The sequence below is a fragment of the Neovison vison genome, chromosome 1, assembly GCF_020171115.1.
Source record: "Neovison vison isolate M4711 chromosome 1, ASM_NN_V1, whole genome shotgun sequence".
Taxonomy (NCBI): Eukaryota; Metazoa; Chordata; class Mammalia; order Carnivora; family Mustelidae; genus Neogale; species Neogale vison.
In genome coordinates, this window is record NC_058091.1 from 149088344 (window position 1) to 149189899 (window position 101556).

The 101556-nt window shown below is 46.8% G+C and overlaps 2 protein-coding genes and 5 non-coding genes across 11 annotated transcripts; 2 read left to right on the forward strand and 5 right to left on the reverse strand.

The window, feature by feature from the left end:
- Positions 1-19497: 19497 nt before the first annotated feature.
- On the reverse strand, positions 19498-34370 carry ZSCAN12 (zinc finger and SCAN domain containing 12). 2 transcript variants are annotated; one of them, XM_044261225.1, is made up of 4 exons: positions 33378-34370; positions 30096-30243; positions 27228-28353; positions 19498-20670 (listed from the first exon to the last, which is right to left on the reverse strand). In XM_044261225.1, exons 1-4 carry the CDS (start codon positions 33783-33785, stop codon positions 20541-20543), a joined length of 1812 nt encoding a protein of 603 aa, XP_044117160.1. In that variant the 5' UTR covers positions 33786-34370; the 3' UTR covers positions 19498-20540. The 2 variants fall into 2 exon arrangements, with proteins under 2 accessions (XP_044117160.1, XP_044117152.1); XM_044261217.1 differs by lacking the exon at positions 19498-20670 and having other exon boundaries at positions 24752-28353.
- A 7807-nt stretch (positions 34371-42177) lies between these two features.
- ZSCAN23 (zinc finger and SCAN domain containing 23) lies at positions 42178-53494 on the reverse strand. Of its 4 annotated transcripts, XM_044261262.1 has the most exons (5): positions 51682-52149; positions 48614-49130; positions 48250-48394; positions 47242-47912; positions 42178-42404 (listed from the first exon to the last, which is right to left on the reverse strand). In XM_044261262.1, the coding sequence occupies exons 2-4, from the start codon at positions 49040-49042 to the stop codon at positions 47254-47256; spliced, it is 1233 nt and encodes a 410-aa protein (XP_044117197.1). In that variant the 5' UTR covers positions 49043-49130; positions 51682-52149; the 3' UTR covers positions 42178-42404; positions 47242-47253. The 4 variants fall into 4 exon arrangements, with proteins under 4 accessions (XP_044117197.1, XP_044117199.1, XP_044117198.1 ...); XM_044261264.1 differs by lacking the exons at positions 42178-42404; positions 51682-52149 and adding an exon at positions 53433-53494 and having other exon boundaries at positions 45949-47912; XM_044261263.1 differs by lacking the exon at positions 42178-42404 and having other exon boundaries at positions 45949-47912; positions 51815-52149.
- A 17411-nt stretch (positions 53495-70905) lies between these two features.
- On the reverse strand, positions 70906-70979 carry TRNAT-UGU. The gene has a single exon. It is a non-coding gene; the product is annotated as a tRNA-Thr (tRNA).
- A 4312-nt stretch (positions 70980-75291) lies between these two features.
- Positions 75292-75364, reverse strand: TRNAM-CAU. The gene has a single exon. It is a non-coding gene; the product is annotated as a tRNA-Met (tRNA).
- Positions 75365-76537: 1173 nt separating this feature from the next.
- Positions 76538-76619, forward strand: TRNAL-AAG. Its single transcript has one exon. It is a non-coding gene; the product is annotated as a tRNA-Leu (tRNA).
- A 2728-nt stretch (positions 76620-79347) lies between these two features.
- On the forward strand, positions 79348-79420 carry TRNAM-CAU. Its single transcript has one exon. It is a non-coding gene; the product is annotated as a tRNA-Met (tRNA).
- A 14659-nt stretch (positions 79421-94079) lies between these two features.
- On the reverse strand, positions 94080-94153 carry TRNAT-CGU. Its single transcript has one exon. It is a non-coding gene; the product is annotated as a tRNA-Thr (tRNA).
- Positions 94154-101556: the final 7403 nt, after the last annotated feature.

Below are 101556 nucleotides of genomic sequence, written 5' to 3' on the forward strand. Positions count from 1 at the left end.
CTGATCGAGCCCAGACATAATACAAAGATAGACAAGTGAAACTTGGTTTGGAAAGAATTGGTTCTCTGTTCATTTCACACGTAACCGTGGAGGCCTCTAAGTGGTAGCCCATGGGTCTGGTGGGGACGGCAGCAGATAAGCAGAGTGATACAGCTCGAGACGGGGAGAAGTGCCAAGAAGAAAATGACAGAATCTGTCAAGCCAGCTGGAATACCCCACAGATTACAGGACTATTGCAAATGAGACTAGAAATCCTCTAAACCCTGGCTCTGTTACTAGAATAGCATGAATCACCCCCAAGGATGAGGCTGTATATCCGGAACGTGTGTGCAGCTTAAGGCAGTCAGACAAGAGGAGTTCCCCCTTATCAAGGTAAGGTCAGCACTTATGTGCTGTTCAGGCCTTCAACCATCTGAATGAGGGCCATCCACAGTAGGGAAAAGAGTCTGCTTTATGCATATACCAGCTCAGATGTTAGTGTCCTCCCCAAACGTCCTCAGTCATGCCCAGAACAATGCGTGACCACATGTCTGGGCACCCTGTGCTCAGGTCATGTTGACCCATAAAACTGACCATTACGATACTGAGTATTCACTACAGAATTAGAACTTAACCATGCTCCTTCCCACTCCCCTCTTTTGATTTCCAGTTATTCCAACTGATAGTTAAGAACCTAGGAAATAATGTTTATGCCTCCCCTCCCCTGCTTCCAGATCAGGACAGAGAAGGGCGGGTCCGAAGCTGAGAGACAGAGATCAATGACGGGCTCGGTATTGTTCGCTCAGCACCAGGCAAGCCTGACGAATGGATGATTCTAAAGCTGGGTTGATTCTACTCGCTCTCTCTCATTAACACCAATTCCCTCCTGCTAGAGACCACTGTGTGCACATTCCCATCTCCGGAAGTAAACTTTTCTTTCCTATTGCTAAACTCTGTGTTTACAACCTTTCGGTCAGCAAATCTTAGTGTTAAGTCACACACTAAGGAACCAAAGATGAGCAGTTTGCTCCCTTTCGAAGAGCAGAACTGAACTCTCCCCTAAGATGTTCCGTCCATGTCTGTCCTCATTCTGTGAGTCTGCCCGACAGCCCATGTCCACACGCAGGAGCCGCACAGACCAGCGTCCAAGAGCAGCTGCTGTGGGCCTGTGGTCCACCCAGAACGTGGGACTGGGCGAGCACGGTGCGCAGCCTGTCCAAGGCCGCCTGCCATGCCCCTGGCCTGTGTGGCGACTGTCGTGGGGCAGTCTCCTCTCCTGCAGAGCGGGGCTCGCTCAGCCGCGGTGCCACACCGGCTCCTCTGCAGCAGGGGGTTCTAGCACGGGCGCTGCTGACACATGGCTTCGTTGGGTGCCGTCCTGTAGGACACAGGACACAGGGAGCAAACATATCTGCGTATTCCTGCTTGCTGTTTACACAGATTTAAAAACTGCCAGGGCGCCTGGGCAGCCCAGTCGGCTAAGCAGTCAACTCGATTGTGGCTCAGGTCACAATCCCAGGGTTGTGAGATTCGCCCCACGCTGGGCTCCACTCAGTGTGGCGTCTGACTGAGATTCCATCCCCCTCCGCCCCTCCCCATTTACATGCTCTTTTTCTTTCAAATAAATAAATCTTTAAAACGTTTTTTAAGATATTGCTTCAATCTAAAAAGGGCTAATCTAAAAAATCTGTCAGCCTTTCTTTTAAAAAAATCTGGTGCCACACCGGGGGCTGTTAAGGCCACAGTGCCCTTTCTGAAGATGGTGGCCACACAGAACAGTAGGAATTCCTGGGATCTGGGAGCACGTGTTCTTGACTATGTAGCGGGTGAGAGATACAGCGAGGGTCTTCCTGCTCCTGCACCTGTACCGCACTTGCTAAGCTACAGCCTACACGGGGCACATGCGACCTGCTGATGAACGTTCACAGCCTGTCTCCAAAGGCAGGACGCAGCCAGGTGCCCCATGACGTCACCGGAAGTAAAAGTCTGTCTCCTGGGGCTGAGTAGATGACCACTTAAAAATGAAAGTCAGCGTCCATCTAGGCTTACGAGTGTGGGGCCGATCCTTCCCGCCCGGCACCCCAGCCGCACCTTGGGGAAGGCAGGCAGGCTCCCCGTGCTCTGGCCGCCGCTGCGGTGGACTGGACCACACTGCTCCTGTGCTCCCTGAGCTGCCAGCGAGTCACAGTGTCCTCCCCTGGCAGCTGTAGCCCTTCGCCTGTCTTGGTATTTCTGTTGGACAGAAACGTGTCTAAATTCATCTGACGGAATCTGAGAAAAGTCTGCAACGAGGAAAGGAAAGGTAGAGCAGCCCAGGGAGTGCGGGTGCCCGGGAGGCGACCCGGCTGCGGCGGGAACGGCGTGCATGCCCGTTGCGGGCCGTTGTGGCGGGCAAGCGTCTGGTGCACTTCTGCCCAGAGTTGCTGCCTGCGAGCCGACGCCTTCTAAACTCCAGACACAGGCCCTCTGTCAGAGATACGGTTTGCAAATCTCTTTCCCTATCTGTAGCGTGGCTTTCAATCCTTAAGTCTTTCACAGAGCAACACTTTTAAATTTTGATCAAGACCAAATTATTAATTTTTCCTTTAATCAACCACGGTTTTGATATCAATTCTAAGAATCTTAGCCTAAATCTAGGTCCTGATGATTTCCCAGCTTTTCTTTTAAACATTTTATAGTTTTAGGTCTTATGTTGTAGTCCATGATTCATTTTGAGCTGATTTTTGTATGAGGAGTGAAATTTAAGCTATTTTTATTTTATTTTGCCTATGGATGCCCAACTGTGCCAGCACCATTTTCTGAAAAGACTATCCTTCCTCCCCTAAACTGTTTCTGCACCTTTGTGAAGAATCTGTTGGGCATTTTTGTGTGGATCTGCTTCTGGGTTCTCCAGTCTGAACCCTATGTCTACACCACGTTCTCTTGAGCACTGTAGATAGACCGCAGCCCTAACATCAGCCAAAGTGATTCTTCCCACTTGATTCTTTTTCAAGCTTTAGTTTGTCCTAGGTCCCTTGCCTTTCCATATAAATCTTAGAATAAGTTTATATCTACAAAAAATTTCTGGTGAGATTTTGAGAGGATCTGTATTAAACCAAAAATCAGTGTAGAGAGAACTGATATTTTTTACTGTGTTGAGTCTTCTAATCCATGAACACTGTGTGCCTCCATTGATTCAAATCTTTGCTTTCTCTCACCGGGATATGGGCAACTCAGTTCTGAACTGAATTACACCAATAACCAGAATGAGCATGGAATCAGATTCTTTCTAAGTGCCTACAAAGAAGAACCCAAATGGCTAACACTTTCATTGTGGCCTTGTGGCACCTGGAGTAGAGAAACAAGCTGAGTTAACTGGGATTTCTAACTTAAAGAACTGTGAAATAATAAATTTATGTTGTTTTAAACCACTGGGAGTTTGTGGTAATCTGTTAAGGTGGCAACAGAAAATAAAATACAAGTAACATTATAGGCATCACCTGGGAAATTATTAAAAATTAAAACCCAGACCTGCAGAAATCTGAACACACATTTAACATGATACCCAAGTGAATTGATTACACTCATTTTTGAAAATCACTGGTAATACTTTGCCTGCTGGGGAAGTGGAACAAAGAAATTGAAAAAGAACACGTGTTTGCATGGGTTCCAAAGAAAGACAAATAAAGCCACAAATTTTAATGACCAGAAGAAAAAAAAGGAAAGAAAAAGAACACCACATAAGGGGTGTGGGCCAAAGATCCCGAATCTATTTTGCATGGATTTCTGGGTGCGGTGTAAGAAAGTGGTCCGGTTTCATTCTTCTGCACGTGGCTCTCCAGTTTTCCCTTGACTGTTGACAAGACTTTTTCCATTGGACATTCTTTCCTGCGCTGTCAAAGATTAACTGACCATAGAGTTGTGGCTTCATTTTTGGGTTTTTTGTTCTGGTCCATTGAGCTATGTGTCTCTTTTCGTGCCAGTACCATACTGTTTTGATGATCACAGCTTTGTAATAGAGCTTGAAGTCCAGAACTTGATGTCTCCAGCTTTGTTTTTCTTTTTTCACGGTTGCTATGGCTTTCAGGGTCTTCTGTGACTCCATACGAATTTTAGGTTTGTTGTAGCTCTGTGAGAAATGCTGCTGGTATTTTGACAAAGATTGCATTGGGACCTGCCAATGTTTTTAAGAGACATCTCTATCTACCACTAACAGTTCAAGGACCACTGGATATGCTTTATTATGTGGAAGGAGTTTCTAGTTCCTAAATGAGCACTAAAAGGGGCTATAAGCCAATCTAATCAAAGGATGAATCTGGAAGTTTGGGTTATGTCAGAAAGTAGTGAGCCAAAGCTAGATCTGACTTAGATGGCCTTTAGGTAAACATGTAAAAAACCAGCCACTGGTAAAGGTTGGGTGCTGCTAGACATCTAATGGGAAGGAAAGCAGATGAAGAGACAAGTACTAAAATTTATTGAATATCCTCTATGTGGCAGGCACCGTGCTGGGCTTATATATATGGCGCTTATATTGATGATCTAGTTCCTACAAATGACTGATCTGGGGATTATAATCTGTTTACAAATGAGGGAATTCAAGTTCAGAATAGCTCAGTGGCATATGTAAGAAAAAAGGAAGAAACTATATGAAGTTTTTTATTTAAATGTAGGTCTCCAACTCCAAAATTCATATGGCTTTCTCTACTTCAGGGGAAATAATGGAAGGGAAGAAAGCAGCTGTGGTACGCAGAGAGGACTATCATTTAGGAATAACTAGATACAGGAGTAAAGAGGGAAAGGGGGTGGAAAAGGCAGATGGGTGCTAATGAGCAAGACGGCCGTCCTTCAGATGGCAAAAACAGGGCAAGAGGTAAAAGGTGGTCATTGTGAGTGCTGGTCTCCTATACCTATATATGCATGTATTTTGAGGGAAACGGAATTTTAATAAATTTTTTTAAAGATTTTATTTATTTATTTGTCAGAGAGAGAGGGAGAGAGAGCGAGCACAGGCAGACAGAGAGGAAGGCAGAGGCAGAGGGAGAAGCAGGCTCCCTGCTGAGCAACGAGCCCGATGTGGGACTTGATCCCAGGACGCTGGGATCATGACCTGAGCCGAAGGCAGCTCCTTAACCAACTGAGCCACCCAGGCGTCCCTTTAATAAATATTTTTACTTATTATTTATTAATCTGGGAAGGGGGGAAGCTTGAGTAGAGGGGAACGGCAGAGGGAGAGGGAGAAGCAGACTCCCCACTGAGCAGGAAGCCTGACACAGGGCTCAATCCCTGAGACCATGACCTGAGCCCACAGAAGACACTTAACTGAACCACCCAGGTGCCCCAAGGGAAATAGAATTTTTTAAATTGAATTTAATTGAATTGAATAGAATTTTTAAATTTTTTTTAATTTAATTAAAATAATTTTTTGAATTTATTTATTTGACAGAGACACAAGCGAGAGAGGGAACACAAGCAGGAGAAGGGGGAGAGGGAGAAGCAGGCTTCCCGCAGAGCAGGGAGCCCGATGTAGGGCTCCATCCCAGGACCCTGGGACCATAACAAAAGTGGAAGGCAGACACTTTGCAACTGAGCCACCACGCGCCCCAGGAAATAGAATTAAAAAAAAAAAAAAAAGTTATGCACACAAAATTTTATCACCATAAAACTGAAAGGCAACAAATGAATCTAAAAAGAAAATTCATAAAAGGCGCTCCAAAGTTTGAGATATATATGCATATAAGGTCAGACTTTTACAGATACCCTGAACAACCTAGATATGTCTTTTGCCCTAAAAGCCACCTTTTACAGGAGGTTTTACCCATACAGAGAAAGTAAAACATTGATATCCAGGCCCCCAAATAAATACAATTTTGGAGGTAGTAAATTTTAAATGACATTAATAAGTGACTGAGTCTTGGGCTAAATTATACTTCCTTATGTGAATGTGTTCAATTCAGTAGGTATGTGTTATTTTAAGCTCTCAAATTATTTACTGGAGACCTCAGAGTAACTGGATTTAATCCTGTGAATAGAAAAGATTATGCCCCAGCAATAATCCTGTATAATTACTGCTTTCTTCCATCTCTAAAAGATGTGTTCTTTTAAGTGATTAAGGACAATATGTATGTAGAATTCTTTGGCTAATAACACAGTAACAAAGTGAAAGAGCATTAAAACTGAGTTGCTAAAATGTCAGGAAATAGAAATCGTTAATCCCATTTGTCTCATTCCATGTCCAACAGCAAGGATCTCATAGCTTAAATCCAACTAAGTCCCAACAACTCACACAAAAGCAAAACACCAACCAGCAAATATACCCAACAAACAAAAACCTCCAAGCGAATCATGTACACCACAGCGTTCTCAATGAGGTCGTAAACACTTCCTTTTCCTTTTCAGTTCACATTTTAATTTCTACCTGCATCATTCCCAGGAACGGAGTGCTGCATTTTTCTTTCTAGCTCTATATTCACTGAAAAAGTCAATGTAACCTAAAGTCATCTGGCCACTGAGGTCAGTGGTGCTGAAACCGGATGCCAGGCATCAAAGAGCCTTACAAAACAGCCGCAGAGCCCACCGGTGAGAACCAGAAAGACGACATTAGCACTTTCCGTGCCTGTCAGCCACGGGGTCGCTTGCTCTCCGTAGCAGTGTCAGATCCGCAGCTCCCGAAGCCTTCATCTCCGGGGCCCAGCGCAGCGCCCTACAGAGAAGCATCTACGCACAGCTTAGCTAATGACACAAAAAGGTTCCCCGTCTTTGTCACGAGATTCTGGCAAGAGCGCCACTCTTCATCCACCCCTTCGTCCGTCCGTCCGTCCGTCCGTCCAGAAGCAAGGAGCTCCTGCTCCGTGCCAGGCCAGCTTTAAGCCCCTCGGGTGCCGCAGACAACAGCCAACACACATCGTTAACCCCGCGGGCACCGCTGTGGGCAACCTGCAACGGTCCCAGTTCAACAACACAGACACGAACGTCTGCCCTGGCGGAGCCGCCACTACTGCACGGCGGAAGCTGGGGATGAGACCAACGGACGGAAACGAAGTGGACGTAGAGCACGTGGGGCGGCGAGAGCTGTAGGCGGTTCAGACAGGCCTCCCTGAGCTGACCCGAGTGCCCTCGGAGAAGCCGGCCCTGCCCTGCGCCAACAGAAAGGACCCGCGACGGAGGCCCCCCGCCCCGACCCCCGGCCCCTCGCCCCTCGCCCCCTGCCCAGAACATCCCCTGCGCGTCCGCCCCCCCCCCCCACCCGCCAGTCTTCCCAGCCCTACCGGCCGTGCAGGGCCGCCGAGAGGAACTGGCGCATGCCCCGCCCCCGCCGCGGGGGCTGCCGGGACTTCCCCGGCCGGATGCACTTCCGGGGCCGCTCTAGGATCGCAGGAAGGTCCTCAAACTCGGTGGCTGCTGTAAACCCGTGGAAGGAAGCGGCCGGCTGGGCCCGGCCGGCAACGAGCTCACGTTCAGCTAGCCGGCCCTCTCTCCCCTGCTCCGCACCCCTCTCTCCCCTGCTCCGCACCCCTTCCGCCCGGCGGGCCGCCCACCAGTCTTAGTTGTGGTTACGCGCGCGGAGTCACCCTCCATTAGTCTGTAAAATTCAGACACTTCCCTTACAGGGTTGTTGCCGGCTTGCCCAGACCTGTCATACATGGGCCTGGCGTAAGTGAGGGCTTTTTGGGTATTTGCTGATAAATAGTGCCGTACCCCTACTGGCCTGATACTCATCTGTCCTGCCTTTGACCACCGGCCAGCCTGGTCTTTGTTTCTAACCGCAGGGCCCAGATGAAGTCGAAGGAGGGAAGTTACGGGGTAAATGTGGGTAGACTAGTTTCCCTAAAACAGCACTGAAAGAGTATTCTGAGTACAGAGAGTTCGTGTCCGACCTCAGAAAGCAGCACCAGGGCAGGAGATCTCTGAAGAAACTAACCCGTTCCGTCGGGCATCTAGGACTGAAATAATCAGTGTCCCGTGCTGTGCTCAGAAAAACACTAGGGTCGTCCCTCAGCAATCCAAAGACAGTTTGGGGGTCTAGGAAATCGGTACTTCCAGATGCACCTGTTAGGGCTGGCACTAAGTCACACAGGCAGCCGCTGCAATGGGACTATCTCTGCTGCCAGTGAACAAGATCCAAGGGAAGGCTCTTGCTTGTAGGTAGTATGGCTGGGCTGAACTGTTGATTCTTTTTTCTCCTCCTCTCCTGCATCTTCTCCTTTCTCCTCCTGATGAGGGTGATCTGTGTGCCAAGGGAGCGGGCCAATCCAGCAGGGAAATCCCAGTCCTGGCCACGGGGCCATTCTGGGTTTCTGCCCCTGCCCCGCCAGCTGTGGGCACAAGAGTGGCACAGATCCGGAAGTCAAAGCATATAAACTACCCCCTTGGCTTGTGCTGGGGGCTCAGACCTTGAGAGATGACTCTCCTCTGAGCCCGCTGGCATTAAATAAACCTCCTATCCTCAAGGTCTCAGTGCACCTTGGTTCTTGTCAGGATCCAGTCCAGGTTCTGAAACACGCCCTCTTTCTGTTGTTAACATACCTTACTGAGAAAACAAACTCCCAACATAAAAACCTTCATTCAATAATGGTGGGGACATGAATCAGAGGATGACCGTTTCTGTCCTTTATTTCCTGGTCAAGAGAATGCAGCCTAAGGAATCAGGTAATACCTTTAAAAAGCTCAAAATATACTACAATTTCAACCAAGAAAATGTATATTTCCTACTTCCATTTCTTGCCACTTTCCTTCAACAAGAGTCTCTCAACTTGAGCACTATTGACGCTATGGGCTGCATAACTTGGTTGTGAGGCAGCCCTGTGCATTGTAGGATTACAGCATTCCCGACCTCTACTCACTAGCTTCCAGCAGCTCCTTCCTTTCCAATCTGCCCCTGCAACCTCCTTGCCAGCTATGAAACCACAAGTCTCTTTGAAAGATCCCCCCGGGGCTCCAAGCACCCCGGAATGGACCCCTTCTCAGGAGGAGACCCCCGGACCCAAAAACCAAGCCGAGTCCACTGGTCAGATGCAAACAGCACGAGGTTTATTTAGTAGACACAGGTACCTGCGGGCGGTCAAGTCTTAGGAGGACTCGCGCGCCAGCCCTTAGTTCAGGGCCTTTTTATGGGGTTTGGGGAAGCGAAAACATACGTACAGAAGCAAAAGCACGGTTACAAAGTTTTCATTGGCTGGTTTGAATGTAAAGGCATACTTGGTGTTTGTAGATTGGCTAGTTCAAATGTAAAGGCATACTTGGCGTGCGGGAATACCCCTGATTGGTTCGCTCAGCATCCTTCATTTACATAGTGAGAAGTTACTTTCATTGGTCGTTAACAAAAGGGAAACAGACGGTATTGGCTAGATTTCAATCCTTCATTAGCATGTAGACTGACCATGGACATTGGCCAGATCCCAATCCCTTATTTGCATGTAGATTGACCGTCGGCATTGGTCAGACTACAAACCCTTATTTGCATGTAGGCTGACCTTCGGCATTGGTCAGACTACAAACCCTTATTTGCATGTAGGCTGACCTTCGGCATTGGTCAGACTACAAACCCTTTTTTGCATGTAGACTGACCTTTCAACATTCCTTGTAGTATCTTACCACTTTTTACAACATGAGAGGATTGTTTAAGGGAGTGGGAGAAGGGGGTGTTGGCTAAGCAGAGAGAAGGGGGAAGGAGGGGGAAAGGGAGGGAGAAAACCCTTTTCATCTTGACATGGTCAAACGTTTCCTGGGGGACAAAGTCACCCTGGTTGAGAAGCACTGATTTAAACCAAGCCTACTTGAGATATCTGAAAATATTTTGAAGACCTTGTTCATATAGTCTTTTCCCATTTGCATCTCATGGCAACTCCTAGCCCCCAACCAGTCCAAATCGCCCTTTTCCCCGACCTTTCAAAATCTCATAGTCCACATAAAATCTAAGTTACCACAGTGCCTGGGTGGCTCAGTTGGTTGGGTCCCCAACCTGGTTTCAGCTGGAGTCATGATCTCGCGTCCTTGGATCAAGGGCCATGCGGTTCCAAGTCAGCTTTTCCCTCTCCTTCCAGCCCCAGCCCCCATCCGGTGCACACACACTCGTGCTCTCTCTCAAATAAATAAATGAATGAGTAATCGTTAAGAATTAAAAAGACTTTGGGGTGTCTGGATGGCTCAGTCCTTTAAGCATCTGCCTTGGGCTCAGGTCATGATCTTGGGGTCTTGGGCTCAAGCCCTGCATTAGGCTCCCTGCTCAGCAAGGAGTCTGCTTCTGCACCCCTCCCGTCCTTCTGCACCCCTCCCCTGGCTTGTGCGCATGCATACTCTCTCTAAAAAAAAAAAACCTTTTTAAAAAAGGAATTTAAAAGGCCTTTTAAAAAATTCTAAGTCGCCCCATCTTTAGCATTTAGTCGAATGACATATCACACCCCTGTACATCTTCTGTTATGCCTGACAGCATTGCCCATGCATTACTATCCTTTCCTCCAAACAAGGGAAGACTCTTATGAGGAGACATCATTATTCTATTTTGTAGGGTAGAAACAGTAGAAAGAAACAACTAAATAAAATGTCAGGGCTCCAGGTCATGGATTTCCTTCACATCTACAGATCAGTGGAGAAAACTGTCTCATGAAGGGATGTATGGAGAGAGGGACAGTTGGTCATTGCTACCTGATGGCAGTAGCTCCATAGGTATTCTTGAGGTTTAAAGTTCTCTCTTCCCAAGTAGTAAGTGCCCTGGAGGGTAGAAGGTCAAGTTTTTCTACTTGGCTTTTTGCCTTTAACAAATGCCTGACCCAGCACAATGCACCTATCAAAGTTGATTGACAAAACAGCACCCCTTTGAGATGGATACACCAGAAGGAAGCTGAGCGACAACATGTAAAGACTGAGGGTTCAAAACCACTAAAGGGACAAGTTTGGAGGGCTTTGGGAGATTATCTGCTACAACATTCTCTCAATTACTTTGAATATGGCCTATACAAATGATAACTTTACAAATGATAGTTACACATACAAATACAGAATACTGAAACAAAAGTATCATGAAACAGTATTCTCATTATGATTGAATTCTGGTATTTTCTGTTCTAAATGCTTCCATTTCATTTTTTGGAATACCTACTGATAGAGGATAATGACAGCTGCTTCCACCTGTGTCACCAAACATCCTCCAAAAATGATGTAGAACAAGAAAAACAAAACTACACAAAACAGAAAGTGCCTAAACTTTAAATTACCTGGAATACAAAGTGAGAAAACAGCAGAAACCCGCATGGCAAGCCTTTGTGGTAGGAAATGGACAGTCTGAGAAAGTCATAGAAGAGAGAAATGGCCCTAAAAACTGCTCTAAAATCACCACCAGATGGATGATTGTATCCTAAGTGTGAAATGATTGTATCCTAAGTGTATCCTAAGTGTGAAAATTGGGAAAAATACACTGGGAGATGAGAACACTAACTACAGCAAGGGGCTTTAAAAGGTATGTAATTCAAAGTGGCAGTCTTCAAAAGACATACTTTTGCAGGGAGAGGAGTAAAGGGGAAAAAAAAATCACTTTTTGGGAAACAGGTACCGTAAAGGATACAGAGTGAAAAAGGAAAAATTTCAGATTCCTTCAAGATATGTACACACGAAGAATCCAAAACCAGTAATCACAGAGTCCACATTAAATAATGCACTAAAGAAACAAGATTTTGTTACTTGGACAGAAGGGACCATTGATAAAGGAATCCAGTACCCACTCTAAGTTTAGGAAATAGGAGAAAACATGGAAAAGCCTAGGAAAAGGCGCTACATGGAAACAGAAAATCAGAACCAACGCACCTCAACTAGTAAGAATCACCTAGCCCACTCCTCCAAAAATTCTTGAAGAAAAAGAAAAATGAAACAGCACTGCAAAGTAAACTGAACACCTCAAACAAGCATCGGGGATATAAAAAACACCCTGAATCAGAAACTCAAAAATTAAAAGCAAAGATGGATCAAAAAACTAGAAGGAAATGAAAAGAGGGCTGATTGAACTCAGGAAAGAAATGGAAGAGTCACCTCAGAAACAAACGCTATATCAAAAGACCCCTAGGGAAGAAAACCCCAAGGGTGAATTGTAAACCGTAAACAGTGCACTGCGGCAGGAAAACAAAGAGAATGAAAGTAAAAGGAAAGAAGAAAGAGGAAAGTATCGGGAAGGAGTGACTGAAATGGAAGCTGGGCCAATGAAGTCCCTGAAAAATAAAACAATGAAACAAAATTAGTATTAAAACCCATAATCCAAGAAAACTTCACATTGAAGCACTGAAAACAAGACCTGAATATGCAAAGAGCTCACAGGATACCTGGGAAGATTATCCTGGGACAGGAAACACTCTGTGTGTGTGTGTGTGTATTGAATTCAATGAAGAAAGGTATGACCCAGGACCCCCGCGTGGCTCAGCCAATTAAATGTCTGCTTTTGGCTCAGGTGATGATCCCCAGATCCTGGGACCGAGTCCCACATCAGCCTCCCTGCTCAGCGAGGAGCCTGCTTCTCCCTCTGCTCATACTCTGACAATTAAATAAATAAAATCTTTTAAAAAAATGTGTGACCCAAGGGGTGCCTGGGTGTCTCAGTCCATTAAGTGTCCGACCCTATCTCAGCTCATGTCTTGATCTCAGGGTCCTGAGTTCAATCCCTGAGGCTGGATCCTTGCTGGGCGTGAAACTTAATTAAAAATTTTTTAAAAATTATTTATTTGACAAAGAGAGATCACAAGTAGGCAGAGAGGCAGGCAGAGAGAGGGACGAAGCAGGCTCCCTGCTGAGCAGAGAGCCCCATGTGGGTTTCAATGCCAGGACCCTGAGATCATTACCTGATCCAAAGGCAGCGGCTTAACCAGGAGGTTTAAGCACCTAGGAGAACCCCCCACAAAAATGTTTTTTAAAGTACAACTCAGGAATTTAATTTTCAGCTCGGCTGTCCTTCAAGTATCAAGATTAGACAAATAGTTTGAGATCTAGAAGAACTTAGGGATTTCTGAATCCATGAGTCTTTCTGGAGGAATCACCTGGAAACAGGCTTTATTCAACCTTAAGACTTGGAATACTCCAAAATAATCAAGAATATTTAATATATTTTACTGTAGATCTAAAACTAAAACAAAAGGAGCATCAAGGGTAGAAGTAAGCATGCATAAACACTGTATATTGTGACGAAGTAGAAATAATACATCTATAAAATGGGAGGAAGGAGACGTGCCTGGCTGGCTCAGTCAGAAGAGCATGAGACTTTTTTTTTTTTAAGATTTTATTTCTTTGACAGACAGAGATCACAAGCTCATGACCTGAGCCAAAGGCAGAGGCTTAAACCCACTGAGCCACCCAGGCGCCCCAAGCATGAGACTCTTTATCTTGGTGTATTGAGTTCAAGCTCCACACCAGGCACAGAGAGTCTAGGGGGAAAAAACCTTTAGAAAAAATGGGAGAAAGGAGAATATGCTCACTGACTGTTGTACAGGCAATGGACTGGAGGTGAAGGAAACAAAAACTGACAAAATCAAAAGTAAAAAGGCTGGAAAAAAAATAGATGACTAAGGGCATTAAAATATTATAAATATAAATGTTATCATTGTAATAAAACTGCATATCTTTCTAAATACTAAGAATATTTCTAAAGAGCAAAATATCCCACAGGGAATCCCACAAAATAATCCCTCAAGAAATAAATATAGCAAACATGACATAATAAACATTAAAAAATAAATAGACAGTTGGGATTAAAATATGTCAAATCATATAAAAAATGTGAATGAACCTAATACCTAATAAAAGATTTTTTTAGTTAAGCTACAAATTAAGACCTGTTTATATGTGTACCCTATTCACTGAATGCTGCTGAGATAAGTTCAAATAAATCTAAATAAATGAGAGAAATATACCACAGTCATGTATTAGAATATTCAGTAATATTAGGATGTCAGTTCTCCCCAAATTGATTTATATATTCAATGGAATCCAAAGTAAAATCCCAGAATTTTTGGGAGAAATTGACAAGCTGTTTCCAAAATTCATATGGAAATGGAAATGACCTACAATAGGCAAAACAACTTTGAAAAGGTTGAAGGGCTGATACACCCTATTTCAAGGATTACTGTAAAGATATTAATAATCAAAAGAGAAAGATACTTGAGTAAAGGTACACAAATAGATCATTTGAACAGAACACAAAGTCCAGAAATAGACTCATATGAATATGAATGTTTCAGCAAACATTTGAAGGCAATTCGTGGAGGAAAAAAAACTAAAAATTACACAGCATCTATAAAAGCAATTATAAAACATTTGTGACCTTGGCATAGGCAAAAATTTCTCAGCCATATCACCAACATGACCATTAAAAAAAAAAAGATAACATTGTAATTCATGAATATTTAAAATTCTATCTTCAAAGTACACTATTAAGAAAGTGAAGACAGCCCACAGACTGGAAGAAATATTCACACATCATTGCACTGATAAAGGACTGGCATAGAAAACAAACAGCCCAAGGAAAAAAATGGGCAAAGTCTTGAACAGATAATTCAGCAAAAGGTTTTGTAGGAATGACAAATAATCCCCCCAAAAGATGCTCAATATCATTAGTCATTAGGAAATGCAAATAAAAATTACAGTAACACACCTATTAGTTTGTCTACAATGAAACACTGACCTTACCAAATGTTGGCAGGAATGCATAGTGAAGGAAAGCTCATACACTGCTGGTAGGGATGTTTAAGAGAATAAATATTACAGAATAATCGGAGTCTCTTAGAAGTCGAAAATAGTGTTAGCAGGTAGAGCCAACCATCCCACTCTTAGGTATTTACTGAGGAGAAATGAAAGCATATGTCTATACGAAGACTTGTACACAAATGTCCATACCAACTTCATTTTTTAAAAAAGATTTTATTTATTTAATTGACACACACAGACAGAGACACAGTGAGAGAGGAACACAAACAGTGGGAGTGAGAGAGGGAGAAGCTCGCTTCCTGATGAGCAGGGAGCCCGATGCGGGGGCTCGATCCTGGGACCCTGGAATCATGACCTGAGCCAAAGGCAGACGCTTAACAACTGAGCCACCCAGGCGCCCCACCAACTTAATTTTTAAGAGACCCCAAATGAAAAGAACCCAAATGTCTATCATAGGTAAATGTACAAATGTGTATATCCAGTTTCTTGAACACTCAACAAGAATATGAAGGGATTACTGATACCTGCAAAGACATGCATGAATCTCCAAATAATTGTGCGGAATGAAAGAAGCCAGACCAAAAAAGGATGGAACATACTGTATTCCATTCATATCCAATTCTAAAAAATGCAAACTAAGTCTACAGCAACAGGAAGCCCAGCAGAGGTTGCCTGGAGATGACAGTGGTGTGGACGGAGGAATTTCCGCGGCACACACATGAACATTTTGGGGGATCGATATGTTCGTTGTATTGATGGTGGTGATTATTTCACAGGTGTGCACATGTTAAAACATGTACAACTGTATCCTTCTGCAGTTTACTGCATATCAATTTCCTTCGGTAAAACTGTTTATTTTATTTTATTTTTTTTAACGATTTTATTTATGTATTTGACAGAGAGAAATCACAAGTAGATGGAGAGGCAGGCAGAGAGAGAGGGAAGCAGGCTCCCCGCCGAGCAGAGAGCCGGTTGATCCCAGGACCCCGAGACCACGACCCGAGCCGAAGGCAGCGGCTCAACCCACTGAGCCACCCAGGCGCCCCGGGAAAACTGTTTAAAAATTGTAGCTGATTATATTACAGATTCAAGGCAAATAAATTTAAAAATCTAGATGAAATGGGCAATTTTCTAGGCAAACAATATATTACTAAAATTGACCCCGATTATAAACAGAAAGCCTAAACAGACTGGTTTTGTAGAAGAAACAGAAAAAGTTACCACGGAACTATCATAGGAAAGCACCCAGCCCAGATGGTTTCACATCAGAATTCAACCTTCAAAGACCAGCTAATTCCAGTACCCTATTAATTGTTCTAGAATATTAAAAATGAACAAAAATGTAATTGCTTTCATGATGCAATTAAAATGTTGAAACCTAAAACCTGGAAAATATAGTACAAAAAAATAAAAAGAAAGAAAGTTACGGACCAATTTCATACAAACATTGAAGAAAAATGTATGAAACAAAATATGAGCAGTTAAGCTCATTACCATATTAAGAACAGAACATGCCCTGTCTAAGCAGGACTTGTTGCAGGAATGTAAGGTTGGTTCGATACTAGAAAATCCTTCCATATAAATACAAGATAGTAATAAAGTTAAGGAAAAAACCCTGTGATTTCTACAGATGCTCTAAAGGCCTTTTACAGAATGCAGTCATTCTTCCTTTTTGTTAAGATTTTGAGAGCGTGAGCGAGAGAGCCCAAGTTGGGGGGTGTAGAGGGGGAGGGAGCCGACTCCCCGATGAGTACGGAGCCTGACATAGGCTCAATCCCAGGACCCCAGGAACATGACCTGAGCAGAAGGCAAATGCTGAACTGACTGAGCCACGCCGGTGCCCTGAATGCAGCCTATCTTCTTCTTTTTTTAAGAAAGATAATTTTTTAAAAAGATTTTTATTTATTAGAAAGAGTAAGCAAAAGAGCATGAGCAATGGGGAGAGGCTGAAGGAGAGGGAGAAGCAGACTCCCCGCTGAGCAGGGAGCCCAATGTGGGACTTGATCCCAGGACTTTGGGATCATGACCTGAGCCGAAAGCAGATTCTTTTTTTTTTTTTTTTTTTTTAAGATTTTATTTATTTATTTATTTGACAGACAGAGATCACAAGCAGGCAGAGAGGCAGGCAGAGAGAGAGGAAGAGAAACAGGCTCCCCGCTGAGCAGAGAGCCCGATGCGGGGCTTGATCCCAGGACCCTGGGATCATGACCCGAGCCGAAGGCAGAGGCTTTAACCCACTGAGCCACCCAGGCGCCCCCCGAAAGCAGATTCTTTTTTTATTTTTTTATTTTTTTTTTAAGATTTTATTTATTTATTTGACAGAGAGAAATCACAAGTAGATGGAGAGGCAGGCAGAGAGAGAGAGAGAGAGGGAAGCAGGCTCCCTGCTGAGCAGAGAGCCCAATGCGGGACTCGATCCCAGGACCCTGAGATCATGACCTGAGCCGAAGGCAGCGGCTTAACCCACTGAGCCACCCAGGCACCCCCCGAAAGCAGATTCTTAACTGACTGAGCCACCCAGGCACCTCTGAAGTCCATCTTCTAACACCTATTTTTATTTTTTTTTCCTTTGAGAGAGAAAGAGAGCACACAGGGCAGGGGAGGGGCAGAGAGAAGGATGGAGAGAATCTTCAGCTGGCTCCACATCCGCACTGAGCTTGACAGGGGACTCCATCTCATCACCCTGAGATCATGACCTAGGCCGAATCAAGATGCTTAACTGGCTGAGTCACCCAGGCACCCCAGCAATACTGACTCAGAAAAACTTAGGAAAAAAACTTAGGAATAATCACTGCAAAGTTTTAAAATCTGTGTTTCCTATATTCAGTGACCTACCATAAATTATGAAAGCCTCATTCTCTCTCACAGAGAATGGGCTGTAAGAACAACTTGCTGAAGAGTTTCTCAAGATTCTTTTCACCTGTTTTAGAACTAAAAAGAATAAACAAGTTACTTAAAGTCTTAGCCTTCACATTATATTATGTATTATCTGTAAGGGAAAATATCTCCATCATTATCTATCAATAGGCTGTATGTTAATTATCTTTCACTATCTTAAGAAAAACAATCAAACCAAAGCTGGAAAATCTATATTCTCCGAAGGACACTTACATGACCTTATGCTGGAGAATACAGAGGCAGTCTCAAATTTAGGAAAGTGTCCAACAAATGAATGATGAGGTTTCTTTCATTATATGTACTAAAACTTCATAAATGTGATTTTTGTGTCCTAATACAGACAAGCCTATTTAGCTCATAAAGAAAATAAAATGTAACCGCAGACAATAATCTACTCTTGTTGAATGAATTAAAGCTATGAGAACAGGCCTGGGGGAAACATGTATGCAAGTCATCCAGGGGACAGAATCACAAGCCCTGGGGTGCAGGGAAGCAACTTATTTCAAAAGTCCTGGGTGCTTACATCTATAGACTCCTCTAGAAAGAAGAACTGCTGGCCTTTCCTTTCCTTGGCCTGAGGTCTTCATTCAGTGTTTTTATTGGCTAAAGTGGGCAATCAAGAATACCCGTTCCCCATAAATCCTGCCCATTCACACTATTTAATTTCCCAGCACTGTGGAGAGATTCTGTTGTGGAGACTTGGGTCTCCATCCACTCAACTTCCCACGATCCTCTCGTTTATAAGAACGTCCGTGATAGCGATGCAAGTATGTTTACCGAGGTCCAACCATGTCTGTACTCATCGCACTGTCTGGGTTTCCCGTAGTGTGAACTCTCCAAGGCTGAACACAGCCAGTGATTCCATGCAAAGCATTTCCACATTCATCACGTTTCTACGATTCCTCTCCTGTGCGGATTCTCTGGTGCACAGTCATCCTGACTTGTGGGTAAAGGCGCTCCTCCATACTCCACGTGAGGTTCTGTAAGGTGTCGAAGCCTTCTGCACGAATGCTTCCTCGTGGTCAGTACATCTCTGCAGTCTCTCGTTCATGTGATCCTCTGATGTACAATGAGGCTTTCCAACATTCCTTACACTGAGCACTCTTCCATGTGGTGGGTCTCTGGTGGGAAAAGAGGAACCCACTCTAAACCAAAGCCTTTCCAAACTTGTTCTCAAAGAGATTCTCTTTGGTCTCTGGACTCCCTAAAGCTGAATAAGGACTCACCAGGGACTAAAACTTTTCCTGCGCTTACTGCATAGGTGCTGCATTTCTATAGAGACCCCACCGCATGATTTAGCATCTTCATAATTTTTTTGTGTTGGAGACAAGTCTTTATTTTCATTCCCAGTAACACCATCTAAAAAAAAAATGCAAAAAATTCAGATGTCGGTCATCTCTCTGCTAAGGTGAGACTTAAGATGAAGAATAGTGATAAAAATAAAACCCAGTTTTACCTAAAGTGCATGCCATTACTGAGCATCTGAACTGTCATCTCAATCTGGCCAAGTGCCCAAAAAGGCACCCAAGTTTCCAGTTTGAGGGAAGAAGAGACAGCTGGGGGAAAAGTTTGGAAAAACATGGAGGATTTTCTCACAAAATGAGACAATGAATCAGGAAGGTATAATCAAAAAAGTTAAGAGGAGAGAAGCTTGAATCCAGAGATGAAAAATGGAGTATCATGAAATCAAGAGAAATTTTAATTTGCCAGTGCAAGTTAAAAGGATCATTTAGGGGCGCCTGGGTGGCTTAGTGGGTTAAGCCTCTGCCTTCGGCTCAGGTCCTGATCTCAGGGTCCTGGGATCAAGCCCGGAATCAGAGTATCTGCTCAGTGGGGAGCCTGCTTTACCCCCTCTCTCTGCCTGCTTCTGATCTCTGTCAAATAAATAAGTAAAATCTAAAGAAAGAAAAAAGGATCATTTATACTGAGTGATATGTACCTAGGAAAGTACTACAGACAAGCAAATGCTCCACAAGTAAATATTTATTGAGTCAATCAATGAACAGTGGTCTACGATAAGTTAACATCAAGCAACAGCTAGAACAGTTTCAAAATACAGTTTTGAAATGGAAAAACTAAAGTGGAGAAAATAACTTTTTCAATAATGTCAGGACTAAAATATAGGAAGAAAGCTGCACTTTGAAGTTAAAGGAGTTGAACAGGTCTAAGTAAACCAAACAAAACTCCTCACAGATATGGCTGAGAGCTTCTACCTCAAGAATCAGGCAAATAATGAGAAGGAGATGGGTAGAGACAAGTCTTCAAGGGAAAGGACGTTACTGAGAGTTCTAAAGCGCTTCCTTTCAAGGGTCTTGCAGATACCTTTTCTCATCGGCTCTCCATTCCAAAAGGCGATAATGCTCAAACTATGACGGGGCTTAAAAGGCTGCACTTAAAACCCTGGATTCCATTGCACTATCTGTGCTATAAGCACTTACTGTGCTGTTCTATAGACTGGGCCCTAAAGGCAACGGGATTAAGCTGGTCTTGGAAAACTGGATTTGAAGTCGCCAAACAACAACCCAATACAGAAGAACTTCCCAGAGGTGCACACAAACACCAAGGGGAATTAAAGCTCATGAGGGAGGTGCTGGGTTTGGGCTGCAGAGACATGTGGTGGATCCCAAGTTTGGTTTTACTTTCTCTGCTATTCCAGAAAACTTTCACTACTCAAGCCGTAACATCCATGATTATGCCAACCCTTCCCACCTGACGGTTTTCCTCCACGCTGTCTCCAACTTTTCTAGCATAAGTGATACCGCTTCTCCACATTCTGGGTACTATCCCTGCCTGAATCTAAAGCTTCCCAGCGAGGTGTCAGGACCGGCTTCAGCGCCTGCTCCTTGGTCTACTTGGTGGTCTCAGCAACCGTGGGTAAAGCTCTCTGTCTTCTGACAGCCCTGGGAGGCCCAGGTAACTATCTCCTGACAGTAGCAACTTAAAGTCTGAAGGACTGTCTGCGACTTCTTTGCCAGAGTGGTCCCAGGCACGGCCCTCTGCCTCTGCCATCAGTCACCACCAGGGACCTTCCCGCAGGAGGACCGCCATTCTGGAATGAGCGCACTCAGGAGAAGATTCACACCAGCCTGAGGTCCACACCGGTTTTTCAGAAGAATTTCCTTGTAGCTAGTCTTCTTCCTGGGGCACAAAATAACACTGTTAACAGAAACTCCTTGACTCAAGAACTCACTAGCCAGACAAGGCACTGAAAGAAAAAGGAACTTCGTCAGGAAACTAAATAAGGTAAGGAAGTGGGAGGAAATTTGCAAATTCTTAATTAGCACCGTGTGCTAATTAATCTTTTTCTTCCTAAATGTTTGTTAATAAAACTTGAAAGACCGTGACCCTGTTCTCTTGGGTTCTCCCCTTCAGAGAATCCCGAACGGACGGCAGAGAAAATAACATCAGAAATGAGAAAGTCCTACCAGCTCATGTTTATTTAAAGTTCTACGCCTTGACTCGTGTCAGCGGGTACTGCCAGAAGCCCGCGAAGCTGAACGACCCCGCGGCAGATGAAAGTCACTTGCTACCACCAGTAAGTGGCCTCTGACCTTCCGCAGCGTCGCCCCCCGGACCGCAGGCAGGTCAGGACGCAGACGCTGCCCCGACCAGCCCCATCTTCCGTTTACAAGACCGGGACCCCAGACTCTCGTCTTCCCAAGAGCCCAGGTAGCCCAATACAAGCCAAGCCTCGGAAGCCGTCCCTGACTCCCGCTGCAACTCCCGGAGCTCGGGTCCCGCCTTCCCACACCGTCCCGCCGAGGCCCGGGGGGCCGAAGCGGAGGCCGGGCCCCGCCCCCGCACAGGTGCGCGCCGAGTCTCGCGGGCTCGCGCTTCCGGGCCGGCAGCAGCCCCGCCGCGGCGCCGTTCGGTCTCCTCTAGGAATCTGGAGGCTTTCTCCTCTCGGTGGTCGCCTGGCTGCGTCCCAGCCCCGCACAGTCTCCCGCGGCGCCCGCAGGGGAGCGGGGCCCAGGCTCCCAGGCCAAAGAGCGCGAACCTGGGCTGCGCTGAGATAAGGCCGGGGGCGCGGTCTGTCCCCGAGGGAGGGGAGTTCCCGCAGACCCCGGCGGCGCCCCACGCAAAGGTCCTGGGGGCACTGCACGCGATCCCAGTGACCTGCGGCTGTGGCGCCCACGGGGCTGCACACAAGCGCGAAGCGCGGTGTAGACAACCCATCTACCCCACGGAACGCCCAGTCGGTGGCTCCTACTGTCACCACTTACCCTGTGGGGAAACCGAGACCCCATGGGGTAAATCACTCGCCCGAATTCAGTTTGACTACAGAAAACTCAACGTTTTTTAGAGGGTGTGAAGTGATGAGATCACTGGAGTAGGCACAAGCGAGGCACTAGATCAAAAAGTCAAGTCCGCGTATCGGGCCCAAGAGGGATCAGTAAGATCTAACCGTAATCCACAGATGACAAATAACGGCCACTTAGAGGTCCTTCTGGGGATACCCAGGACCAGGCTATCTGGGCTAAGCTGATCTGTGGAAAAAACATGTATCCCCCAAAGATCATCTTCAGCTGAGCTGGGTGAAAGCTTCGGGAGCCTTGACCGATGGGCTTTCAGACCTGGAAGTGTGAGCGAGGAGTCCGTGGTTTCCACGAATCAAGGGAAAACCGCTGGCCCTCCACGATGGTCTTAACAATGTGAGCCACGGAGCTACTCAACTGAGTTTACTTATTATGAATGGCTTTGACACAATCAAATTATATGTATAAAATAAAACCTACATACAACACATTTCTAAAGAATATAGTCATACATATATTCTCTCTCTATATAAAATACTATACATATATAAAAATGTGCAAGGACTCCTTACCAATTACACCCAAAAACCTCTGGCATGAGAGAAGACCCAAAGAAATTCCAGTAAAATGAACTGCTAGGGGCGCCTGGGTGGCTCAGTGGGTTGAGCCTCTGCCTTCCCCTCCAGTCATGATCTCAGGGTCCTGGGATCGAGTCCCGAATCGGGATCTCTGCTGGGTGGGGAGCCTGCTTCCCCCACCCCACCCCCTGCTGCCTGCCTCTCTGCCTACTTGTGATCTGTCAAATAAATGAATAAAATCTTAAAAAAAAAAAAAAACTGCTAGAGGGATTGTGATATGAGAACTATTGTGTATGAGAACTTTTAAATGTGAAAGGATGGAAGTTGAGAATATTTAACTAAAGGTTATCAGATGATTATCCCTAAGCTGAATAGGACAATTTGTTGCCCAAATAAATTCTGGGCTCGTGGATTCAGGACAGGCACCTGAAAGAACTATTTTATATAATTATGTTTCCTTTAATCCTAGCCATGGTATTACCTACAAATAGAAAACCCTCATCAAGAATAGATCCATATCGGTTACTGGACAGATCTATAAAGGGACATTACAGATCTATACAGATCTATAGATCTATAATGGGACATTATATACATCTTTATGATCTGTATTACTGAAGACTGCCAAAAATCCCATATTCTGTCAGAATGGAGGGTGATCCTTTCCTATCAAGAGCCCATTTTCAGTGGAATGTCTCCTGTGGACACCCTCCCTGTGTCGGCAACAAGCATTAGGGCTCATGTTCCACTGACCAAACCTCATCCACAATCTGGCGAGCACAAAGGGTGGTGATATTATTACCGTGGGTGCTTGGACCTAGGATTCTGGGGTTTCTGAAGTATCTTTTAAAAAAGAGTGACAGGAGTAGAAAAGTTTCCACAGACATCAATTACCACTGCAACACAGGGCTCCTTTAACTGAAACAAAGTGTGGGCTCTAGAACTGGGATGCTTGGGTCCAAAGCTGGGCCCCACCATATACCAACTTTGTGATCTCAGGCAGCTTCAATGCTAAAAATAAAATAAAGCACAGTAAGGCCTGGCCCTTAGTAAACTGTATATGTTACATATTTTTAACAAATTTTCTTCTCGACTCCCAAAGATGGCCAATAAGGGCTTTGAGCGTGAGAACTCTGTAATAACTAACCTAGGGGAGAGAACAAGAGGCTACTTCCGTTCAGAGACAGTCGTGTGGACCTGCTCTCCACTGCTGGCCTCACCCCACAACTGACATTTCTCAGTTCAGAGCCTGCTCAATCCCATTCTCTTTCCTCAGTAGCTTTATCTCACCCTGAAAATTCCAGCAACCTCTTCATATACCTGGGGTTTTTGGGGGGGCTGGCTTTCTTCCCTTTGCAGTCCCTGTTATATCCCCTGCAACCCGTTTGTCAGGTTACTCTTCATTCAAAGCCCCCTTCACTTTTTATTGCTTTAAGGAATTTGATTCTCCCCCAACCTCTCCAGCTTTTTGTCTTAAACACTCGGTATCTTGTTCACCTTGAATCAATGAGAAAAGCAGGTCGATCTCACTCTCATCCTTAATATTATTTCTAAGTCACTGCTTTGTGCCTCAACCTGGCTGTTCCGTCACTACTCTTGACTGACATCATTTCTACCTTGGACTTGCTTCCATTTCACATTTTCCCTTTCTATCCTACTGTCTGTTATTGCTGATGGTTTCAAAAATCCACAAAGGTTAGCTGCTTCAGAGGACCCTGATTTCCTAGATCCTGTTCCTGTTAGACCGTATCTACCTTTTATCCGTAAAGACGCACTCTGGGCTTCATCACTTCGTCATTCTCTGTTCGCCACACTCTCCCATTCTGTGTCTGACCTGTCCAGTCCTCCACTTGCCCCCCGGGCCTTCTACTTCCATGTTGCCAATTCGGGGGCAGTTATACTGTTTCCCCCTAATCCTGGATAGTTTGACCCCTTTGATGCCTACCTGGAAATGCCACGCCACCCCACCCCTTCTTGGTGCTACAACGATATTTAAGTACAAGGAACAACCCAAACAAACCCCCCACCTTTATGAGTTATGAACTGCATGCTAGGTAACAGGCATATCCCGATGTTCTGGGTCTCTGTCTATGGCTCCTTTGTATTAGGCAATTAAAGACGTTAGAGGCAAATGGACGAATGCGTCTGCGCTGAGAACATGTTAAGCAGAAGATGTAAGTAAGAGCGCTGTGAACAGAAAGCCAAGTTAAAATAAGAATCATGGGGGTGCCTGGGTGGCTCAGTGGGTTAAGCCTCTGCCTTCTGCTCAGGTCATGATCTCAGGGTCCTGGGATTCAGCCCCACATCAGGGTCTCTGTTTAGTGGGGAACCTGCTTCCCCCCCACACCGCCTGCCTCTCTGCCTACTTTTGATCTCTGTAAAATAAATAAAATCTTTTAAAAATAAAAAAATAAAAAAGAACCATGTTCCCATGAGCAGTGGGCTTCGAAAGGCTCAAAGGGACTCCTAGGAGTGACGTCAGTTTGGCCACCATGTCTGAATTCCGATCCGGTGACGAGACATGCTCATACAGGTTCTCGTCACTAAGCACCGAGGAGCGTGCGGGCGTGAGAGATGCGAGGCCGGCCGAGCTGGGAAGGGGAACACACACAGCTCGGAGTTCTCAGGCTCACTCGGGGCAACAAACTGTGTCCTGGATGTAAAGAAGCGTTAGTTCCCAACCCCAGCTGCCTCAGTGTCTCATGTGCGCAGCTCCCAGGCTGGTCTTAGGGAAAAAACACCTAAATAAGAAGCCCTCAACTTGTGACTGAGTTTTCAAATGTTCACGGGCTTTGCTCTGTTGTGAACTCAGAATGTTCTCCCATGGTCACGTAAATTCCAATCCCAAACCAAATCTGACACGTGTCATAATATGCCCATTATGGTACTAACACGATTGTTATTTTTATGGGAAAACGTGCTCACACTTACAGCTCAGAAGGGACATCACAAGTATTTCTCCAGGGACTCTTCTGGTTCCAAACCAGTGATAATACTCTTGTGTTCTGGACAGGGCGACAGACGGAGAGGCCAGAGACGGGGGCCGTGGGGAAAGGCGGCAGAGTGCATTACAGGAGCCGGGAGGAGATGGGATGGAGGCTCGGGGCTAGGTACAGCAGCAGTTAGGAGTGGTTAAAGGAGGGTAATTATCCGTTTCTCCCCTCCCCCTTGCCTCACCGCTTCAGACCACTCAGCGGCTAGCGGTGAGGGGTGAGAGGACCCTGGAGTTGTGTAGGGCGAGGTGGGCGGGGTGAGAGGTTGATCTCAGAAGCTGCAGAGTCGGCCATGCCAAGGTAGCAAGGGAAGGAAATCAAAGGACAGCTCAGTGAAGGTCAAAAATCCTCTGTAAAGAAGACAAACAGACCAGGAGCCACGTGCACCTCTCTGTGGCTGCCGGCTACCCCCAGTAAGGGCCACAGGCCGTTGTCCGGGACGGAACTGCTCACCCAGCAGAACAGGAGCAAAGCCAAACAGTCATCGGCTCATCTGTTCTCAGGAGTCCCAAGAGACAGTCACTAACTTTGGCTCTTTGATATGCTCCAGAAGGTATGCAAACCAAGAAACTGTAAACCAGTTCTGCAGAGCAGTTGTTGGGGAACTGAGAACATGAGAACTACGTAACTGCGGGAAAGAGAGGTTAGAGGCAAAGAGAACCCTAGCGCCCTCCCTAACTAACCGCGAAGCCTTGTGCTCAGACGACCCCAGGAGCCTTCGAATGTAGGTCAGTCTCCTATTTCGACACCCTTAAATTTGAAGAGGTGGAAAGGCCAGCCTGAAGCCCTTACGGCGGGATGGTGGTCAGGTCCCCTGCGCTCTCTATGGTCCTGCTGGCACCTGTCCACTGTCGGGCTTCCCTTATGCTCTGAACCAGCAGCGGTGCCTGCTTACGGGCAAGTGTTCCCATGTCCACGCTCCACAGACAACCATGAAGGCAGCTGGGATTCAATGCAGTGAGGCAGAAGGTCTGTGAGTGGGACTCGGGCGTTCTCCTCAGTGAAGTGAGGGATCCCTAGAGCAATGGACAGGACTTGAGGTCAGAGACCTGCACTTCAGTGGCTGGGCTTTCCCTTGTGACACTGTAGCTACATCACCGTCTCTGCACGCAAGAGTGTCCTCACCTTTCCAATGACCAATAATTTTAGAGATACTTTAGGAATGAAGTCAAAGAGGCATTCTTGCCCTCCCAGTCTGTCCCCAAGTTCCGTTGCCAACGTACCGCCAACAACTGCCCAACTGAACAGACCCCGTACCTCAGGTCGACTCGCGTGCTTCCAAATCACGAGCGCTCTTGCCTCTGCCTATATTTCCTTCACTCTAAATGCTTTCCATTTTGCCCTCCAATTCTGCCCATCCAATCCTTAGCGTCAGTAAGATCTTTCCTGACCCCCCGAGGCACCGGCGGTCCGTCCTCTCGGATGGACAGCACTTACTGTGTGCCACGAGCCACTTCCAAGACACAGGACCTGTGTCATTTCTCCTGTCCTGCTGCGGTCTCACCTAACCTCACATGCAGATCTTAGCTATCCCCAACTAAACCGTCAGCTTCGGAGAAGAGGAATGTGGTGTTCTGCTTCTTGATCTCCACAGCACCTGACAGAATGGGCGGCACACAGGGACTCCGTTATCAATATCTGAGGCTTCCTTATAGCAACAGTGACTGGCATTTTGCCCTAAACGATTTCAAAGCCTGCACTCTGGGACACAGCCGCCCTGCAGTCATCATACAGGAACAGGTTTTTCTCCTCTGTGGGTAGTCTGATGTTGAGTAAGAGCTGAGGTCTGCCTGAACGACTCCCCACACTCTTTACCTGTACAAGGACCACCTCTAGCATGGGTTCTCTGGTGTTTACTAAGATCTGACCTCTGTCTGAAGGCTTTGCCACATTCATCACATTGGTAGGGTTTCTCCCCAGTGTGGATTCTCTGGTGCTGGATGAGGCTGGTGATTCCTCGGAAGGCGTTCCCACACTCGTCGCACTTGTAGGGCCTCTCCCCAGTGTGGATTCTCTGATGTTCCGTGAGGACGGATCTTTGCGTGAAAGCCTTCCCACACTCATCACATTTATAAGGTCTCTCCCCAGTGTGAATTCGCTGATGTTCTACAAGACTCGTCCTCTGAATAAAGGCTTTTCCACACACATCACACTTGTAAGGTTTTTCCCCAGTGTGGATCCTCTGGTGCTGAACAAGGCCGCTCTGGCTGAAGGATTTCCCACATTCCTTACACGGATGGCACTTTTCCTTGTGGTGGATCTCCTGGTGGGAAACCAGGGAGGAGTTATACACAAAGGCTTTTCCACACTCGCTGCACTCATAGGGCTTCGCCCCAGTGTGAACTCCTTGATGCTGAGTAAGAATCGAACGCCGACTGAAACTCTTACTGCACTGAGTACAATGGTACGGTTTGTCTCTCGTGTGGATCTTGAGATGGTGAAAGAGGCCGGCTTTCTGGCTGAAGGCTTTGCCGCACTCATTACAGTGGTAGTGCTTCTCTCCTGTGTGAAGTCTCTGATGCTGGTTAAGAGCTGACCACCGGCCAAAGGCTTTGTCACACTCAGTACACTTGTACGGCTTCTCTCCAGTGTGGATTATTTTGTGCCGGATAAGCACAGTTCTCCCACGGAACGTTTTTCCACATTCCTCGCACTTGTAAGGCCTGTCTCCAGTATGGACCCTCTGATGTTCTACGAGGCGCGAGTGCTGACTGAAGGCTTTCCCACACTCCTCGCACTCATGAGATTTTCCTTCCGGACAGAGCCTCTGCTGTTCATCCAGACGGACTCTGTTTCCTTCACCGGTAGGTTGTTCACCATCCCTGGAGTGTCCAGAAGACTCTTCTGGTTTTGCCTCAGGATCGTCAGCTTCTCTGCACTGAGCAGGCCAGAACACTTCACGTTTAAATGCAGACATGTTCTCATGTGGTTCCATTTCTTCAGAAATTTCTTGCTTTAAATTCCCGTACTCATTCCCAATCTCAACACCTGAAACTGCAATGGATCACCGAGTCAACGAGTTTCCAACATAAGATTCGTCGGTGAAAAACACCAAGAACCTAGAGTTTCTGCAGGACTATGAAATGGCCTAAGAACACAGGACAGACAAAATATGTAAAACTCCAAAAATTGTTATGGAAAAGACCAGTAACCCAATAGAAACTGGACAAAGGAAAAACTGTCTCCAGAAAAATTAATACAGTAGTTCTTAAATGTAAGATGCTCCACCTCAAAATAAGGGAAAAGCAAATTCAAACAATACAGAGACACACTTTTCACCCATCATCCTGCCATGTTCATGAATGTCCCACGTTGCCAGTGGGTGTAAACTGACCCAGGCCTGACAGAGGCAATCTGACAGCATCCATCACAATGACAGATGTACTTAACCTTTGGCTTAGTAATTCCACAAACAGGAATTTATCCTGCAGTTCACCACACACCATCTGTTAGAATAAAACACTGGGAACAACTTAGGGGGGTAGGTAAGTTAACTGTGTGGTTCATGCATACATTTTATTACTAAGTTGCTGTTAAGAAATAAAAAATGCAAGCTTTTTTTTTTTAAAAAAAGATTTTATTTATTTATTTAAGAGAGAGACAATGAGAGAGAACATGAGCGAGGAGAAAGTCAGAGGGAGAGGCAGACTCCTCATGGAGCTGGGAGCCTGATATGGGACTCGATCCCAGGACTCCAGGATCATGACCTGAGCCGAAGGCAGTCGTCCAACCAACTGAGCCACCCAGGCGCCCCCAAAAATGCAAGCTTTTACAATCTTAGTGATAAAGAGAAGAAAAGGTATTTGTTTGAATATGAAAACATATATATCTCTAGGGAAGGACACACAAGAACTTAAAACACTGATACCCTATTTCAGGGCTGGAAGACCAGACGGCCGAGGAAACGAAGTGGAATGAAAACTTTCACTAAATAATTTAAAAATTTTTGTCTTTGAACTAGATGAACTTTTACCTACTTTAAAAAACTAAATGGAAAAGAATATAGGGGTGCCTGGGTGGCTCAGTCATTAAGCATCTGCCTTTGGCTCAAGTCATGATCTCAAGGTCATGGGATGGAGCCCCAAATCGGGCTCTGCTCCATGGGAAGCTGCTTCTCCCTCTCCCACTCCCCCTGCTTGTGTTCTCTCTCTCGCTGTGTCTCTCTCTCTCTCTCTCTCTCTGACAAATAAATAAATAAATAAAACCTTTAAAAAAGAAAAAAAAGGAAAAGAATAAATATAAATGAAGTAGAGACAAGGAAGTTATGGAGTCTTTCATCCATTCACCAACTTTTAATATTCTGCCACATCTGCTTTATTGTTCCTCTCTTTGTAAGCGTACACAAATAGACACTTTTTCCTGAACCATCTGAAAAATGCGGTCACCATGGGGCAGAGGCTGGTTTATGAAGGAGGAGGGAAACAGCCAAAGTGAAGACAGTAGAACCGTCTGACAGGATAAAGGCTAGAAAGAGCAAGACTAGTACCATGGAAAACAACTACCAGAAAGACTAAATTAAGTGATCGCAAATAAAACAGTGCGAGAATTCTAAAAATATTTAAATATAAAGAGAAGAGAAGACCTGAAGAGCGAGAAACTGAAGTGGCTGAGAGTGTGCACCCGTGACCGAGACTCCGTGACCCTGACCATCAGGAACAGTGCGGAGTACTAGGGCGGCCTGCTGGCCCGTGCTGGCCCGTCCTCCGCTTCCCCCCAGACGGCTCTGTCTGCCTTACCTGGCTCCTCCAGCGGGGCTTCAGGTTCTGGAGACTCACACTTGAGCTCTGCCATCAGGGGTGGGAGGGACACGCCGGGCTCCTGTTCTGTTGCCAGCCGGGCCGTCTCCTCCAAGGGCTGGCCTTGTTCCTCGGTGTGGACTGGGACCTGCGGCAAGAGAAACAGCTCACACAGTCTGTGAACAGCAAATCAGAGTACACGATCCACGGCGGGGACGTCCAGCTCTCTGACACCTCAACTTTCTCCCAGACACCAGCCTGCCGTAACCCTCCCCACGGCGCCTCCTCTGGGAAACCTTCCCTGCTCCTGTTCTTCACAGCTAAACGCGGCTGGTTGAGGAACTGTTTATGCCTGGAGAAAGGCAGAAGGAAACGAAGGAGTGACAGAGGGTGGAGGAGAAGGAGAAATCTCTTCCCCGTAGGCTCCGGAAGCTGTTCCCTACAGCCAACCTTCCCCAGGCCCCACTCCACCTCCTTCCAGGACAGGACCTTATTTTCTCCTTGCCCAAGGTCATGGTCACATGAGAGGCCACCCACCATTCATTTCATCACTCCCCGTACCCCCCACTTAAAGGTAGGAAGCCTTTTTCTCTTCAAGGTGCGTAGGTCTCCACTCTTGCCTTCAACCCCATCCCTTACTGCACCCGACCCCTGCTCTGGCAACCAACTCATTTATTTAGCAGTTTAAGCCATCCTGTAGTTTCTGTGCCTGCAGGGAATCATTCCCCTTGTATTGGAAAATACCACGTTTCCCCAGCAGGGTGTGAAATGCTGGGATCTGGGACCACTCTTGTTCCTAAGTCTGTGTCTTAGTGCAGGAGAACTCCGGGAGCGGGGGCTGGTTACCTGGACTACATGGCACCAGGTACACAAAGCACATTGCAGGGGGCATTGCCACAGTAGGCCCTCGAACTGCTCCCCAATCCTCCACAGTGGCTACACTCTGTAAATAAGAAATCACCCCACACTGCCTCTATTCTGACAGTTTCATTGTGCAACCTCTGCCCCCAGAATAAGAGCCAAAATCAGAAGGATGCTGAGATGGACAGAAAAAGATGTTTCAACTTCAAATGTGGAGGGAGAAAAAAGCCAGTACAGTGGTCTGTGTCTTCCATCTGTGGATCTCTGGCAAGGCTCAGAAATCGAGTTTAAATTCTGTTAGCTGCCCCCAGCATGCTTCGAGGGAAGGGGTTGGCTTGCAAAACAAACTCAACATGTTTCATTTTGTTCTGTTTTTTAATCAGGGGAAAGCACAAACTCAACCCGTTTAAAACCACATTACTTCTGCCTGCACTCAAGAATCCCTTCTTTCTTTGGGTTCTCTTCCTGTCTCCTTGGCCACTCCTCCATTTCCACTGCCCTAATGACCTCCTTTCATCTCAAAGCCTTAAATATCATCCATAACCTGACAAGTTCCAGTTTTGCATCTCTAGCACGGATCCCTCCATCGAATCCCAGCTTGTTATACTCAGTTGCTTGCTCAACTTTTCCAGGTGGATTCTAATAGGAATCTCAAAATCGACACACATCCAAAAACCTAGTAACCCTCAATCCCTGTCCTGACCCAAAACCTTCCTCGCTCCCAGCCTTTACCATCTTTGTGAATGATGAATCTATGAGTCATAAAGTTCAGAACAAAAACCTTAGCTGAACCCTGAACTTTCATATCCCACATCCTACAGAAAAACAAATCATGTCAAGTGCCACCTCCGGAACAGGCAGGATCCAACCGCATCTCACCACTTCCACAGCTACTGCCCTAGTCCAAGCCACCAGCACCTGTTTCCTGGAACCTGTTTCCTGTCTCCCTGCTTCTGCATTTGACCTCTTGGCCTTCCGTACCGCCCCCCCACCAGGCACCATGTACAACTCTTCCAACAGAGTGGCTGGAGTGATTATTTTTTACAATTTAGGTCAGGTTAAACCTCTCTTCTGTTCAACTCTCCGGTGACTCAGCACCCCGTTTATTGTCTGCCTCCTTATTAGACTAGACTCCAGCTGGGAGACAACAGCAGCTTCTGTGCTTTGTTCATGGCTATGTTTCCAGCGCCCAGAATGGTGCCTGGTACAGAAACCCATATTAGTAAATGTCTCCCGAACAAATGAGCTTTCCCCAATCCACCTTCCCCTACCCCCCTTGAACTCTGTTAGGAGCCCCTGGATCCCGCCAGTCTCTCAAGCTGGAAGTCCCCAGTGCTCAGCCTGGAAGAGATGGCTCCCTGCAGAGTTTTCCCTTCATCCTTCCTTTTTCATCCACGCATCTGTCATCATTCCCAACGGATACTTACCTGAGACATGCTTCACCCTTTGCAGTCTCACCGTCACAACTCTCTTTGAAACTCGTGTCTTCCTGCCACACGTTCCTCCCCTCCAGTGCTTCATGCCCCCAGTGCTGGGCTACCCTTCTTGTTTTTCCATCTTATAGCCTTCCTACCAAAACTTCCCAGCCTTGCCTCTACTGAGGCAAGGGTCAGATAATTCTTTGTTGTATGATGCTGTCCTATACGGGTAATGTCCCTGGCCCATCAGCCACTAGATGTTGGTAGCACCTCGCCCCATCTGACAACCAAAAATGTCCCAAGACATTGCCCGATGCCTCTAGGGCACAAAACTGCCACTGGTTGAGAACCAGTATCAGTATTGAAACAAAACAGAACAGAACAAGATCCTACATACTTTGGTTACATCCTCGGGTTAGAGAAGCTCATTTAGACTCAAAGAGAAAACGTTAGAAGCTTGTGTCCTACAGAATAAAATCTAAATTCCAGGGGTGGTATTCAAGGTCCTGGACTCTGTTTTCAATCCCTATTCACAACTCACCTGTCCAACCCACCCTGTGCTTTCTACTACTCCCAGTAACTCCCACCCCTGCCCGGCCCCTCCCTCCTAACCTTCCACTCTGCTCATACCTCCCACTCCTCCAAGGTGGTGGCTTTGATTTCTCCTTCGTTTAATCCTTTAATGGAGAAAGGGCAGTGGACACACGGTTGTGCAAGAGAGTGATGTCCCTTTGAAGACACTGCTGCCCACTCCCTTACCATGACCTAACATTTCCTCTTAGAATCTTCTAATGTTTTTGAGCAGCATTTCATCAAACAGAACTCTGTAGGCCTAGTATAGAAGTACATGATCCGTCCCCAAAGAAGCTACAAATAAGTTAGGACTACATTAACCAAGTTTCCATGAGGCTAAGGCCTGATACACCCATGTGTCAAGAACACACGGGCCTAGAAATCCATAATTCATTTTTTCTCAATCACAAAACAGATCTCTTTTTCTCACCTGTTCTCCTGGCTCGTCCAGCTCCCTCTCCAGGTCCTCCAGCGCGGCCACCGCCTGCTCCCCGCTCTCCGGCTGCTGCTCCCGCACCCAGGCCTGCAGCTCCTCGGGCAGGATGGTCAGGAACTGCTCCAGTACCAGCAGCTCCACGATCTGCTCCTTGCTGTGCGTCTCGGGCCGCAGCCACTGGCGGCAGAGCTCCCGCAGCCGGCTCAGCGCCTCGCGGGGCCCAGAGGTCTCCTGGTAGCAGAACTGCCGGAAGTACTGTCGGAAGACCTCCCTGCTGTGGGTGCTGTTCTTCTGCACGATCTGATGCTGTCTAGGGGTGTCCTTCTCCTCCTCCTCAATCTTTACTTCCAAAGGGTCATCCTGGTCCTCGTGGGCCTGGAGAGCCCGAGTAGATGCCATCATAGCTGTGCAAAAGCTTTGTCAGTGCTGCAAGCAAGGCTCCCCGTCAAGATCTCCCTGGGTGGCCCTGAGGGAGAAGCCGCCGCTTCTAACACAGGCTACACCACAGGCAAAGATGGCAAATTCCAAGACTTTACTTCCGTGCTTTGCAAGCCACCTCCAGGTTAATTCACGCTACTCCGGGAAATACTCCGATTACAAGAGCTAAGAACGGACCAATCTAAAGACACTGAGTAAAAGGTACGAAGCGGCCCGAGGATTTTACAAACCGACGGCGCGGCCCGGCAGCAAAGCCCCGCATGGAGTCCTAGAGCGAAGGGCAACGGGAATACACCCACACCTGGAGCAAACGGATCGTCTCAAGGCGTCGGGACGCCCTGGCTCGGTCGCCTCTCCTGCAGAGGCCGCAGCCCCCAGCCCCTGGGGTCGCGCGCTGTCTCCGCGCCTTCCCCCGCGGCACGGCTCTCCAAGGGCACAGGGCCGCACGCTCGCTCCCCCGCTGCCCGCGGAGGCCGGCATAAGGGTCCCTCCGGAGGTACGAAAGGCCGGAGCCTGCAGGCCGCCCTCAGCCTGAGCCGCCGACAGCGCCCCACAAAGGCCGGAAGCGAGCGGGCTGGGCGCGCGCGCACTTCCGCCGCGGCTGCAGGGAAGGGCGGACGCCGGCCGGGCAGTTCCCGCGCGGCTCCGCTAGGTCGCGAGAGTTAGGCGGGTACGCGGGCGCGCACTTCCGCCGCCGCAGGGAGGGGGCGGGCACTGCGGCGGAAGTCAGACGGGCGAGCTGGCGGGTGCGGTGGGTCTCTGTCCCCAGCTCCTGCCTGCCCCCCCGCTGTGGGCGAGGCCTGGCAACACCTGCAGTAGGTGCCACTTTGCCCGGTACGTCTCTTTACAAGTAATTAGCGTCAAGTTGCCGGTGTTCTGTTGGGGGTTTTGCATCTCTGCTCGGGGCACACACTGGCCGGTGGTTTTCCTTTCTGAAACGCCTTCGGGTAATGTTGGCCCCACGACGCGCGGCTTCCGCGGAAGGCTGACGTTGAAGGGGTCAGCCAGCACCGGAAAAACGGGCCAAGGGGAAGCAGTCCGCCTCGGTCACAGGTGCAAGGCAGCCACAGGAAAGAGCATCCAAGCACAGAGCACGCAAGACGCAGGGGAGGCCGAGGGACGGCATTCCTCACCGTCTGCACGGGGGAAACTCGGGGATGTGGGGATACGGAACAGACAGCAAAGGTAAACATGGATCTCTGGAAAACTCCTTTCTCATACTTTTTGTCCAAGCTCATTGAGAACACTTGACCATTTTTTTTTTTTAAGATTTTATTTGTATATTTGACAGACAGAGATCACAAGTAGAGAGGCAGGCAGAGAGAGAGGGAGGGAAGCAGGCTCCCCGCTGAGCGGAGAGCCCGATGCGGGACTCAATCCCAGGACCCCGAGATCATGACCTGAGCCGAAGGCAGCGGCCTAACCCACTGAGCCACCCAGACGCCCGACACTTGGCCATTTTATACGCCAGGTAACTCCAACATTTTAAAAAAAGATTGTTTCTCGTGATATTTTTTTTCCTCGTGATATTTTGATAAACCTTCTAAGTACTTCTAAAATCAAGAGGAAAAAAAAGACTTTGAGATCCAGGACTCAAGAAAGACATGGTGAAACTGTAATGTCAGATCGCTGTTACTTTGTGTATAAAAAATAAACCTATATATACACTTCATTAGCTTATAATAATGTTGGGTGTATTTAGGGAGGTTGAAAAGGAAGCAAGGAAGGAGGGAAAAAAAAATTGAACGATTATTTAGGAAAAGAAAATCCAAAAAGAACTTTATGTATACCCCAGACTTTAAATCTGGGTGGACAAGGGTGTTTTGGAAAATTAAAGACGGCTACAAATTCTTTAGCACTTTTCCCATTGCAAGGTGGGGGTCTATGTGATTTCCCCTGGAGTCTGAGTGGATTTGATGACTCCTCTGATAAAATATAGCAAAAGTGATGCTGTTTGAGTTTTCCAGCCTGAGCCTTTAAAGCATTAGCTTTCACTTTTTGTTTTTTGGAACAATTGCTCTTGGAGCCCTGAGCCATCACAGAAACAGGCTGACTGCCCTGCTGGGAAGATCACATAAGGAGGCCCTGAGCCCACCCCTCTAGCCAAGGCACTGGGCATGGCAGGGCAGCTGTCTTGGGATTTTCTAGGCAAATCCAGAAGATGCCATATGAAATGGAAGAACCTTTTAGCTGAGTCCTCCCCAGATTCCTGGCAGAAAACATCATGGGATGGTTATTCTAAGCCTTCATTTTTGGGTAACTTTTTATGCATCAATGTATGTTACTATAACAATTTGGTTATGCTTGTCCCTGAAGATACTAAATTTCCTTAGATTAGATGGTATAGTCAACAAGGAACTTTAAATTTGTAATTGATTTCTTGACTTCTAACCAGAAAATGGTGTTGAGGACACGCTACATTTTTTTTTAGAAGTTGAGTTTATAAGGGAACTATGAGAGGCAGAGATACCCCAGTGACTGAATTCTGAAAATGTCTCTTCAAGCCAAGTGGGGGTCGACTTTGACCTCCCCAAAAGGACAAGAAACTGGTGGGTTAGCAGTGAAATTCTGCGGTGGCCACCTTGCCAGGGCATGAGTGTCTCCGCCAGGACTGCCTCTCAGCCCCCCACCAAACGTGGAGAGGAGACAAAGGCTGTTTATAGACCCAATGCAGAGGCAATGAGAGGTGTAAGGCAAGTCAGGATTGGGGGGGTGGCTCTGGGCAACTCAAATACTTTGACAAATAGTTCTACAAAATGTTACTTAAAAGATAAAATGCCTAATGCTCCTGAGTTCTGCAGGTTCACAACCAGGTGTTTTTTGTTTGTTTTTTTTTTTAAACAAACCAATTTGTATCTAACTGATTAACTACTGAATACATTGGATCCTTGAACAATAAAGGGCTTGAATTTTGCAAGTCACTTATACATGGACATTTTCCCATACACTACAGTTCCATAAATGTATTTTCTCTTCTAAGATTTTATTTATCTGAGAGACAAGAGATGGAGCGAGCGAGTGGCAGGGAGCAGAGAGGGACAAGCAGACTCCACACTGAGCACGGCCCTTCCCAGGGCTGGTTCCTAGGACCCTGAGATCATGACCTGGGCTGAAATCAAGAGTTGGACATTTAACTGACTGATCCACAGGGGCCCTCTGTAAATGTATTTTCTTATGATTTTCTTTACATTTTCTTGGGGCCTCTTGCTGGCTCATTGAGTACGTGACTCTTGATCTCAGGGTAGTTGAGTTTGAGCCCAACATTGGGGGAAGAGATTACTTTTTAAAATATCCTAAAAATATATTTTCTATACAGTATATGATGCATGTAACATATGGAATATGTGTTAATCAACTGTTATCAGTAAGTGTCTGGTCAACAGTAGGCTGTCAGTGGTTAAGTCAAGTTATACTCGGATTTTTGACTGTGAAGGGGGTCAGTGCCCCAACACCCATGTTGTTCAAGGGTCAATGGTACAATACTCAAAAGTATGAAAAGATCATAGTGTTTACAGTGGTTGCAATGCTTGGGGCACCTGAGTGGCTCAGTTAGGTTAAAAGGTAGAACAAAAGGTCAAGGGAAAGGTAGACAAAAATTTTAGTGATTAGGTTCATTTGGACAAACACAAGAAGACATTTCCCGTCTTTTTCCCCGGTGGAATCTCCTCACCTTTCTCCTGAACAGAGGGCAGCTCCCAAGGTTCAGAATTGAACTGACCCATTCTGCCTGGAGCTGGACCCCTGTGAGTCCTGGACCCCTGGAGCAGCAGAGGTGCTGCTGCCAGATAAGCTGTCTGCTCCTGGGGCCCTTCCTGTCCCTATAGCAAGACTAGGACCCATGGACAATGAAATAAATTTGACCAGCGTGATATATGCTGAAAGGTCTAGAACTTCAACCCCAGTATTAATGGGGAACATAGAACAGTTGGGCAGAAAGCAGAGTTTCCCTTGACCTGCAAGGGCAGGAAATAAAAAAGGACAGGGAAGGGGATACAACTCTGGCCAGTACATCTTGGCCATTTCCCTCACTACACTCGAGAGGAGATCTCAACTCTCTTCTCTCTCTCTAGAGAGAACACCTGCCTTCTGAGGACAGATCATTTCTTCCTCATCTCACCTTTCCTCAGGAATATTCAGCTTCCTCCTCCCTGTACTCTAGGCTGCTCCCGCATCCGGGCCTGCAGCTCCTCGGGCAGGATGGTCAGGAACTGCTCGGGCACCAGCAGCTCCACGATCTGCTCCTTGCTGTGCGTCTTGGGCTGCAGCCATAGACGACAGAGAGCCTAGAGTTGGACTTCTGAGGCCCAAGGGAATCCTCCCAGCAGAACTGCCTTAAGTTTTTTCTGAAGAACTCCGGTCAGAAGCACCATTTTTGTGCAGGCTAGATTCTGTAACTAGTTGACATTCCTTCTGTTCTGCAGCCCAAAAGGGCTGGACTGAATCCATTCCTGGGCACAATGGCAGGGAGAGCTTAAGGCTCATGATAATAAGTAACACATCACTGTTAACAGAGATCAATTCCAAACTAAGAACATATTTAGTCAGAGTGAATCGCTGTGGTCAGGCCAATGATTTGAAGGTAAAGATGCTCTGTAAAAGAGAAAACAAACACAAAATGTCATTAGGATAATATAAAATTAAGGAAAAGATAATTCAGTTACTTTAGGATTAAAGAACAATAATAGTAGCTTTTAGATCTAGAAACTTCAGTGACATATTCAGATAATGTGAAATAGATAATGAAGAAAAACAATGCAAACAGCTTTGCCTGCTTAAATTGCATGTCACAGATCAAGTCAGTTTTATTTACAAATCAACTTCTCTGTGCCAAGAATTGTGCTAGATACTTTCAAAGGTGTTTTTAATTTCAGAAAAGAACAGTCTGTGGGTCAGTGTGCCCCACGTTTGAGTCAGGGATCCCAAGTCATTAACCAAGGTCCGCTTTGTATGCAAATCCAGTGAGTACTTTTCAGTCCTTTGCTTACCAGATGCCCCTGCAGCATCTAACAATGCTAGCCACTCCCAGTCTTTTTTTTTAATTAATTAATTAATTAATTTGACAGAGAGAGATAGATAGAAAGATAGATAGATCACAAGCAGGCAGAGAGGCAGGCAGAGAGAGAGGAAGGTAAGCAGGCTCCCCGCTGAGCAGAGAGCCCGATGCGGGACTCGATCCCAGGACCCTGAGATCACGACCTGAGCTGAAGGCAGCGGCTTAACCCACTGAGCCACCCAGGTGCCCGCCACTCCCCGTCTTAATAAGAGCTACAATCTTCTGGGTCTTTCCCATGAGTTGGTTTTTGTAAAGTGCTTAGACCAATGCCTGATGCTCAGGTGGTATTATATGAGGCCTTGTCAAATAGCTCATTCTTAAGTCTACTTTATGGCTCTTCTTCAGTTTGCCAAGAAATGTCTAGATACTCTAAGCTGAGACCCAGCCTTCTCATTCCACATTCATTCTGTGCAACCTTGTCCATTCAGTAGCATCTGAGAACTGAGATGTTGTCACCCAAGAACTCCTAAATCTGATTCTCTTATCCAAATTTTAGCTTGGAACTGCAGACCATTACATAGTCCAGTGGTGTATTGGATCCTTCCACTTATATGTCTTAAAAGCATCTCAACACTACTAAAAATTAACTCATTTCCCCCTCACAATCAATGCCTCCTCCAAAATTTCCTGGTTTTTTTTTTAAAAACCCATTTCTTTTTAAAATGGCACATTTATGGGGCACTTGGCTCAGTCAGTTAAGCATCCAAATTCTGATCTCAGCTCAGGTATTGATTTCAGGGTTGTGAGTTCAAGCCCTGCACTGGGCCCATGGAGCCTTCTTAAAAACAAAAAACAAAAACTGCACATTCGTTTATTTAATCATCTAATCCAAAAACCTATCCCTGACTATATTTTATTTTTTGAAAAGATTTTTTAAAAATATTTTATTTATTTGACAGAGAGATCACAAGTAGGCAGAGAAGCAGGCAGAGAGAGAGGAAGGTAAGCAGGCTCCCTGTTGAGCAGAGAGCCCAATTCGGGGCTTGATCCCAGAACCCTGAGATCATGACCTGAGCCGAAGGCAGCGGCTTAACCCACTGAGCAACCCAGGTGCCCCTGGAAAAATTTTCTTTATCTGAGAGATAGCAGGGGAGGAGCAGAGGGAGAGTGACAAGCGACTGCGCACTGAGCGCAGAGCTCTTCTCAGGCTGGACCCCACAACCCCGAGATCATGACTTCAGCGGAAATGAAGCATCAGATGCTCCAAGGCTCAATCCACTGAGCCAACCAGGGGACTTGCCTTGACTATGTATTTTTTTTAAAGTTTGTAGTACTTACTGTATGTCATGCCCCGTACTCAGCACTTTTTTAATCTTTAGCCATCAAGCCTAGTTCAGTCTGCCTTTCCCACAAAATTCCATCACTCCTGCTCATTTCCACAGCCACCACGTTACTCTCACCAACGTGTAATACTGGTTCTTTCTGACAACTGCGGCTCTCCTCCGTCTTGCGTCACTCTTGCCCCCTTCCCATGCATTGACCATTTTTTCAGAAGTCTAGGCGGATCACACGGACGCCGCCGTTCCCTGGGTGCCGGCCTGTCCCACCCGGCTCCGGACGCGGGCGAGCAGAGCCGGGAGAGCCGAAGCCGCGCCGCCGGCGTCTTCCGCGAGGCAGCGAGCACACCACCGTTTTCTGTGCGAGCTGTCACGCTGAAAACCGAGACGCACACCGCCCTTAATGTCCAAGCTCCCTGGAACACCCCCGGAATGACGGACTCGCCCACGTCCCCTCCGTCGCGGTGTCCTGCGGCCCCGGGGCCCCTTCCCTCCTCGCTCTGTCTCCTGCCGCCGCCAACTCGCCACCCCACCGCCACAGGCGCGCCCCTTCCGGCCGGCCTCCCCCCACGCCAAGCCCGAGGCCCCGGCGCACACGGCCCCAGTGGGTGCTTGCCGGAGAAGCCAGGGAAACGCACCCGGCGCTTGTGCGGACCGCGTTACCGCACTTCAGAGGGAAACACCTCAAGGCCGCGGCCGCGACCCTAGGAGGCCCGCGCGGGGACCAGACCACCTGCCGGCCTCAAGGCCGCGTCCATGCGGCGGGCCTCCCCGCGGCTACACCGCACCCGCTGACCCCCGCTCGGCGCGGCGCTTGTGCCCGCGAGCGCCGGATTCCGGGGACCCAGCGAGGAAGCGGCACGGAGCGCGGCGGGGAAGCCTCGCTTCGGAGCAAACACGAGGCACCGGCCGACGCCCGCGACCGCGGCTCAAAAGTGCGTCACGCTGTCCGGGCGCGCCTCCACAGGCAGCCCGCCGCCTCTCTAGGAAGCCTGGAAGACCCGTCATCTCGGTGGTGGGTCGGCTCGTACCTCCCGCAGGCGGCCGCGAGCGCCGCAGCCTGTGAGCGGCTTCGGCAGGCAGGTCCTCCTGGAGCCCCGGCCACTCTGTCTGGGCCCCTAGCTCCCTGTCCCACCGAGGACACCTGTCCGCTGTCACAGAATGCCGCGCAGCCCTCTGCTTCCTAGGACCCTGGTCGTCCCGGGTCCCAGCCCGCAGGCTCCCTGCAGATCCCCCTCGCGCAGATCCTGCTGTGCGCGGGGCCCCCGGGTCAGAGGCAATAACCAGCACCACCCTGAGCAAAGCGGCACGCGGGCTTGCTCTCCACTGTTTCAGGTCCCGTCCTTCTGTGGAAGGGAACCACTCGCACTCCTGCGCGGGACCAGCAGAAAGCTCCGGGAATGCGGCGACGTGGCCGCGGTTCCACAGCCAGTGAAGTAGCTCGATCAGTAAGAGCTACCGGCACGGGATCTGGTCCTCGTCCATCCTACTTGCTGAAGATGACTCACACTCTGCCTTATTCCCCTAAGATTCTCCTCTAGTGCCCTATACGCCCACTCTTGCTCCAGTTTTCCAAGTGAGCATCCCACACTAGTCCATCAGTCCCGATACACGGAGCCGCTCCGTAAGCTTCTGATAGGTCATTCATCTTGTCTGGTAAACCACGATCTCAACAGGTTCACATTCGGTAACTATCTTAACTGTTTCGTGGTTTGGGGGGATCCTTTTAGGAGTAGTGTGGTTTTGGTAGACAACCCACCCTTGCTGAGCTAATCCAATAGACAGGTTAACAGGAATGATTTCAAACCAGGCAGGTGGTGCCTACACTAAATCTCCCACAGCCTCCTTCATAGATGTCCTCCCTTAGTTTTCATGAGAACATTGTATTCTTTCTTATTCTATCTGGTCTTCTCTCTCCTCGGCTGTAAAAGTCCTAAGTGGAAGACCACCCATCCTGCGATGCCTCTAGTCTGGGTGTAATTATTAATGCCAGTCTCTTTTATTCTCAAGTGTCCCAGATTGGGCAATAAATTATATATAGTTACCTTTTATCTGAGAACCACGGACAAGCTGGCTAAAATGCAGATTCCCAGGTTCTGCCCTCAGAAACATTCAGCCAGTCTGGGTAGTGCCCAGGAAGCTGTGGAGTTCAAACAGCACAGGTGATTCTGACATGGTATATATTCAGAAACAGTGGCTTCATCATAGAGCGGAGACGTTCGCATGGAAAACTGGGTGCGGGTCCACAGAAACCTAAAAACAAAAATCAGTAATGTATACACTGTGCTCTTCTCCTTCTTCTTTTGATGTAAAGCACTGAAATGGGTTTGGAATAAAGAGCAGTGGGTCTGTTTCCACTGCTAGGACACATGGACCAAATGAAAGACAGAGGGATCTCTAGTAATAGCTATTATAAAGATAAAGCACATGTCTTGGTAACTGTCTCTGCATCTTTTTATTTTTCCTTCTCTTTGGTCACCATTTCTTTGTCTAAACCAGTCTTAACATATAATTTTGCCTGAGTCCTTTTTATTTTCTCACACTTTGTTTGTCCCTTTTCTCTTTCCCTCTCATTTTGTTGCTGCTCTGTTTGCAGATGCCTAAAATGTGTCCCAGCCCCCAAATCTAAGTGTCTATGAAACTACATATAATTAACAATGATCTTTGGTTCATTGTTTTTTTAAAAATTCAATACCGTTGAAAAATGGGTCACTACAAGTGTTTAACCACTTTGGGCTTTGCTTTTCTCATGTACATATGAAATGGGTAAACTCAAAATTTCTTCCTAAAGCTAACACTCTTACTCTGTGTTAAAAAGCCCCTATAGCACAACAAAATACTTTCAATGATCCCTTACCAAACAAAGACCAAATCCAAAGGAAAAGTGTCCAAGGACTTCTCAATCTGGCCCCCACTCCTGCACTTCCTTGTAGGAGTTCCACGACCTATCAAGCTGGAAACTCATGGCTCTTGAGCATATCTTAGTTGGGACTTCCTCATCCTGTTCCCTCTGCTAAAACACTTTCCTCTATCCTCCAACTCCTTCTACAAGTAATCTACTTTTCTCTCAACTTCTAACCCAACACTTAACCAATGACACACATGTATACTGGTATAGATTCTATATTGTAAAATTGCTCCTGAGAAAGTACTTAGTATTTTATATTTTTACTTCAGAATCACTTTTTTAAAAGATCTTATTTATCAGAAAAAGCGAGCAAGCATGAGTAGGGGTAGGGGTAGTTGGAGAGGGAGAGCAGGAAGCTGAGCAGGAAGCCCAGCACGGGGCTCACCATAGGATCCTAGGATCATGGCCTGAGCTGAAGGCAGATGTTTAACTGACTGAGCCACCCAGGCACCCGGACTTTAGATATACCTTTATTTTTAAAATATCCCCAGAGAGTGTTTCCCCTCTCTGACTCTCCCGACTGTCATGCTCTCTCTCTCTTTCATTCTCTTTCAAATAAATAAATATTTTAAAAAATGTTTTAAATAAATAAATAAAATATCCTCAGAGATAATTTTTATGTTATAGGAAAAATATAAAATAATCTTCTACTATATTTTTATGAATCATATTTCAATTATAATTATTGATATATTATCAATTATATTTATTATATTATTTTTATATATTAAGTTAATTTATTATATTTATTATAATATAATAAAATTATATTTTTAAAGAAAAAGTATTGTCAGATAAAGATAATAGGAGTCATTTCCAAATACAAAATGTGGACAGAGACTTGGTTCTCCTTCAGTCCTGACCTTCAAATAAAAATTACAGTGAAAGACAGTCTTCAGGGCTCTTACATACAGATCTAGACAGGTTTTGGTTCCAAAATTCTCAGCCATTTCTTGACAGGTAGCGTCCAATCTCCTAACTGTGCTCAGGGGTTGTTGGACTATCCCTCAAGAACCAATAAGGCCTTTTAATTGGATTTGAATCAGTATTTCTTACACCTTGCCCGGCCATAAATGGACTACTCTTTCAGACCAGACTTTCAAAGGCACAGGCAGGGATGGTTTCTGGTTTCCAGAGCACCTGAAAGGAGCTCAATTCCAGAGACTTTATGGGTGGGTTAAGAGGAGGCAGGGTAGAAACAGCAAAGAGAGAAGTGAGCATAATGTAGGAATGTGAAAGAGAAACAACTGAGGAAGAAACAGCCCACAGGCCACAGGCCGGTGCAACAGCACTGCTCAACCCAAGACAGCTGCTCGTCCCCCGTGAGAGAATTAGCTGAAGCGAAGCAGAACCGTTAGTATCACAGAACAAGTAGTCAGCCTGGTAAACTGGAGGTCGTTTAATCACGTGAACCATCACTGCAATCTAAGTGGCATATGTCTCTACAGCATATATAACATCTTCTGTTCCTTGGCATTTCATCAGTTGCTGAGAAAATTTAGAATTTCTGAGAAGCTGTGAACAAAACAAAACAAAAAAAGACAAGCACAAAACAAACATCCCATCTTCAGCTGCAGGTGTGAAACCAGTCCATTAGAAATACATCCTTTAAAATCCTGATCTGTTTGTATTTTAAATCTTCCAAGCGCCAACATAACAGAATTATCCAAGCATGCTGCTTCGGCACGTGCAGAGGCGTCCGAGACACTTATGGGCTCAGGTTATAACAGCATATGTATTATATTACTATGTGGAATACATATTTACTGGAAAAGTTGATTTTATTTCAAACTCAAGTCTACTATATTTTCCTTAACTTCACTTGAAAATCCGTATGTATTTCTTTTGGAAATAATTTAACCTCAAGACAATACACTCTTGAGAAAATTTAAGAGTTTTGATAAGACCTACAATTAGCCACAAATGGTAATGGAAACGGTTTGAAATGTTATGACTAAGGATGTGTAATAGAGCCAAATACACAAGACTGAAAACCACCCCCAGCACTTCTGCATTGCTCTGGGAAAGAATGAGGCGCAAGTCTAGTTGCCCAAACCCTGTTTCCTAGCTCATGCGGAGGTTATTATTTTAAACAGAATTTGGCTTGAACCACGCTTGGAAGAAGAATGAAACAATTTATGACCTTCTCAAGTACTGACTGTGCACCTACAGGAGTGTTCAAGACTGTGGAGCACCACCAAATTAAACACCGTCCGCCCGTAAACAGAACGAGGAAGCTCTGTTACTCTAAAGACCCCACTGTTTCAGGAGCACAGCCAAGTGCAGAAGAGTGTAAGCACTATGCCATCTTTCTGTGTAACACAGGAAATGAGGCGACATGTATTCACGTTTTCTTGTATTTCCATAAAGAAACACTGAAGATACATGAAATAGAAAAATGGCTACCTCTAAGGGAAAAGATAGACTCCCTTTTTAATGTTGTTATGATACTTGAATCAGATGAAGAGTGAGTTCTTTTTCTTGAGAAGTCTCTCTAAGTAAATTAAAATTTAAAGGTTAATAATAACCGGGTGCCTGGCTCGCTCTGTTGGTGGAGCATACAACTCTTGATCTTGGGGTTGTGAGTTCGAGCCCCACATTGGGTGGAGAGACTGCTTAAAAATAAAATGAGATGCCCCAAATGAGGGATAAGTGGTGAGTCTTTCCTGCAACTCCACTGTAAATTGAACAGAGAAGCTATGCATTATTTATTTTTATTTTTTTACATATATTCTTTTTTTTTTAGATTTTATTTATTTATTTGACAGAGATCACAAGTAGGCAGAGCAGCAGGCAGATAAGGAAGGGGAAGCAGGCTCCCTGCTAAGCAGAGAGCCTGATATGGGGCTTGATCCCAGAACCCTGGGATCATGACCTGAGCCGAAGGCAGAGGCTTTAACCCACTGAGCCACCCAGGTGCTCCGAGCTGCACATAGACGGGAGGCCCTGTTGAGCTAAAAAGCAAAACCTCAGGGCCTTCTAAATCTTCTAAGTTCCATATGCTAATAATTTCTATTTGGAGATAAACTGCTTGCAGTGGCTTAGCAGAAAGAGAAGTTGGAATTAGAAGACAGGGTTCTAGCTCCAGCTCCATTAACTAGCTGTCCGTGGGATCTTACAGCTACTTCCCAAAGCCTCCGTTTCTGCATCAGTTACAGAAGGAGACGGAGAAGTGATCCTTAACGTCCCTTACAGGATTTCTACTATTGTGTACTCAGGTCCAGATTGTCAACACCAGACATTTTCCATTTCTGTGTATGCTGGGCTTAGTATAAAGCAAATACTCAATTACTGTTAAGGGAAAGAAACTTTTTTTATGCATGACCTTGGCGGTAATCAACAGGTAATGCCGAGAAGCAAGGCACTTACAAAAGCAACATGAAGACTGATCATACTTTTCTACTTTTGTGTTTGAAAATTTCCATAATGAAGGGTTAAAGAAAGAAATCAAGAACTGAAAATGCTTTTAAGTCACAGGAGAAGTGCAGAGAGGCCCATGTTTTCATAACAAAGATTGGAAATGAGATATCTGATTTTTAGCTACGTTTCTTGGCCTGGACAAATTTAAAATCTTGAGCAGTATCTACCGCATCTAGCCACTGAGCTACAGTAGCTTGCTTCAATTCCTCAGATCCAAACTGGAGGCTGAGTTACTGGAACCCTGCAGAGTTCTCCGGTAGGGAAAAGCCTTTGTGTATTTATGGAAGAATTCATCTGCCCCCTGTTGTAGGTCAAAAAGCAAATTATCATAGCTTACGAAAACAGAAGAGAGTCAAATTGTTTACATTACAGGTTTTACTGCAATTATTTTTAAATTAATTTTTAAATACTCAGTGAGCTCAGCTTTAACATAATTTTGTGTTTAGGCAGTGTATGATTTTTTAAAACTTTTTTAAAAGTTTCTTAAAACTGGGGTGAAGAAGTTTCCCTGAAAGACACGTAGAAAACTTTTTGCACAGGTGTGTGTGAGGCTGGAGACGACGTGGATAAAGTCAACACAAGATTCAGTATCGCACAGCGGGGATGCCGAACCCCCAGAGAACTTGACAGACGAACTTGATACTATGCTTCTCTCAGCATAAAAACATGGACAATTTCACTGGCTCTCCTTGGAGCTTCCTCCTCAAGAGGATTAGACTAGTTTTTCCCATTACCTTGCTCGGGGACAAAGTAAGAACCTACCGTGCGACCGAGCTAGTGGCCCGACGGCAGGACGCGCGGCGCCACCTGCTCCAAGGGGCCGGCCGGCCCGAGCGCGGGGTGGACCTTGCGATGCTGAACGAGGTTGCAGTGGTAAATGAAATTCTTGCCGCACTCCTCACACTCGTAAGGCCTCTCCCCCGTGTGAATTCTCTGATGCTTAATGAGGACAGAGCGTCGGCTAAAGCTCTTGCTGCACTGGCCGCACTGGAAGGGCCTCTCCCCCGTGTGGCTCCGGAGGTGATGGAAGAGCCCGGCGTTCTGGCTGAAGGCCTTCCCGCAGATGCCGCACTGGTAGCGCTTCTCCCCGGTGTGGAGCCTCTGGTGCTGGAACAGGCCCGAGCGCTGGCCGAAGGCGCGCCCACACTCCTCGCACTCGTAGGGCTTCTCCCCCGTGTGCGTCCTCTGGTGCTCGATAAGGATGGAATTCTGGGTGAAGCTCTTCCCACATTCACCACAGACGTAGGGTCTCTCCACGGAAGAGCTTGGCCGCTGCCTCTCCGGCCTGCCGTCCCGCTCCCAGGGGTCTCTGCACTCAGGCATCTCAACAGCATCACCGTTCCGTTTCTCTGGGGCTTCCACAAGAGGCCTCGTCTCTGAAGAAAGCTCCCTCGCTGGGCCTAACTCCGCGTTCCAAGTCCCGGCCTCCCCACCTGAAACAGCAAGGGGAGCATGAGGGTGTCAGATGTCCAAAGGGGAAGGGGGAAGCCAGCCGGGAGGGGGGTGGGAGGGGACGAACAGGCGCGGCTTCTGTTCACTTCTCCTTTGCCCTTGGGGAGAAGACGGGCTGAACTGCAACTGTGCGGTCAGCTGTCCGCCTGGCCCGGGGGGCCACAGTCTTCCTGAGGGAAGACTACCTTGCTTGGCACGGTCTCCCCAGGACCAACCGCAGCACCTCGTGCCCAGCAGACGCGGAACAGATGTGCTGAACGTGGGTGGGGGGCACTCAGGGAGTGAGGGAGGCCTCCTGAGAAAAAGCCCGATCCTCACCGATCTGAACCGGGCGCAGCTCGCGTGCACGGCACTGATGCAGCTCTTCCGCGGGCTGGAGCCGGCCACCGGGCAACTCCTGGGCTGCTCCCTGAGCTGCTTTCTCCTTTGCAAACTCTCCCTGTTCACAAGCATAGCTTGGGACCTGGCGGAAATTAAGGATGGTTAGGAATCAAATGTGAGAGGCACCTTGTAAGGGAGCCTCCCCAGGGCCGCCGTATGGGAAAAGGCGGCCCAAGAAACTGGCAACGAGGAAGAGGCAGAGAGATGGAGAGCCCACAATGGACCACATCAGGCACAAAAAGTCCTCCTCCCCTACCTCTTGCTGCACGAAAACCCCACGCTTGCTCCTGCAGGTACACACCTCTGCGCTCCCATCTTCCACCGGCTCTCCTGGCTCGTCCAGCTCCCTCTCCAGGTCCTCCAGTGCGGTCACCGCCTGCTCCCCGCTCTCTGGGCAGTGCTCCCGCACCCAGGCCTGCAGCTCCTCGGGCAGGATGGTCAGGAACTGCTCCAGCACCAGCAGCTCCACGATCTGCTCCTTGCTGTGCGTCTCAGGCCGCAGCCACTGATGGCAGAGTTCCCGGAGTCTTCGAAGAGCCTCACGGGGCCCAGGGGTCTCCTGGTAGCAGAACTGCCGGAAGCGTCTCCGAAAGATCTCTCTGGTGTGAGGGTTCTCTCTCAGCAGGCCAGATTCCTGCCCACGGCCACAATCCCCCTCTTTCTCTTCTACCTTTACTCTCTGAAGTCCTTCCTGCATCTCTGAAGTCTGAAGGACCAAGGCTGTGGCCATCTTAGGCTTAACTCTTCAGAAAGAGTCTATTCTCGATGATTCCTCTTTTGAGCTTTTCTTCTGGAAATCCCAAAATCTAAAAAAATAACTGCAGAGAAAAAAATACTAAAATGTTAAAAATCTTCTCTGCTGGGACACCTGGGTGGCTCAGTTGGTTGGACGACTGCCTTCGGCTCAGGTCATGATCCTGGAGTCCCGGGATCGAGTCCCGCATCGGGCTCTCAGCTCCACGGGGAGTCTGCTTCTCTCTCTGACCTTCTCCTTGCTCATGCTCTCTCTCTCTCAAATAAATAAATAAATATTAAAAAAAAAATCTTCTCTGCTGGCTGACACAGAAATACCTGTAACAAAAGCAGTCACTGTCACATTTTTATTGAGACTCAGAACACGCATACTCATGTACATATGAATGTATGTTTGTGCATGAGATACACACCTACACAAGTAACTGAAATAATAATTTCACAAAACATATGTATCTTGAACTATGTGACACACACTATTATTTTTAAAATCTTGCCTTTTTTTAAACCCCAAAACAAAAAACCCTGGTCATAGCCTACCATAAGAACTTCATGATTCACATACGAATCATGACCTATAGCTTTAAAAAGTTTCTAAATTTAAGTAAAAGAATTATAATTCACTGTAAATGTAACCCAACACTATTCTTGGGTATTGGCATGCACTGCAAAATAAAAACTAGGAACAGTGTATTTAAGTTCTGAACACAGCTCACACTACAACTACGAGAAAAGTTAAATCCATATTGCCACTATTAGTTCTGCTTCTCAAGGACGGAAGAACCACTGGGGTGGGGAAGCATCCTTGTGGATGCAAACATAACCCCCTCCACAAATCTCTACCACTCTGGCTTCACTGACCTCTCTAGTCACCACTCCAGGAAGAGTCGAGAGGGTTCCCCCCTCCAAAGACAAGGATCCCTGAGCTCTTATTCCCCCTCCCCCACTTTCCTTGGTGCTGACTCACTGTCACTTTGAGATCCACATTATCTTCTTTCAAAACTTCTCACAGGCCACTCACTCATCTGGCGGTATTCATTCTGATACTGCTCTTGGCCCTGGACAGGGCCCCAACAGAACAAAGTTCCCACCTCGATGGAACGCACATTCTAAGCACAGTACCGACAGCAGCTGACACTTCTCTTGCTTTCAAGGTACCAGGTTTTGTACTAGATGTTTCACGTGCATCAACTCACAGATTCCTCGAAACAAACGTAAGGGTTTGTTACTACCCACATATGGACAGATGAGAAAACGGAGGCCCAAAGAGCTGGAGTCACTTGCCCAAGGTCTCACACACAGGAAACAGTGAAGCTGCCTTTCCAAAAATCTACTTCAGAATTCACAGGCTCAACCACCACCCCACTGTCTCTCCTGTACGTGGACAGGAAGAAGGGAAAAGGATGAAGGAAGGAGCCGGCAGGCACAGACAATAATGAAATAGATGTTAAACAGCATAATATAGTATATATTATAGTGTGTGTGTGTATTTAGTATAATTATTATGCCATAATTAATTACGGTATAATTATAGTATAATTATAGTATAATTATATATTATATATAATTTTGTATAATTATACTATAATTATTATATTATATATTTATATTAAATATTATATATAATATACGTACATATTATAGTATGTCATAATTGTATGATATTATACTCATATGCTTACATTATATATTATATTATAATTTATATATATTATATTATAATATTATCATGTAAGTATATCATATAATTATGATATTATACTATAATATATAATATATACAAATATATTAATAATATTATTTATATATTATATAATACTATACTATAATATGTAATATATTATATATTAATTATAATATATTAAAAATATATTTTAAAGATTTTATTTATTTATTTGAGGGACAGTAAGAGAGAGCATGAGAGAGGAGAAGCAGACTTCGCAGAGCTGGGAGCCCAATGTGGGACTCGATCCCGAGAATCCAGGAACATGACCTGAGCCGAAGGCAGTGGCTTAACCCACTGAGCCACCCAGGCGCCCTTCCACTCTGGTTTTAAGTCAAAGATTTTCTATTCACAGAAAATTAATCTGAAGCTTTGTGCTCTGCTCATAGAAAATCATTCTGCTATACGGGGTTTCAAATCTTTACTCAGTCTCACTACAATCAATCCCCTCTATTCTCTGTATAGCCTAGGCTCCCTTTTGCTTTCCTCTCCTGCTCTTGCTTCTGTCTGGTGGCCTAAAATCCCATGGCCTCACACCAGCACGTAGCTCCTCTTTGAACCCAGTGCCTCTAAAATGCTTCCCAAGTGTTTTACAACTCTGCCCTCCCGGTCACAAACAGTTCTCAAGCTCTTTTAGGTTCACCACCCCACTGTAAGGTCTTCCTCGACTTACACTGGGTTATGGCCTCATGAACCCATCACAAGTGGAAAACAACACACACTGAAAGTGCACTGAATGTGCCTCACCCACCAAACATCATAGATTAGCCTCACCTACCTTAAATATGCTCAGAGCACTTGTGCTATGCTCCAGTAGGGCAAACGTGTCTTTATCATAATGTATCCCCACATTCTCCTCTAGTGTCACCATCTAAGGCCCCCCAACAACTTACCGGACACATCCCCACATTCCCAAGCCTGGCTCAAGGCTAGTCACATCTCCAGCTTCAACTGTGGGGCCCCGCTCTTGTGTTCCTCTATTTCACATGCAAAAACTGCCAGTTCCACTTGGGCTTTTCTTCTCACCATTCTTTCATCAGGCTCTCCTCATCCATGTTCCACGCCCGTGGTCTTGCCTTCAGCACTCACACAAACCCCAACCAGTCTCTGCACCTTGATTCGACTCTCACGTCCTCTGAGGTCTTCCTCATCCATTCCATCACCCTCTTCCTCCTTCCAGCTCTTAGATCACGAGCCCCATCTTTTACCTCAGTCACAATCTATCCTGAGGTTACTTCTCATATTTAAAAAAAAAAAAAAATCCAAAACGTACAGGGTAAAGAATTCCTTCATCAGGGCACCTGGGTGGCTCGGTGGGTTAAAGCCGCTGCCTTCGGCTCAGGTCATGATCTCAGGGTACTAGGATCCAGCCCCATATCGGGCTCTCTGCTCAGCAGGGAGCCTGCTTCTTCCTCTCTCTCTCTGCCTGCCTCTCTGCCTACGTGTGATCTCTGCCTGTCAAATAAATAAATAAAATCTTAAAAAAAAAAAATTCCTTCATCAGAAGTAGACATTGTTAAAGATAGAATGGACCCTTTCAGACTTTCTCTGTCCATCTTTAATCTCAGGCACAAGAGTGTGTGCGCATCACACACATGCGCAAAACACAGCTCTTACCCTCCCTATTCATCTGCAGTACGTAGAAGGTAGCCCCAGGCAGCAGATCTAGTTGGGAATGCTGACTTACTAGCAGTGTGATCTTGGGCGAGTTACCTGATTTTTCTGACCCTCAATCTCGTTAACAAAACGAGGACAGCTACTCTGCAAAGTTGTCAAGGGTAATAAATGAGACAACGTATATAAACTGGTTTTGCATGAAGCCTGGCATTTAATAAGCTTGCAACTTAACCACCTTCTCAAGAGATAATGTGCAATTTTGGGTTTAAGGTGGCTAAATGAAACGCTGCTACCTCCCCTCGGCGCCAGGAGGGTCGTGTTTTCTGCGGCCCAAAGCACAGGGTGGGTAAGCGGGCGGGGAAACACGCACCGCACGGGTGAACACACAACTAAGACAGAGGACACACACCCGTTCAGGTCTGTTCTTCTCCCATCTTAAACCCTAACTGAAGCCCAGGACGACTGAGGTCCGAAAGGTGGAGGATGAGACTCCAGTGCGAGAAGAACCCTCCTGGGATGTGGCTGTAAGGCTGACGCAGGGCCCGCGCGGCCCACGGACCCCGGGGTCAGGCAGCCCGGAGGCGTCCTACGACGGCAGCGACCCTGGGACGGTCCTGACCGCCTCCTCTCTCGACGTTAGAAAAGGGGGAAGGAGGGGAGCTCCCGGGACAGCGGCGCCTGCCTCCGAGTCATGACCAGGGGCTAAGTTGGTACTTGGAAAGTGCCTTCCACGATGCCCGCCCGAACCTAACAACGGCTACTTAAGCATTTGCTAAAAAGGGAAAATCGAGACCAGGCACGAGCCCCCGCCGTCGGCGGAGCGGACTACGAGAGGCCGCGGCGCACTGGAACGCGACTCCGGCTCCTCGCTCACGGCCCCCAGCAGCGGCCGCCGGACGCGAGGAGACATCCGCGGAGGCCGGCAGGGTGACGGGGCGGGTCCGGGCCGCCTCCCCCACCCAGGCCGGGCGCCGCGCACACACCGGCCCCTTTGACGGCCCCGGCGGAGCCGGACTCCGTAGCTCACCCGGCATCCGTGGGAGGAGGAGGCCGCACCCCCTCCGAGTCCTTGACAACCGCCGCTGGGGACAGCCGGGCTACAAAGGCCGGAAGTGCGTCACGCGACCGCCTCCCGGGAAAAGCGCTTCCGGCAGCGTTCCTTCTAGCACGCCCGGAGGTCTCACGCCTCTGTGATCGCCTCGCGAATCTCCTCCCCAGGGGAGTGAGGCGCGGCGAGGCGTGTGTCTCCCAGGCGGGCAAGTGCAGGAACGGCCAACTTCGAGTTTTGCACGTATTAACTCATTCATTCTAAATAGCAACGCGTAAGTTCGGCGCAATGATCCCCATGGAACAAATGAGGAAACTGACGTGCGTTCCTTCCGCCTTTCTTAGTGTCATTCCTGCAAAGAAACAGTTTTTGCGCATTTATTCAAGATATTTCAGGCTCCTTTTAGCTTTTCCTGCTCTAGACCTAGAACCCACCATTGTTCCATGAAGCTCGGGTTCCTTTCAGCGGAGACAGTGTACAGAAACCAACGGATCCTCTCACTGGCACCAGGATACAGCTTTGTTCTAGGCTCTATCCGCAATTATATTTTCTTCGGAATTGTATAGATCGTCTCCAATTCAAATACAATTTCAGTTTGTTTTCCCGAAAACCTGGTTCCTAACAGCTCCATATATATTCACCCAATTTGCTCTGTCTTGCAATGTAAACAAAATAGTTTCAAATTCACAGTGCCCGTGTCACTAGAACAGGATACCTGCTGTGTGGAGTTCAGAATTTCTTTGCTTGTTTATTGGTTCTTGAAATATATCCCATTGGGGGAGTTCAGTCAGAGTACTGTATACATACATTAATTTGAATTCTTTTCTCTTTATACTTATGTTATAAGCTTGATACACAGGATCATTTGTTTCTGTTTGTTTTTCTATTTCAGGGTTTGTTTTCCTTTCATCCCTTTTCATTTCCTTTATGAACATGCAAAACACTTAGTTCAAAATCTAAATGATATAAAAGGATATATTCAGAGTTCTGTTTCCATCCCTAACTCCTTTACTCTATATACAGTTAGTTGACCCTGGAACACCATGGGTTTGAACTGTGCAGGTTCACTTACACACAGATTTTTTCATTAAATATAGTACAGTTCTATAAATGTATTTTCCCTATGACTTCCTTTTTTAAAGATTTTATTTAATTGATTAATTTGTTTATTTTTAAAAAATATTTTATTTATTTATTTGACAGACAGAGATGACAACTTGGCAGAGAGACAGAATGGGGAGGGGAAGTAGACTCCCCATTGAGCAGAGAACCTGATGCGGGGCTCAATCCCAGGACCCTGGGATCATGACCTGAGCGGAAGGCAGAAGCTAAACCCACTGAGCCACCCAGGCCCCCTCCTTATAATTTCCTTAACATTTATTTTCTCTAGCTTACTGTACTATAAGAATACAGTATATACATGTAACATACAAAGTGTCTATAAATCTACTAATTATGTTATTGGTAAGACTTCCAGTTAAGAGTAACCTGTTGGGGTGCCTGGGTGGCTCAGTGGGTTAAAGCCTCTGCCTCCGGCTCAGGTCATGATCCCAGGGTTCTGGGATCAAGCCCTGCATTGGGCTCTCTGCTCAGTGGGGAGCCTGCTCCCCGCCATCTCTCTCTGCTTGCCTCTCTGCCTACTTGTGATCTCTGCCTGTCAAATAAATAAATAAAATCTTAAAAAAAAAAAGAAGTATCATGTTTAAAGAGTAACCTGTTAGTAGTTCAGTTTGGAGGCATCGATAGTTATACACGGATTTTTGACTGCGTGGGGGTCAGTACTCCAACCCCTGCATTGTTCAAGGGTCAACTGTATATCCACGCCCCTTTTTCATTAGTTTTAATTTACCCTGTCTTTCCTTTCTCTTTTCCGTCTTTCCTTTCTTCTCTACTCTCTTTTCTCACAAATTTAAGCATTTGCCTTCTTTATTGCTATGAATTATCATATTATATACATTCTTTGGCACCTTGCTTTATCACTTACTAAAATAACCTGGAAATTATCTGCTCATTGAATTATGCTTCTATCTATCTATCTATCTATCTACTTATTGCTTACTTGCAATGGCATAGTACTCCATCATGTGGCCATACCAGAATTTTCCCAACCAGTCTGTAAGAAATGGGTCTTTGGATTGTTTCCAGTATTTTGTTTTAACAAATAATGCTACATTGAATAATGAAGAAAGAGGAGGGAAGAGAGAAAGGAAAGTACCTTTGCAAGCATTGTTTTATTTTACACTCGCAACAGCAAAGTGTGAAAATGCCTGTTTTCACACAGCCTCCCCAACTCTACGTTTTTGGGCTTTTGAACGTTGTCGATAGGTGAGGCGATTAGGTATTTCTTAAGCAACCACAACCCCAGTGCTGAAATCTCTGTTAAAAATGGATTCATGTATACTTCAAAAACTGTAAAATACTGGTGGAAGAAATTGAAGATGGCACAAACAGATGCAAAGATATTCCATGCTTGTGAATTGGAAGAACCGATGTTGTTAAAATGTCCATACTACCCAATGCAATCTACTGATTCAATACAATCTCTATCGAAATACCAACAACATTTTTTCACAAAATTAGAATAAATAAAACTAAAATTTGTATGGAACCACAACAGACCTTGAATAGCCAAAGCAATCTTGAAAAGAACAAAGCTGGAGGTATCCGACAGATCTCAAGGTATCCTACAAACGTCTAGTAATCAAAATGGTATGGTCCTGGCACAAAGATGGACACACAGATCAATGGAACAGAATACACAACCCAGAAATAAACCCACACATATGTGGTCAACTAATCTTTGAGGAAGGAGGCAAGAATATCCAATGGGGGAAAGAGTCTCTTCAATGAACGGTGCTGGGAAACCTGAGCAGCTACATGCATGAAACTGGACCGCATTCTCACACCACACACAAAAATGAACTAATGGGTTAAAGACCTAAATTTGAGACTCAATACCACAAAACTCCTAGGAGAAAACATAGGCAATAATTTCTTGACATTGGACCAAGCAAAATTTTTCTAGATATACCTCCTCAGGCAAGGGAAACAAAAGCAAAATTAAACTACCAAGACTACACCAAAATAAACAGCTTTTGCACAGCAAAGGAAAACATCAACAAAAAGCAAGACAAAATACTAAATGGGAGAAGATATTTGCAAGTGACATATTCAATAAGGGGCTAATATCCAAAATATATAAAGAATTTATACAGCTCAGCACCAAAGAGCCCCCAAATAATACAATTCCAAAAAGGGCAGAAGACAGGAATAGACATTTTTCCACAGAAGACATACCCATGGCCAACAGACACATGAAAAGATGCTCAACATCACTGATCATCAGGAAAATGCATATCAAAACCACAATATCATGTCACACCTGTCAGAATGGCCAAGACCAAAAAGAAAGAAGTAAGAAGTGTTGGTGAGGATGCAGGGAAGAGGAACTCTCCGTGCATTGTCAGTAGGAATGTAAATTGGTGTCACCACTGTGGGAAACAGCATGAAGTTCCTCAAAAAATTAATAGAATTACCTTAGGACCCAGTTTTCCACACTTGGATATCTTCCCAAAGAAAACAAAAACATTAATTCAGAAAGATACATGCACTGTTATGTTTATTGTAGCATTATTTACAACAGCCAAGATATGGAAGCAGCCTGTGTTCACCCATAGATATTTAAAAAATGGATCCACAGTGTCACATGTTATCAAGGATTATGGAACAATGAGAACTTCCATACATTCTTGATGAGAGTGTAAATTGGTAATATTATTTTGGGGAAACTCTTTGGCATATCCCCAAAGCTAAAGACATGCATATTCTACGACTGGGAGTTTTACTTTCAGAGATAGCCACCAGAAATGAATATATATTTGCATCTAAAGACATGTGCATACAGCATTTTCATAGCTCTAAAGTGGAAACAAACCAAATGACCATTAACAGTAGGATAGATTCAAAAACTTAAGTTTAGGGATGACTGGTTGGCTCAGTCGGTTAAGCATCTGCCTTTAGCTTAGGTCATGATCCCTGGGTCCTCAGATCAAGTCACCCATTGGGCTCTTTGCTCAGTGGGGAGTCTGCTTCTCCCTCTGCCTGCCATTCCCCCTGCTGTGTGCAGGCTCTCTCTCCCAAATAAATAAATGAAATCTTTTTTAAAAGATTAGGAAAGTCTTTTAAGATTTAAAAAATCTTTAGGGGTGCCTGGGTGGCTCAGTGGGTTAAGCCTCTGCCTTCGGCTCAGGTCATGATCTCAGAGTCTAAGATCGAGCCCCACACTGGGCTCTCTGCTCCGTGGGGAGCCTGCTTCCTCCTCTCTCTGCCTGCCTCTCTGCCTACTTGTGATCTCTGTCTGTCAAATAAATAAATAAAATCTTAAAAAAAAAGATTTAAAGAATCTTTAAACATCTTTAAATCTTTTTTAAAAAATCACAAATAAATAAAATCTTTTTAAGAAGATTTTTTAAAAATCTTTAAAAAACTGAAAATAATTAAGTTTATTCATACAATGGAATACTATGCAACAATCAAAATGGACTACAGCTACAAGCCACAGTGATAAATTTCACAAACATAATCGCGAAAGAAGGCAGACACAAAAAGACACATGCTTCGTGACTTCATTTACATAAAGTTCAAACTGGGAAAACGAATATCTGGTGTTGGAAGCCACAACAGGAAGGAGGAACGGAGCACAAGTGGGTCTTCCGAGAAATGGGTGGTCAGGTGGGATTCATCCCTGGGCTACAAGGATGGTTCAACATTCGTAAATCAATCAATGTGATACAACAAATTAATATGAGAAGAGAGAAGAACCACATGGTCCTCTCAATTGATGCAGAAAAAGCATTTGACAAAATCCAACATCCGTTCCTGATTAAAACGCTTCAAAGGATAGGGATAGAGGGAACATTCCTGAACCTCATCAAATCTATGAAAGACCCACAGCAAATATCATCCTCAATGGGAAAAAGCTTGCAGCCTTCCCATTGAGATCAGGAACAAGACAAGGATGCCCACTTTCACCACTCTTGTTCCACATAGTATTAGAAGTCCTAGCAACAGCAATCAGACAACAGAGAGAAATAAAAGGTATCCAAATTGGTAATGAAGAAGTTAAACTCTCTCTCTTCGCAGATGACATGATTCTTTATATGGAAAACCCAAAAGACTCCACCCCCAAACTACTAGAACTCATACAGCAATTCAGCAGCGTGGCAGGATACAAAGTCAATGTGCAGAAATCAGTGTCTTTCTTATACACTAACAATGAAAATACAGAAAGGGAAATTAGAGAATCGATTCCATTTACTATAGCACCAAGAACCATAAGATACCTGGGAATAAACCTAACTAAAGAGGTAAAGGATCTATACTTGAGGAACTATAGAACACTCATGAAAGAAATTGAAGAAGACACAAAAAGATGGAAGACCATTCCATGCTCTTGGATCGGAAGAATAAACATTGTTAAAATGTCTATACTGCCTAGAGCAATCTATACTTTTAATGCCATTCCGATCAAAATTCCACCGGCATTCTTCAAAGAGCTGGAGCAAATAATCCTAAAATTTGTATGGAATCAGAAGAGACCCTGAATCGCTAAGGAAATGTTGAAAAACAAAAATAAAGCTGGGTGCATCACGTTACCTGATTTCAAGCTTTATTACAAGGCTGTGATCACCAAGACAGCATGGTACTGGCATAAAAACAGACACATAGACCAGTGGAACAGAGTAGAGAGCCCAGATATGGACCCTCAACTCTATGGTCAATTAATCTTCGACAAAACAGGAAAAAATATACAGTGGAAAAAAGACAGTCTCTTCAATAAATGGTGCTGGGAAAACTGGACAGCTATATGTAGAAGAATGAAACTCGACCATTCTCTTACACCGTACACAAAGATCAACTCAAAATGGATAAAAGACCTCAACGTGAGACAGGAATCTATCAGAATCTTAGAGCAGAACATAGGCAGTAATCTCTTTGATATCAGCCACAGCAACTTCTTTCAAGATACGTCTCCAAAGGCAAAGGAAACAAAAGCGAAAATAAACTTCTGGGACTTCATCAAAATCAAAAGCTTCTGCACAGCAAAGGAAACAGTCAAAAAAACAAAGAGGCAACCCACGGAATGGGAGAAGATATTTGCAAATGACAGTACGGACAAAAGGTTGATATCCAGGATCTATAATGAACTCCTCAAACTCAACCCACACGAAACAGACAAACACATCAAAAAATGGGCAGAAGATATGAACAGACACTTCTCCAATCAAGACATACAAATGGCTATCAGACACATGAAAAAATGCTTATCATCATTAGCCCTCAGGGAGATTCAAATTAAAACCACATTGAGATATCACCTTACACCAGTTAGAATGGCCAAAATTAACAAAACAGGAAACAACATGTGTTGGAGAGGATGTGGAGAAAGGGGAACCCTCTTACACTGTTGGTGGGAATGCAAGTTGGTGCAGCCTCTTTGGAGAACAGTGTGGAGATTCCTCAAGAAATTAAAAATAGAGCTTCCCTACGACCCTGCAATTGCACTCCTGGGTATTTACCCCAAAGATACAGATGTCCTGAAAAGAAGGGCCATCTGTACCCCATTGTTTATAGCAGCAATGGCCACAGTCGCCAAACTATGGAAAGAACCAAGATGCCCTTCAACGGATGAATAGATAAGGAAGATGTGGTCCATATACACTATGGAGTATTATGCCTCCATCAGAAAGGACGAATATCCAACTTTTGTAGCAACATGGACGGGACTGGAAGAGATTATGCTGAGTGAAATCAGTCAAGCAGAGAGAGTCAGTTATCATATGGTTTCACTCATTTGTGGAGCATAACCAATAGCATGGAGGACAAGGGGCGTTAGAGAGGAGTAGGGAATTTGGGTAAATTGGAAGGGGAGGTGAACCATGAGAGACTATGGACTTTGAAAAACAGTCTGAGGGGTTTGAAGTGGCGGGGGGGTGGGAGGTTGGGGTACCAGGTGGTGGGTATTATAGAGGGCACGGCTTGCATGGAGCACTGGGTGTGGTGAAAAAATAATGAATACTGTTTTTCTGAAAATAAATAAATTGGGAAAAAAACCTGAAAATAATTAAGTTTATTCATACAATGGAATACTATGCAACAATCAAAATGGACTACAGCTACAAGCCACAGTGATAAATTTCACAAACATAATCACGAAAGAAGGCAGACACAAAAAGACACATGCTTCGTGACTTCATTTACATAAAGTTCAAACTGGGAAAACGAATATCTGGTGTTGGAAGCCACAACAGGAAGGAGGAACGGAGCACAAGTGGGTCTTCCGAGAAACGGGTGGTGTTCTACTTCCTGACTCTGCTGCTGGCTACGTGGGTGGTTTCACTTTATGAATTTCATTTACTTTTGTACCTATAACTTGTGTATTTTCAAATATAGGTATATTTCAATAAAAAGTTTTTTGCCTATGTTTTTTAAATTCAAACCATTTTACAGTTGAAGAAACCAAGGTTCAGGGAAATGAAGTATGTTATTGAGGTCAGCGGAGCCAGGACCTAAATCCAAGTTTCCTGATCAGGTAGCTTCCTTAGCTCTGAAGGATCATTTAGCCAGGAATCCTTGCATGTGGGTCTTTTAGGGGCCATTTCTTTTGTTGTAAGTTTAACACAGTGCTCATTAGACAAAAATATAGTTATTAGTAATACTTAGATACATATGTATAATAGTCTTCTTACTCACCTATCCCACAAATGCTTCTCAAGAAATAGGGGTGGAGATAGATGTAGATATATATATTTATATATCTATTATATATAATATTTATATATATTATATATATATAATATATAATCGGGCTCCTTGCTCGGTGGGAAGCCTGCTTCTCTCTCTCTCTCACTCCCCTGCTTGTGTTCCTTCTCTCACTGTCTCACTCTCTGCCAAATAAATAAATAAAATCTTTAAAATATATCTAATATATATCTAATATATATTATATATATAAATAAATTTATATAATAAATAAATATAATATAATATACATTATATATATTTATTATATATAATATATATAAGATATACTTTAAAGATTTTATTTATATATTTATATAATATTTATTTATATATATTTAAAGATTTTAATTAATTAATTAAAGATTTAATTTAATTTAATAATTTAAATATATATTTTAAAGATTTTATTTATTTATTTGGCAGAGAGTGAGACAGTGATAGAAGGAACACAAGCAGGGGAGTGAGAGAGAGAGAGAAGCAGGCTTCCCACTGAGCAGAGAGCCCAATGCAGGACTCCATCCCAGGACCCCGTGATCATGACCTGAGCCAAAGGCAGATGCTTAACTGACTAAGCCACCCAGGCATCCGAGAGGATAATATATTTCAAAGTCAAAAGAGACCTAAAATTATTATACAAGCCCTCAGGTCATTATATAGAAATATGATGGAGTGTTTTATTTAAATACAGGTGATTGATAAAATAGATCAGAAAAATTTGAAATACATTATCTAAAATTTTGTTCTCTCTTTCCCTCTCTATATAAGTATGTATGTGTGTGTGTTTATGTATATATATTTTTTAATCTTTTCAAATACACAATGTAAATAAGTAAAAATAATCCTCAAATTAGAGAGTTAGGAATCTAGAGGAACTTTTTTCTTTAAAAAATATCCTCTTGGGGCACCTGGGTGGCTCAGTGGGTTGGGCCTCTGCCTTCAGCTCAGGTCAGGATCTCAGGGTCCTGGGATCGAGCCCTGCATTGGGCTCTCTGCTCAGCAGCGAGCCTGCTTCCCCCTCTCTCTGCTTCCTCTCTATCTACTTGTGATCTCTGTCTGTCAAATAAATAAATATTCTTTTAAAAAAATAAAATTAAAAATGAAAAATATCCTCTAAGGGCACTTGATTGGCTCAGTTGGTAAAGCATCTGCCTTTGGCTCAGGTCATGATCTTGGAGTCCTGGAATCAAGCCTCGCCTTGGGCTCTCGGCTCAGTGGGGAGTCTGCTTCTCCCTTTCCCTCTGCCTCTCCCCATGCTTCTGCTCTCTCTTTATGTCAAATAATAAAACAATTTTTTAAACAAATTAATTAAAGAAAAGTCCTTTCAGCAGACAAGTTTCAAATATATTTTTTTCCTAAACCAAAGCACTGTGTGATCAGTTAGTGGACATTATTGGTTATGCCGCTTGCCGCGGGGCGGTGAACAGTGTATTCTCCGAGCAACTATGCAGCTAAGGTGCATCTGATCTCAACTGGGTCAATCAGATGCTTCCACAGAGAGTTTGAATCTTGGAAAAATGAGGTAAAAATATGAGGTTGGGGGAGGGACTGTCAGAGAAGATGCCTTCCTGATTAGCATCCCAGGTGACAGCACTAAAAGATATGTCCTACATGGTCTCTTTCCGGAGTGGGATCTTGGCTATAGCTTGTTTCCCTTCACGTCTGCTTGTTTGTGAAATCTGGTTCTTCACCTCTCACATCGATTCGTGAACTACAGTTCTTCCAATATCTGTTTAAATTCTCAGTATTATTTTTTTTGAAGATTTTATTTGAGAGACAGAGTGAGAGGGAGAGAGCACATGAGTGGGGGAGGGGCAGAGAGAGCAGCAGACTCCCCACTGAGCAGGGAGCCCGATGTGGACTCGATTCCAGACCCTGGGATCATGACCTGAACCGAAAGCAGACACTTAACTGACTGAGCCACCCAGGCTCCCCCAGAATTGTTTTCTTTGTTTACAACAAAAGACCTTGACTAATACAGAAAATGGTACCAGAAAGTGGGTTGAAATTTTCTGAAGATCTCTTATTAGTCAAGGCACTGATGAGGAAAGAGTGGGACTCTGAGAATTGGAATGAGGAGAAATGTGGCATCCAGGGTGTTCATGGTTCCCCACTGCACAGCCTCCCATTCTAGCCAAGGAGCATTTCTTTTGTCTAATAAAGCTGCCTTGCTTGACAATGCTGCACCTATCAAGAAGATGAAAATATCAGCTACAGACTGGGAGCAAATATTTGTAAAAGATATATCTGATAAAGGACCATTATTCAAAATACATAAAGAACTCTTAAAATTCAACAATAAACAACCTGATTTTAAAACAGGCCATAAACAATGAATCTTGGAACACTGCACCAAAAACAAACGATGTATTTTATGATGAACAACATAACACAATAAAAATAAATAAATAAAACAGGCCAAAGACCTTAGCTCACTAAAGAATAAATACAGGAGTCAAGTAAGCACATATAAAGACAGTCCACATAATATGTTGCTATGGACTAAATGTTTTATCTCTCTCCCCTTCACCAAATTCATACATTAAAACCTAGTTCCCAGTGAGATGGTGTTAGGAGGTGGGGGCCTTTGGGAGGCCTTACATCATGAAGGTGGGCCTTTTCATATGGGATTGGTGCTCTTAACAATAAAAGAGAACACCCAGACCCTACAGACCTCCCTTGTACCTTGGGTGGTTACAGCTAGAAGGTGCTACCTGTTAACCACAAAGTGGTTCCTTACCAGACACCACATCTGCCTATGCCATGATCTCGGACTTCCCAGTCTTGGGCATTTTGTTTTAGCAGCCCAAGTGGGCTAAGACATACATCATCACGAAAATGCAAATTAGAACAACGATGAGATTCCACTTCCTGACCATTAGAATGGCCAAAATTCAGAACAAGGACACCAAATGCTGGCAAGGATGTGCTGCGGTAGGACCTCTCATTCATTGCTGATGGGAACACAAAATTGTTCAGCCACCTTGGAAGGCAGTCTGGAAGTTTCTTACGAAACTAAACATACTCCTACCATAAGATCCAACAATTACCCTTCTTCCTTTAAAGACCTTATAAACTAGGGACGCCTGGGTGGCTCAGTTGGTTAAGCAGCTGCCTTCAGCTCAGGTCATGATCCCAGCATCCTGGGATCAAGTCCCACATCAGGCTCCTTGCTCTGCGGGGAGCCTGCTTCTCCCTCTGACTCTGACTTCCAGTCTGTCTGCCTGTGCTCGCTCTCCCTCTGAAAAAAAAAATCTTTAAAGACCTTATAAACTATTCATGGAAGCAAGATATTTCATAAGAGGAAATGTATATTAAAGAAAATTAACATACCCACAATTCTCAAGACATAGTATATGTCCTTAATATTTAAAGTCAGCATATTTTGGTTGATTCAATTACAGTCATTTATGCATTCGCTCAATAAATTAACATAACTTTTATGCCTACTAAGCACAAGGCACAATATTAGGCACTGCAGGGCAGGAAAACTAACCAGATCCTCTATTCCAAGAAGATGATACACCGGTATCTCTCTACATGCACACAAATAACTAAGAATCACTAAAAATGTGCTAAGTGCCATCCTAGATGTACAGGTAAAGGGTGAAGAGAATTTGGAGGTGGAAGAAATCACCTGTAAGCAGGAAGCAAGAAGGTGATGGTATCATGAAGGTGAGTGTTACTGAACTACGTCTCAAATATCAGATACGGATTTCAGGTTAAATATGACACATAAAACAAAGGCATTTGTCTACCACAATGGCAGTAAAAGAATTTTTCAAAGGTATGGTCTCACAAAGGAAAAGAGGTTGGGAAGGAAAAATGACAACAGAAAAGCAATGTCAAGTATTTTGGAAGCTGGAAAGGAAACAGGAATTCAGAGGGAAATCACCCATCAGCAAGCTCCCCGCGTCCACAAAACCACCAACCAGCACTGCGGTATCTCACTGTGAAATGAGTGGACCAGAACAACCAAACACCTGAGGAAAGCTTTTAACTCTAAGAGACAGACAAAAGCAAATATGAATAACTCAAATATAAGAGACAATGGAAGGAGAAGAACACCTCACGTAACATTAAAGAGATATTGTAACCTTGAAACACAAACAATTACTAGGAAATTGGGGGTATATTTAGAGAACATAAAATAGTAGTTGAAAATTATATGATATAAAGGAAAGATTAAATAAAAGTTTTGAAAGGTTGTGGGAAATTCTTAGAAAGTAGAACAAAAATATAGATATAGAAAAAGAATAAAATAGATTTAAAAAATTAACATATCAGATCAGGAGACCTGTCAGGTTTTAGAGGACTTGACTAATAACACTAGTGTTCTCTTCATGAATTCAAAACAAAATGAAAAATGGACATAGATGCCAGAGAGATGATCAAAATGTGTTTGCATTATTGTTGTTAGAGCTGCTTGAAGATCACGGTCTATGTCATGCAATCCAATCATCTTGCTTTTTCTTCACCCCTGAGAGCACTTACCCCATCAGTTACTGGCACAAATGGATGACCTGCCCACCCCCATCCCCGACACACACACACACACACACACACAGAACCACATGATGACTCTGTGCCCACAGGTCAAGCATCTGGCGAGGCGGAGCAGGATGAATCCTGAAGACAGGTTACATTCAACCAGAGACAAAGTGGCTGAGTCAAGCATGCTCAGCTCCGTTTGCAGCTAACCAATCTTAATTTAACACTGTATGTGTTTTTATAAGACTTTTTTATTTTTTAGAGATAAAGGCACCCCTAATGCCATATATTAATTGTACTTCAATTAAAAAAATATAAAATAGGAGTGCCTGGGTGGCACAGTCAGTAAAGCGGCTGATTTCAGCCCGATCATGATCTCAGGGTCCTGGGTCGTGGGGCTCCCACTCAATAGGAGGCCTCCCTCTCAGCAGGAAGTCTCCTTGTCTCCCTCTCCCTCTACCCCTCCCCCTGCTCCTTCTCTTAAATAAATAAATAAATCTTCTAAAAAATAAATTTAAAAAATTTAAAAAACAATATTATAGGTTATACTTCAATTTTTTAAAAGATTTTATTTATTTATTTGACAGACAGAGATCACAAGTAGGCAGAGAGGCCGACAGAGAGAGGGGAAAGCAGGCTCCCTGCTGAGCAGAGAGCCTGATTCGGGGCTCGATCCCAGGACCCTAAGATCATGACTCGAGCTGAAGGCAGAGGCTTATCCCACTGAGCCACCCAGGTGCCCCTACTTCAATTTCTTTAATTAAAAATTTCAAGTCTACCAATCTGATAAATTCCTTTTTCTTTCTCAAAACTATGAAGGAGAGAGTTGAGATAAACTGGAAACATTCCCACATACATTTCCTGCCTGGTGAATGCACTGGAACTTCTTCCACTGTATTAAAAGCAGAGCTTAGAAAATAAGTGTTCTTCCTCCCTCATCAACATTCAGATCTGAATGGTAGAGTTCTACCTAGAAGGAATGTGAAAATATAGAGGAAGAGATCAGCCAATGAATTTATCTTTAAAAATTCCCAAACTAAAAGACGTGAATGTCTAGCTATCCAAGCATAGCGAAAAAAAAAAAAAAAAAAGACCCACATGTGGTTGCATTGTTCATGAAATTCAGATAAATCAGGACAAGATGATCCCAAAGACTTCCAGAGGGGGAAATGTGTGTATGAAGTACAATAAGGAAGAAATGGTCCTGAACTTATTCACAGCAGCTGTGGAAGTAAGAAGGTGAGGAGGAATGGAAGGTGATCTTAGTGTCCCTAAGTGATGGCAAAGGGCATCCGAGAGGTACGTGTGTATTCTTTGATGGACGGATGCACGCAGTATCATCACTGCAGCAGAGGGTACATGCAGGGGGGTAGTGGAAAGCCAGGATGTAAAGATAACCTGAGTAACATGGACGATCTCGAATACAAGGTTAAGGAGTCTGAGCAAATGAAGATGCTTTCAGAAGGGCCGTGAGGTGATGGGGGCAGGACTCAGAGCATTTACTGCAGCCATGGGATGAGGGATCAAAGAGGAGGAGACTGGAAGCTGGGGGTTGGCTGGCAATTTGCAGGAGAGTCCAGGGAGAGAGGCTGAGAACGTCAGCTGGGAAATCAGGAGACAGGTGTGCGTGAGGTGCCGAGAGAATGGAAATTCAGTGAACCGAAAGGGGCATGTACATGCAAATTGATAGGAATATGTGATTCAACCAAAAAAGGTCTCCTGAGAAAGGTAAATGTGAAGCTTGGCTTGTGGGTCCCTCCTCACCAGAGGATGGATTCCTGCTTCCCCAAGAGAACTCTAGGTCCACTTGACCAACTTCCCCGTTACAAAATGTCACGTAAATGCCTGAATTCATTGTTAGGATGGTTTGTTGTTGCTGTTTAAGCACCAAGGACAGGGACAGAGACAGACACTGAGGCAGAGGCAGTGGCAAAGGAACACTCCTCCAAAAAGAGAGAACATAATAAGCTACATTTGCCAGAAAGCTCATGTATCTGAGTTGAGATGGAGAAGAGTAAAACGAGACCCCACAGCAACTCCCCCCAATCCTCAGTGCTTCAGCTTCTTGGTCATTGTTCATAACGTTTGATCTTCCCATTTGTCTTCAGAGTATCGCCCTTTAGAGAACCGGTCTTTAGTGACTTGACCTTTTCTCTTTCCTCTGTCTCCGAGGTAGCAGGAACTTTCGGACATAATTCTGAAATTAAAGTCAACAAATGACAGCTCTTGGTCTGGCACAATGAGAAGTCACTTAGCTCATGGAGTCATCTCACCCTGCCTGATCTTGTTCGGAATCCGGAAACTTCATTTTCTGTCTCGGAACCAAACAAAACTGAACCACCCCAGTGCCATCTAGGCTGGGGTGCATAGAAAGAGATACCAGCAGAACACACCTCTTCTCGTCTGAACTCGTATCGAGCAGGTGTCATTAGCTATAGACATTTAGTTGGGAGAAAGTTTGCAAAAGGGTTGGATTCCAAAAGTCTGAGGGGGGAAGCAGGTACAGTTTGGCTGGGGGTCCAGTAAGAGCCACTAAGGGTCTTGAGACGGCAGGTAGGATGAATGTACTTCTGTAGAAATAGGTTCCAAGTCTGAGTCAAAGGCAGACAAAACCAGTTCTCACCCACTATGCCAGTGGTCCCGGAGGGGCTGTCATTGGCAAATGAACCTCCCTGGAGAAACAGTGTCCATCTCTCACTTGAAGTTCCAGTTATGATGACAGATGACATCAGTCCTTCCACCCATTAGTCCCATCTTTTTTTTTTTAAACATTTTATGTATTTATTTGACAGAGAGAGATCGCAAGCAGGCAGAGAGGCAGGCAGAGAGAGGAGGAAGCAGGCTCCCCACTGAGCAGAGAACCCAATGTGGGGCTCGATCCCAGGACCCTGAGATCATGACCTGAGCCGAAGGCAGAGGCTTAACCCACTGAGCCACCCAGGCGCCCCTCATTAATCCCATCTTAACAGCAAGGGAGAGTAGGATTTACCCCAACAGTTTTCAGAAACCAAACAAATACTCCATTGGTGATGATGATAGGTTAATATATGTAGATTTAAAATAATTTAAAAAGTGCTTTGAAAGTAGGATGCCTGTGTGGCTCAGTCAGCTGGGCGTCTCCCAGGCTTCTGGAATCAAGTCCCGCATCGGGTTCCTTGCTAGGCAGAAGCCTGTCTTTCCCTCTGTCCGCCGCTCCCCCTACGTGTGCTGTCTCTGACAAATACATAAAATCTTAAAAAAAAAAAAAAAGAGCTTTAAAGTCCAAAGCCTTACTAACTCTGTGACAATGCCTTTATCTCCACACTTTCTGCACACAGCTGCCGCTTCAGGTGGCACTTAGCTAATTAGATGCTGTCGTGAGGAAGCGGTCACTCAGAGCTGGGTCGTGCAATTCTCCCTCTCCTGCCTGTTATGGACTGAATTGTGTTCCCCCTTTCAACCCCTGTGTTGAAGCCCTTTACCCTTAACGTGACTATATTTTGTGATCGGACTTTTAAGGAATTAAGGTTAAATGAGGCCCTAAGGTCAGTGCCCTTACTTAGTAAGACTGGTGTGCTTGTAGGAAGAGAAGGAGACACCAGAGCTGCCCCACCGTCTCTCTGTCCTTGAAAGGCCACGTGTAGACACAGCAGGAAGGCGGAGGCCTGCAAGGCAGAGGAAAGGCCTCGCCAGGAAACCAGCTCTGAACGCACCTTTATCTTAGACCTCTGGCCTCCAGAACTGTAAGAAGATGAACTTGTTGTGTAAGCCACCTGGTTTGTGACATTCTGTTACAGCAGCCCTGGCTGACTGATACACTGTGTTTCTATCAAAAGGATCAGGGGACGAGGAGAGGATGTCCCAGGCAAAAGCAGAGAGAGCCCAGGAGATAGAGAAGAACAGTTCAGTTTGTTCATTTGGCCTGTTCATTCTTCATGGAGAACTTTTTCCATAGATTTCCAAAGATTCATTTTACATTTTCCTCTTCCAGGATTCAAACATGAGTTGGGTGTTCTCTGGGCAAGTACTTTCTCATGGAAAACAAAGTTATCTCAGGCCCCCAAACCCATAAGACTAAGGTTTGAGATCAGTCTAAGTTGCTTAATTTTGTTTGGCTCTGTGGCCAAAGCCTTCATTCTTGACCCTAGTAAAAACAAAAGACAGGTATCATAAGAAAGGCATGGTTCTACAATCAGACAGACAGGCTTGCGTTTGACATTGAGCTCTGACCTTACTCTCTGTCTGATTACATTACTGAGCCTGTTTCCTCATCTTCAAAGAGCTGATTATTAGACATATTTGACAGGGTTGATTAAGTGAGAGTGTATCTGCAAACACCTGGGATATTGTAGACTTCCAACAATTCTAATTTGATGATAGGAAGGTCACAGATGTTTCTGAATCAGTACAAAAGTGCAAAGGGCAATTGTTGACCTCACTTTTTGTTCAGCTATGTCTGTAATGGGGAGTTCTGCAAAGGTAATTTACTTGCTTCAAAATCACTTAGAGTACTTGCTAAAAGTATGCATTTCTGGGTCCTTCAGCAAACCAGAATTAAAACTTCTGGGGATGAGTCCCAAGACACTGTATTTTAACAAGCTCCCTAGGTGATTTAAATGCACACCCAACTTAGGAATCACTGCATTATAGGATCATTCTATGCTTTTAATTGCAGAATTAAAATTCAGTTTCCAGTGGGGCTAACTTATTTAGTTCCTTGGGGACTAAAACTCTTCCTTGAAGACTGAAGACCTATAAGAAACTATACACTACTATTTCATAATTTAGTAGTATTTGGAAAACCATATATAAATCACAACATGCTGGATTCTCTCAAATCACTAATTAATTATATGGGAATTCAGAAAAAGGCTTTCAGCGTTGGGAACATTTTTCTTGGTCTTCCTGCATCCCTCCCCCAAAAAGAGAGGACAGGGAGGAGCTTCAGCAAAGTTACCACAAAGGAAGTTACTGATTTCTGGATTTCTCAGCTCTCGATCCACAGGAAGTCCCTTTCCTTTCTGTTTCCCTCTCTGTCAGTTATCATAAAGAAACACACCCCTTTTCCTTCAAAGTGAGAGTTTTGCAGTCACAACCGCTTCGGAGGGATTGGATCAGAATTTATATAAGGAGCAGAAGGGGTTAGTGGGGGGAAGCAGCTTTGGGAGAAGAGGAAAAGCCTAGGCCCCACTGGGAGTCGAACCCAGGATCTCCTGTTTACAAGACAGGCGCTTTAACCAGCTAAGCCATGGAGCCCACACACGGGCCCGCGGTAGTGCGGGTCTGTCCTTGCTGTTCGATGAAGTACGGTCGCTGCAGCGCGCACGGAGCCGGTTCCCGCGAGAAAGCGCACGAACCCCCAAACGTCGTTTCGTTCCTTGAGCAGGAGCCCCATTGGTGCCACTTGCGTGCTGGGGCTCCCGGCACGTCACTCAGCCAAGAATAACCCTCAGGGACAGCTAAGGCCACGCACTTTCCGCCCCCGGCTGGGACGAAGTCCTCCCGGAGCTCCCCGCGCTGGGGCTGCGCCCGGCCCTCCGAACGCGGACGCGGCTCTCCCATGCCCGAAGCTCCGGGCTCTCAAAAGGGGGCTTCGTGCAAGACTCTGGGGCCGCGGGATTGGGGCGCACTTCCGCCCCGCAAGCAGTGACTCGGCCGGGGGTCGGGGGCAGAGAAGAGGGTGCGGGGTGCGGACCTCCGCGGAGTGAGTCACGCCGCAGTGTCACACCCGCAGTGGAGGGCTGGGGACGGGGGATGAGGCGGAGGGGGCCCGGCACGCCCACCGCAGGGGGTTTCCTGGGTCCAGATACGACCCTCTTAGGGAGGGGAGCCATATCGTCCCTGCGGACCACTGCCCTGGCCCACTCGGGCTTCACATCGAGGGCAGCGCGCCATCAGCTCCCGGACGTGACGCCTTCTCCCCTCTAACACCATCCTCTGAGGTCGCTGCCCTCCTGGGTGGCCCGCACCCCTTCCCCGAGGCCGCACCCCACGCCGTGACCCGAATCACCTCCACCAGGTCGTACCCGAGGCGCAAAGAGCGGGGCTTGCGGGGGGCACCTGATCGCGCCTTTCGCCGGCGGGAGGGGCCTGGGACTCGGGGGGTCTGAGGGGCCACAGGTGGCGCGCGGAGGGGCCGGGGCCGCCGGGCCGGACTGGCCATGGGAGGAGACCCCCGGGACCCGCCCAGACCGCGCTGTGGGCTCGGGGCTGCCGGGACCTGTCCTCTCCTCCCGGGAGGACGCGAAGACCCTCGCCAAATTCAAACGGATCCCCGCCCTAAGCTGTGGGACCGTGTCCCTCCGTCTCTCTCACACATACGTCCGCACGCACAACGGGGACTCCAGCCGCGCTCCAGCTCGCGTGGGGAGGACGCGGGGAGGGGTGGCGTCCCCTCGGACGGGCTCCTGCAGAGCGGGACACGGCTCCCGGCCCTCCACCAGCCCGCAGCCAACCGCACACCGGAGACTCGACTGAGCGCGCCCGAACCGGAGCGCAGCCACCCCGCGGACACTCAGACGGTTCCGTGCAGACACAGTGACTCTGAACGAACCGCACGGAACTGAGAAACAAAGTTGGAGGACGTCCCTACTCGACCGCAGATTTACCAAAAAGTGCAGTAATAAAGGCAGTGAGGTGGTGGTTTAAAACAAGCAAACAAACAAACAAAGACCGCTCAGTGGAGCCGAATAGAGCGCCCAGAGAGAGACCCGCACAGTGAACTGGCCGCTGAGCGAAGGCGGGGCACGAAGCCGACTCTCGGACGCCCGGTGCCCAACCGCTGGGTGTGCGCTCGCCGAAACCAAAGAGCAAAGAACCTAGACACAGATCTGATACCGCTGCCTTAAAAAAAAAAAAAAAAAAAAAAAAAAAAAAAAAAGATTTTATTTCTCTGACAAAAAGAGAGAGAGAGAGAGAGAGAAAGCACAAGGAGTGGGAGAGAGAAGCAGACTCCCCGATGAGCAGGAAGCCTGCGGGGCTCGATCCGGGGACCCCAGGTTCATGACCTGAGCTGAAGGAAGACACTTAACTGAGCCACCCAGGCGCACCTACTCCTGCCTATTTAAAAAAAGATTTTTATTCATTTGACCGAGAGAGAGCATGCCATTGCCAAGAACGCACAGCAGGGGGAGTAGCGGAGGCAGAAGCAGACTCTGGGCTGAGCTGAGAGCCCCATGTGGGACTGAATCCCAGGGCCCTGCGATCATGACCTGAGCTGAAGGCAGATGCTTAACTGGCTGAACCACTCCGGCACCCTAGATCATACATACACCCTGTACAAAATTACACTCAAAATGGATCCTAGATCTATATTAAAATGTAAAACCATAAAATCACAGAAAGTAACACAGAGGAAAACATAGGTGACTTTGGGTTTAGTGGTAACTTCTTAGACACAACACCAAAAACACAATTCATGGCAGGAAAACCTGATAATTGGAGTTCAGGAGAATTTAGAATTTCTGTTCTGCAAGACACAAATAAGAAAATGAGAAGACACGCCACAGACTGGGAGAACATACTTGCAAAAGACATATCTGAGAAAGGATTGCTACCCAACATATGCAAAGAGCTCTTAAAATTCAACAATGAGAAAGGAAACAGCTCGATTTATGTGTATTTTTTCCCATCATGAGAACGGTACTCTTTAATCCCTACCCCTGCTTTACCCCACCCTCCAACTTCCCCTCTGGTAACCATCAGTTTGTTCCCTAAAGTTAATAGTTCTGGGTTTCTCTGTCTCTCCGTTTTCTCTGTTTTTTCCCCTCTACTCATTTGTTTCCTAAATTCCCCATATGAGGAAAGTCTTACGGTACTCACGGGTCTGTGGCTGCCTGACTGCTGTCGCTTGGCCTGGTGCCCTCTAGCTGCACCCCTGCTGCAGGCTGCACCCCTGCTGCAGGCTGCTCCTCCTCTCACCGCTGGCTCACAGCCCCACTTAGGCAGAGACCCACCTTCCTGCTCGCCTCACCGGTCAGTGCACACTGGGCTGCTCCCATGATTTGGCTCTGGTTGGTAATGCTGCAAGTGTTTTTGTATTTCTTGGGTAAATACCCAGTAGTGTGATTCCTGGATCATAGGATAGTTGTATTTTTAGATTTCTGAGGAACCCCCGCAGTGTTCCACAATGACCGCACAAATCTGCGTTCCCACCAGCAGTGCACGAGGGGTCCACTTTCTGCACATCCTCGCCAGCACATGTTCTTTCTCGAGCTGTTGACGTTATCCGTACTTACAGGGCTCGGTGACCTCTCATGGTAGTTTGGACTTACATTTCCCCGATGACGAGTGATGTTGTGCATCTTGTCATGTGTCTGTTGGCCACGTGTCTGTCACCTTCGGAGCAATGTCTGTTCGTGTCTTCTGCCCGCTTTTGACCTGGGTTATCTGTCTCTGGAGTTCTGTTGTATCAGCTCTGTATATATCTTGGATACTAACCCTTTATCAGATGTGTCATTTGCAAATATCTTCTCCCATTCGGTTGGTTGACTCTAGTCTGAGGGGACGATTCCCAGGCCTTGAAATTCAGCTAAAATGTTGTTGGCCTGGCTGAACTGTGAACAGCCAAAGGGGATTCGGAAAGTCCATTCTGCAATGACTTAGGACGGTGACTCCTTCTCCCCCTTCAAGTGCATCGGTCTGAAGGGGGAAAGTCTACAACGGTTATCCTGGCCCTGCCCCCCCCCCCGTCGCATTCTGGGGAGCAGAGACCTTGCGACTTTCACAGATCTCTAAGTGGACAGGAATTGTGCCCAGAATGGCTTCTACACAGAGCCTAACTCATGCCTGCTTGGGGGGATGTAGAAGCAGGGTTGGGGCTGAACGGAGCTGAGATGTGGGGGGATTGGGGTGGCGTGAGCCTTGTTTCACGTGGGGGAGGCGTAGGTCTTTGGGAAGCAGGGGGCAGATGACGTTGGCTGTGATAGAGTCTCCCGCCCCTTCACCCCTCCCTGAGAGCTCCGTTTCCGGTCACCACAGCCTGGGAGTAGCTGTCTGGCACCGCAAAGGGGAGCTTGAGGATGTGGCTGAGGCAAGGCCCTGGAGACGGGAAGAGTGTCCCGGCTTCCCCAGGTGGGCGCAGAGTAATCACAGGGTCCCTGGAAGAAGGTGGGAGGAGGGTCCCAGTCAGAGAAGATGTGACAACAGGAGCAGAGGTGTGAGCAACAGGGTCCTGTCAGGAGCCAAGGACCATGGGCAGCCTCTAGAAGCTCCTGGAAAAGGCAAGAAGGAAGCCTCCCCGGGGGCCTTTGGAAGGCAAGCAGCTCTGTCACCTCTCGGTTTGAGCCCCAGAGGGCCCATGCCCGCCTTCTGACCTCGCGGTCTGTAAGGTCATACACTGATGCTCTTTAAAGGGAGGAAGGCTGTGGTCAGTCTGTAGGGCAGCGGAGAGGCAGTCAATCCAGACTTCGATGCCAGTGTGCACGGCGACCTCAGCACTGAAAACTCCTGTGGCTCCTGCTCCCCCAGGAAACCCTTGAAAGGGCCTGAAAGCTCTGGGAGGACCCCGGCCGGCCGGCGTGGTTCTAACCTGCCCCACAGCAGGTGCGCCTCCGCGACAAAAGTCTCGTGCCTTCTCTGAGGCTCGAACTCAGGACCTTCAGATTATGAGACTGACGCGCTGCCTACTGCGCTAAGAAGGCACTGGCTCCAGTGGTCCCCAGCAGAACCCTTCCCGCCAGCCCGCTCCCGCTGACGCGCCACCTCTGCAAGGTCCCGCTTTTGTCCCAAGCCGCGCGCCCGAAGGAAGCGTGGGTGCCGGGCTCCCTGGGTGCCTGCTACCCGAGCCCCGAGCCCTAATGGGATCCCGATCCTTCCCGGAGCTTATCCTCCATGACACCAGCAGGGGAGGGGGGCGTCCCACGGCGCCGGCCACCCCGCGCTCGGCTCGGGCGCCTTGCGCACCGCTCAGCGTCGCACGCGCGCGGGGTCCCGGGCCTGAGCCGCCTGCGCGCCGACCTCCAGGCCGCGACAAGGACCCGCGCCGCCCGCACTGCCCCCGACCAGCCGCATCCCCGGCCGCAGCACCCGGAGTCCCGCAGCGCGCGTCCCGGCGGGAACGGGGGGCCGGGGACGGTGCGACCCCCGAGGAGCGGGAAGAACACACCCGGGCCGACGTCGTCCCCTCCAGGATCGCAGTGCGAATGTCCCACGGGCCATTCATTACTCCGGGGAGGACGGCGGCTCCGGCCTCTCGCCAGGAGACGGTGCGTCCTTTGACGAGCTCCGTCCTCCATAAAATGGGTTAGCAGCTCGGCCCGGCACGAACGGCTCCGCGAATTCTCCCATACGAACATTGATAAAACGCTTTACTGGGAAATGCTCTAAACCCCTTACGGGAACGGACGAAATCAATCTGCCACTTTTCTTCAGGGAAGTTTTTTTCTCATGTCACTTTGTAGATGGGGAAAGCGAGAGCCAGCCAGTCTCAGGGACTGGCCTAGGCCCGCAACCGTCGGGGGGGACGGCTGGGACGCGGTGGGTGGGGCTGGGGACACTCCCCGGGGGCCTGTCCTGTGTCCGGCGGGACCGCACGGCCCACCCGGAAAGTCTGCAGGTTGCTTCCCCCGCGACTTCGCCGGGTGCGAGCGCAGGGACGCCCTCCAGGGCTGGACACGCCCTCGGTTTTGTACCCGCGGGCCTGGAGCCCCGATTCGGGGCTTTGCGGGGCCCCGGGGCGAAAGTCCCACCCGTGCCGTTTGCGGGGGTCTCTCCGCAGTGAATCCGAGAAACACTGGAGAAAAAGAACTGGGGAGTCAGGGGAGCTCTTCTGTAGACTTAAAGTATCCAGAAGAATGCCTCAAGGGCAAGTGTGTGGTAGCGTGGCCGAGCGGTCTAAGGCGCTGGATTAAGGCTCCAGTCTCTTCGGGGGCGTGGGTTCGAGTCCCACCGCTGCCAACCTTTATGTTGCGAGTTAGGTTCTACAGAAATGAGTAAACCCTTCATAAAGTTCACAATTAACAAAAAAGTGACAGCACATACACCTATAAATGTAACTAATTCCACCTTGTTCCGCACCAACACCCCATTTTGGCTTCACCAGCCACATTTAACTATATAAATGGTGTTACAATAAGTTATATCAGCATTTCAGAAAGGCGCAATATTAGAGAACTTCTTAAAAGCACAGTTGCTCAGTCAAATCACATTTGTGATGGTAATTTCGGTGAGTCTTGGCTTAGTCTTCCCTAAATATTACTAATTTATCTTCCTGCAGCTCCTGGGAAGCAACTGTTTCCTTGACGCCCTGACCAACATTGTACTAACGACAATTAATTGCCATTTATCTCCAGCTAAGCTCCAGATAGTGCCATAAGTTCCTTACCTGTATTAAGTCATAGAATATTCTCAATATTACATAAGGAAGTTTATGTTATTATTCCTGTTTCACAGAGAAGGAGACTAAGGTTAGGACCAAGTAATCCATGGCCTGTAGCTGTAGGAATCAGGTTGTTGATACCTGCCATAGACTGAAAAAAGCTCCCCCCCCCCAGATATCTCTGTTCTAATTCCGGAAATCTGTAACTATTACCTTATATGCCAAATACTGGAGGAGTCTTGGCCGAAGAGATTCAGTTAAGGATCTTGAGATGGGGAATTTATCCTGTATGATTCAGGCGGACCGGAAATGTCATCACAAGTGTCCTTGTGCCCTTTGTGCAAGAGAGAAGGGGAAAGGTACGTTGATACAGATGCAGAGACAAGCCAGGGACACTGGCAGCCACTAGAATCTGGAAAAAGCAAGGACACATTCTCCCCCACAGGCTCAATAGCCAATATGACCTTGTCAACACCTTGATTTCTCCCCAGTAATACTGACTTTTGGACTTCTGGCCTCTCAAACTATGAGGGAGGAAATACGGATTCTGCCACTTTGAGCCACAGGGCTTGTGGTAATTTGCTACAATAGCCATAGGAAAGAACTCAACCTTGTTTGCTAATATGCAACATTCCTGCAAACAGTGGTTTTTGTTTGTTTTTTTGGCCAGTCTGATAGAGAAAAGGTAGGATCCTACTGTAATTTCACTTTTGAATTTTTCTTGAGAGTAAAGTTAATGATCTTTTCACACTTTATAGTACTCTCATAAATATTCCTCTTTCTTCTTTACAACACGGGGCTTGAACTCAGAGCCTTGAGATCAATACCTGGGCTAAGGCCAAGAGCTAAGAACTTAACCAACTGAGTCAGGTAGGAGGCCCTGGTTCTCCTTCTTCATGAACTCAGTATTTATATCTTTAAGTTTTTCCCGCAAGTTGGAATTTTTCTTGCTGAGGTTTCTTTACTTATACTAAGAAAATTAACTCTTCATAACACAACTTACACATTTCCCCCATTTTTTCATTTGACTTTTTCACCTTGCTTATGTATTTTTCTTTTTTTTTAAGATTTTATTTATTTATTTGACAGAGAAAGATCACAAGTAGAGGGAGAGGCAGGCAGAGAGAGAGAGAGAAGCAGACCCCCTGCTGAGCAGAGAGCCCGATGCCGGACTCGATTCCAGGACCCTGAGATCATGACCCGAGCAGAAGGCAGCGGCTTAACCCACTGAGTCACCCAGGCTCCCGCTTATGTATTTTTCTAGAGGATGAGGGTATATCTAAGCAGAATATTGTCTAAATATAGTGGGTATGTCACTTTAATTGTCTCTGAATTTTTTTTCAAAAATTAGTTTTATACACCAAAGTTATAAAAATATCTGTCTCAGGAATGTTAGTAATTTGTGGTTTTATCCCTTCTTTTAAAATTTGTATCTATTTCAAATGTATTTTATTGTTGCAGGTGATATGTAGGGCGTGGTTTTCCTAGACAGCTACTCAGCACCATATTCTGAACACCTCATCTACATTTGTCTACTTCAGTGACAGCCTTTCTCATATTCTCATGGATATATTTATCCCCCCCACACACTTGGACTCGCTTTTCTATACCTGTTACTGTCATTGTTCCATCAGTCCGGAAAATTCGCGGAACCGTTGGTGTCAAGTGCTCAGCCTCCGCAGTGCCGGGCCGAGCTGCTAACCCATTTTACGGAGGACGGAGCTCGTCAAAGGACGCACCATCTCTGGCGAGAGCCCAGAGCCGCCGTCCTCCCTGAGTAATGAATGGCCCGTGGGACATTCGCACTGCGATCCTGGAGGGGACGACGTGGTTCGCCTTACCGGGCGGCCGCCCTCGGCCCGGGTGCGTTCTTCCCGCTCCTCGGGGGTCGCACCGTCCCCGGCCCCCCGTTCCCGCCGGGACGCGCGCTGCGGGACTCCGGGTGCTGCGGCCGGGGATGCGGCTGGTCGGGGGCAGTGCGGGCGGCGCGGGTCCTTGTCGCGGCCTGGAGGTCGGCGCGCAGGCGGCTCAGGCCCGGGACCCCGCGCGCGTGCGACGCTGAGCCGAGCGCGGGGTGGCCGGCGCCGTGGGACGCCCCCCTCCCCTGCTGGTGTCATGGAGGATAAGCTCCGGGAAGGATCGGGATCCCATTAGGGCTCGGGGCTCGGGTAGCAGGCACCCAGGGAGCCCGGCACCCACGCTTCCTTCGGGCGCGCGGCTTGGGACAAAAGCGGGACCTTGCAGAGGTGGCGCGTCAGCGGGAGCGGGCTGGCGGGAAGGGTTCTGCTGGGGACCACTGGAGCCAGTGCCTTCTTAGCGCAGTAGGCAGCGCGTCAGTCTCATAATCTGAAGGTCCTGAGTTCGAGCCTCAGAGAAGGCACGAGACTTTTGTCGCGGAGGCGCACCTGCTGTGGGGCAGGTTAGAACCACGCCGGCCGGCCGGGGTCCTCCCAGAGCTTTCAGGCCCTTTCAAGGGTTTCCTGGCCGTGCACACTGGCATCGAAGTCTGGATTGACTGCCTCTCCGCTGCCCTACAGACTGACCACAGCCTTCCTCCCTTTAAAGAGCATCAGTGTATGACCTTACAGACCGCGAGGTCAGAAGGCGGGCATGGGCCCTCTGGGGCTCAAACCGAGAGGTGACAGAGCTGCTTGCCTTCCAAAGGCCCCCGGGGAGGCTTCCTTCTTGCCTTTTCCAGGAGCTTCTAGAGGCTGCCCATGGTCCTTGGCTCCTGACAGGACCCTGTTGCTCACACCTCTGCTCCTGTTGTCACATCTTCTCTGACTGGGACCCTCCTCCCACCTTCTTCCAGGGACCCTGTGATTACTCTGCGCCCACCTGGGGAAGCCGGGACACTCTTCCCGTCTCCAGGGCCTTGCCTCAGCCACATCCTCAAGCTCCCCTTTGCGGTGCCAGACAGCTACTCCCAGGCTGTGGTGACCGGAAACGGAGCTCTCAGGGAGGGGTGAAGGGGCGGGAGACTCTATCACAGCCAACGTCATCTGCCCCCTGCTTCCCAAAGACCTACGCCTCCCCCACGTGAAACAAGGCTCACGCCACCCCAATCCCCCCACATCTCAGCTCCGTTCAGCCCCAACCCTGCTTCTACATCCCCCCAAGCAGGCATGAGTTAGGCTCTGTGTAGAAGCCATTCTGGGCACAATTCCTGTCCACTTAGAGATCTGTGAAAGTCGCAAGGTCTCTGCTCCCCAGAATGCGACGGGGGGGGGGGGGGCAGGGCCAGGATAACCGTTGTAGACTTTCCCCCTTCAGACCGATGCACTTGAAGGGGGAGAAGGAGTCACCGTCCTAAGTCATTGCAGAATGGACTTTCCGAATCCCCTTTGGCTGTTCACAGTTCAGCCAGGCCAACAACATTTTAGCTGAATTTCAAGGCCTGGGAATCGTCCCCTCAGACTAGAGTCAACCAACCGAATGGGAGAAGATATTTGCAAATGACACATCTGATAAAGGGTTAGTATCCAAGATATATACAGAGCTGATACAACAGAACTCCAGAGACAGATAACCCAGGTCAAAAGCGGGCAGAAGACACGAACAGACATTGCTCCGAAGGTGACAGACACGTGGCCAACAGACACATGACAAGATGCACAACATCACTCGTCATCGGGGAAATGTAAGTCCAAACTACCATGAGAGGTCACCGAGCCCTGTAAGTACGGATAACGTCAACAGCTCGAGAAAGAACATGTGCTGGCGAGGATGTGCAGAAAGTGGACCCCTCGTGCACTGCTGGTGGGAACGCAGATTTGTGCGGTCATTGTGGAACACTGCGGGGGTTCCTCAGAAATCTAAAAATACAACTATCCTATGATCCAGGAATCACACTACTGGGTATTTACCCAAGAAATACAAAAACACTTGCAGCATTACCAACCAGAGCCAAATCATGGGAGCAGCCCAGTGTGCACTGACCGGTGAGGCGAGCAGGAAGGTGGGTCTCTGCCTAAGTGGGGCTGTGAGCCAGCGGTGAGCCAGGGGTGCAGCTAGAGGGCACCAGGCCAAGCGACAGCAGTCAGGCAGCCACAGACCCGTGAGTACCGTAAGACTTTCCTCATATGGGGAATTTAGGAAACAAATGAGTAGAGGGGAAAAAACAGAGAAAACGGAGAGACAGAGAAACCCAGAACTATTAACTTTAGGGAACAAACTTATGTTTACCAGAGGGGAGGTTGGAGGGTGGGGTAAAGCGGGGGTAGGGATTAAAGAGTACCGTTCTCATGATGGGAAAAAATACACATAAATTGAGCTGTTTCCTTTCTCATTGTTGAGTTTTAAGAGCTCTTTGCATATGTTGGGTAACAGTGCTTTCTCAGATATGTCCTTTGGAAATATGTTCTCCCAGTCTGTGGTGTGTCTTCTCATTTTCTTCCTCTGTCTTGCAACACAGAAATTCTAAATTCTCCTGAACTCCAGCTTATCAGGCTTTCCTGCCATGAATTGTGTTTTTGGTGTTGTGTCTAAGAAGTTACCACTAAACCCAAAGTCACCTATGTTTTCCTCTGTGTTACTTTCCAGAATGTTATGGTTTCATATTTTAATATAGGTCTAGGATCCATTTTGAGTGTAGTTTTGTACAGGGCTAGGGTCTGTGTCTAGATTCTTTGCCTGTCTGTTTTTTTCTTTTGCACGTGGAGATCCATTGGTTCCAGGAACACTTGTTGAAGGACTGTGTCTGCTTCATGACCCGCCTTTGCTCAGCAATCCATTGACTGTGTGGGTCTCTCTCTGGGCTCTCTTCTGCTCCATTGATCTGTTTATCTATCTTTCTTTTTTTTAAACCAACACCACACTGTCTTTATTACTGTCACTGTAGGGTAAATCTGCGCTCAGATAGTGACAGTCCTCTGACTTTGTTCTTCAGTTTTGTGCTGTTTATTCTGAGTCATTTGTGTCTACATATAAGCTTTAGAATCAATTTGTGAATATTTGTGAAATAACTTTCTGTAATTCTGATTGGGTTGCACTGAATCTATAGATCAAGCTGGGAGGAACTGACATCTTGATACCATTCAGGCTTTTTATCCATTTATATGAAATATCTATTTATTTAGATCTTTTCTTTCTTATATCAGAGTTTTATAATTTACCTCATCTATCCCGTACATATTTTGTTGGGTTTATACATAAGATTTCTCTCTTTTTTTCACTGGTGATATAAATGATTGTGGTTTTTTTTAAAGATTTTATTTATTTATTTGACAGACAGAGATCACAAGCAGGCAGAGGCATGCAGAGGCATGCAGAGAGAGAGAGGAGGAAGCAGGCCCCCTGCCGAGCAGAGAGCCTGATGCGGGGCTCGACCCCAGGACTCTGAGATCATGACCTGAGCCGAAGGCAGTGGCTTAACCCACTGAGCCACCCAGGTGCCCCTAAATGATTGTGTTTTTAACTTCAAATTCCACTTGTTCATTGCTGGTATATAAGACACAATTGACTTTTGTATATTAACTTTGTATCCTTTATCCTTTCCATAGTTTGATTATTAGTTTCATGAGTTTTTCTTTTTGGCACTTTGGGATTTCTCTGTAGATAATCATATCAGGTATGAACAAAGACAGTTTTATTTCTTGCCCCCATCTGTATACCTTTTATTTCCTTTACTATCTTATGGCAGTAGCTAGGATTTCCAGGACGATGTTGAGTAAGAGCAGTGAGAGTTGGCACCCTTGCCTTGTTCCTAATATGAGCAGGAAAGCATCTTAGATCTTAGTTCCTCGTCAATAATGTTAGTAGTAGGTTTCTTGTAGATGCTCTTTATTAAGCTGAGGAATTCCCCTCTATTCCTAGTTTGCTAAGAGCTTTTTATTATGAATGAGTATTGGGTTTTGTCAAACGCTTTCTCTGCATCTATTAAGATGATCATGTGATTCTTGTCTTTAGCCTGTTGGTCTGATGGATTGCCTTAATTGATTTTTCATAATTGAACCAGCCTTGCACACCAGGAATGAATCCCAATTGGTTGGGTGTATAATTCTTTTTACACATTGCTGGATTCAATTGGCTAATATTTTGTTGAGGATTTTTACATACATGGTCATGAAAGATATTGGGTTTTTAAATTTTTTACTGGCTACAAATGACCTCAAAAAAATTTTTTTTTGAAGAAGACCTTATTGCACCTTAACTTTTGAAGGATAACTTCACTGGGCACATAATTAGGGTAGTTCTTTTCTATTAACACTTTCAATATTTCGCTCCACTTATGCTGGGTGTTCTCTGAGCTTCCTGGAAATGTGGTTTGCTTCTAGCATTAGTTTGGGAAATTCTCAATAATATTGCTTCTAAATATTTCCTCTGTTCCCTTTTCTCTTTCATCTCCTTATTTCCCATTAAGCATATGTTATACCTTTTGTGATTTCCCCATATTTATTGGGTATTCTGTTCTTTTTCATTCACTTTTTTTCCTCTTTGAATTTCAGTTTTGGAAGCTTCTATTAACATTTTCTCAAGATTGTTGATTCCTTTCTCATTTGTAAACAGAATTATAATGATGCAACAATAAAGGTCAGTCAGCCACCAATTTTCTTAATACTCCTCCTGTTCTATGCCAAAACCTTGGTTTTTCAAAAGGTCTCATTATCAGGATCTGGTACACAATGTGAATGCCCTCCTCAGATCTAAAGCTCTTCGGTTGAATTTTTCCATATGACAACTTTGTTCAATTGATCAAATATGAAGGATTAGTAAAAAAAAAAAAAAAAAGTTCCAGAGCAAGTTTCTTTTTTTTTTTTAAAGATTTTATTTATTTATTTGACAGAGAGAGATTACAAGTAGACAGAGAGGCAGGCAGAGAGAGAGGGAAGCAGGCTTCCTGCTGAGCAGAGAGCCCCATGTGGGACTCAATCCCAGGACCCTGAGACCATGACCTGAGCCGAAGGCAGCGGCTTAACCCATTGAGCCACCCAGGCGCCCCCAGAGCAAGTTTCTTAGGTCCTTATATCATACTCTCAGACAGAGCTACAGGAGTATGTAACTTATGGGGGGAGTGATCCTCAGAAGGCGGGACAGGAAACAGCAAAACAAAGATGTAGCCTTAAGTCTGCCTTAGCCTGACCCTTGGAAAAGGGGTTCTTGAGTATACATAACAAAGCAGAGTGGTCACTGAGTTAAGGGGTCTGGAGATTTCTGCCTGTCCCTCCCATTCCTTAGTTATTGGTGTGGCTGATAATAGAGTGCTCATCTCTTCTATGGGATGTCTCTAAATAGTCAAGGTCAAGTCAGTGGAGAAGGTCACATGGATAAACCATTGGGAGGATGGGTGTGGAGTCCTGAAAAAAAAAACAAAACCCGGAAAGAGGGAAGACGTTCTCGACCCGCAAGAACGACACGTAGCCTGGTCTCTTGTTAATGTTGCTTTCCCTTTATTCTCATACCACACTTGCTTATATGCAGTAGGGCACCCTATCAGAAGACAGATATTCTCAACACATCCAATACAGACCTGCTGCTAGGCTTCCCCTTATTAGTCTATCCAATGTCTTCTTTTACTCCCCCACATGGGCCGCCGCGGATATTGACTTGTTTACGTGGAGGTTTGTTTTGGCACCTGGCCAGGCCCATCTTGTAATGGCGGGGACTTCCTTGGCCACAGGCGGTCCCCAACATCTCCCCCTTTTTTGTTTTATGGCAGGGATCGTGCCTGTCTTAGGTTGTCAACAGTAGAAGACATCCTTATCCGTCATTAGACATGAGATAGCAAAGATCTCTGTCCTGTCTTAGGTTGGCATGTCTCTCTGCTGACCTTACCCGTCCTTGACTACCGATCCAGTATGCTTAACTATATTTGGGGGGATGTTCCAGCTTCGATCGCCAGCAGAGCTTGTACTAGGGCTCGCTTTTGCTCCTGATGTTGTCGTCTTCACTGACATACTTTCTTAGTGAGAAGTAACATGCCAATGAGGAAAAGGACAAGCAGACCAATCGTTCCAGCCCATTGTTTAGTAAAGTTAGAAACATTGCCGAGCGCATTTAGTATGTCTGGAAATGATGCGGGCCGTACACAAGTACTATTAACCTTAGTGATCTCAGCAAGAAGGCTCCGTGTAAAATTTTGAAAGTCTTCAGACCAGGTGCCTTGTAAATATCAGGAGAGCAGTCGGGAGGAATTGCTAATCTGACTAAGGTTAGAGAATTTTACAGGGGTAACACAGAGCGCAGAAAAAGGAACAATACAACCAACACTCAGTATTTCAGCTAAGCCTAGGGTTTGATTGGTGGTAAAGAACAGGGGGAAGATAAAGGAAGAATTAGTTAAAGGTAAAGGATAGGGCCAAGCTTTCAGAATAGCCCATAATTCACGCATCGCCGTCGGGGGAATTAGGAATATCAGAATCCCCCACGACAGTAGGAAGATCACGGCTTCCTCTGTCCTCATCTTCGTTCTCAGGGGCTTTCTGGACCAATCTCTCTGGAATCCAAATCGGCACTTCTTTGTCCTGTGGGAAAACACAAATGGAACCTCTGCTCCAGATTAATACAGGATCCGGGCCTTTCCATTGTCCCGTAAGGATATCCTTCCAAAGAACTAAGGGCTTGGGAGAAGAATCCATATGGGCTGAATGTCTTGCAGCTGCTGCTTAACCGTTTTTATCAAGCGTCAAAAAATTTAAATAAATAGAATTGTATTTAGTTTGTCTTTAGGGGACCGGAACGTGTCCCCTATCCCCCCTTTTTGTTTTAAAAGAGTTTGTTTGATGGTTAAGTGGGCACATTCCATGATGGCTTGTCCTTGAGGATTGTAGGGAATGCCATGATTTAGGGTAATGTTTAGTTGAGTAAGGAAACCGTGGAATACTTGTGAGGTGTATGCAGGTCCATTGTCTGTTTTTATTTGTTGAGGTTTACCCCAAGCGGCGAAGGCTTGAAGGCAGTGGGAAATAACCTCTTTGGATTTTTCCCTAGCATGGATAGAGGCGATTATGACACCAGAACACGTGTCCACGGAAACATGCACATATTTTAGTTTGCCAAATTCAGGGATGTGAGTAACATCCATCTGCCATATATGGTTGGGTAACAGGCCTCGTGGGTTGACTCCTAAGGAGGGGGATGGCAAGAGGTAACACAGTTTTTGCAAGAGACTACAATGTCCCTAGCTTGAGCTTTAGTTATGTTGAATTTAAGCCTGAGAGTAAGAGCATTAACATGAAATAGCTTGTGAAATTGTTTTGCTTGTTGAATATTTTCCATTAAAGTGAAGATAAATTGCTCTTTGGTTAACATGTCTGCACTGCAATTGCCTTCCGTCAAGGGGCCGGGGAGAGCCGTATGTGCCCTGATATGCCCTATCTAAAAGGGTACCTTTCTGTCCCATATAATGTGTTGGAGATTCTTTAAAGTTTCTGTAATGGTGGATTTGGTGCTGATGTGACCTACGTTTTCCAGGATGGAGACAGCTTGGACAACATATTTGCTGTCTGATAACAAGTTAAAGGGTGTATCATGAAACAACTGAAAGGCTTTAATGACTACAGATAGCTCTGTAATTTGAGGGGAGGAGCTTTGAAATAAAAAGGTCCAAGTGTTATCTTGGGTAACCACATCGCCCACCCCATTTTTAGAACCATCAGTAAAAACGAGTTTCGCATTATCCAGAGGTGATTGACGTGTAACCCTTGGATAAATTAATGGGTGAGTAAGACTAAATTGCAGCCATGGGTTTGCTGGATAATGATTGTCAAATTTTGCAGTTGAGATAGTCATAGTAATGGCCCAATCATCATCGCATGCTGCTAAGCAAGTTAACTGCTCTTGTGTATAGGGAGTTAGGATGACGTCAGGTTGTTTGCCAAATGCAGTGATGCTAAGTTTTAGTCCTTTCAATATGATTTTAGCTACGGCATTGGGATACCATGGCAGAACTTTTCCTGGAGAGTAAGCTAAATTGACCCAGGAGATGGGACCTTCCTGCCAAAAAACAGCAGTGGGTGTGTGCTCTACTGCAAGAACACAATAATATAGGGTTTCAGAGTAATTAATTCTATCAACTTGGGCAGTCTCAAGTCTATTGTGAATCAATTTAACAGCTTCTCGAGCTTGTTCAGATAAAATACGGGGGGAGGTCAAGTCAGAGTCTGCTTTCAATGTCTCCAACAGGGGCTGTAGTTCCTGATTACTGAGTTTTAGGTATGGCCTGACCCAGTTAATATCTCCCAGGAGTTTTTGAAAATCATTTAATGTCTTTAATGAATCAGTTCGCAAAGTGATTTTCAAGGGCTTGACCTTTGTACTGTCAAGCTTGGTACCCAAGTATTCCTTGATAACTGTTTTTTGAATTTTTCCTGGGGCTATATTCAAGTCAAACTGTTTGAAACATTTGAAAAGGGAAGTAAGGGCTTTTTCAAGCTGTTCTTCCTGTTTATGGCAAAGTAGTATATCATCCATATAGTGGTATACCAAAACGGAAGGATAGAGCTCCTTGACCTTTTGCAAGGCCTGATCAACATAAAGTTGACACATTGTGGGGCTGTTAGCCATACCCTGAGGAAGAACTGTCCATTCAAATCGCTGATCGGGACCAGAATGATTAATAGTGGGTACGGTAAATGCAAATGGGGGGGTATCATTGGGGTGTAATGGTATAGAAAAAAAGCAATCTTTGATATCTATAACAATTGAAGGCCATCTCGAGGGGAGGGCAGATACCAAGGGTAACCCTAATTGGACTGGTCCCATGATAACCATTTGGGCATTGATTGCTCTCAAATCATGCAATAACCGCCATTTACCTGATTTTTTCTTAATGACAAAGATAGGAGTATTCCATGGTGAAGTGGGAGGCTTTATATGTCCTGTGACAGGTTGTTCATACACTAATGTGTGGGCTGCTTCGTATTTTTCTTTGGGCAGGGGCCACTGAGAAACCCACACAGGCCTGTCATTGTGCCATTGAATTTTCAAAGGCTCAGTGGCCCCTATGAAAAACCCAACCCAGGTCCACCAATCCCAGAGGTATAATTACTTAGGGGTACTGAATTTGTAATACCCTGATTTTTCCTCCCTAATCCTCCAACACCTGAATATCCAGCTTTAGTCATGAGGTTTCGAGCTTTCTCACTGTAAAAGGCTTCAGTAGTCAATTTTAGGTCCATTTGAGTGAGAATGTCTCTTCCCCAGAGAGATATAGGGATCTTAAGTACATATGGCTGAACCAGGCCGCTATGACCTTCATCATCCTTCCATGGTAATGTAGCAGCACTACACATAGGACTTTGGGCAACCCCTAGGCCTCTAAGGGTTTGATCAGCCCTTTGTAGGGGCCAATCTTTTGGCCAATCAACTTCATTAGTGATACTACGATCAGCCCCGGTATCCAGAAGGCCCATAAATTTTTTATTTCTGATCCACAGAGAATAAAGAGGTCTATCCTCCATTCCAAGTGTTAGACATGCGGGGGGCGGGCCAGTGGAGCCCAAACCCCTCTGTCCACGGGATTTTTCTGTGTTGGGGAATAGTTTATGACAGCTTGGTAACACTATAATTTGTGCTATTTTATCACCTGGACTGACAACTGTAATGCCACGAGGGGAAGACACTAATATTTTGACTATTCCTGTATAATCAGCATCAATTACTCCGGGGTGTACTATTAATCCAGCAAGGGCTGTGGAGCTACGCCCTAATAATAGGCCCACGGTGTTCACAGGAAGTGGGCCCTTAAAATCCGATTCCACCACCTGGGTTCCCATCTCAGGGGTTAGTACGAGTCTGGTGGTGGCGCGGATGTCCAATCCGGCGCTTCCTTTTGTAGCCCGTCTTAGTTTGTTGGCGGGTAATGCGTGCGGGCTACCTGTTGAAGCACCCCATACATTTGAGGGCCCTGGGGTGATGGGCCTCATTTCCCGTTTTTTGAATTCCTTGGGGGTAGTGGATTACCTTGAATATCTTTTACTGAGCGACATTCATTCGCCCAGTGTGTACCCTTGCTACACCTAGGACATATGCCTGGTTGCTTTGCTCTTGGAAGACCCTTGCTGTCAGGACATTCTCGCTTAAAGTGCCCCCGAGCTCCACATTTGTAGCATCCCCCAGAATTTCCTTTGGCGCCCTTACGTTGGGGTAGCTGAATGCCCTGAAGGCCTTGAGTAATGGCTGAAGCAAGTACTTGTCCTTGAATAACACTGTCATTAATATCCCTGCATACCTTGATGTATGTGCTTAAATCTTTAGCTTTCCATGGCCTAATGGCCTCTTTACACCATTTATTGGCTTGCTCATAGGCCAGTGGTTTAATTAGAGGCATGGCTGTGCCAACATCCCCAAATATTCTCCCAGCTATTTGCATCAATCTTGCAACAAAATCGGCATATGCTTCATCTGGTCCTTGTATCACCTTAGATAGTTGACCCTGCAAGTCCCCACTGCCCTGGAGGGTCTTCCATGCTTTAGTAGCGGCAGCTGCAATCTGCATGTATATGGCAGGGCTGTATTGCAGTTGGTTATGTTTACCAGCGTATGGCCCCATGCCCATAAGCATATCCAGATTCCATTGTGGATTGCCTGACGCGGCATTACGCCGTGCAACATCCTGGGAATACTCTTGCCATGCTGTCTTCCAGACCAAATACTGCCCTCCAGAGAGGGCTGCCCTTGCTAAATTCCCCCAATCTTCGGGGATTAAATTCATGCCTGCTATGGACTCCACTAGAGAAATAGTAAATGCTGCCTGAGGGCCATACTGCATGACCGCTTCCTTTAATTGTTTAACTAATTTAAAGTCCAAGGGCTGGTGATATCGTTGATGATTTTGGTCCTCTAGAACTGGGAACATCGAGCTGCTATTGGCCCCCCTCCATGCGGTCTTCCAATCCTCATTGGCAGAGGGATGACATTTACATGTCATCTCCTCCGCCAGGGGACTGTAGGGAGGCGGAGCATTAGGGGTCACTGCTGAACAGGGAGGGCCTAGTTTTAATTTGAACTTCCGCTCTAGCTTCTCCCCCGACATTTCTTCTTTCCGAAGCACGAAATGAGCGTTCTTCTTTCACTTCCTCGAGTCCTGAATAGCTGAGTCACATCTCGGCTTACGTCCTTCCAGGCACCCTCTGACTAGAGTCCATATAACTAACGTTCCCCGCGGCAATGGTTTGTTCTTATCCCTCTTCTTAAAATCCTCGCCTAAATGGTCCCATTGGGGGATATTTAGCAAGCCCTTGTCCAGAAACCAAGGCGCCACGGTCTCAACTGTATTCAAGAATATCCTAGCAGTTTTCATTTTTAACGGCGTGCCATTGGCCTTTAGAAGGTCCTTTAGGGCACCCTCTAACCTCGACTTTGACAGTTCAGATCCCATAATTAGAATTCCAACCTAATGGTTGTTCAGCGTATACTTGCCGCTAAATCCCGGCTCTAAGGCCACCCCGCTTCCTATTGCGGTCTTGTAAAATCCCGGCTCTATGGCCGCCCCGCTTCTTACTGCGGTCTTGTACAAGATTCCCACCACTTTGATCGTGGTCCCTTCCCCGCTTACCCGCGTTTTTTCTCCTTGCAAGGTTTTTCTATTTTTCTTAATATTTCCCGGTTTCGGCACCAATTGTCGTTTCCGACCTGCAAGAACGACACGTAGCCTGGTATCCTGTTAATGTTGCTTCTCTTTTATTCTCATACCACACTTGCTTATATGCAGTAGGGCACCCTATCAGAAGACAGATATTCTCAAGACATCCAATACAGACCTGCTGCTAGGCTTCCCCTTATTAGTCTATCCAATGTCTGCTTTTCCACCCCCACATGGGCCGCCGCGGATATTGACTTGTTTACGTGGAGGTCTGTTTTGGCACCTGGCCAGGCCCATCTTGTAATGGCGGGGACTTCCTTGGCCACAGGCGGTCCCCAACACTGTATGACTGTAAGACAACTAGGTAAGTGGAAGATACTCTGGAAGTGGAAGATACTCTGAAACTTTAAAGTGAAGTGTGAATGTCCCATGGATTATCTATTAATTTAGGAGACATTATAGATTTTATTTCTTTGCTAGTATAAACCATTCATTTTGTTTCAGTGCTTTGTATCAGTTTCCTAGAGCTGCCGTAACAAATTAGTACAAACTGGGTGACGTAAAACAACAGAAAATTGTTCTCTCATTGTTCTGGAGGTCAGAGTTTAAAATAACGCTGTGGGCAGGGCCATGCTTGCTCTTAAGGTTCTAGGGAAAAACACTTCTGTGCCTCTTCCAGCCTCTGAGGGTTCTGACAATCCTTGGTGCTCCTTTGTGGTCAAATAACAGACATCTCCGCCTCTGTCTTCACGCGGCCTTCTTCCTGGCGTGTCTGAGTCGCTGAGTCCAAAACTCCTTTCTGTCCTCTTCCAAAGACACCAGTCCCTGGATTATGGCCCACCCTAATCTGTTCTGACCTCATCATGACTTGATTACATCTACAAAAGCTCTATCTCCAAATAAGGTCACATTCGCAGGTACTAGGGGTTAGGACTTCAACCTATATTTTGGGGAACACAATTCAACCCACAACGTGCTTGGAACCTTGGTCTATAAATTTAGGACAATACCTTAGAGGGCAATGGCAGTAACAACAACAACAACAGTAATAATAATAGGCAGCATGATATAGTAGATCTTACAGACTGCTCATTTATGTCCCAGACACCCTTGTAAAATATGTTGTGCGCCCCTGTAAACTATCAGGCACACCTAATGCAATTTCTGTCTCTCGTTTGACGACAGTGATGCCCATTGAGCTGAAGCAATTTGCCAGAAGTCCCCTGGCTGTCCGGTGGAGCTGCTGAGGTTGAACACAGACCGTGTGATCCAGGTCAATGATGTCCTAATCAAAACGAACAGAGGTGAGGTCCGGGCATAGCTGGGGAACACTTTGCTGATTGTTCAGTCCTGCTGTGTATGGTCCTTAGAGTAATACAGTAGCCACTTCATGACTATGTCTTATTAAAATATTAAAAAAACAATTTTGAAACATTTGCCCATGATATTCTCCAAGAGACAGGATAACGTTCTCTGATGACCCTGCCCCATCCTACATTCTCCCTTTATTATCTTCTTGCTTAACTTTCTCCATAGACTTCATCAGTATCTCATATACTTATGATTTTGCATATTCATTTCTTTATTTTCTGTATCACGCTAGGGGAATGTACGATCCAGGACAGCAATGATTTCTGTTAGCTGGGTTCACTGCTGTATTTCCTGCTCTTGGAAATATGCCTGGGCGTTTACCAGAGCTGCAGATAGGGGATGGGGTGAAGTGCGTAAAGGTGGACAAAAGGTATAAACTTCCAGTTATGAGATAAATATTTCCTGGGGATGCCACATACACCACGGTGACCACACTTAACAGTACTGTTTTATATATTTGAGAGTAGCTAAGAGGGTAAATCTCAAAAGTTCTCATCACAAGTGGAAAAAACCTTGCAACTAACAGAAAGGAGGGGAGGGGGAAAAAAGGAAGAAAGCAAGCAAGCCCACCATATAAAAGATCAGTGGTGAGTGTTGCTGGATTAATGGATGAAAGGATGGGAGACAAGAAAGCACTGAGGTTCTATAAATCCCCAGGGCTGAAACTAAGCCACCCTGGTAACTAGCAGAATTCTCCAACCTAAAACAGTGTGGAGGTTCCTCAAGACATTGAAAATAGAGCTACCCTATGACCCACCAATTGCACTACTGGATATTTACCCCAAAGATACAAATATACTGGGTGCCTGGGTGGCTCAGTGGGCTAAGCCGCTGCCTTTGGCTCAGGTCATGATCTCAGGGTCCTGGGATTGAGTCCCTCATCAGGCTCTCTGCTTCCCTCTCTCTCTCTGCCTGCCTCTCTGTCTACTTGTGATCTCTCTCTGTCAAATAAATAAATAAAATCTTTTGTAAAAAAAAAAAAAGATACAAATATACTGATCAGAAGGGGGCACCTGTACCCCAATATTCACAGCAGCAATGTCCACAAGAGCCAAACTCTGGAAGGAGACCAGATGTCCTTTAACAGACGAATGGATAAGGAAGGTGTGGGTCATACAATGGAACATTCCTCAGCCATCAGAGAGGACGAATCCCCACCCTTTGCATGGACATGGATGGAACTGGAGGGGATTATGCTGAGTGAAATAAGTCAAGCAGAAAAAGACAAGTATCACATGGTTTCACTCATACGTGGAATGTAAGGAATAGCGCAGAGGATCACAGGGGAAGGGTGGGAAAACGGAGTGGGAAGAAATCAGAGAGAGAGACAATCCATGAGAGACTCTGGATTGCAGGGACCAAACTGTGGGTTACAGAGGGGAGTGGGTTGGGGTAGGGGGTAACCAGGTGATGGGTATTCAGGAGGGCATGTGTGATGAACACTGGGTGTTATACGCAAATGGTGACTCGTTGAACACTACATCAAAAACTAAGGATGTACTATATGTTGGCCTACTCAACATAATGAAAAAAAATTAAGTAAAAAAAAAAAAATTCTCCGACCTGCTCTTTTCCCACAGCAACTTTGTCATCTCACTGGGACTGTGTCCAGGACATACTACTTCCAGCTGATCATTATTCCTAACGTTTCCTTTGGAGGACTAACAAGGGATCATAATTATTTTTCCTTCTCCTCAAAATGGGAAGCATGCCCCGGCAAATATCTTTCTTTTTTGTGGGGAATCGTGACTTCAGCATTCATTAATTTCTCCTATTTTGTGAAACCACTACGGAGCCGGAGACTGCCGGCACCCAGAGAGGTTACACATGCCCGCGCGCCGCGTGCTTTACTCTGTAGCAGGCTGTGGGCGCGCAAAACCCGCTAACGTGTGCGAGAGGCCACGGCGGCTCAGGTCACAGGCCCGGTTCTTGGCCGCGGTTCGCATCTGAATTGTCGGCGCGTTAGAATCGACTTCGTTTCAGGAGGAGGGAACTGGAGCAGCGGGAACCCAACGGCTCCTAAGACATGCGCCCGGGCGGCGCGGCGGTGCGTTAGGAGAGAATCGTTGGGGATCAGGGGGTCTGCGGCAAGGGATCGCGCCCACGTAAAACGGTTCCCGGGGCGTGAGCTCCCCGAGAAAACGCCAGGCCCTACTGGGAGTCGAACCCAGGATCTCCTGTTTACGAGACAGGCGCTTTAACCAGCTAAGCCATAGAGCCGCCTGCGAGGCGCCGCGCGGCTGGAGCGGCCTCACGGCGCTCCGACTCGGTGGAAAAAGGAACTTCGCGCCGGAGGCTTCGGCCGTTCCCGAAAACTCGCGGCCTGCCGGGAGCCGCGTCCTTTCCGAGGGGCGCGCCGGGCGCAGGACCGGCGGGAGGCGACGTCTGAGGCGCCGTCCGCCGCGGGCAGCATTTTGCTCTCGTCCGAGGAGAAGCGGAACGGAAAGTCGAGGCTGCGTCGCCGGTGGAAAAGGCCTAGAAGGAAAACCCGGCGTGAAGGGCCGGTCCCGCGCAGCCCCGTGAGGGGAAGAGGCGCCGAAAGCTCCAGGTCTGCGCGGCCCGAGGGCGCCGTCCGGGCGCGGAGCCCCCAGCGGGTGTCCGCCCGGCCCTCGCGGGAGCAGCTGCCCCGGGGGAGCCTCTCAGGACGAGCGCGGGGTGGGCTGGGCGGCGGGGCGCGCGGGAACCTTCGGAACATCGGGCGAAGCCAAAGAGCCATTTGCGGCTGGTTTCCCGCCTCTCGCCCACGTCTGCTCCCCTCGGGCTCGGTTCTCAGACCCGGGCGGTTCCGCACCCGAGCTCGCGAAGGATGGAAGGCCTCTCGCTCCACCCCCGGCCGCACACCCCCGGGGACCCCGCGCCCGGGAGGTCGCACCCCGCCCGCGGTGACCGGCATACCCTCCCCGAGGTCGCATCCCCCGCGGTGACCCACACCCCCCCGAGGTCGTACCCTCTCCCGCGACCCCACCCCCTCCCCGAGGTCTCACCCCCGTGGTGACTGCAGCCCCTCCCCGAGGTCGCATCCCCCGCGGTGACCCACACCCCCCCGAGGTCGCACCCTCTCCCGCGACCCCACCCCCTCCCCGAGGTCTCACCCCCGTGGTGACTGCAGCCCCTCCCCGAGGTCGCACCCCCAGGAATGACCCTCACCCGGTCGTCGAGGCCTCAGGCCCACACCCCTACCCGAGGTCGCACCGCGGGCGCTGCGTGCGTGGCGCAGGGAAGCCGGTCGCGCGGCGGGAGGGGCGGTGTCTGGCCGGGGGTGGGAGGGGCCTGGACTCGGGGGTCTGCGGGCGGGACGCCTGGAGGCGCGGGGCCGCGGGGCGGCGGGGTGCGGGGCGTGAGAGGGCGACGGGGCGAGGCGGGTTGAAGCGGGGCGCCCGGAGCCCGGAGCTGGGCTGGAGCCGGGGACTCACCCAGCCCGCGCTGCAGCGCGCGGCCGACCGTTCTCGCGGGCTCCCCCGCGCTGCCCACCGGTGTGCTCCGCGGCGCGGCCGGCAGGGGACCACCGGGCTGCAGGACAGAGCTGCGGTCTCGGTCCGTGCGGGTCACTCCGCTCCGGGCGGGCGTCGAGTGGGACCGGCACCTGGTGTCCACTCGGTGGGGTCAAGCGCAGGTCCAAGCGCCCGAGTCTGACTCTCACGGCTCCCGCTGGGAGGCTGCGGAGTCCCCGGTGTCCGGGGGAAAGGCGGTCTGGACGCGCGCAAACTCCTTCCGCGTTTGGCCTTTGTGTCTCTGCAACACTGCAAGAGCTCTGACGGAATTTGCGGGGTTTTTCTTTCTTTCTTCTTCTTCTTCCTCCTCCTCCCTTCTTCCTTCTGCCTCCTCCCCCCTCCTCCTCTTCCTTCTTCTTTTCCTTCTTCTCCTTCTTCTTCTTTTTTCCCCCCTTTTTGAGCTCATCGGTGTAAGCGGCCCAGAGCGCTGGGTGAGGGCTCTAGTCTCTGAAAGATCCTGGAGTCGCACCCAAGAATCAAACAGCACGCCTCCACTGGATGCAAATTGCAAGAGGTTTATTGGTTACACAGGCGCCTGCGGACGCATCAGCCTTTGTGGGCTGAGCGTGCTGGGCTAAGTTGGGGAGCAGATTATATAGGGCAAGGTTGGGGTGGCAGGAAGCGAGTTTACAGAAGCAGATGCTTGGTTACAGGGATCTGATTGGTTAACCTAAATCAAGCATTGTTAGGCACTGTAACGGTTTGTTCTGGCGGGAAGCGGTGGTGGGAAGCGATCCTACAGAAGCAGATATGCATGGTTACAGGAGTCTAATTAATCAATTTGATTCAGGCATGATTGGGCGTTGGGGTCAGGGTGTTCTGGCGGTTCCTTGGGACAGCACTCTGGAAAGTCCCGGTACATTTCGTTTCTCATTTGTCTCTCCTTTTGACAGACCGGGTGACCACAGACAATGTGTTGCCTTCAGGCTATGGGGACAATAGGTTGCTAAAACAAACCTTACCAAGGAGGAAGGGGGTCCTAGAGGAAGGGGGTCTTTCAATAGGTTGCTAAAACAAACCTTACCAAGGAGGAAGGGGGTCTTTCATCTCCAGTCTCAGGCAGATTCGAGTCCCACCCAACGCCGGTCACTTCGTGCAAAAGCCACAGAGCGGTCTAGGGACAGCCCTTCCGGTCTCCCGGTCCTTTGCCTCCTGGGGAGCTGATGGCTTAGCGGGGGGCAAGATGTCTCTGTCACAATAAATTAGGGATAATTGAGACCCGGTTAAGAAAACAAACTCTTCCCCTATTTCCCCTTTGTTGTCCTATCTTTGGTCACGATTTGGAGTCCCAAAGGTTAGGACTTTACTTTTGTAGAGCGATTCTATTTATTTAGTTAGTTTTTAGAAAGAGAGAGACAATGCCCGTGCGTAAGCAGGTGGGGAGCGGAGAGAGAAGGAATGTCAAGCAGGCTGCGCACTGAGTGGGGCGCCCCATGGGGGGCACGGAAGCATGACCTGAGCCCAGACCCAGAGTTCCGTGCTTAACCAATGGAGCCACCCAGGCGCCCCGACTCTTGTTTTTTTTTTGTTTGTTTGTTTGTTTGTTTTTTGTTTGTTTGTTTGTTTTGTTTTTTTAAAAGATTTTATTTCTTTTAAGTATTCTCTACACCCAAGGTAAGGCTGGAACTCCCAACCCCTAGACCAAGAGTAACGCTCCACGGACTGAGCCAGGCAGGCACCTAGAGAATCACCCTTTTACTTGATATTTTCTAGGTTCCATCTTTCACTGTCCTACCTTTGTCTGAGAGAATATTCCTGTGATTCCATAACCCACATCTTCAGACTATCCACCATAGGCTGGTAACTTCTAAGTATCCTTCTCACACAGACCTCTTTAGCACTTCACAGGATTATACACAGCTGCTGATAAGACATTTCCTCCTTGAACTCACCCAGTCCTTCCTATTGTGGCTTTTCTCCTTGTGAGCACCACAGTCCAGAACCTGGGGACTCACTCTAGATGACTTTCCATCATTCGTTCCCTCCTCACACACGTATCCATCAAGTGTCTGCTGTTTAAGCTCAAGCAGGAACCCTTTCCTATCTAATGGTGGCAGTCTCGGCATTCTAAGTGGAACCTACTACTGAAAATCATAATTTGATGTGATTAAGAGTTTTTACTAGAAATTCCTTTAACCTATCGATAAGCTAGCTAGTCCAAACATAAAACTCTAGTTGTAATCTGATATTTGTTTCTAGAGAAGCTTATAGTCTAAATAGATAGCAATCTGAGTTTTTGACTGGACAGAAAATTCTGGATCAAGCTTACCGTATAGGATAGTTGAATTTGACCAAAAATTTAAGAAAGACAATCTTAATTGGTGGCATATAGTGTTCCAATTTGTTCCTTTTTTGTATAGAGGGAGTTGTAGATATTGGGTGGCCTGATTGGTGGATCTGTAAAGGGCAGAGTGAGCCACAGCTCCATGGGACCCAAAACTCCATGGTAAGACTTTCACCCTCACATTTGTGCTATTTCTGTCCCCGCCCTGAGGGTACCTCTTAAAACACAGGATGGGGGCGCCTGGGTGGCTCAGTGGTTAAAGCCTCTGCCTTCGGCTCGGGTCGTGATCCCCCTGGGATCAAGCCTCACATTGGGCTCTCTGCTCAGCAGGGAGACTGCTTCCTCCTCCTTTCTCTCTGCCTGCCTCTCTGCCTACTTGTGATCTGTCTGTCAAATAAATAAAAAAAAAAATCTTAAAAAAAAAAATCCCATTAGGGAGCACCTGACACAGGCTTTTTTTCCTGGGCCGTCTACTCTGGGTAGCTAATGTCAGGTGCACATCAACTACCCATTCTCTCTTCCACTTGAGAGAGGACAAGTAGAAATAGAGAGTTTAAAGTTAGTTCACATTTGCCTAGGGATTGGAGATACGGTTTGCCAAACTGTACCGGCATAAAGTGGCTGAGGTCAGGAGGACGCGGTGGCAGACAGAGGGCATGGATTCTGCCGAACTGCAAATTAGGACTCGATGTTGAAGGCCAGAGACCCTTGGAACTCTTAGAACACAGTGACTGGTTAAAATATATTTTATTTAATTTTATATTAGAATTTTAAGTAGACTATTAAAGTCATAAATGATTTCCCCTCTTTGGTGGGAAGTCAGTTTGAAACTCAGTTTTCCCTAATAAGGGAACAGAAAAATTGCCCTGCTGAATGTCACTGAGTTTGGATTACCACGCACCTTTCTAAGTAACACTCACCCGCTTGCTCGAGCGTATAATGCTTGATTCCATCTGTCTTTAATGTATTTTCCAAGGTACTAATGTCCTTAGTATCTCTATTTAACACAATTTGTGTATTCTGCCCATCTCACCTCAATTTGCTCATTAATCATCTGTACTTTGCACGTCTTATGAATTCTTCCCTTTGTCTCATAAAGCTTGCTATCCACCAGCTTACTATCTACTGGCTTACTATCTAAGGGGGGCAGAATCTCTATCAGGAAAGTCCCAGATCCAAAGAAAATAACGTTTCTGACCTGACACTTGAAAGGGCGAAAGAAAGCTCTGTAGTCAGATGGATGAGTGGACGGGAGGGGTAGTGAAGGGAGAAGAGAAAGTCAGACTTCCCTTTGCCTCCAAATCACATTGTACGTCGGAGTCTTTGGGAAGACATGCTAAAGGGAAATTGTTTTGACTTGTTAAAACAGTAAAGAAGACTTTATTTAAGGTTATTGCAACAGAGACCAGGAATGGCAGTGGGGGAACAAGACTGATCTCATCTCTGAATACAGCAGGGACACGTGGGGACTTACAGCCACAGGCAGAGAGAGGGGAGTGGACAGAACACCATGAAGATGACATACCAAGGGCAGAAGGGTGCACTGACTCAGGAGGATTCTTGGTAAAGGCTGGCCGAGGTCCAGGCCTGGTTGAGAAGGGGGATCAGAGGAGCCTGACCAAATTCTGGTTGAGGAGAAAGTCGGCCAAATAAAACATCCTGAATTTGGACCCAGGTGGAAAACACAGAGGTCAGAGACTGAGGCCACTTGAAAGCCAAGTGGATGGCCAAATTGTCCGTGCCAACCCTGGGTCCTAGGAACACCTGCTGGCTGAGAGGGGGGCGGAGTGAGGCCGAGGCTGGGCGGAGAAGCCAGTAACCGCAGAGAGCACAGGGGAAATCTCCCCTCATTCACCCAGTGACAATGGCAATGACAATATTTTCTGCATACCTCCATTCCCCAGGACACTGGTCTTCAGACGTTAGCATGTCCTAGGACCTCCTGGAAGGCTTTTTAGAACAGAGATTGCTGTTCTTGCCCCCAGCATTGCTAGTTCAGCGGGTCTGGGAGGGACCTAAAACCTGTGCTTCTCATATGTTCTTGGGTGACTCTTGCTGGTGGTCAGGGGTCATCGCCTTGAGAATTAATTCCCTATCAATAGAGGATGAGAAAGGGGGAACGTGAGCGAACGAGGGGACTTGCCTGAGTACTAAACTGTTTGTGGAGGGTAACAGGAGGGTACCTGGTAGCGTCCAGGGCCTCAGGCGGGTTTGCAGGGGCAGGATGGTGCGTCCCCACCCCACACCTGTGCTGACAGCTGGCTGCTAGTGACTCACAGCTGCCCCTTCTCCGGAGATTTTCGTTCAGCCGGAGGAGCCACCTCCTTGGGTACATTGTGTCCTTGGGGCCTGCGGGTGATCTCATAGCCAATAGGTGACTGACCTGAGTTACAAAAGGCCATCCCTCTTCCTTCAAGATGGAATGTGGATAGTGGGATTTATTCCGAAGCTAATCTCTAGCAGAAATCTCTTATTGTCTACTTTCTTCTGCCCTATCCTGCCGTCCTGATTCCCTCTTCGGAAACCACCCAGGAAACTGTGGGTGCCTGGATCCTAGTCCCTGCTTCTGTCTTCTGGGAACAGAAGCCAAGTCGAGGAGGATTTCTGAGATCACAGGATAACATCGGACGTTCTCTGGGATGGACTCGGGCCCCCTTTCTCAGATCTGGGGACTCCAACTTCCAGAACGAGCACGGACTCTCCTGAAGCCCAGAAACGTCCAGTATTGACGCGGTCCTCAGGGCAGCCATGGCGTCTATGCACTAACAGCCACGAGGGAGACTGTGGGCTGTTTCACAGCTCTGGGAACAGGTTGTTGGCGAGGGGCTGAGCCCTGTTCTCTGGACTTTCGGAACCCTGTCCCGCCCAGGGACTCTCCTTGAAGGCTTTGTGATCAGCGGAACATTTGTCATTGTAGACACCTGTTCAGTGGTTTATGGGGTCGATTTATGTGAAAACACTGGTTTTGGAATCCGCTAGCTCAGGTCTATCTAGTTGGCATGATAGTTTGTGGGAACCTCTGGTCCAAAGAAACAATGTGGCAGCAGTAACAGTGCCGGTGAGGTAATGGTGATCACGGTGACAGTAACGGGAAGGTTCTAACTACTGTAACAGACCGGAGCTCCCAAGACAGCCCAGGCAGTCTGCCTGCTTCCAGAAGGTTCTGTGCGTGGCTCTCCCTGGGACCAAAATCTGTTGTCGGGGTTGGTGTGGAGGGCAGAAGTGGGCACCTTTACCTCCAGATGCTCCCTTTATGGAGACTTCAACATTCTCCTTGTCGTTGTCATCATCACGGGCAACGTTCTGATCAGGTCTGCAGCCCCCACACCTGTCCCCAGCTGCACTCAGCTCCCTGTGCAAGGAAATTTGTTTCTCACTTCTCTGGCCCTTAGGCGGTCCCAGGAGTGACCTCGGTTTTCTGTTCAGGGTCAGCCCCTGCTGGGCATCAGGAGGAGGGAACCTGGATCTCTCAGAGCAGATATGCGATGGAGCCTGCCCAGATGCTGGGCAGCGCACCCTCCAGAGGAAGCCGAGCCCCCCTCCTTCACTGCTTCAGGACTTCTCCATGGGGCAGGGGACGCGCCTTCGGGAGGATTCGCTTCCGCAGGGCAAGTGCAGGCCTGCGGGGGAGGCTGAGTCTGCACACTGTGCGGCCCCATCCTTCTTGACCGTCTGTCTGGACCCTGTCACTTCCGATCTGAAAACAGTAACGGATTTGACCCTTCTGAGGACAGCTACGGGCCCCAGGGTGGCTCAAGAGCATGAGACACCCAGAAGAGAGTCAAAGACAAGACACACTTCTCACACCACGGCGAGCTGGTGCCCGCTGAGTCCCACGGAAGCCCACA

Coding starts and splice junctions, on each gene's coding strand:
- ZSCAN12 (XM_044261217.1), bottom strand. CDS start 33,785: ATGATGGCATCTACTCGGGCTCTCCAGGCCCACGAGGACCAGGATGAC. Junction 30,244..33,377: donor TGGACGAGCCAGGAGAACAG/GTGAGAAAAAGA, acceptor CTCTTGCCGCAG/GTCCCAGTCCACACCGAGGA. Junction 28,354..30,095: donor AGCCCCGCTGGAGGAGCCAG/GTAAGGCAGACA, acceptor GATCCATTGCAG/TTTCAGGTGTTGAGATTGGG.
- ZSCAN23 (XM_044261262.1), bottom strand. CDS start 49,042: ATGGCCACAGCCTTGGTCCTTCAGACTTCAGAGATGCAGGAAGGACTT. Junction 48,395..48,613: donor TGGAAGATGGGAGCGCAGAG/GTGTGTACCTGC, acceptor AATTTCCGCCAG/GTCCCAAGCTATGCTTGTGA. Junction 47,913..48,249: donor GCTGCGCCCGGTTCAGATCG/GTGAGGATCGGG, acceptor TTGCTGTTTCAG/GTGGGGAGGCCGGGACTTGG.